Source organism: Zootoca vivipara, chromosome 14 (assembly GCF_963506605.1).
Source record: "Zootoca vivipara chromosome 14, rZooViv1.1, whole genome shotgun sequence".
NCBI lineage: Eukaryota > Metazoa > Chordata > Lepidosauria > Squamata > Lacertidae > Zootoca > Zootoca vivipara.
The window spans coordinates 41,507,194-41,641,981 of NC_083289.1; the positions used below are offsets into that span (position 1 = coordinate 41,507,194).

Consider the following 134,788-nt stretch of genomic DNA (forward strand, 5'->3'; position numbering starts at 1 on the left):
CCAATTTGAACATGCAAACCACACTCATTTTGCAATTAACCTCAGGCACATACATTTGAGGCAGCCATTGTGCATGCGCAGATGATGGCACTTGCACAGATAAGAGCTTCACTAAATAGAAGTTGTGTGGGGTAATGAAGGCAGAGGGAAATCAGACAGGCAGTGCTCATTAGGTGAAGACATCTCCACCATACCCTCCAACATTTCTTCGATAAAAATAGGGATGTCCCATTCCTTAATGATCATTTTACTATTTACACCCCACACACCTGACTGCCACTCTAGGCAGCTTCCAACACATAATAAAACATTAAACATCAAAAAGATGTTTATACAGAATTGCTTTCAGATGGCTCGGGGGTTGGTTACCTCCATACCCTCCAACATTTCTTCAATGAAAATAGAGACATCCTAAGGAAAAGTGGAACATTCTGGGATCAAATCAGAAACCGGGATGGATTCTTTAAATCAGGGACATTCCTGGAAAATAGGGACACTTGGAGGGTCTGCTCCACCCTTTCTGGTGTGTACAGCAGCGTGCAAATGTGTCTTGAAATGCAACAGGGGAGAATTCCCAGTGTTTTAAGCTGCTAAGACTTAAATCTATGTTGTGAAATCTGTGTTCTGTTCTGAGAAAAGCCACCTTCTGCTTGAACTAAAAAGTATCCCAGCTGAAGGAATGGAACTACCTGAAGCACAAGTAGGGCATGTTTTCTTCTGAAACGTTTAAGATAATGTTTTGTCGTTAACTTTGCTGCGGTAAATGCGCACTGCGTAGTCGACCTTCTTTAAGATAATGTTTTAGTTTCTTGTTGATTGTGTTGCTTTGAATGCAAAGTTTATACAGTATTTGACTTTCTTCAGTAATGTTTTATTCTGGATCGTTTTATCTGATGTCTTGATGCACGTAGGTTGCAAACCGCTTGGAGATTTATTTATTCCCCCCCCCCAAAAAAAATATATATAAAGCGGTATAGATTTCTTGGACTGGATCTTCCAGTTTCAATCTGAAGGCGCAATTAAGACTGGTTAGTCTCTGAAATATCGCAAAGCTCCTTTCCTTTCTGCAAAGCACATACAATAAGATTTAAAAATGCCAGCTCCATCCCGGCCAGGCACCCACGCTCTGAGATGCAGCTTCCGCCTGGGGCTGAAGTAGGCGGGGCTAACTGCTCGGCTCCTCCCCGCCCGATCAGCTCCGCTCTCGTTTCTTCTAGCCTGGCTCGGTACTCCACTCCACAACCTGGCGCTTGACAACACGGAGATCCCGGAAGTGAGGAGAAGGTCCGGTCAGAGGCGCAGCGGCTGCGGCGGGTCCTCGGAGAGTCGTCGTCATGTCTACGGCTATGAACTTCGGGGCGAAAAGCTTCAAGCCGAGGCCACCGGACAAAGGCGCTTTTCCTCTGGATCATTTCGGTGAGAAGCTCCCCCCCCCCCCCGCAACCATCTATCCCCTCGACTGCGCATGTCCGAGTCCTCCACCGACCATAGAGAGGACGTTGGGGGGGGGGGAAGAGAAAGTACGGCAGGCATTTCTGGCCTAAAAGCGAACTCCCAAGTGCAGTAAATAAGGGCGCTTGCCATAGATGCGCAAGGGATAGAGCGGTACCGCTGTGAGCCCATGGAAACGATAGGGGAACCTTTGACTATCCTGCTGTTGATGGACTATAACTCCCATCATCCTTCGTAGGGGCCATGCTGGCTAGGGCTGATGGGAGTTGGAGTCCCACAACACCTGGGGGGTGCATAAAAATGGAAGGGGGGGAAATCAATGATTTTTAAAGCTCCACCTCCAGCACAAGAATTGACACTGGGACCAGTAAGAGAGGCAGCAGAGCATTATTATTTTTATTTCTATTGCATTTTATTTATTTATCTTATTTCATAAAATTTATGCGCCACTTGATTGTATAAAACAGACAAACCTCGAAGCGGTCTACAAAAATATAAGCTGATAGAATCAAGAAAAAATATCCAAGCCTGTTTTAAAACATACAAAAGTATATCCATATCTATCTCCCATTTTTTTCCTGCAAGGAGCTCACGGTGACGTTTGTAATTAATTCTCCCCCTCTGTAAGGCATCATCTGCACTGTACATATAAAGCAATAGCATAAGAACAGGCTGCTAGATTGAGCCAATGCCACTATAGATTTAAAGCAGCATCATACCACTTAAATAGTCATGGCTTCCCCCATAGAATCCTGGTGTCCCCTCCCTCCCACCTACTGCATTACGTTCTCGTGCTGAGCCACAGCAGCCAGCCTGTCCTTTGAATAGGGCTATTGTTTTGTCCTACTCTTAATTCCATGTCTGTTTCTTTTCATGCCTCCTGTTTCAAAAAATGTGCTTTCCTTCTGTTGAACAGGTGAATGTACAGCTTTCAAAGAAAAATTCATGAAGTGTCTGAGGGAGAACAGCTTTGAGAACGCATTGTGCAGGCAGGAATCAAAGGAATATTTAGAATGCAGAATGGAGAGGCAAGTGCATTCTTAATTACAAAACTTCACTTAAGCTAATAGATGTTTGCTCTCAGTTTGCCAGAGACAATTTATGCTGGGCTGTCAGTGCACGGTGGATTTTTGGCTCCACAAACCACTGCTTCATTTTTGAAATCTGTAAAATTACAGTACTTGATTCCCCCTGCCCTTTTTTTTTTGCTGACAATGAGTCCACATCCACCCCATACATTTAAAGCAACCACTGCACATATATTTTCAAGCATATTTTTTGCATCCATAAGCTGGGAACCTTCCTTTAAAAGAAAGAAGGCCAACACCCTTAAGAATACAAATTCTTTGTCAGGGGATCCTCTGCAGTCCTGTAGAATCATGGAATATTCTGGGTTGTTTTTTTAAGGGGCACAAAATTACTCAGAAAACGAAATTGCTAAGCCTGCCAATTTCAAGTTTAATGTTTTCTAATTGTTTTTTGTTTGTTTGTTTGTTTGTTTAGACAACTTATGGCCAAAGAACCACTGGCAAAATTGGGATTTAAAGACCTAATAGAAGAAAAATCAGAAACCCAACCGGAGACATTGTGATGAAGAGAAAGAGAGAGAGAATCTTGACCTTCTCCTATAGAAAGGAGCAAATCTGCTGTGGTACATACTGTACATGGTACATTTCAGATACTATATTGTTATGAAGTGCTCCTTGGAAGAAGCTATTGCCATGGAGAAGATTTACAGTGCAATCCTGTACACTTAAGTCTCACTGAGTTTAATAGGGCTTACTCCCAAGCAAAGGGATCCGTTTGTTGCAATGCTATCCCCACCCAGTTGGTCCCAGTGAAGTCAGTGAGTTTTCCTTCTGAGGACATGTTAGTGTGGGGAAGGAAATATTCCTTGGATATTCAAATTTGCACTACAAGTTCCCAGTACTTGCTTTGTGAAAAGCTTTGTTTTGGAGATTCTGGAAGACAGACAAATTCAGCCCACCAGCCCTGGTTCTCTCCAGCACAGAACTCATTGCCCTGTGCACTGGGTTCAGCTTCTCTTCTTACAATTGGTATAAATAATAAATTATTACTATAAATTATTATTATTTGAGAGAAATGCTTCCTAGGATCTTAAGTGTACTTGCTTAGAAATAAGGTGTGCTGAAATTACGCATTGGGACTTGCATCCAAGTGAAAGGCCTCTAGGATAGGCATGCAAATAAATAATTTGTTTTTGAATTAGATTGTTTCTGATCATTTCATTCCTAAATCTAGGCCCCCCCCCACTCTCCATCTCTCAGTTTCAGTTTTGAAATTATTTTGTCCTAGACAAAATGCCCCTTTGTCCTAGACCCCAATGTTTTGGCAACACAGACTTAATTCATTCAAATGTAACTCTGTTGCCCCTTTCAGAAATGCATGTGCCTGTTTTGAGATTTTTGTTGTTGTTGCTGTCTTAAAAACAGAAAGAAAATGCAGTGTGTTCTAGTACATTGGTAAATGAGGCAATGAGAAATACAGGCCCCAATCCATGGCAAAGTGAGGCACATTTAAGCCCGTAATGCGCAGAAATGTAACTAATTGTGTGCTGAAATGTGGCCACGATACGCATGACTTTGAATGGGGTGTGTGATTGTTTTTAAGAGTTTGTTTGAGGAATAGCATACCCTTTGATTTGAAGGTGATTCTCCTGCTGTGCTGCCCAGCGTTCGAATTCTGCGTGGGGTGGGGAGACAGGAAGGACCTTAACTGAAACTTACAACCCACACATTGCCCTTTCCTTTGCAACTTGAAGCTGCCTTCGCAAGAGAAGCAGGACATCTTCCTTGTCATCTTCCTTGTCCCACCCACTTTGGCACCTCAGCTGATGCTGTCTGGGTTAACCCTAAGAACGCCTTAAGTAGGACCAGGCTGGATCAGGCCAATGGCCCGTCTAGTCCAGCATCCTGTCCTCACAGTGGCCAAACAGGCTCGTTGAAGAAGCAGGACTTGATCCCTCTCCCCTCCTGTGGTTTCCAGAAACCAGTGTTCTGATGCATTGCTCCCACCAACCGCAATAATCTCAAGAGCCAGTGTGGTGTACTGTTTAAGAGCGGTGGACTCGTAATCTGGTGAACCGGGTTTGCTTCCCCGCTCCTCCACATGTAGCTGCTGGGTGACGTTGGGCTAGTTACACTTCTCTGAAGTCTCTCAGCCTCACTCACCTCACAGAGTGTTTGTTGTGGGGGAGGAAGGGAAAGGAGATTGTTAACCGCTTTGAGACTCCTTAAGGGGAGTGAAAGGCGGGATATCAAGTCCAAACTCCTCCTCTTCCTCCTTCTTCAGATTACCAGAGGACCATTGAGTTGGAGAGGGGTGTCAGAAAGTCCAACCCTCTGCTCAATGCAGGAACGCCAGAGGTAGAGGAGCATCCTTGGCAGATGGCCTCCAACCAGATGGCCTCCACCTTTGGGGCTACCTGGTACCATTGTCAAAGATGCAATGTCTGCTTTGCATGCAGAGGGTCCCAGCTTCAAACCCCAGCAACTGCCAAGGAAGGCTGGGAGAGACCCCTCTCTGAAACCCTGGAGAGCCACTGTGATCAGTGTAGCTGATATTGAGCTAGACTGACCAGTGGCCTGATTCCATAAAAAGCAGCTTCCTATAAAACTAAGTTTTATTCAGTAGTAAGTGTGGGGATGTTTAGGGAGGCAGGAAAGGATATATTATTTTATTTTATTATATCCTTCCTAACTTGCGTCAGCAAGTTCTGTAACTTAGCAGAGTTGTTAAACAACCCCCCTTTTAAATTACACAGCAGTTATTTGAGCCTCACTATTTGGGATTCCTGGTAAGATCCCTTTTTATATCCCTCCTAAAAGAATAGACACGGCCATCTGATTAAAGGTAACATAAACCTAGTTTACTTACAACCATCCAGTTCACAATGAGATCCCTGAAGGCAGACTTAATTTACAGAACAACATATAACTATGTGAACTATCCCATAAGGGAAATAGTCTCAAGTGATTTGCCTCAGCAGTCACTTCTCCTAACTCTTAGGAACACAAAAATGGAGAACAAGAAGAGCAGAACATGGAGGCCGTGCGCTCCAAAGTGGCGCTGTGGGTTAAATCACAGAGTCTAGGGCTTGCTGATCAGAAGGTCGGTGGTTCGAATCCCTGCAACGGGGTGAGCTCCCGTTCCTCGGTCCCAGCTCCTGCCCACCTAGCAGTTCGAAAGCACATCAAAGTGCAAGTAGATAAATAGGGACCGCTCCGGCGGGAAGGTAAACGGCGTTTCCGTGCGCTGCTCTGGTTCGCCAGAAGCAGCTTAGTCATGCTGGCCACATGACCCAGAAGCTGTCTACGAACAAGCGCCGGCTCCCTCGGCCTATAGAGCGAGATGAGCGCCGCAACCCCAGAGTCGGACACGACTGGACCTGATGGTCAGGGGCCCCTTTACCTTTTTATCAATGTGTTGACAGTAATAATAGTACAACAAAACAAAACAATATAAAACCAAATTTACTGGAATAATAGCTGGGGTAGAGATAGGCTAGTAACCATTCAAACAACAAACATACCGGTACTACGGTGCCATGTGGCAAGTCAAGACCTGGAAATACTGTGAACACGGCATGGATAAAAGTACAATTATATCTAAACAAATTACATGCACAGTCAATGTTCTATAGACTGGATTAATGGACCGTTCAACAAGTAGCGTGAGTCCAAACACAGAACGGCAACCCCGTGCCGCCACAACGATGAGGGTAGCTCAAAGGAGAATATGAAAAATGTTCAAAGCCGCTTATCAAAGATGAACTAGATGGAATGTTCTTCAAAGGGTCTTGAGTTGGAAACACAAAAGCCGTGTACATGGATCAATCACGGGAAGGCGAATCAAAGCCAAGACCCTGATGGGAATAACGCAGGTGGGCGAAAGAAGACCTGTTTTCCGGATATATTACAGGTTTTGCTACACGCTTCATCAGTCCAAAGAGCCAATCATACAAAACAGTTTACTCAGGATAAAGAAGATATTCACACCCACATTAAGTCACATGCAAAGGGAGCTCAGGAGGAACTAGCAAGTTTTCTCCTGAGTGATACAAAGCATTCCCCAGCACGTGCCTTGTAGGAATGTTGTATTTGACTGCAATATGTTTTTACATCCCACAGTAAGAACTCCTGAAATGAATGGACCTAAGGCCCATTCTGCACCATACATTTAAAGAAATATCATATCACTTTGGCCTCACCCCAAAGAATCGTGGGAAGCATAGTTGGTTAAGAATGCCGAGAACCGTCATGTGAGTTAGCAAAAGCTTTCTGTGAAATGATTTATAATGAGTTGAAAGAAAATGTTGAAGATAACCTTTGTGAAAAAACCCAGAAGTTTTTCTTCTAGGTATAATTGGCGGAGAGGTACGCAATGAACGGGGGGGGGGGGCGGAACTGTTTATGTACGCTACTACGGCTTCCCGAATGATTTATACCCAAAGATGGAAAGAAGTAACAGTTCCAACATAACAGGACTAGCAGTTTAAATGGATGGAGTACGCAGAAATGGCGAAACTTACCAGAAGAATATAAACACATGCAGCAAGAGATAATTGAAGGGAAGGATGAAGGAAAATTGGTAAATAGGTTTGAATTGGATATGCAATAATAAAAATATATAAAGAAAGGAGGGGAGGGAAGTTGAGGGAAATGCAAATTAAATGTGTAAAGATTTTGTTTTTCTCGTTAAAAATGCTTGTAAAATGTGAAAATGAAATATATTTTTTAAATTTTGAGACCCCATTCCCTTCACAGAGCTGCAGTCCCCATAGTTCTCTGGGAAGTGGGGTTGATTACTGAGCTGTTCTGGGACTTGTAGCTCTGTGAGGGGGAAAAAGGGACGACTCTCAGCATTTTTAACAAACTACACTTCCTAGGATTTTTTGGGTGAAGCCACGGCTGTTTAAAGTGGCACGGCAGTGCTTTAAATTTATAGTGCAGATGGGCCTAATAGGTCTACTCTTAAGAAGCACAAGCATGTTCCCGTTGGCACCAATTGTCAAACTGCTCTTGTTGATAGGAAGTTCACCTTCATCTTTCCCTTCTGTAACTCGAGCCCCTTTGTGCTAGCTCTGCCCTCTGGGGCAGCAGAGAACAAGTCTTGCAGGAGGTCGATGCGATGGCCCTTCAGTTATTTAAAGAATGCGTGAAAAACATAAGAAGAGGCTGCTGGGTCAGGCCATTGGCCCATTCTGGTCTCGCAGTGGCCAACCAGGTGCCTTGGGGGCGGGGGGAAAGTCCGCAAGCAGGACCTGAACTCACAGCCCTCTCCCCTCCTATGGCTTCCAGCAACTGGTATTCAGAAGCATGACTGCCTTGCAACAGTGGAGACAGAGGATCGCCATCATGGTTAGTAGCCATTGATAGTCTATACCTCCATGAAATTGTCTGATCCTCTTTTATTTTTATTTTTTATTAGGTTTTACCATTTTATATTCACACAATTGTCATAAACACAATGAATTTTTTTTTTATTAATCCAAAGCCCGCCCACCCCTCCCTGGACTTCCCTCAACCTCCTTTTCTGGTTCTTTAATTATTTGCTGCTATAATTATTTTGTTTTACCTTAATTTCAAAATCTTTCACCTAAAGTTTATTATATTCTTATCATCTTTATACCATTTCTTTTCAAATTACATCTTACGCTTTTCCCCAATCATTGCTCCTCAACTTATATACATTTTCCTTAATTGTAAGTGCTTATTCAAACCCTGCTAGTGAGTCTATTTCTTTACAATATTTCTGTAAATACATCATAAACGGCTCCCAATCCTTTTAAAAGTCTTTATTGTCCTTGTCTCTGAGTTTTCCCGTAAGCTTTGCCATTTCGGCGTATTCCATAAGTTTCGCTTGCCATTCTTCTTTCGTTGGTCTCTTGTCATCTTTCCATTTTGGGGCTAATAAAATCCTAGCTGCTGTTGTAGCATACATAAATAATTTCTTCCGCTCTTTTGACAAGTCCTGTCCTGTAAATGCCTAATAAAAAAGCTTCTGGTTGTTTTAAACAAATGTTATCTTAAACATCTTTTTCATTTCATTGTAAATCATATCCCAATAGTTTTTTTATTGCTTTACAATTCCACCACATATGATAAAACATTCCCTCTTTCTCTTTGTACTTCCAGCACTTGTTAGAACTTGTTCTATACATTTTTGCCAATTTAACAGGATTCATATACCATCTGTCTGATCCTCTTTTAAAGCCATTGAAGTTGGTGGGTATCCCTGTGTATTGTGGGTACTAATTCCATAGTTCAACTCTGAACTATCTTTTACCTATCCTGAACTTCTCAATGTTCAGCTTCATTGGGTGCCCAGTGCTTCGAGAGAGGGAGAAAATATTTTCTCCACTTTTTCCTTGCCATGAATGATTTTATGAATCATTCTCGCCTTTTCTCTAAACTAAGAAGTCCCCTTGCGCCATCCCTAAGGTCATTTTGTTTGCTCTTTTCTCCTGAACCTTTTCTAACTACCATTTTTGAGGGGAGCGCGATCGTTTCAGATTAATAACGTAATGCAAGCGATAGTGTGGTTTCGTTGCCGAAACGGGTTTTGTGCTAAAACAGAGGGAGGTACATCCCTCCCTTCTCCGAAGAATGCTGTGAAAGTATGAAAACAATCTCCAGTACCTTCCAAGAAGATAAATGGCATTTCTTGCCTCTGTGCTGTCTCAGTATTATGAAGAGAATCTGCTCAAGGCTATGAATGGAAGCCACTTACTGGCAGTGCCTGCAATTGACGAACAATGGTGGCCTTTCTTAACAGGGTGCCTGCTTGATGTTTATCCTGTGTATTAAATGGAAGGAAGCATCTAATCTGAGGGCCCAGGTAAGTCACTGGGGTGGGGGAGAGATACATTAGCTCCAGCATTTGTAAGATAAAGCACAAGGACAAATGTGGGGGGGAAATGTTTCATGGAAGGATCAATGTTTGCTTCTCGAAGGGCTGGTGTTGCGCTTTGCTGCTTGGGAAGCGATTGCCCATTTTGCACATCCTGCAAACCATTTGTTCAGCACCAGCTCCCCCAAACTTCTTCTTCTTGTTCAGTCATTTAGTCGTGTCCGACTCTTCGTGACCCCATGGACCAGAGCATGCCAGGCACTCCTGTCTTCCACTGCCTCCCGCAGTTTGGTCAGACTCATGTTCGTCTTTTCCAGGGAGTCCTCTCTTCTCATGAGTTGGCCAAAGTATTGGAACCTCAGCTTCAGGATCTGTCCTTCCAGTGAGCACTCAGGGCTAATTTCCTTCAGAATGGATAGGTTTGATCTTCTTGCAGTCCATGGGACTCTCAAGAGTCTCCTCCAGCACCATAATTCAAAAGCATCAATTCTTTGGCGGTCAGCCTTCTATATGGTCCAGCTCTCACTGGTACCCCCAAACCGGAGCCCCCCAAATGTTGTTGCATTACAATTCCCATTATCCCTGACCGTTGTCCTTGCGGGCTGGGTCCAAGAAGAGGAGCAGGCTGGATCAGGCCAATGGCCCATCTAGCCTGATCTCACAGTGGCCGCCCAGATGCCTGCAGGAAACCCACAGGCAGGACCCCAACACAAGACCCCTCTCCCCACTTGGGACTCTGTGTTATATTCAGAGCCATGCTGCCTCCTCTGATAGTGGAGAGAGAACGTAGCCATGGTGGCTCATAGCCTTTGATAGCCTTTACCTCTCTTTCAAATCAGAACCAGTGAAGGCTGTGAAGGTCCTGTGTGAGTGCTTGGAGGCGGTTGGAGGATGGATGGTGGCTAACAGATTGAGGTTGAATCCCGATGAGACAGAAGTACTGTTTGTGGGGGACAGGAGGCGGGCAGGTGTGGAGGACTCCCTGGTCCTGAATGGGGTAACTGTGCCCCTGAAGGACCAGGTGCACAGCCTGGGAGTCATTTTGGACTCACAGCTGTCCATGGAGGCGCAGGTCAATTCTGTGTCCAGGGCAGCTGTTTATCAGCTCCATCTGGGACGCAGGCTGAGACCCTACCTGCCCGTGGACTGTCTTGCCAGAGTAGTGCATGCTCTAGTTATCTCTCGCTTGGACTACTGCAATGCGCTCTACGTGGGGCTACCTTTGAAGGTGACCCGGAAACTACAACTAACCCAGAATGCGGCAGCTAGACTGGTGACTGGGAGCGGCCGCCGAGACCACATAACACCGGTCCTGAAAGACCTACATTGGCTCCCAGTACGTTTCCGAGCACAATTCAAAGTGTTGGTGCTGACCTTTAAAGCCCTAAATGGCCTCGGTCCAGTATACCTGAAGGAGTGTCTCCTCCCCCATCATTCTGCCCAGACACTGAGGTCTAGCGCCGAGGGCCTTCTGGCGGTTCCCTCACTACGAGAAGCTAAGTTACAGGGAACCAGGCAGAGGGCCTTCTCGGTAGTGGCACCCACCCTGTGGAATGCCCTCCCTCCAGAGGTCAAAGAGAATAACAATTACCAGACCTTTAGAAGGCATCTCAAGGCAGCCCTGTTTAGGGAAGCTTTTAATGTTTGGTGGATTTCTGTATTTTAATATTTTGTTGGAAGCCGCCCAGAGTGGCCGGGGGAACCCGGCCAGATGGGCGGGGTATAAATAATAAATTATTATTATTATTATTATTATTATTATTATTATTATTATTATTATTATTATCCTCTAGGAATTTGGCCAATCCTATTTCAAAGCCATCCAAGATGCCAGTCATAACTGCCTCCTTTTGGGGGCAAATTCCATCATTTTTAACTGCACCCTCAAAACTGATGTTTTTTTTTTTAAGCACACAACCCTTTATTGCCTCTAATGAGGAAAGAGAGACTCCTAATAGGATTACGATTGTGCTGCAAAAGAGGCATGAGCAAATCTTTTTATTTCTCTTCCTCACCCCCCCCAAAAAATCTTAAGTTTGGTTCTGCACTTTTCTGCATCAGTTTGCATAGAGAGAGAGTCCTCATGAAAATTAATCTGCATTTAGTGCAAATTTTTCTAACATATTCTTATTGCAATTTTGCCCAATTCCCCCCCCTCTCTTTTTTTTGGTAAGCAAATGTTCTATTTCGTATTTTTTACGTTCTGAACTGCCCTGCGGTCTTCAGGTGAAGGGCAGTATGCAAATTTAATAAATAAATAAAATATAAATTCCGTAAGGCCATCTTTGTAAGTTATTTCCAACAACCTGCACACATTTCATTCTAGTACAGTATTTGCATTTTTCGTACACTTGGCTGGAGAACTGGAAAAATTCAGGGAAGTGAAAATTTCCAAGGAGAGCTGTGATTTGGTTTGCTACTGCTTTGCCAATAACATGCATCGAAGCAAATTTCTCCCTTGCTAGTTGCTGCAGATCTGGTGGTTTCTTAATTTTACTGCAAAACGGTAGGAATACTCCCCCTTGTGGGGAAATTATGCAAGAGTTGGGGGGGGGAGAAATGAGGGTTCTTTTAAAAATGTTTCCCTTCCTTGAGATCCATTGATGATAACTACATAAGTATGGTAATCAAGTAATTAATTACTTGCAATATCACATATACCTCCTCGAACACTTCCAATGTGCAGAACTGACAATGTTACAGGAAAATTGAACACAGGAGGTGGGAGATGGAATGGAGAATTCTGAAAGGGCATGGCTGGCTGAGACCATGAACAGGAGCTCTCTGCAACTTTTTGTTGCAGGCCCCACTTTTAAGAATGGCCTCATGCTTTGTTTTACTCACCTTTATAGTGAGGAAGCAGTTTCGTTTACCGTAGGCTTTCGTAGATCTTTCTGGTCTGTTTTCCCCCTCTCTCACACGCTCTCCCTGCTTCATGAGCCCACTAGATAGTGCATGATTAATCTTCCACTTTGGGAAGATGCTCTCACTGGCAGTAGAACTGGAGCAAGGGTACACAGTGCGCTCATGTGCAGATTGCTTTACATTTGCTCATCAGCTCCCACACTGGTTCAGTGGAACGGATGACGTAATCCAAAATGACTCAGCAATATCAAAAGCAACACGAAGGCCAAAAACAAATCACAATGTGAAACTTTATGGAATAATTCAAAACATAAAGATTAACAAACTAAAGCAGGCATCCCCAAACTTCGCCCCTCCAGATGTTTTGGACCCTCCAGATGTTTTGGACTGCAGCTAGACTGGTGACTGGGAGCGGCCGCCGAGACCACATAATACCAGTCTTGAAAGATCTACATTGGCTCCCAGTACGTTTCCGAGCACAATTCAAAGTGTTGGTGCTGACCTTTAAAGCCCTAAATGGCCTCGGTCCAGTATACCTGAAGGAGCATCTGCACCTCCATCATTCTGCCCAGACACTGAGGTCCAGCACCGAGGGCCTTCTGGCGGTTCCCTCATTGCGAGAAGCCAAGTTGCAGGGAACTAGGCAGAGGGCCTTCTCGGTGGTGGCGCCCGCCCTGTGGAACGCCCTCCCAACAGATGTCAAAGAGGAAACAACTACCAGACTTTTAGAAGACATCTGAAGGCAGCCCTGTTCAGGGAGGCTTTTAATGTTTAATAGATTATTGTGTTTTATTTTTCTGTTGGAAGCCGCCCAGAGTGGCTAGGGAAGCCCAGCCAGATGGGCGGGGTATAAATAATAAATTATTATTATTATTATTATTATTATTATTATTATTATTATTATTATTATTACAATTCCCATCACCCCTGACCACTGGTCCTGTTAGCTAGGGATCATGGGAGTTGTAGGCCAAAACATCTGGAGGGCCGCAGTTTGGGGATGCCTGAACTAAAGTCTCTGAAAGTCTCTGAAAGTACTGAATGAACTAATTGGCTGATGAAGAATTCAATGAAACAGTAGTTGCTATCAGGAAACACTGTTCCAGCAGAGTTCAGAGTTGGACATCAGAATTGGACATTGCGGATTACAAAGCTTCACAGCTTGTTCTCCGCCTGGTAAAGTCTGGCACCGTGATTCATTCAGTACTTTCAGAAACTTTAGTTTGTTAATCTTTATGTTTTGAAATCAGCCCTGAGTGCTCACTGGAAGGACAGATCGTGAAGCTGAGGCTCCAATACTTTGGCCACCTCATGAGAAGAGAAGACTCCCTGGAAAAGACCCTGATGTTGGGAAAGATGGAGGGCACTAGAAGAAGGGGACGACAGAGGACGAGATGGTTGGACAGTGTTCTCGAAGCTACGAACATGAGTTTGACCAAACTGCGGGAGGCAGTGGAAGACAGGAGTGCCTGGCGTGCTGTGGTCCATGGGGTCATGAAGAGTCGGACACGACTAAATGACTAAACAACAACAACATGTTTTGAATTATTCCATAAAGTTTCACATTGTAATTGTTTTTGGCCATCGTGTTGCTTTTGATATTGCTGAGTCATATTTTGCAACACAGGGGTTTGTGTGTAATCCAAAATGAGCCAGATTAGCTGCTGGTCACAGCTAATGTCGTTTGGCTTTTCCATGCGCTGTCGTCTCTGGCAATGCAGAGAGATCCTCTCTGTGCCCTGTGAATGGGTCAGTATTCGAGCCCTCAATGTGAAATATTAAAATATTAAAGCGACATAGCTAGGAGTAAGAAGAGGGTGTTTTAGCCAAACACTCAGGCCTGATTGGAAGTCAGACTCCCTGATCTGAAAACCGTTCATCAGAGAAATTGACCCACCAACTTGGGGTTTTTGAGGCTGGCTGGGTTTTTTTTTAGTACACCTTATTCAACAACACATTCAAACAGATGGCAAATTCCATCCAAATATGATTTCATCTGGCACTGTTTTTGATTACATGAGTATTTTATCTGCTGTTTCTGTCTTGTCTTTAAATACTGCCATATTGCCTCTTTTGCACAAGTTTCATTTATTTAATCTTTCATCTGCTTTCCTGACCATGCTCAATTTTTTGTCTTTTTTGTCTTTGAATTGTTGGACATTTAACTGGGGTGGGGAAACCCCATTCTTGTCCACCACCACGTTACGTGATATGTCTGTGTTTGTTGCTTTTCCTGACTGGAGTATGAAATGCCCTCTGTGCTTGTTTAGGGAAGGTTTTTTTTTATGTTTGGTGCTTCATCACTTTATTATTATTAATATTCTGTTGGGAGCAGCCCAGAGTGGCTGGGGAAACCCAGCCAGATGGGCGCATAGCTGTCAAGTTTCCCGTTTTCCCCGGGAAACCCCCCGTTTTCAAAGCCGTTTCCTGCTGTCATCCCGAATGGCGAAATATCCTGTAATTCCCCCATATTTTTTCCTGTGCCGCATTGCCCATGTCTGGGCACCGGAAATCGGGCAGCATCAGTGCCGGAAGTTGCTTCTACGCATGTCTGCCGGCGCTGCTGATCCCGTATTTTTCTAACTGGGACTTGGCAGCTATGGATGGGTGGGGGTAGAAATTATAAATTATTATTATTATTACAGTATTATTATTATTATTATTATCACTACTACTACTTCTATCACCACCACAGCAATCCTCACTCAGTTGACAATTCGCGTAAATCACAAAGCTAAAGAACAAGAAAGTAAGTAAGTTAACCACTAGATTCAGTTAACACAGGGTTTATTCATTTTCCTGTCATCCTGGTTATCTTGAAACAGCATAGGACCCCCCCCCCCAATTAAAAAAACACCTCAAAACAACCCTGGCAAGACTCAGCAAACAGTGACTTGTCTGTGACTATCCTGTGAGCTTCATGGCTGAGCAGGAATTTCAACCATGGACCTGTCATGTAATGTCCTGGTCTGATGCTGAGAACGGAAAAGCATGGGTTGGGTTTCAGAACCATGGATAGCGCTAAGAGCATTCTCTCTCTCTCTCTCTCTCTCTCTCTCTCTCTCTCTCTCTCTCTCTCTCTCTCTCTCTCTCCCTCCTCCCCCTCCCCTCCCTCTCCCTCTCTCTGTCTCTCCACCTCCTGGGGAAAGCATTTGGTTCCTCAAGCCCAGGGGAAAGTGCCAATAAGGGTCCAGGTTCTGACCCTACATTTCCAGGAGGTTCCCATGTTTCTATGTTATTGTGTGTTGCTGCTGTTTTTTCTAAAAAATGGGCTACATCCAACAAATGAGAACAAACTCCTTGAAATTAATAGACCTCATTTGGCCATACTCGAGGAGGACTAGCTTTGGATACAACCCAATCTTTAAAAAAATATATATGCAGGTTTAACAGGAAGAAAAGATGGAAGCATCATCAGTTGACATTTAAGAATGTCCCATCAATGTCCCATCAATGCTGATTCAACATATAAGTTGCTATAAGCAGACCATATGTGGTGTAGAGTGGTTAGAAGATTGTTGGGCCAGGGTTCAAATCCCCACTCAGCTATGAAGCTCACTTGGGGGAGGGGCATTCACTGCTTGTCAGCCTAACCTACCTCACAGGGTTGTTGTGGGTGTTAAATGTGGATCAGAATAGCCATGTATACCTCCTTGAGGGAAAGGCGGGATATAGATGCAATAAAATAAAAATAACAGGCTTCTACATGAGATGGTTGAGTATAAGCTTTATCAGGCATAGGCAAACTCGGCCCTCCAGATGTTTTGAGACTACAACACCCATCATCCCTGACCACTGGTCCTGTTAGCTAGGGATGATGGGAATTGTAGTCCCAAAACATCTGGAGGCCCGAGTTTGCCTATGCCTGAGCTGTATCTTCAGACATAGGATGAGCAGTGAGATCTTTAGACCACTGAGTAAGTCATAGATGGTGGGTGTTTAAGTCTCTTTGCCACCTGTGTAGGGTCTACTTTCCTTGCCCATCTGTTAGTCCCCACATCACAGGAATGTAATTTTGAAGTGCATGAACATGAAGGGTTTTCTTTCCAGAACAAAGTTAATGCCAGCATCATATGCCTCAGAGAGGCGTTTTCAGCATGACATCGCCAGCATCTATCCAAACAAGCCAATTCCAATATAACATACCTGAAAGAGAATGCTGTTCTGAATACTCTCATTCATACACACACACACACACACACACACACACACACACACACACACAGTAGTACCTTGGATTACAGAGGCTTCAGGTTACAGACTCCGCTAACCCAGAAATAGTACCTCAGGTTAAGAACTTTGCTTCAGGATGAGAACAGAAATCGCATGGCGGCGGCGCGGCGGCAGCAGGAGGCCCCATTAGCTAAAGTGGTACCTCAGGTTAAGAACAGTTTCAGGTTAAGAGCAAACCTCCAGAATGAATTAAGTTCTTAACCTGAGGTACCACTCTCTCGCTCTGTGTGTGTGTGTGTTTTGTTTATTTTCCATTTAATAATATACATTCACATCATTATTATCCACTTTACCTCCCTGGCTCTTTAGAGCCTATCGACTTCCTTCCCTCCCGCCTCATAGCTTTCAAAATTAACCTTTGTACCATTGCATTTTGTACGTTTTCGAATTCTAATTACATTCATTACAAAATAGCTCAAATTTTAAATAAATATAGAAAGGTAGAAAATTTCTCCTTACAAGACTTCAGGCAACCCTGCTGGTGATGTTAATTGCTTACAATAACCTTTCAGATATCGTATAAATTTACTCCAGTCCTTTTGGAATACTTGATCATGCTGGTTTCGGATTTTTCCTGTCCGCTTTGCCAGTTCTGCAACGTCAATTGTCTCCATTTGCCACTCTTCTTTCATTGGTTCTTGTTTCCATTTTTGAGCTAAAAGAATTCTTGCCTCTGTTCTCAATACTCTCAATACTGTATTCACTTCACAGTGACCACAAATAATGCAGGCAGCCTAATAGAGAATCTGAGGATGAGGGATGCATTGAGCAGGACGAACTCCATTAATAATGCAGGATAATGAGGCAGGAGGAAAAACACCCATAATTCATGACTGAAGACTGAGGTCATCGTTAATCGATCACAATAGGAGATGTTGCGGAAATGAATTAGGGAACGTAATGGAGCTTATACCTGCTAGCTGCTTCCATTTACCTGTGTTAATAATATATATATTATTTGGAACTCCACAGAGGTCCAGTTCAGATACCCATGGTAACTGCAACGTCAAGCAAATTAAAATGAAAAGGCTTCACCACAGTAGTAAAGCCACAAAGCTCACTGGGTGACCGTGTGGGGCAGTCACTGCTTTTCAGCCTAACCGACCTCACGGGGTTGTTGTGGGGATTAAATGAAGAGGGGGAAGAGATATGTATGTCACCTTGAACTCCTTCAGAGGAAAAAAAGGTGTGATATAAATGCAATGGATAAAATGATCAACAACAAGATAAACAATAGGCCAGCCTCTCTAGAAATGAGGAGATGGCTTAGGGAGCTGGGTATGTTTAGCCTGCTGGAGAAGAGAAGGTTAAGGGGTGATATGATAGCCATGTTCAAATATATAAAAGGATGTCATATAGAGGAGGGAGAAAGGTTGTTTTCTGCTGCTCCAGAGAAGCGGACACAGAGCAATGGATTCAAACTACGAGAAAGAAGATTCCACCTAAACATTAGGAAGAACTTCCAGACAGTAAGAGCTGTTCGGCAGTGGAATTTGCTACCAAGGAGTGTGGTGGAGTCTCCTCCTTTGGAGGTCTTTAAGCAGAGGCTTGACAGGCATATGTCAAGAATGCTTTGATGGTGTTTCCTGCTTGGCAGGGGGTTGGACTGGATGGCCCTTGTGGTCTCTTCCAACTCTAGGATTCTATGATTCTATGAAATGCAGGATGTTGACATGCGCTTTGATTTCCTTTTAATTGAAAGTGCATGTTGTCACTTGGAGGGGGACAATGTCGTGTGGACGAGGTGAAGAATTTGGAATCCCCTTTAAGCTGCTGTGGATACACAGCCTCTGTGACTTACCGGCCAACTCAGGCTGCATCATTTTCATTGACTGGGCAAGCCTTGCATTTCCTCCGAAAGACTGAACTTTTTGAAATAAAGAAAGTGGCCAAACAATGCTCCGGAAAGGGAAACAACCCTCGTTCTAACATAATGCCATCTCATCTCCCTGCAAGTGAAACGGAATGAATGCTTATTAAATAGCCAACCTCATCTGATTCCTTGCAATACAAATCAAGCTGAATGTTCCATCAACAGGTCACCTGGCAGTGCCCCCAGCCTCCATCCACTGGCAATTATGACTCTGCCAATCACCATCAAATGACCCCGACAGACTACCCCCAAGGGAATCCGTTCCTTAGCAGAGGAAAAGGCTGCTCATTGCTGGGATGGAGGGCAGAATGACCCCGTGGTGTTCACAACTTTTGCGAGTTGATGGCTCCATTTCCTTGCTTTTCAGCGAGTGGGCAAGCTGTTGTTGCAGATGGCACAGGCCATTCCAGACCCCTTGGCACTTGTTTTTCGCTCCGGTTCCCCTGACACAAAGCCCTGACGCCATGCAGCGGGATCGATCTGCTTGAATGTCTCTGGGAGCGGTTCCACCTCAGAACGGGAAAAGTTCAAATGACTGGAAACGGAGCAAAATGAGGAAGTGATTTCCAGGATAAAGGGCCGCTTTGCTGCTGTGCTTTGTGCAGCGTGTCTCTTATCTGGCTCTTGTCTGGCTCTGTCACATGCAAGAAAGTGTGTGTGTGTGGCAGAGAGAGAATTAGGGGAAGGAGGAGGGGGAGAGGCAGCCTGGTCTGTGGGTTAACTTTAGCAGCAGCGGCACAAGTATCGCAAGGAGAATAATTCAGTCGTTGTTGTTCTAAATGGTGTTTGCTTCTAAGTAGGGATGGGTAAGACGGGCAAGAGCAGGCACCTCCAAACTTCAGCCCTCCAGATGTTTTGGACTACAATTCCCACCATCTCTGACCACTGGTCCTGTTAGCTAGGGATCATGGGAGTTGTAGGCCAAAACATCTGGAGGGCCGCAGTTTGGGGATGCCTGGGCAAGAGATTCAATTCATTTCACCCTACTTAATTCACACTTTCAGGAATGATTCACAGACCATAACACAGCCATCCTGCTAAACTCCTACTTCTCTGAATTTTGCAATGCACTTCTCTCCAAGTGGCATGGACAGAAATGCACATCCTAGGGTAAATGTGCATTAAAAATGCATATATTAGAGAAAATAACATACAGTAAGCAATTGTATTAGGGAAGCTTGTATATTATCAAAATAGCATAAAAAGGAGTATATTAGCGCTAAATTTGTAGTGACAAATGGGCTTTTAAAAAAAATAAAAATGCTAATAATAATAATAATAATTTTTATACCCCGCCCATCTGGCTGGGTTTCCCCAGCCACTCTGGGCGGCTTCCAACAGAAAAATAAAATAAAATAATCGATTAAACATTAAAAGCCTCCCTAAACAGGGCTGCCTTCAGATGTCTTCTAAAAATCTGGTAGCTGTTTTTCTCTTTGACATCTGATGGGAGGGCGTTTCACAGGGTGGGCGCCACCACCGAGAAGGCCCTCTGCCTGGTGAGGAAATGTGGAAGACTGAATTTAAGAAAAGGAAAACGAAAAACTCAGAGAAACTGAAACTGACAGATTCTCCTAGCAGTACAGTACAATTGAGTAGCCCTATGTCGGATTGCACCGCTAACAAATGAAGAACCTTTTACAGTGCAATCGTTTGACTGTCTGCAGTCCTATGAAGTTCAATAGGACTTACCACCAGGGAAGTATGTATGGGCTTAAAGCCTTAATTTAGTAGTAACAACAACAACAACAACAACAACAACAACAACAACAACAACAACAACAGTTTTATTGAATTTTTAAAAATAAAAATGAACATATATCATTTTAAAGAAAGAAATTCAAGAGCAAAACACAAACTCTTAAAAGATTACAATGCAGTTGGCTACACAGGATAAAGCATATTGCAAATCACACATTAAGCTACAAAATGAATTCTTCATCTTTCTGATTTCATATAGGTGCAGGGTATACAGGACTAAGAACAAAGAAAACTTGGAGATTTCAGAAAAGCAAACAACCCATTTTATACTATCTGCAAAGACGCATAGGCAGCAGTCAAAGGACAGCCATGTTTTCATTTCATTTCATTTGCTCACAACTTAATTGCAATTGTCCCTGAAAGGTATACAAGAAATGCAATACATTGGTACCGTGGTTCTCAAACTTAATCCGTTCCGGAAGTCCATTCCAAAACCAAAGCGTTCCAAAACCAAGGCAGGCTTTCCCATAGAAAGTAATACAAAACGGATTAATCCATTCCAGACTTTTAAAAACAAACCCCAAAACAGCAATTTAGCATGAATTTTACTATCTAACGCAGTGGTTCCCAACAGGTGGTCCGGGGACCCCCAGGGGTCCGCGAGCTATGCCAGAGGGGTCCGCAAGATGCTATTAGAATAAAAAATATATTAAATATATTTCGTATGATAACAGATTTTTTGTTTTGGCCGCTTCCTGCATGAGCAGAGTCTAGCGCAAAACTAGAATTAGATAGAGGCAGTAGTTCTGCTGTATGCCGTTAGGTGGCACTTTACAAACACTACTGTTTTGCAAAGAGGCAGCGCACGCATTCTACTAACGCTCACCTCCCCAAGATGTTTTGCGCACGTTGGCTTCATTTGTGCGCTACTGCGCAGGTACCCTGTCTTCTCCATTCCCCTCCCTCCTGCCTGGCGCGCGCTGCCTCTTTGCAAAACAGTAGTGTTTGTAAACAAAGCGTTGTTTTCGCGGAAGCTACAGTTCGCGTAGTTAAAAATGGACCGTTGGTTAAAAAGTGGTTCGTTAAAACGACAAAGGCCTACAGATGAAGAGGAAGAACTGTAAAAAACGTATAAATATAAAATATAAAAAGACTCTTAATTTGGCTCTCACTTTTTAATTTTAGGATTAGGAATTAATGGGGGTCCTTGTCACAATAGCGGCTCGATGAGGGGTCCTCGAGAAAATTTTGTTGGGAACCCCTGATCTAACGAGACCATTGATCCATAAAATGAAAGCAATAAACAATGTACTGCAGCCACACAATCAATCAGTAGTTCCACACAGTCACAAAAACAAAACAAAAAAGAGACACAGAAACGCAAAATAAACAGCAAAAACAGACAGACCTCAGTGTAACGCTCAAAATGGAAGTGTGGCACTCAAATTGGAAGCATAACACTCAAAACGGAGCACGTTCGGCTTCCGAAAAAAGTTCGCAAACTGGAACACTTACTTTCGGGTTTGCAGTGTTTGGGTTCCAGGTTGTTTGAGTACGAAGGCATTTGAGAAGCAAGGTACTCCAAAATCAGGAAGCAGTTTAAATCGGCTGCTGGAACAAAAAAACACACAACAAAAAGTATTCGGTTGGCACCAGAAGTTCAACAGGGAGGGGGCCTGTCCGGCCTCAACTGGAAGGGAATTAATAAAATGGGGCCCATGATATTGAGCTCCACTAACAGTGACTTCTCCCAAAGACCTCAGTGATTAGGCAGGGATATAAAAGATCAGGTGGTACACATTTTTGCAAAGCAAGCTTCCCTAATACAAACTTGAACCTGGCATGGGAGTGTGCAGGCAGGCAATGCAGATTTTTGAGCATCAAAGTTTTATGCTAGCGATAGCCTGCCCCCACCAGCAGTCTTGTTGCGACCATTTGCACCAGACCAGGCCCAAAGAGAGCACCCCACATACCCTCCAACATTTCTCCGGCGAAAATATGGACATTCTAATTTTACTATTTGTCCCCCTCCCATCTGGCTGGGTTGCCCTAGCCGCTCTGGGCTGCTTCCAACATATATTGAAAACATAATAAAACATCACACATTAAAATACTTCCCTATATAGGGCTGCCTTCAGGTGGCTCTGGGGTCAGATAACTCCAACATTTCTCCGATGAAAATAGGAGAAGCGAGACATTCTGGGGTCAAATCAGAAACCAAGACGGCTTCTGTACCTGGGACTGTGCCTGGAAAATAGGGACACTTGGAGGGTCTGACCCTGTCTTGTTTGTGTGATCAATAAAACCCCACCCAACATCTGTAGAAGAATCACGCCTGGACTGCCCCCTTGGACAATTATTTCAGCGTCTGTGTGAATTTCTTGTAGGAGTCCGACATGCCACACCCTCTCGTACCCCAGATCTAAATTGACTTCTGTTTTCTTCTATGCTTCTCTGGCACAAATGACAATGAGAACATAAGAGCATAATTTGAGCCTGCTGGATCGGGCCAATGATCCACCTAGTCCAACATCCTGTTTTCACAGTGGCCGACCGGATAATAATAATAATAACAACAATAATTTATTATTTATACCCCGTCCATCTGGCTGGGTTTCCCCAGCCACTCTGGGCGGCTTCCAGCAAAATATTAAAATACAATCACTGTTAAACATTAAAAGCTTCCCTAGCCACCAAGCTGGATGTGAGCATAGCAGTATTCTGCTCCTCTATGTTTCCTGACGGTGGAAATGGAACATACCTCTTGTGGCCAGTAGCTGCTGATAGCCTTCTCTCCCGTGAATTTGATCAGACTTGAAAGACTCATTATCCCCTCATTGACTTGCTAGAGCCATCGGTTACCCTGACACTCAGGCATCATTGCACCTGCTCTGGTAAACATCTCCAAGTCGCACTCCTTTAAGTATCCTTCCATTCTATCACCAGCTTCTGCTGACTTCAATCCTATTTCCTGCAGACTGAAGCAATCTTTTGGGTCCCCACCCCCATTTTAATTTTTTTTTGGACATCCTTCATTTTGTGAAATCTGCTTTGATCTCTCTCCATCTGCTATTCCTGACAACAAATAGATTTCTGGTTTTTAAAATAACTTCACTGAGCTCCCGATGGCTCTAGACGGAAGGAGAGGGTTTTTTTTATGGCCATTCTGAGCCAGAAAGCAGTCTTTCAGGGTAGAAAATGCTGGCATCATCAGCTTTAGCCACGTATACGGACTAAAAATAATTTGCCCATCTAACGCAAGCAATTTAAAAAGCAGAAGGCAATTGTGGCTGGAAGAAAAAGACATCAGGATATGCCTTGGTCATCTTTTGATAATACAGGACCTTCTTAAAGTCGTGTCCACAATCTGCTAGGAGGAAGACCACACCAACTTTTCACGATTTCCCCCCCATAATAAAAAGGGTCTTTGTGAAAAGTCATCAGCATTTTTAGTGTGGATTTCTTCTAATGCACATTTTTGTGTGCGATTTTTGCCTAACCGGATGCATTTCTGCAAGGCAGTTCCCCCCCATAGGATCCATTTTGGTGTATCATTTTAATGAATCAATGTGTAATTGTGCACCTTTTAGCACAGTATCTGTATTTGGGCATCCAAGTGGCATAAAAAAATGAATAAATGCTGCAACAGCAACAATAGCAGCAATGTGTTTTCTGGGCATGACTTGGCTGGAGAACCTCATTGCAAGTCTATATTCAGAAAGTGCAAATTTTGAAGGATGGCCGTGTTTCAGTACAGATATTACATTGGTACATAGCAAGAGGCCTTTTGCCGTGTCAGCAGACCAGTGGTCCATCTAGTCCAATATTGTCTGCACTGACTGGCAGCAGCTCTCTGGGAAGATTCGTTTCAGAAAGTGTGAATGAAGTAGCTTTACCTTTAAATGAGAAATGAATCGAATTCCATCCCTTTTAGGGAGACCCCGACCTCCTACCTAACTTGATTGCCCTCTTTAGCATCTGTGCCCAACCTGGGGCCCTCCAGATTTTTCGGACTACAACTTCCACCAGCCCCTGCCAGCATGCGCTGATGGGAGTTGTAGTCCAAAGTGTCTGGGCGGGCACCAGGTTGGGAAAGGCCAGGCTAGACCAGGCATCCCCAAACTTCGGCCCTCCAGATGTTTTGGACTACAATTCCCATCATCCCTGACCACTGGTCCTGTTAGCTAGGGATCATGGGAGTTGTAGGCCAAAACATCTGGAGGGCCACAGTTTGGGGATGCCTGGGCTGGACTTTGGCTAGGCGGAAGCTGAGCATCTGACGTTGCTTTATCTGAGCTGCCATGCTGGTTCTGGGCCCAGCGATAGCAGCCGCCAAGGGAATCATTGCTGCCGTGTAAGGACAATGCTGTCTATAAACCGAATTGTTCTTTTTGCTGAAATGATGCTTGTTAATATTGACTGATCTTCGCGTCCTCTCCCTCCCCCCCCCATGTCAGGTTTCCGAAGGTAGGAAATGTTCCCATCTCCTTATTTGATTTTATGGCAAGATATAAATTTCTCCTTGGGCCCCCCCACCGTCCTTCCCCTGTTCCCATTGCGGAGGGAGGATAGAGGGATTGCTTAGCAACCAGATTTAAAATAAAATAAAGAAAATCAATAAACTTCCACAGAAAAGCTACACAGGGGCCTTAAGCCAAAATTTGATTTGTGTGCTTATTTATTTATTTAGTATTAAAAAGCCCTTTCCTCTTAGTTGCCCTCCCTGATGAGAACTCGGCACAGCGCATTCTTGTGAGACTGCATCCGTTTCACAGGACCGAGCACATTTTGATGTATTGTGGGTTGTTTTTTTAATCCGGAGTGGTTTACCACACATGTGAAGCTATGCTGATTTAAACTGACTTGCATTTTAAAACCCCAGGGCTGCATTATGACAAAACAGGAATAGCCATTCCAGAGAACATCAGCTGGCTTAGGAGCCGTTCTAACAGCATTGGTTTTCTCTGCCCATCAGTTGAACCTGGACCATTAGGGTGAGTGTGGCCCCAGCAACACCAGTTCTGCCCTTAGCCAGTCCCCACCTACTTCCCTACTTACAACCAGTCAAGCAGGCTGACATTGGCTCCCAGCTTCCACCTCCTTAGACCTGCAGGAGATGGTCATCTGTTTATGCTTTAAGTGTGATTCTTGCATTGCAGGGGGTTGGACTAGATGACCCTTAAGGTTCCTTCCAACTCCGCACCTCTCTAGGATTCTATGTGTTGGCTCTGCCTGTCATTGCTTCTGGCGCCACCTAGTGTTGACCTCCCTGCCTTCCATCCCACCAAAGGAACCCAGCTGACCCCGTTTGTGATCCCCTTTTATTCTCCCAAGGAAGTTTGAATTATTGCATAATTCTTCATATGTGTTTGTGTGTTTAAAAAACAACAATTAAACCAGGGCTTAATTATATCCATTTTTTAAAAAATTAAAAAAGCATACTAGAATCATACACTGGGAAAGGGGCACAAGGGTCATCTAGTCCCACCCCCTGCGATGCCCGCATCGCAGCTCAGGTCACCACGCCGCAGCATTGTCGGAAGAGAAAGAAACGAAGAAAACTAGTCTGAGCAACCTTAAGCCTAAAACTCCTTGCTATATCGCGGACCCCCTTCTCTCTCCCTCTCAGGGTGTAGGAAGGCGCCGCGGCCGCGAGGGGTCGCCGTCGGGCAATGCTCTGTCCTTGCGGGAGGTGGGGTGGAGCGCGGGGTGGGGTAGGGTAGGGGGGGAGAGAGTTGGATTAATTTTCTTTTTTCCCCTCCCTTATTAAAGGCAGAATGCTCTCTCCGGCTGGAGGAATGCGGAACCTTCCCCCGTGCAAAGAAGACGGGCTGCTACCGCTTGCAAGGGAGATGCTGAAAGGCGAGGAGGGACGGGGAGGGACGCCACGCTCCCCTCTCCCCCACCCCTAAGGGCTGCTGCCAGTCGCGCGGGGGGGGGGCGTCCTACATGAAGCAGCCCCCTCCCCGAAATCGTCAACCCTGCCCTCTCCTCCCTCCCTCCCTCCCTCCCGCCACCCCCCAGCTCAGCTTGTAAACCTCTCCCTGGTTGGCAGCGGAGCTCTGCTATGAAGATCGCTTAGGGCAGAGTGGGCGCTGCTTCTCCCCCCACCCAACACCTGCCCCCCACCCGCAACGAGCGCCCCCATGGCGAAGGAGAAAAATAAGAAGGCTCTGCTGGAACTGCTCCGGAGGGAGGGCAACGACGTGTGTGCGGATTGCGATGCGCCCGGTAAGGTGGAGAGGTGGGGGCGCATGGTGGGGGTCCTTTTCTTGGGCTGAGCTGCGAGGTGGAGGACGAGGGAGGGACACCTCGGAGGGAGGTGCTTTTGGGGGGCACGCACCTGCTCGCAGCAGACCAGCCCCTACCTCACTAGAAAAAGCCACCCGCACCCCAACTTTCCTTTAACCGCCCCCCCGGCCAGCCTCCAAATCAAATTGCTCCCGGTGCTAAGGGTGGGGCGCTAAATGGGTCTCCCTCCCGGACGATGCTCCTCAGCCTTATCTTGGAGGGTGGTACCGGTAGATTACTGGGTGAAGCTCCTTCCTATCTTTCTCAACCCCCGCCCCGCCCCGCCGCCACCCTCCGGTTTCCCCATCCTCTTTCTCCTCTTCTCGGTCTCTGCTAGGTTGTTGCAAGACTCGGGAAAGAGGAACCGGTAGCCAGTGGGAGGGAGGAGCGTCCATCCTCGCTGCGCTGAGAAAGCGGAGGGGGGTGGGAGGGATGAATATCTGTAAACTGAGTATATGGAACCCCCACCCCCACCCCAAAAAAACTTCCAGAGAGGAAACTCAAGTCATCCCATTATTCATTCTTAGAGAAAGTGCGTGCTCTGCCCAAGACTAGTCCTACTCCGAGTAGACCTAGTGAAATGAATGGCTCCAATTTTCTTTACCCTGAGCCAGTTACGTACAGCAATTGAAACACAATATTAAAAGCCGTTTGAAATGACTTTAACTATTGCAGAAATGAGGCTAGTCGTGTCCATTCATTTCAGTTGAGTAGGATTTGCATTGGAGATATAGATGATAGATTATCTATAGCTTTGGTATGCGTGTGGTCGGATGCCAATTTAAATGACAAAGGGAATCTAAGCATAGGATTGCTGGGTGGAGAGATGATCTCTTTCTGTCTGGTTTCATTGGAGTTCATAGCCACCTTCATTGGGGTGGGAGGTGCAGTCTGTTTTCCCACCTAAAGAGGGTGTTTGGTGTCAACTAAGGATGCCAGCTTATCAAGGGTATCCCCTTGATCTGAATGTGCCGAAATCGGCAGGATAAGATTGCCCTTATCGGCTGTGGACGGACAGCCAAGTCTGCATGGAAGGTGTGTGTGTGTGTGTGTTTTGGTGGGGTGGAGTTGGCAACCTTACAGCCCGTGGAAAAGGTCAGCTCCCCCCCCCACTCCAACATACTATGAGGAGAGGCAGGGAGATGTCTCTCTTGACTCAGGCGACCCCTCCCCATCCTCTCTTGCTTTCTCTCTGGCTTGAGTGGGAAGTGTTGATGTCATACCAAATGCTACTTTGGGACTCAAGCTGTAAGTCTGCTGCGAACTGCAGTGCAGACTGCAATTCCTAAAACAAGCCGGAGACGAGCATGCCTGCTTAAACTGGCAACGGCAAGGAAGGAGCTGATAGGCTAGAGGGGTGGAAACTCGCACAGAAGACGGGAGAGGGGGGGGGAGCACAGAAATTGAGTTGGACCCTGGCGCTGTGGGTTAAACCACAGAGCCCAGGGCTTGCTGATCAGAAGGTTGGCGGTTTGAATCCCTGTGACGGGGTGAGCTCCCGTTGCTCGGTCCCAGCTCCTGCCAACCTAGCAGTTCGAAAGCATGTCAAAGTGCAAGTAGATAAATAGGTACCACTCCGGCGGGTTGGTAAACGGCGTTTCTGTGTGCTGCTCTGGTTCGCCAGAAGCGGCTTTGTCATGCTGGCCACATGACCTGGAAGCTGTACGCCGGCTCCCTCGGCCAATAATGCGAGATGAGTGCCGCAACCCCAGAGTCGGTCACGACTGGACCTAATGGTCAGGGGTCCCTTTATATTTAAACCTAATAAGCTTATTTTATATCTTCCAATCTGTGGAGTCTGGTTGATGGGAATGCAAGGGACACTGCCCCAGCAACCTCAGACTGACCTTAGGGTGTGTTCAAAATAACACCTTAGAGTGAAGCGAAGTTGCTAGTCCCCCCCCCCCCCGCCGCCAATGCTTCACAGCTCCCCTGCCCCCTGGTTGTTCACATCAGCATGGAGGGCGTAGATGGGTGGGGATGTCTTCACCCTACACAGAAGTGCTGACCGCTTGGCAGGAAACAAATCAAGGCATCCCAATCATTGTAAAGCTGGTTTGAGAAACAACACATTAAAGAGTAGTCGCAGAATCATTGAGCTGGAAGGGAGCCCAGCAATGCAGGAATCATGCCCATCCAGTCTCCGTTTACATACCTCCAACGAAGGAGAGTCCACCTCCTTTGCTAATCTTTTATCACAAGGATCCGTAGGCCCTTTTGGAGAACTGTTGTGTGTGAGCATGGATTAAAACTCAGTGCTTGAAACTCAGTGAGTGCAGAATAAACAGGAAGGTGCACACAGGGGCAGATGGGGCTCGTCCACTTGGTAGGGGAGCCCGCCCAGGAGAAGGAAAACTGGTCCTAAACCTCCGCTGCCTTGCAGCTATCGCCATTCATGAGAAAGAATTGGGGAGTAAACCCCGAGGAGCAATCTGTACCGGCTAATCTTTCAGGACACTTTTGGCAGAAGAAAAGGCTAAAGAAGCAAACCCTACACAAATCTGGAGTGGAGTCTCTAAGACATCTTGTACGCCTCCTTCCGGCAACTCCTGCAGCTAAGCTGGTGCCCAGCATATTGCCCTGCTTTCCTTTGGACCCTACCTACAAGGCTGAGAGGGGTGGTCTTGACATCTGGGCAGCCCAGGACCTCCAGACACTTGGAGCCCAGGACTGTGCTCCAAGGAGGTCACTTCAGTGATGCTAACACTGCAAGAATAGCATGGGATGCAGCAGAGAACACAGCCTTAGCCCAGGCACCCCCAAACTGCGGCCCTCCAGATGTTTTGGCCTACAACTCCCATGATCCCTAGCTAACAGGACCAGTGGTCAGGGATGATGGGAATTGTAGTCCAAAACATCTGGAGGGCCAAAGTTTGGGGATGCCTGGCCTTAGCCAGTCCTCAGCTATCTGCCTTCCTACTTAAACCCAGTCCAGGGGGTGACATCGGTTTTCGGCTTCTTCCTCCTTAGTCTCAGTGTTGCCAGCACAGAACTCAGCAGAGAGGATGTGGATGGGGACCAAACTGCAGTTCGATTGCTCTGCCTGTCATTGGTTTCTGTTGTTGCCCTCCCTGCCTTCTGCCCTATTGGCACCAACCGCCACTGGGTTCAATCCCTGGCATCTACATACATATATGGCTGGGAGAGACCTTTGTCTGAGACCCAGGAGAGCCATTGCAAGCCAGCATAGACAATAGATGGGTCTGACTCAGTAGAAGGCAGTTTTCAGTGTCCGCTCTGACTGGCAGTGGCATCTTCAGGGTTTCAGGCAGAGATGGGTCCTTTCCAGTCCAGCTGCTTCGCCCTTTTAGCTGGAAGTCTGGGGGACTGAAGCTAGGAGCCCTTTTTACTGGTCATTCACTGTGTGGCTGCTCTCATCTTTTCATTGCCATGCCTTGCCTAGGAGAAGGAGGCCTCTTGCCCCTCCAAGTTTGCTTGCCAGGCATTCCTTCTCCAGCAAAGAGAATAAACACACAACACTGCTCGGCGACTGTTGGCAGTGACCTCCGAGAGGCACATGGCACGCTGGACTTTGCTCCACAACTTGAATGTGTATCTGTGTGTTTTTTTAAAAAAATAAAATAAAGGCAAACAAGAACCCATCTGCTCCTGACTGCATTGTCGGGTTATCTTTTTTTAAATAAGAAAAAACCTGCAACTCACTGATTTAAAAACACACAACACAATTTATATATATAAAAATTGTGGATTATACAGCCTGATGAACAGTAGAATAACAGAAATTTGTTTCTTTAGGGCAGGGAGTAGGGGATGCTTTGAGCCCGAGGGGCACTTTTGTTCTGGGCAACTTCCTGAGGGCCACCTCTCAGTGGTGGGTGGGGCCAGAGCAAAAGGTGGGTGCAGCAACCAAATTAACTGTATAGGCTAGTTCTTACACCAGTGATGGCGAACCTATGACATGCGTGTCAGACGTGACACGCAGAGCCCTCACTGCTGGCACGCGCCCCATCGGACCATTCACGCTGTTGTTGTTGTTGTTTCCCCCCCATTTGTTCTCCTGCTCCTCCTCACACTACAGCTTGTCTCTGCTGTTAAAACCTTAAAACCCGATCCTTTTTGTTGTTGTTGTTGTTGCTGCTGCTGGTAGCCAGAGATTGGTTTTTAACCCTTTCTGTGCTGGTTTTTTCTGGCGCTTTGGCAGACTATGTCTGTGCTGCGTGTTAGTTCCAGCAAAGGTATTATTCATCATTTATTTCTGTTCTCTTCCCCCCCCCCCAAAGCGCAGCAGCTTTGGGGCACCCCCCAAAAAAGCAAAGCAACTTTTACACCCCCCCAAAAAAACCTCCAAAACTTTGGTCAGCAGCTCCCCCCAAAAAGCTCAACAACTCTGGGCACTTTGTGATAAATAAAGGTTTTTTTGTTTGGTTTGGTTAAATAATTAGTTTTTGGTTTATTAAATACAGTTATATATTACAATTATACATTTTTGTTATTTAAACTATAAATATTGCAAAATTATGGTTTTTTTCTTGAAGTGACACACCACCCGAGTTATGCTCGGTTTTTTGGCGAATTTTGACACACCAAGCTCAAAAGGTTGCCCATCCCTGGCCTATACATACCCAATGCACCTGGCTTTTTCCTCCATCCAGGCAAACAAGAGCCATTATCAGAGTTCAAGGACACATCCCAGGCAGGCAAAAGTCCCGGAGGAAGGTATGAAGCAAGGCTGGTGAGAGGTATGGCCTTGGGGTGCCTGGTGGCCCACATTTGACCGCAGAGCCTGAGGCTCCCCCACTCCAGCCAAGGGAAAGGACTGAGCTCAAAGGCTGAGCAAATGTTCTGTGTTCAGAAGGTTCTTTGCCTCCTGGCATCTCCAGGGAGAGCTACAAAAGTTGTCCTCCTCGAAAACCTGGTGAGCCGCTGCCAGTCTGTGTAGATAGCATGGACCTAGATGGGCCATTGCTCTGACTTTTTATAAGGCAGTCTGTCTGTCCAAAGGCAGGAGAAAAACATGACCAGCCCTATCAATAGGCAGAGTGAGGTAAGAGCATAGGAAGAACCTAGCTGAATCAAACCAGATGACTATGGGATGCCCACACAAAGGGCCTGAGCGCATGAGCACTCACTACCCCTGTCTCATCCCCCCCCCCGGGACTGGTATTCAGAAGGAGGTGGGTGGGCAGGGGAGGTCGAACAAGAGAAGAAGAGTTTGGATTTGATATCCCGCTTTATCACTACCCTAAGGAGTCTCAAAGTGGCTAACATTCTCCTTTCCCTTCCTCCCCTACAACAAACACTCTGTGAGGTGGATGGGGCTGAGAGACTTCAGAGAAGTGTGACTAGCCCAAGGTCACCCAGCAGCTGCATGTGGAGGAGCGGAGACACGAACACGGTTCCCCAAATTACGAGTCTACCGCTCTTAACCACTACACTATACTACACTACACTGGTCGAGGATGTCTGAAATTATTAGTTCACAAATAATTGTACTAGCCTACCTATTATTGTTGTAAATGGCTTTTGGGTTGTCACCCCCCCCCATTATGCACAAAATACATAATAAAAACAAGAGCAAAACAGGCCAATATCAACCCCACCCCCATTTAACGGAAAATAAATTTATATTCAACAAAATATATTTTTTGTTAAATAAAATAAATAATACATACCTGCCTACACATACAGTTGTTAAGTTGTTTGGAGCCTAAGGATGCAATCCTATAATAGCTATTCAGGAGTAAGTCCTGTTAAGTTCACCCCTAGTAAATTGGTGTGGGACTTACCGGTAATAGGTAAAACAACAGATAAAATGGTCAATCTCTGCAATGCTTCGCTGGTAGGTTGGAGGTGGGCTCTAACAGAGGTGACCAGGGAAATGCTTGTTTAAAAGTTACGCTGTTACAACGAGCATTATTAAGTCTGAATGCAAAGAGTTTAGTTAGGGAGATAGGAAGTTTATACAGAGTCAGACCATTGTTCCACCCAGCTCAGCACTGTTTACACTGACCAGTTCCTCCTTAAGCTGCTGGGGTTGTTAAGGGGCGAGGAACATATTGGCATATGTGGTGGAGATGTTACAATATACGCAAGTTCTGGAAGCAGGTTGTAATGGAGGTTGGCATTAAGACAGGTCGCCTTGGGTGCTAAGCTGTGTCACTTACCCTTTTTTGACAGTGCCAACGCTGACCTTACGTCTGAATGAATAGTTCTGTATCTGTTGGCTGCCACTTGTCTAGAGATCTAACAAGGGTGGAAGGATGCATTTTGTTAGTCTATGGATCCATGGTTTTAAACAGAGATGTTTGTTGCCACATATATATAAACACCTAACTCATAAAACATGTGCCACCAGAGGGAATGTGGACTCCTCTGCCTTTGCTTCTGGTTGGGGGTGTTTCGTGATTTAGATGACTGAACAATCTCGTGTTTGGCACAATCCCACTAAATATGACTTTATTTGGAAATGTTCATGATCATTTGGCATGTTTGCTGCAAATACGAACGTGGGATATATTTTACGCCACTCATTCTTTTTAAAGATGATGATGATTTTATTCTTCTTGCTTTTATGGCTGTTTTTTTTGTAAAAAATAATAATACTTTTAGCTTGATGTTTTGTTTTTTGAATAAACTGGGGCAACCTGGGGCAACCCAGCAGTGGTGTAATGTGGTTTGCCAGAGCCCGGGGCAGCTCAGCTGAATGACATGGCCCTTGGTGGGCAAATACCCCAGCCTTGCAAAGTGAGGCCAATGCTGGATTTGAAGGGCATATGCCTGTTGCATCCTTCCCACACTGCCTTACCAGCCCTGCGAGCCTGGGAGCTGATCTGAATGATTTACCTGGGGAGGTGGAGAGTGTTGTGTTCATCCTGGACCCCTTAGAGGAAAGGCAGGATTAAAGTGTAGTGAGAATGAAAAACCATTTGAGAACACATACGTGTGTGAACCAGATCTCTGGGACCACTCTCAGCTGTGGATCCCTGACCTTGACATGTTGCATTCTCAGTTGGGCAATTGTAGACTTCTGTAGATTTCGCCAGATGATACCGTGTTTCTCATATTTTAAGGCATCCCTACAAAATAAGGCATGGCAGGATTTTCCTGAGGTGGAAAAATATAAGGCATACCTCGAAAATAAGCCGTACCGGGTGGTGGGAGCAGGTCTGTGGCAAAGAAGGGTTGCTGCTGCCGCGTTAACCCCCGGGACCTGGCTGCAGCCTCAGTGTGCAGCCCCAGAACCCGGCTGCAGCCTTTGTGCACCACGCACGGACATCCGGAACCTGGCTGTAGCCGCAGTGCGTGCAGCCCCAAGACCCGACTGCAGCCTTTGCGCACTGCGCGCGGACACCCGGGACCCGGCTATAGCCTCAGCGCTCAGCCCCAGGACCCGGCTGCAGCCTTTGCCTGCCACGCGCGAAGACCCGGTGGGAGCAGGTCTGTGGTCTGTACAGGTACCGGTACTTAATTAAAAAATAAGACATCCCTTGAAAATAAGCCATGCTGTGTTTTTTTCAGGAAAAAATAAATATAAGACGTGTCTTATAATATGAGAAACACGGTAGGACCTGTGTGATGTAGTGGCAAAGGTCCCAGGAGACCAGGGTTCAAATCCTGACTCAGTTTTGAAGCTCAGTGGGTGACCTTGGGCCAGTCACACTGTTTCTCTGCCAGCCTACCTCACAGGGTTGTTGTGAGCATAAAATGGAGTTTGAGAGAACTGTGTGTGCCACTTTTGAATTCCTGGGAGGAAAAGCAGGATATGAATGTAGCAGTAATACTTGACTTGGTCAGGCTCATTCTGCGGCATTTGCAACCCTGCTGCCCATTCTGCTGAGCGGGATCCTGGGCTTCTGCTTTTGATGGCCCTGCTGGTCAGCTCCGATGAGCCCTGGCAAATACATCCAGTCACTTCCCCTGAATTCTTGCATTGCAGCTCTGTGAGCCTGCTGCCTCCCTCTGCTTCCGCCAGCTGATGCTTCCATGTAACCTTATTAACCTGACACGAATGACATCTTGCTGGGCCCAGCTTGAATCTGACTGCAGTGATGACCTTGTTGAGCTTTGCCTTGCCTTTCCTGGTCAAGAACTTGTACAATTCCCAAGCCATGTGCTGTGAGAGAACTGGGAGCATGCCATGAAAATGTGATGTGGCTCCAGGCTTAGAAGGCTCCTCTGAGCCCCAAAGGCCTGCCAACAGAGGGGCCTGTCTGCTGTGTCTCTGTGACTACCTGCTCTAGCCCTGCCTCCTTCCAGCTATGTAGCTGTTCCTGGGGGACAGGCTCATTCTGTTGCATCTCTGTCTTGCTCTGAATGTGGAGGTGCAGCAGAATGGGTGCTCCTGGGGGAAGCATCGCAGAACAACTAAGAAAACACAACATTGTGTGGACAACCTGGTATGAATACACCTCAAATGCACTATTATTGTATCAGTAACATTGTGCGGAATACACACATGTCTGCACCCCGTATTTAAAGCTCTATTGCACCACGTTAACTGTGATGGAATATCCTGGAGAGTGGCATACTGTGGGGTGGTTGCCCCGGGCGCAAAATTGTTAGGGGTGCAAAATTTCAGCGCATGATGCTGCCTCAATATAGCTGCACGCTTCTGTCCCTGGGCTCCGTTGAAAACAGCTTCTCCAAGCAAACCAGGAAGTGACCTCTCCAGACAATGGAACGACTCTTCTTTTCTTATCTCTGCGGCTGTGATCTCCTGGTGGCACAGATGCCATTAGGGAGTTGAATGCACATGTGTACTCCTTCTGTTTCCCTCCCTCCCATCCCACATCCGCCCGGCCGCCTGGGCACTGGCAACCCACGCTACACCACTTACCCTGGGAACTGTAGGTTGCTAAAGGTGTTGACCTCACAGAGCTGCAGTTCCCAGCCCCCTAAACAATTACAGTTCCCAGGATTCTCAATGACTGTAAAAGCAATATCATAGTGCTTTATGTGTGTGTTGTGGATGTGGCCATATATCCACACAAAAGCAAACGAACGAAACCCACCCGTCCAGAGGGGCCCTAAATAGTAAACGCCTTCTCTGATGTAGTTGCTTATGTAGCCAAAAGGACACCACATGCTCACGCACACACACACAAACATACACAAGAGGGTGGGGAATACCAACAGCCTTGGAGGAAGCCCAAGAAGTACCAAAAAGGGGACTCCAAAAACAGCCCAGTGAAAACTGCACATGCTTAGTGGGGATGGAATGGTAGCTGGCAGATCTGCTAGGAAAGAAATGGGAAAACTGGGGAGGGGTGAAATGGAGTATCCTGCCAAAGGGCATGGAGGGTGGGTGGCTGGAATCCTGGACAAGAGCACACTCCAAACTACAATAGCTGTTGTTGTTGTTGTTGTTGTTGTTGTTGTTGTTGTTGTTGTTGTTGTTGACGACATTAGGGTAGATTGGGATATTAGAGCAGATCTCTCCTGTTGTGTTTTGCCTCCCATTCTCCCATTGCATTTCTCTCCCCCACACCACCCCTTACAATGACTATGGTATAATAGCATATATATTTTTTAAGCAAATTACCCATTAGTCATTTCCCTGTCAGTTACCACAGTGGGGCTTTCCCCCACTTTCCCTTTTTCTGCTGTTCTCTTACTCATCAATACATTCCTAGAAAATTCAGTGCATCTGAGATTCTGCATGGCGTTTAATGCCTTTGTCCGCACAGCAGCCTCTACCCAACCTGGTGCCTTTCCAGCTGTTTTGAACCACAACTTTTTGGTAATTGTACCCCAAAACATGTGGAGGACCCAGGTGGCTCTGTGGGTTAAACCACTGAGCCTAGGGCTTGCTGATCAGAAGGTCAGCGGTTCGAATCCCTGTGACGGGGTGAGCTCCCGTTGCTCGGTCCCAGCTCCTGCCAACCTAGCAGTTCGAAAGCACGTCAAAGTGCAAGTAGATAAATAGGGACCGCTACAGCGGTAAGGTAAACGGCATTTCCGTGTGCTGCTCTGGTTTGCCAGAAGCGGCTTTGTCATGCTGGCCACATGACCTGGAAGCTGTACGCTGGCTCCCTCGGCCAATAATGTGAGATGAGCGACGCAACCCCAGAGTTGGTCATGACTGGACCTAATGGTCAGGGGTCCCTTTACCTTTACCTTACCCCAAAACATCTGGAAGGTGACAAGTTGGGGAAGGCTGCTGTTGAGGCTCGGGAGCAGGTGATGCTCTGAAATCCATTGGCACTGCCAGTGATTTCAGATCACTCTGGCTTCAGATTATTTCTGTGGCTTAAGAAAAGCAATGACCCAACCAAAATGAACCATCACACTTGTAATCTTTTCAAGAGTCAGAGGCAGCAGAACTAGAAACTTGGTTTGTGGGAAGGAAAAGGAAACAAGTTGGATCCTAAGTCCTCTTTCATAAACTCAAGGCTTGAGCAAAATGCAAAATGCTCTCACATGTTGATGGGTCCCCTGAGGTTTACCTAGTGAGTAGCAGCAGCAGCACTCCATGGCTGACTGAAGACTGGCATAAAGTGGGAGACAGTGGTACCTTGGTTCCCGAACGGCTTAGTTGTCGAACAAATCGGCTCCCGAATGCCACAAACCCGGAAGTAAGTGTTCCGGTTTGTAAACGTTTTTCAGAAGCCGAACGTCCGATGCGGCTTCAGCAACTTCCAGTTGAGTGCAGGAAGCTCCTGCAGCCAATCAGAAGCCGTGCATTGGTTTTCAAATGGTTTCATGAGTCGAACGGACTCCTGGAACAGATTAAGTTTGAGAACCAAGGTACCACTGTATCTCTTTTGCAGCACTCAGGAATTTCAGTTCAAAACAGGGATTCAAGATCCACAGAATCATAGTTTGTGTCTGCACCATGCATTTAAAGAACACGATGCCCCGCCCCAAGAATCCTGAGAACTGTAGTTTGTTAAGAGTGCTGGGAATTGTAGCTCCGAGGGCTAAACTCCAGTTCCCAAGATTCTTTGGGGGGAAACTATGTGCTTTAAATATACAGGTGAAACTCGGAAAATTAGAATATCGTCGAAAAGTGCATTTATTTCAGTAATGCAACTTATTATTTTTTATTTTTCATTTAATTTTTACAAATGCATTCTTTTGGAAATTCGACAGTAATAAAACAAATAGTTACAACAATACAAAAATAAACATTGCTATTACATTTCATTAATTACATTCCATTTATAATTGACCCCCCTAACGACAAATAATTACAAGTACAACAAATAAAGGCTTGACGTATCTTGCTTTGCATGTCATGCATCTATCTCATATATTGGTTTCACCTTTTAAGTTGCATTACTGAAATAAATGCACTTTTCGACGATATTCTAATTTTCCGAGTTTCACCTGTATGCTGTGTATACAGCAAAAATGGCGCTTGTGCTAACATTTATTTGTAAGCTCCGAAGTTGGAATTCTGTTCAGTGGTGGGAACCAACCTGGTTCAGATGCCTGTTCTTCTGAGTTAATTACCTCTGTCGGTGATTGCTCTTGCATTGGCTTATTAACGTTTTTCTAGGGAGAATAATGTTTTACGGCGTATTAATTATCTTCTGTGTTCTGAAACTGCTTGAATACTGCCAGGGGAGGTGGTGGCTCCCATTAACCGGGAGCCTCAAGAGCTGAGTGCCTCCTTTTCATAAACAGTCACTGGAAAATTGGGGTCCTGAACTTGAAAATGTTTGAGGCGCATAGATACACGATCATGTTGGCATGGTGATCTTGAGGTGGAAAAAGTGCCATTAAGCTGATTAATCACGTGTAGAAGTGACAAGGACCAGCAATTTCCACGCACACTCTTGACAACTTGGAAATGCAATAGGACGGCCTTTTTTACGGGTCTATTTTGTATAGAAAGATTTTATGCAAAACTCTCTATGTGCCGGCACACAACCAAATTCCTAAGCAGTTTCTGTCAGCTGGGGCCTTTTCCCAGAGCAAGACAGCAGCTAACTATGCAATCATATCTTTCTTTACTTGGAAGTAAGTCCCATTGAGTTGGCAGCCCATGCAGATATTTAAGAACAGGTGCAATATGGTTCCGACGAGTAGCTCCATTTAAAAGCCAAGTCACTGTATCTTGCACTAGTCCAGGCATAGGCAACCTTGGCTCTCCAGATGTTTTGGAACTACAACTCCCATGATCCCTGACCACTGGTCCTGTTAGCTAGGGATCATGGGAGTTGTAGTTTGGGACCCTCGTACCTACGGGACCGACTCTCCTGGTATGCTCTGCGGAAGACCTTAAGGTCCACAAAAAACAATACTCTGGAGATCCCGAGCCATAAGGTGGCTAGATTGGCCTCTACTAGGGCCAGGGCCTTTTCAGTATTGGCCCCAACTTGGTGGAACGCTCTTTCCCAGGAGACCAGGGCCCTGTGGGATTTGTCGTATTTCTGCATGGCCTGCAAGACAGAGCTGTTCCGCCTGGCCTTTGGGTTGGATTCAGTCTGACCCCTGTGTTTTCCTCCTCCCTCATGGTTTGGATTTATGGACTACTTAATATGAGGCTGCATTTTAAATTTTAATATTGTATTTTAATATTGTATTTTAATTAATTGCTTTCTTTTCTTTTATGTCTTATTGTAATTTTATTGGTGTTAGCCGCCCTGAGCCCGGTTTTGACTGGGGAGGGCGGGGTATAAATAAAAGTTTATTATTATTATTATTATTATTATTATTATTATTATTATTCCAAAACATCTGGAGAGCCAAGGTTGCCTATGCCTGCACTAGTTCATAGGCATCAACTCCTATGGGCTGAGGTGTGGGTATGTTTGTTTTTTTTAAATTCTTATTATTTCCTTTGTATCTTCCAGATCCAGACTGGGCATCTCATACTTTAGGAGTGTTCATCTGCTTAAATTGTTCAGGAATCCACCGCAACATCCCACATGCCAGCAAAGTGAAATCTGTCCGTTTAGATGAATGGGACAATGTGCAAGTTGAGGTATGTACAAAGGAGAGGGTGTTGTGTCTTTTGGGGTGGGGGTGGGGGGTGGGACACAAACCAGGTCTTGTGACAAAATGGACTGAAATCCTTTCTTTTCAGAAATCCAGCCAGTTGGTTTTTTTTACAACAACAACAAAACCGTTTATTTTATTTTATTTTTTTATTTACGGTACTGTATTTTATTAGAAACAGCATGCACCCAAAAATGAGGCTATGAGTGGAATAGTAGCTGTATAGCAGCCCAAGGAGAGTTATGTGCTCATAGAACAATAGAAAACGAGACAATGGAAGAAAAGTATTCCAAGCCTTCTGAAATCTTGGTTTTAATGGAGCCAAGACAAACCTCCTAGGGAAACACGAATGGCTGCTAGACTTTGCTTAGAGATTATTGTGATTCAGCAGTGTACAAATTTTTGAAATAAATAAACAAAGCACATGCTGTTGGCAGCAGGATTCCTGCTTATGCAACAGAATTTCCCCCTCCTCTCTTTACATGTGTCTCCACCGTTTATTGTGAGGACTATGCCTGTACACAAATATCAACACAACAATAATTAAAAACAATAATTAAAAATGTTAAAATTCATTACATACTATCCCAACAAAACCTTCATCCCACAAAACAGAAAGAGAAGGAAAACAAGCAACGAGTTAAACAGACGATGAAGGGGTCTTTGCTTTATCATCCATAAATCTTTCCCAGGCTTTCATGGCCTTCATCACAAAGACTGCTACCACATGGGTAATTCGTGGGTTAGCATCAACTAACAAAAATTTTACTCTATCTTCAGGATTGATTATAGAGTTGGGTATAGTTTGCAGCATCGCGTCTCTAAAGCCTGAGTAAATGGGGCAATGAAACCAGTTGGTTTCATTCCCCCTCCTACCTGATTCTCCATTGGTTTGCCTCCCTAAATAGTCTGTGTGCTTCCAGATGACTTGTTTATTAGGGGAAAGATTTATATGATCTGAAGAGAAACCAGAGTATTTATTAGATCAAAATGATGAACATTTCATAGACGAATGGAGTCCCTGTTTGGGGGAATATCTGGAAAAGCATGATAAAAAAATGAAATTCTGGGCAGGATTCGAGATAGGAGTGGAGAGAAGAAAAGTGATAAAGGAATTGTACTAGAGGGATATGGGTAAAAGATGAGAATTTGATATATAATGCAGTAGGAGAGAGTTTGGTTAAAAACACCGTGGAGGTGGGGGTTGGGAAGTCAGAAACAATGAAACAATGTAATTATTTAATTTGCCGCTAATTTATAGAAAAAGGAAATTCAATAAAAACTATATTGGAAAACAGAATGAAATAACTTAAGGTTCATTACTCCTGGCAAACAAAGTCATTCTGAGTACAATCTAACATGTTTACATGACATGGAGTCACAAGGTTAACAAAAAGAAAGTCTAACACCAAGCGACTGGAAGAGGAGGAAGGAAGGAAGGAAGGAAGGAAGGAAGGAAGGAAGGAAGGAAGGAAGGAAGGAAGGAAGGAAGGAAGGAAGGCAAGCCTAAGAGAAAAACAACACACAGGTAGTTACTCAAGAAAGAATCAGTGAGGGGAGAATAGGATGCCTTTCATTCTGCCCCCCCCAGTGGTTCAGGTAACTTACTGCAGATGTGGTGGCTTGACTCTCAACCATTAGAATCCATCTTTGCACGGCTCAGGTCACTTTCCCACTGTTAATACTTACAGCGGGGATAGGGAGCCTCAGACCTTGGGAACCCCACACACCCTCCAGGTGTCTCTGTGTGGCCCTTGGAAGTCTCTCTAGCCCACCCACCTCCCCCGGCCACACCCCTCACCTGCCTTGCTTTGCACCCCCCGCAAGAGCTTTTTCCTGTCTGGAACATGTCCATGAGAAGGCCTCCTCCTTGCGTGGTTGGAGAATAGTGCCTGTGTAGAAACTGCTTGAAGTTTATGAATCTTGGTTGCTATCTCCTAAGTGTGCCATGGGCTCTGTAATTCTCACCCCCATTGAGACTGAGAAATGAGGGGATGCTCTGCAGCTAGATAGAGCAATATAAGGCAGCTCTCCATGTTCCTCTTATGGCGAAGGGCCATAGCTCAGTGGTAGAGCAGCTGGTTTGCATGCCAGAGGTTCCAGGTTCAATCCAGGATAGCACCTGCCTGAGCCTTAGAGAACTGCTACCAGTCATTGTAGAAATACTGTACTGAACTTGATGGACAGGTGGTCTGGGTGGTCCAATGCCATTTCCTGTATTCCTAAGGGTTTCCTCCCTTTTGTTCCTTCATTGTTCATCTCTTTGCCCTGCTCTGTGATCCTCTCCTCTGGGATGTTGGTTTAACAAGGAGAATTCTTAAAAAGTAATGTTGGGATGGGCACGGTGTTCTGCTGCTTTCAGTCCTGGCCATTCATTTGCATCATTTTGCCTGTGAGGTGCAGGTGCATTGATAAAATTGGGGTGGGAAGTGCAAATGCCATCTCGATGTGATGGCGTGTACCGCTGTAACGCCTTCTGTGTTCTGCACATTATTGCTAAAACAGCACATGCAAGAATCTTGGTTCAATCATGCTTACGATCACATCAAATATGCTTTATTTAGGGGCAGGGGAGTGATTACTATCTTATCTACCCCACTTTTCTGTTTAGGTTTTTGAGGCCCTATCCCATGCTGCTTTTAAGTAAATATAAAATGTCACGAGATCTGACCACAGATCTCCCACAACACTAGGCAAGGAAGGACCTGTCACTTTAGTCTTTAGGTCCTCTCAGTTTCATTTTCTCTTGGGTTGCCATACACCCAGATTTTCCCGGATATTACGTGTGTGTGTGTGTGTGTGTGTGTGTGTGTGTTAAAAAAAAAGCTTAACAACTTTGGGAACTTTCAAAAAATAATCTCAATTTGTTGGTGTCCGAATTACCACTTCTTGAAATATGGCAGCCCTAGTTTCTCATTTTCCCATTCTTAAATTCAGTTCTCTACACTTTGCAGTACTTTGACGATTTTCTTCTTAATTTATCATGAGAATTCATCAGCATTTTAATGTGAATTTCTCCTAATAAATGCACTTTTTGTATGCAGTTTGCACATTTGTGCAAACAATTTTCCCCAGTACAATACATTTTTGTTTATTATTTTCATTAACATATTTTTATGTAATATGTGCATTTTTATAAGCTTTGGTTGGAGTTCTGCACCACAAAATTCAGGTGAGTGCGAATTTTGAGCTGTACTGTTTCCGAAAGTGCAGATTCCATAAATTTGGCTTTCATATAACTATGTTACAACAGTAGCTGAAAAAACAGTGAGGGTTATTCCATTGCAACACAATATTCCAATAGTCTTCTCATCAAAACACTGAAAATCCATATATCGCACTCAGAGGTAATTCATATAAACTCCAACAATCAGTGAATAGATTCCACTTTAACAACAACAACGTTTCCATAATTGTCATTATATTCTCTAAATTTGATTTAATAATTTAATTTAGCTGTTATTATATAATCTCTTATTTTGTTGTACTATTCTTTAATTGCTGAAATTAAAGCCGCCCTCTAATTGTTTGCATATAAGGTCTTGGCAATCTAAAGCATATAGATTCAACTTTGTATGCATACTGAATCAAATTTCTCCATGGTGTGGCTGCGGGTAATCCTGAATTCTCACGTAATTGTGTGTAAAAAGCTGCAAAAGTCATTGTACAGGGAAGCTTGCATGGTGTTTTATATCGCTAATGTCCCCCCCCTTACTTAAATACTTAAGTATATGTAAACCACTTTATAAAATAAACTCTGCATCTGTGTTCATTCAGATCAAGGATTATAGCAGCCTATCTTGTTGTGAAGGGACACGGGTGGTGCTGTGGGTTAAACCATAGAGCCTAGGGCTTGCCGATCAGAAGGTCAGCGGTTCGAATCCCCGCAACGGGGTGAGCTCCTGTTGTTTGGTCCCAGTTCCTGCCAACCTAGCAGTTCGAAAGCACGAAGTGCAAGTAGATAAATAGGTGCCGCTCCGGTGGGAAGGAAAACGGCGTTTCCGCGCGCTGCTCTTAGTTTGCCAGAAGCGGCTTAGTCATGCTGGCCACATGACCCAGAAACTGTACGCCGGCTCCCTCAGCCAATAAAATGAGATGAGCGCCGCAACCCCAGAGTCGTCCGCGATTGGACCTAATGGTCAGGGGTCCCTTTACCCTTTATGTTTACTATCTTGTTGTGAGGAGGGGTTTTTGTTCAAAAGAACACACTTGGCAGTAAAAAAAAACCTTTGTTGATTCTCTGGAAATACATCTCAGTCGACCTTCTGCCCATCCCTGATGTAGCAACCCTTAAAAGTGAGGGAGGAATGATTAAAATACATTCTGTTGAACAGGACTGGAGCAATTTTGGTCCCCCAGATTTTTGTTGGAGTACAACTCCCATCATTCTCAGCCCCACTGGTTAGGGATGGTGGGAGCTGTAGTCCGGTAACATCTGCAGGGCCAAAGGTACTCCAGCCCTGAAAAGGAACAGGGCCAGGGAACCTGCAGTCTTCCATGTTGGGCTGGGGAGGTAGATTCTATCATCACCTGTATGGTTTTAGGCTTCCCATCCCTGCTATTGAATTAAAGAAACCAGATAGCAAATTTTAATCTCTCTCTCTCTCTTAAACCAGACTTTCCCGTTTTCTCTTGCAGCTGATGGCTTCTAGCGGAAACAGTGTGTCGAAAGCAAAATACGAATCGAAAATTCCACCATTTTATTACAAGCCAACTTTTTCGGACTGCCTGTAAGTACACCTCCCCCCCCCAATATAATTTTGCAGCGGTGGGAAACGCTGTGCGTGCAGCTGCACCATCTGCAATTTGCATTTTGCTTGTTTCTGCTGATTTTTTAATCCCTTGGTGCGGCTTGACTTAATAAAAAGGCCCTGAGAATCTCTGCCCTCTGCAGATGCTTTGGGGAGCTCCTCATATCGCAGTGCGTCTTTAGCAAATAACTTCTCTTATGCCTGGATGTTTCGGGGAAAATCAATGGCTTTGTTTTCCTTTCCTTATTTTGGACGGTCTTGGGTTATGAAAATGCCAGTTTTAAAAACAAAGCAAAGCACAGTTTTTGTTTTTGTTCTTTTAAAGTCACCTCTTTGAGTTATTTATTTAGAAAGGTATATCCCACTTCATAAACTAATCTCAAAGACTCAGTTCGTACATAACACCAAGCCACACTTTGCAATGAGCCCCATGGAGATGTCTTGGCAGGGCTGGTCAAAACAGCAGGAGGAATAGAATGGAAGTGCAGAACTGAATCCTCGGAAGGGACCCAGTGGACAGAGAGCAGCTGATTTAGATATTGGGGACGACTCTTTTGCCTTTGGCTACTTCTGAGCCTAGGGCTTGCCGATCAGAAGGTCGGCGGTTCGAATCCCCGCTACGTTGTGAGCTCCCATCGTTCGGTCCCAGCTTCTGCCCACTTAGCAGTTCGAAAGCACGTCAAAGTGCAAGTAGATAAATAGGTACCGCTCTGGTGGGAAGGTAAATGGTGTTTCCGTGTGCTGCTCTGGTTTGCCAGAAGCAGCTTAATCATGCTGGCCACATGTCTGCAGACAAACGCTGGCTTCCTCAGCCTATAGAGCGAGATGAGCACCGCAACCCCAGAGTCGTCCGCGACTGGACCTAATGGTCAGGGGTACCTTTACCTTACTCCAGATAATAATAATAATAATAATAATAATAAAAAAATTTATCTATACCCCGCCCATCTGGCTGGGTTTCCCTAGGCGGCTCCCAGTAAAATATTAAAAACACGATAAAACATCAAACATTAAAAACTTCCCTAAACAGGGCTGTCTTCAGATGTCTTCTGAAAGTCAGGTAGTTGTTTATTCCTTTGACATCTGATGGGAGGGGGTTCCACAGGGCGGGCGCCACTACTGAGAAGGCCCTCTGCTTGGTTCCCTGTAACCTCACTTTACTCACTGAGGGAATTGCCAGAAGGCCCTTGGAGCTGGACCTCAGTGTTTGGGCTGAACGATGGGGGTGGAGACGCTCCTTCAGGTATACTAGGACCAACACTTTGAATTGTGCTCAGAAACGTACTGGGAACCAATGTAGGTCTTTCAGGACTGGTGTTATATGGTCTCGGCAGCCACTCCCAGTCACCAGTCTAGCTGCTGCATTCTCGATTAGTTGCAGTTTCCAGGTCACCTTCAATGGTAGCCCCACATAGCGTGCATTGCAGTAGTGCAAGCTGGAGATAACAAGAGCCTGCACCACTCTGGCGAGACAGTCTGCAGGCAGGTAGGGTCTCAGCCTATGTACCAGATGGAGCTGGTAGACAGCTGCCCTGGACACAGAATTGACCAGCGCCTCCATGGACAGCTGTGAGTCCGAAATGATTCCCAGGCTGCGCACCTGGTCCTTCAGGGGCACAGTTACCCCATTCAGGACCAGGGAGTCCTCCACGCCTGCCCACCCCCTGTCCCCCCAAAACAGTACTTCTGTCTTGTCATGATTCAACCTCAATCTGTTAGCCGCTCTCCATCCTCCAACCACCTTCTTAGCAATACGCTTCTCACCTCATGAGAAGAGAAGACTCCCTGGAAAAGACCCTGATGTTGGGAAAGATTGAGGGCACTAGGAGAAGGGGGCAACAGAGGACGAGATGGTTGGACAGTGTGCTCGAAGCTATGAACATGAGTTTGACCAAACTGCGTGGCAGTGCAAGACAGGAGTGCCTGGCGTGCCGTGCTATGGTCCATGGGGTCACGAAGAGTCGGACACGACTAAATAACTAAACAACAACAACAGTCGCCTGACCTGAGTAAGAATTCCTGCAGGAGAGTAGGCAAGGGTTTGCTTCTGAGCCTGCCCACATAATTCATTCCTGCAGGGCCATAGTTTGCCACCTCTTGCTTCCAACAGGCCTTTCTCAAGCCTCTCTGGTTCTCTGCCTTCCCTCTCTCTCCACAGCACTGTCAGTCGCTGAGTGGAAAACGCAGCAAAAATTCCTTTCCCGCTTTTGGATTGAACCCAACGAGCTATTTGTAGCTTCTTGGAAGCCTCCGGACATAACATTATTTATGTTCCTTTCTTACCCCCACCCCCCACCCCCACTTAGCATCTTTCGGGATAGAAAGGAGAGGGAGAGGGAGAGGGAGAGAAATGGGCTGATACCCAGCTGAGGTTGCTTGAGTCTTGAGCTTTGAGTCAACGGGCACTTCTGTTGAGGTCTAGTGGCTTGTAGGGCCAATTCGGTTAGCAGCATAAATGTGGTGCTTTCTGTCGATCCTGGTGATGTAGTGATTGACACAGGTAGGAAGGCTCTAGCCCCTGGGGCCTTCCTTCCAACCCCTAGCCTTGCCTCCTCAGCACTTGCCCCTGTTTTTTAAAAAATGCTTTTACAGTGGTCCCTCGACTTACGAATTACTCGACATCCGATGTTTTCAACTTACGAACGGGACAAATGGCCTCATGCTTATGATTTTTTCTACATCCGAATGGAAACCGTTGGCGGTTTTAAATGCGTTTTCCTCGACTTACAATTTTTTCTGAATATTTCTTTTCCTATGGGAAACCGCTTTTCGACTTACGAACTTTTCGACCTACGAATGTGCATTCGGAACGGATTAAGTTCTTAAGTCGAGGGACCACTGTATATACATATGTACATGTACACACACACACATATATGATAATGGTGCCGAAGGATGGAGAAGGGGAGAGAAAAGCTATTCTGCCCTGGGCAGACCACATCTGGAATGTTGTGTTCAATTCTGGGCACCACAATTTAAGAAGGATATTGACAAGCTGGAACATGTGTGGAGGAGAGCGACCTTATGAGGAATGGTTGAAGGAGCTGGGTATGTTTGGCCTGGAAAATAGATGGAGAGGAGATAGGATAGCCATCTTCAAATAGCCTAAGGGCTGTCACGTGGAAGATGGCGCAAGGCTGTTGCTTTGGAGGGTAGGACTCGAACCAATGGCTTCAAGTTACAAGGAAGGAGAATCCAACTGAACATCAGGAATAACTTTCTGGCAATAAGAGCTGTTTGATAGTGGGACGGACTCCCTCGAGAGATGGTGGACTCTCCTTCTTTGGAGGTTTTTAAGCAGAAGTTGGATGGATGCTTTAGTTGAGATTCCTGCATTGCAGAGGGTTGGACTAGATGACCCCCAGGGGTTTTTAAATCTGTGTTGATGCAGCATTATCCAAAAGCACACACATCCTGTACAGTCATACGTCGGTTTAAGTATGCCTCGGTTTAAGTATTTTCAGTTTAAGTACTCTGCGGACCTGTCTGGAACGGATTAATCCACTTTCCATCACTTTCAATGGGAAAGTTCGCTTCAGGTTAAGTACGCTTCAGGTTAAGTACAGACTTCCGGAACCAATTGTGTTTGTAAACCGAGGTACCACTGTACTTCATTATTGAATACTTCTGTTTGACGTGTTCTCAAGCCAGTTTAAGACAGACCTAGAGCCTTTAAGCTGCTCCTAATTCATCTCTACTCACGGCATGAATGCCTTTGCATAGGGCAGAGACATCAATGCCCGCTGGCGTATACATAAACAGAAACGAATCTGACACTAATGAAGCCACGTTGACGTGAACAGCGGCAGGTGGGGGGAGCTGCGAAACACACGGGGGTGTTCCAAGGCAATAATTTGAACATACACACAGTTTCCAATGGATTGCTTGGGGTTAAATGAAGTAAAAAAAAAAATTGCAGACTGCTGCATTCTCAGGGTGTGCGTGAAAGGAAGCAGCCGAGTTAAAATTATATTTGTTGAAATATTTCGCTGTGCTGCAGGAGCCCTCGTAAAGGGCTTTTTCAGGAAGCCTGTGGTGAGCCAAAGAGGGAAGCAGAACAGGGTGGAGGATATACTGTAGAAAACGTGGGGTGTTGGCCACATGGGAGGCGCCATGTTTTGTGATCCAGAGAGACTAGCGTAGCTCGGTGGCAGAGCCCTTCCTTTGCAGGAAGATGCAGAGCAGAAGAAGATGTTGAACATAGGAAGTTGTCTTAGTTGTGACGAATGTCCCCCTCTCTATTACTAAAATGCGACACAGGAATCCAGAGGTGAAGCCACCCACACTCTTCTCCCGCCTCCTCCAAATAAACCCCTTTATTTCTTGTGGGTTTATAAGTAAAGAGACTCTCCTTCCAGCTCACGTGGCCTGGTATCGAAGAAAAACTCTAGGCTGTTTGATAGAATAACCTCCTGCCACCAGTAAAGGGTCTCTCTCTCGGCTTGATTCCCCCTACTGTAAAAGTTTGCCCTTTCCACGCTGGCAACTTGTTGACACCCTAGGTTATCTTTCTAAGCCTCCTCAGTGTTACTCTAAGACACAAAGCAAAATAAAAAAAATCCTTCAGTAGCACCTTAAAGACCAACTAAGTTTTTATTTTGGTATGAGCTTTCGTGTGCATGCACACTTCTTCAGATACACTAGAAACAGAATCAACCAGACCCTTATTTATATTCAGAGGGTGGGGGGTGGGGGGTGGGAATGGGTGATGGGCTGATGGGAGTGGTGAACCTGTTGATGAACCACTCCTATCAGCCCATCACCCCCACCCCCCACCCTCTGAATATAAATAAGGGTCTGGTTGATTCTGTTTCAGTGTATCTGACGAAGTGTGCATGCACACGAAAGCTCATACCAAAATAAAAACTTAGTTGGTCTTTAAGGTGCTACTGAAGGATTTTTTTATTTTGCTTCAACTCAGACCAACACGGCTACCTACCTGTATCTAAGACACAAACTTTCGCCTCTTTTCATGAGGTAAGTTTTGTCCTCTAATGAGTTACCACTTCTGTGAGTCCCGATACCTTGCTGGAAAAAGAATGACGATACTTCTTGGCACAAAAGAGAAGAATTTTATTAACCTTAGAACATAGTTGTTTCTTTAACTTTTCATGTGTTTCGGTTGTAGATAATCTCTGTCAAACATTTAACATCGAGCCTTCCTGAACCTCATCTAGATCCCCACTATCCTGGCCTCTCAACTTTCTTCTCCACACCTACCCACTCCCTCTCTCCCTCTCCTCCACTGACAAAACCGCTGCTCCCTCCTTTTAAACTGGGAACAGTCCCGCCCCCCACCAGAATGTTATGTCAGTCAGGCTGGAGGTGGATTAACTCTTTTCCAGCCAGGTAGGAATAAATATTTCAAAACCGTGTCAATCCGTTACAGGCCCCATCTGTACTATTTGAGGAAAGCAGTGCCGTGCCTCTTTAAACAGTCTTGGCTTCCTCCAAAGAATCCTGGGAGCTGTATCGTTTTATTTTATTTTGGGGTGTTGAAAGTTGTTAAGGGACTTCTCTGCTCCCTCACAGAGCTACAGTTCTCAGAGTGGTTTAATAAACAACCTCTTTTCCTAGGGAACCCTGGGAATTGTAGCTCTGCGAAGCAAAGTTACTCAACCCCCGGTTTGCAAAACAACACATGAACTGTCGTTCAGCCATTCTTTGAAATTTGCGCATCTCCGAATTTTGCAGTGCAGTTCTCCAGCCAAGCAATGTGCACCAAAATCAATGTATTGGGGTAATGTGTGCATAAAAGAAAGGAACATAACACACAAATATCCATCCTTTTAGAAGAAAGTGCTTTGCAAAGATGTGTATGCCGGGCAAGATTGCAAACAAAATATATGTTGCATTAGTAAAAGAGACTCACTCGGAAAACGGTGATCTCTCCTTCATTGGAGGTTTTTAAACAGAGTTTGAATGGCTGTCATGGACTCTTCAGCTGCATTGCAGGGGGTTGGACTAGATGACCCTTCGGAGCTCTTCCAACTCTACAGTTCTAGGATAAATTCTCACTAAAATGCTGATGTCTTTACATGAAGAATTGGGTTGGTGTTGTTGTTTATTTTAAAGCAAACCGATGTGGAAATGTAGAGAACTGAACTAACGATTGGAAAAATGAGAAACCGAAATTGGCAGGCTTGCCCATCCTTGTCTTTAACCCACACTTTCCAATGCATTTCCCCGTCACCTTCCTTATCACACAAAGTCTGGTTTTTGGGGGAAGTGGGTTTGTTGCGCAATGCCTGTCAAGCAGCTATAATGGCACATTCTGAATTTGCCAGCATGTGATTCAATCCTACCCAAAATGATCGCCAGTCTGGAAGCATCTGCAGCCCGAGAAAGACATTGCCTCCTGGGCCAGCATTTTAAAATCTAAACAGTGTAATGGTTGCAAAGTTTTATTGTTGTAGCTGGGGAGCCAACTTCTATTTCTTTTTATATATATATAAAAAATCAATTGTGTATTCAGAGAGGAGAATCTGTTCTATTATTACTTTTTGTCCAAGATGTTAAGAGAAGAAACAGAAATGGAACCAGGATTCCAGTCTGTGTTTTAACTTACTTTTGTACAGCGCTGCTTTCGATGCAGAATTAATACATTCCTGGCTGATTCCAGACCATATATCTGATTCCCCCCACTTTCCCCCTTTATTTCGTTTTTCACAGGCTGCTACGGGAACAATGGATCAGAGCCAAATATGAAAGGAAAGAGTTCATTTACATTGAGAAGCAGGAGCCTTACTCTGCAGGTAGTTGGGTGAAGTTTTCTGAGTTCAAATGTTTCTATTTATTGCTCAAAGGCATTATTTAGCTGAATTTGTTTAAGGGCTTGGTTCAGATGCAATGGGAAGCCATGGTGCTGACTACAAAAATTAGCACTGGCAAGCATCTAGCTTAGGCAGTCCCCCTCCTCTCTCCCTCCTTTTTCAGTCCCCAAAGAATGAGGCTGGAAGCCATAGTTTCCCATGATGTCACACTTCCTCAAAACTCAAGCAAAATGTGGTTTGTTTAAACCAGGGTTTCCCAAACTTGGGTCCCAAACAGCTGGTTTGGGGGCTACAACTCCCATCATCCATAGCTAGCAGAGCCAGCGGTTAAGGGATGATGGGAATTGTAGTCCAAAAACAGTCGGAGACCCACGTTTGGGAAACCCTGGCCTAAACCACAAGGCTGTTTTCCTCAAATCATGCCCACCCACCAATGTACAACCATGAGACTTAAATTGCTCTCCCAACCGTGCATTGGCAAGAGGAAGCAGGCTTTGACTGTAAACTGCTGGATCGGATGTGACGTTGTCATTGTGACGACAAGTGATTGACAAGTGGGTAGCTCCACCCCTGGCAAATTTGACCCACAATGCTAGATCTGAATAAGTATCTGGTCCATGGAGCCAAAAAGCTTCCCCCACCCCTGGTTTAAACCACATTTTGATCTGGGTTTGTTTTCACCAACCATTGTTTAATCTAAGGGTGGTCAATATGGTGCCTTCTAAATGTTGCAGAACTACAACTTCCATAATCCCTGACTATTGTCCATGCTGTCTAGGTTTGATGGGGGGGGGGTTGAAGTCCAGCAGCATCTGGAGGGGCCCACATGGACTGTCCCTGGTTTTAACTAACCACAGTTTACACAGCTTGGACGTCACAAGGAAGAAGCTTCTCATCTCCTCAAGCGTACCAAAGAGGAGGGAAGGAAAAGGAGGAGCACTGGAACACACAGCTTGCAACACCTTGTGTTTTAAGGCAATGGCCTAGCTCAGGGTAGAGCATCTGTTTTGCATGCAGAAGGTCCCAGGTTCAATGTCTGGCATCTCCCAGTAGGGCTGGAAGGGTCCCTCTGCCTGAAGCCCAGGAGAGAGGCTGCCCTTTGCTCTCATGGCCTGACGGAATGGCTGTGGTAGATGACAGTTGAGGGTTGGGCTTGATGTTGCAGGTTTTAAGCTAGAATACGAACCCGGGCCATTGGCCCATCTAGTCCAGCATCCTCTTCTCTCATTGATCAACCAGATGTCTTGAGGTGAGCTCAACAGCATTCTCCCTGCTTCCAATTCCCAGAAACTGGTGTGCAGCAGAGGCATACAGCATCTGTAAAAAAAAAGAAAGGAAAAAAGGTACAGGACCCCTGGACAGTTAAGTCCAGTCAAAGGCAACTATGGGGTTGTGGCGCTCATCTCGCTTCAGGCCGAGGGAGCAGGCATTTGTCCACAGACAGCTTTCCTGGTCATGTGGCCAGCATGACTAAACCGCTTCTGGCACAACGGGTCACCGTGATGGAAGCCAGAGTGCATGGAAACGCCATTTGCCTTCCCGCCGCAGTGGTACCTATTTATCTACTCGCACTGGCATGTTTTCGAACTGCTAGGTTGGCAGAAGCTGGGACAAAGCAACGGGAGCTCACCCCATCATGGGGATTCGAACTGCCGACTTTCTGATCGGCAAGCCCAAGAGGCTCAGTGGTTTAGACCACAGCGCCACCCGCTAATATCCCTTGTCAGCCTTATCCTCTGTGAACTAGTCCCACCCCAAGCCATTCAAGTTGGTGGCCATCTCTGTCTCTTGTGGGAGAAAATCCCATAGCGTAATGATGTACCGTCTGAAAGAGCACTTCCTTTTTATCTGCCCCAAGTCTTCCAACATTCAACTTCACCAGTCTGGAGGGAGGCCTGCCGTGGTGGAGGCTTTTGAATGCAAACATTTGGCTGTAAGCCCAGACAGCATCTTGCGTGCGCCGGGGACTCTCTTCTTCGTTGCGGCCGCCAGTGTGGGAACGTAATGGATCTGACGTTTGGCTTCCCCTTCTGTGACTGCTGGGAAGTCTGGGGTTGCCTTTGCTAAGTCAGCTTCCCTTGTCGGAAGGAGCATCTGAGGTTTGTGGGCTTTGGTAGAAGAAGAAGAGATCTGCTTGCAAATGTGTTTTACCTTGGAACAGTGGTTCTCGAAGGGTGTAGCGCACCACATTGGTGTGGCAGGAGAGGATGGCAAGCATGGCAGGAAGACTTAAGGACAATCAATATGGTTTGTGTTCTTATGTAGCTACATTGGTTTCTACTTTCGGATGTCCCATGATCATATTATAAAGTAGTTGTGTTTTATATTATAAATCAGGCACTGCTAGGAGTTGTCCCCGTCCCCCATCCCCCGCAATATATTTCATATCAATTAAAAATTTTGTGTGGTGCGAGCAAATTTTTTTCCTGAAAGTGTGGCTCAGAGGAAAAAAGTTTGAGAAAGTAACTTAATCTCGAAAAGCAACCTGGCGGTTCCCTCACTGCGAGAAGTGAGGTTACAGGGAACCAGGCAGAGGGCCTTCTCGGTAGTGGCACCCACCCTGTGGAATGCCCTCCCATCAGATGTCAAGGCAATAAGCAGCTATATGACTTTTAGAAGACATCTGAAGGCAGCCCTGTTTAGGGAAGTTTTTAATGTTTGATGTTTTATCGTGTTTTTAATATTTTACTGGGAGCCGCCTAGAGTGGCTGGAGAACTCCAACCATATGGGTGGTGTATAAATAAATAAATAATTTACTACTACTACTTATTATTATTATTATTTATTACATAGTCCTTTGCATGCGATCCTGGGACAATGTTCAGTTCCCCTCAAACCAGGGGTGGAGAAGCTTCAGGCCTTGAGGTCAGATGGGCCGTCCAGACCTCTGTCTCTCAGGACTCCCTCCAGCCTATGCCCCCCACTGACCCCAATTTGATGCCTTTGTGAGTGTCCTTGCCTGGCTGGAATGTGCCCTTGAATCCTGATCTTGCCTCTTGCTTGCCCAAATGCTTGGTAAAAAGGTAAAGGGGCCCCTGACCATCAGGTCCAGTCGTGTCCGACTCTGGGGTTGCGGCGCTCATCTCGCTCTATAGGCCGAGGGAGCCGGCGTTTGTCCGCAGACAGCTTCTGGGTCATGTGGCCAGCATGACAAAGCTGCCTCTGGCGAACCAGAGCAGCGCACAGAAACGCAATTTACCTTCCCACCAGAGCGGTCCCTATTTATCTACTTGCACTTTGATGTGCTTTCGAACTGCTAGGTGGGCAGGAGCTGGGACCGAGCAACGGGAGCTCACCCCGTTGTCGGGATTCAAACTGCCAACCTTCTGATCAGCAAGCCCTAGACTCTGTGGTTTAACCCACAGCGCCACCTGGGTCCCTCCAAATGCTGGGTAGAGAGGGCTTATTGTAGAAAGGCAACATTTGCATCAATTGCCCCGCCCATCTCTGTCTCTGGCCCAGCCCATCTCTGGCATGCTGCCTCTTGAAGGTTGCTCAGATGGGAATATGGCCCTTGATCTGAAGAAGTTCCTGTCTTGCCTTGAAGCAACCATGATAGTGGAGACTGGTCTATCAGGGCAGGCGGGGCTTTCCCCCAGCAACCCTAGTCTGCCTTCAGCATGCCCCCACTTGCCAGCCTGTGAAGGGGCTGGGCCCAGCTGTCAGCTTCCTCCACCTCAGCCTCAGCGTTGCCCTTGTAGAACTCGGCAAGGAGGAGGATGGGGTCAGAAGAAAGAAATGGGTTTGTTGCACAAGACCTCCCTGTCCACCTGAACTTGTGCTGGCAAACGTGATTGAATCCCATCTGAAAATAGTGACAGCCTGGAAACATCTTAAGAAGTTTTATTTACAATGGAGCTTGACAATTTTGGCATCCTTCTGTCTCAAGAGACAATGGAGCGTGCTTCCAGGGGTGAAGCCAAACCGGTGTCAGTAGCACCAAAGTGACCTCCCTGGGACACAAGCCTGGGCAGTGTGCATGGAGGTCCTAGGAGGGCTGCCCACATGACAAGACCCTGTTGGCCAGGCTGATGTGGTCCAAAGGAAAGCAGAGCAATACCTTTGGCATCAGATTGGCTGCAGGAGTTGCTGGAAGGAGGCGTACAAGATGTCTTAGGGACTTCAGATTTGTGTAGGGCTTGCTCCTTAGCCCTTTCTTCTCCCAAAGATGTCCTGCAAGGAAGCAGAGGTTTGGGAATCAGAGTTTTCCTTCTCCTAGATGGGCTACCACCCCAGGTTGACGGGTCCCATCTGCCTTTCACTTCATTCTACAGCACATGCAAAACCACCTTCTTCACTGTTGGACCCACTTGCTCAATCCGCCAGAGCCTATGTTTGCATGCAGGTGAAACTTGAAATATGTGTGTTAGGGTGATGACTTTTTTACCTCATTTCCCTGTATCACAATTTGATGAGCTTTCATTAAAGATTAGATAAAATCTTACTTTCAAAGAGATTTGATTTAAAAAAACTCACGCACAAAATTATTTTTAAAAAATTATTTATCAGTATTTTTTTCCATTTTTGAAGTCACTGTAAGCAAATATAAAATTGAACCCAAGCTTTAGAGTCACATATATACAACATTATATAGGGTCATCAAACACACAAGGAAGCTTTTCTTAGCTGCAGTAACAGTATAGGCGCCGCTAGAGGACGATGTTTTGCTACCTCTCCTGTAGGTTCTTTTCCCAGCATGCCTGGCAGGGTCTGCAGGCTGAGTTTTGAGGTCCCAAAAAGGAGCTTTTACCTTGCGCAGGTGTGACATTTGTATACCCTATGTTGCTAAGAACACTCCCCATTGTGGAATGTGGTGTTGTGTCCAAATTTGATATGAAATATATATAGAATTGTTAATACAATTTTATGAAATGGTAAAATGGCATACAAAAAAATTAAAAATGATTTGTGCGTGACCTTTTTTAATATTTCAATGGAATATATCTCATTTTAGTCATTAATAGGCAAAACGTCATCCATTTGTGCTACAGGAAATAATTTTTGAGGGGGAAAATGAAAAAGTCATCACCCTAATGTGTGTATCTGTATGCATTTTTGTGTATCTCAAATGTCTTTTGGGGATAGACTGTCAAGTGTTTGCAAATGCCAAAGCAATGCAGTTGCAGCTCAACTGACAGCTGTACCTTAGCAGACAGAGTCTTGGGAGAGAAAGGTCTTCGCTCATCTCTGAGGCTCCAAAGCCCAAATGTGCTGGGATGCTTGAAGGAGGATCCTAGAGGGAGAAAAGGAATAAGCGCCAAGGCTACCCCAGGGGTGAGCGAGAAGCAACCTCGATCTGGGGACCATGCTGGAAAGAGAAGTTTGGAAGCCTTGCAGAGTTCCCTGGACAGCTGTCAAAAAAACCCTCTCTTCCGCTTCACTGACCCTCCCGGCAACCCCAGACTTGTGCTTCTGGAGGATAGACAGAGCAACAGTCACAGCATTCCCAATGGTTGAGAGTTGACTTGGGGCCAAATGACACAGGGTAGTTTGACCCAGACATTTTATAATATTCTAAAAATCCAGCTGGAGAGGCTACAAACTAAAGTGAAAAACAAGCACTGGGCTGGGTTGTTCCTTTCACATTGCTTTTTGCTAAGAATTGGCCTTCAGTGCTTCCCCCCCCCTATCTTCACAGGGGTGGGTGGGGAAATAATAAAACAGTTGCAATGAAAATGCATGCAACTGAGGGTTTGTTGCAGAGGTGGACAGCTGTCATGTGTGCTCCATATCCTGCCTTTTTTGGGCTAGATGACCTCCAGCGCCATTTATGATTCTATGGGTTTGTATCCAGCTACGTTAGAAATTGAGTAAGGTTGGAATAAAGCTTTCAATTTTGGTTCCTCTCATTTTCTCATCTTTCCAATCTTAAGCTTAGCCCATCCCATTTCCACATCACTCTGCAATACTCTCTCTCTCTCTGTGTATGTTTTTTTAAAGTTCTCATGAAAATTCATCAGCATTTTAATGTGCAATTCTCTGAATAGTCACATCGTCATGTGCAATTTTGTCCAATACACATATTTTTGCAAAGCAATTCCACCCAATATAATGCACCTTGGTATGTTGTTTTCAGTAACAAATGCATTTATATGCACCATTTAGCCTAGCTTTTTGTACACATAACTTGGACCAAGGAACTGCTTTGCAAAATTCAGAGAAGTGCATTTCTTAAAATGGATTTCTGTCGGTTGATGTATTGTTTCAGAAAACACAAATGGGGTAGGTTTGCCTTTAACCGTGAACTGAATCAAATTCCTCCCCCATCCCATACTTAGAGTAGACTCCTTGAAGTAAATGGGCCTAAATTAGTCCTGTCTGTTATTTCTGCTGGGTCTATTCTGAGCGCCGGTTCCATCCCACCCCACCCCTTTAAGCTGCCAAAGCGGACCTGAGTGAAGCCTGCTCACTCTTGGTCCGCTCCTGTGGCCCCGCCCCTGGCACCACCACGGATTGGCTCATTTAAACAGGGGTTTTGGCGCCAGGAAGGCAGGCTGGCTAGGGCAACCCAGTGTGTCTCCAAGAAGATTTGGGGTTCCGGCGCTGGGCCACAAATTGCGCCCGCCTCAGATTATTCTGAGTACACTGAGCACTCACTTTTTATGAATTTTGTAGGGGCTGCCGAATTCCCCCTTGCACAACTCATTTGGCTCATACTCCTCTGACAATGGTTGGCTTCAGTGACTGGGGGCTTTGTTTGGTTTTTCCTTTTAATAGAATAAGCCCTGCTGCTTCCATTCTTCCAAAAGCCCCCAAATTAATGGATGTATTAGGCTCATTGATTCTGGTGTGAGGAGCCGGTTCCCGCTAGCTAAGTAACAGAGTGATTAAACGCTTCGATGCCCTGCTATTGATCCCAAAGTTATGACTTTTTTCATCCAAGTGAGCCGTTTTCGTTTTGAAAGTGGCGTATTAAAGCCAAATAATGTCTGCACGCTGTCCAAACCTTACGAAACGGAGTGTTATTTACACTGTATAAGCCATTTTTAAAGCATTAGGAGCGTTCACTGCCCATTGGGCGTGTTGGATGCAATGGCAACAAGTAATTTTCCTACCCTTAAAGCCAGTTATTGAGCCCTCCAGACATTATTCTGCGCTGTTCTTTCACCAACAGTGCAACTCTGCATTTGTCTACTCAGACGTAAGCCTCATTGAGTTCAATGGCAATGGCAATTTCCCCCAAGGAAGTGTTTATAGGATCCCTACCTGAGAATCTTTGTGGTTATGAAGTGTTGGGTCACAGAGATCTGCATTCAAATCCCCAGTGGGTTGGGAAAGTCCTATACAACACACCATTCTATGGGATTAGAATTGCAGATATATTCTGAGCACAATAACCTTTTTAAGTGATTGAGTGAACACTGTCCATAAAAGTTGTGTGGGTTTTTTTTACACATATTATTTTTCTGTTCTGTCAGTTGCTGGTTTTCTAGAGAGTGCCCATTTCTGCAGTGGTGTTAAACCTTTGTGTTGCTGAACTTCTCTCTAAAACAACATCTAGGTGACCCTTGACTTTAAATCTATGCTTGCTCTAGAATGCCTTTACATTTGGGATAGGGAATCTGGTTCCTTGCAGATGCTGCAGAACTAAAAACCTCATCACTCCTAGCTATTGCTTATCCAAGCTCAGGATGATGGAAGTTGGAGCCCAAAAGAACTTGAAATAGAGCAATTGTAAGTGCTGGATGAAATAACTATAGACTTGCAGCCATTAAGCAATGAATATTTTATTGGGTTTATTGCTGTGTTATCCTTTCTATCCTCCAAGGAACTCAATATAGCATTCATGCCCCACTCATTTTTATCCTCACAAACAACCCTGTGAGGTAGTTTAGGCTTAGACTTATTGACTGGGCCAAAGTCACCCAGCGAGACCACATTTGCACTATAATTTTTAAGCTCTATAATATGACTTCAGACCAGGCATCCCCAAACTTCGGCCCTCCAGATGTTTTGGACTACAGTTCCCATCTTCCCCGACTACTGGTCCTGTCAGCTAGGAAGCATGGGAGTTGTAGGCCAAAACATCTGGAGGGCTGCAGTTTGGGGATGCCTGCTTTAGACAGTCATGGCTTACCCCCCCCCAAATAACCCTGGTAACTGTAGTGTGTTAAGGTTGTTGAGAGTTGTTTCCCACATGGACCCCTGCTACAATTCTCAGAGTGGTTTAACAGTCAAGCCCTCTTCTCAGGGCACTCCGGGAATTGTAGCTGTAGGAGTTCTCCTTGCAACTCTTAGCATCATTGACAAACTAAACGTCCCTGGATTCTTTGGGGGAATCCATAACTGTTGAAAGTGGCATTATAGTGTTTCATAGATGGGGCCTGAGTTTCAGGGTTGAGTTGGACTGAGGCCTCCTTGCCCTATCTGACATTCAAACCCCTATACCACACTGTCTGTTGCCTAACAACACTGTGGCCTTGTGCATTTTTCATGCAGCATTTAATACAGCAAGACCTGGTGTTTCCTTGTGCAAAGTACAGATCTGAATCTCCAGATCCCATCAAGTCCTCTATCAGATGATGGAAGCGCAATCTGCATTAGGAGAAGAATCAGATACGTTACCATTAAAGTTCTCCCAACAGGATAAAATAACACTTTTGTTTCATCACCTTAACTTTTAATCCTCAAAGCACTCTGATTCTCGGAAACAACCTTTCTTCATGCCCACTGATAACTGCTGTTATGAGAGGTGGGTTTGAGCATTAGCTTAGATGACTTTAGAAAAGGGAATTAGACTAATCCCTGGTGTAGGAGATTGGTCTATCCATGATACTAATGGCAAACTCATTCCCGAGTTGGCTCCGGATGGGAGATTCCATTCACATTTAAAGGCAAGCCTTACTGAAGATATTAATATCACACAGTTTGAAGCGACTGGAAGCATAAGAACTGACTCCTTTTGGAAGAAAACATTGTCCAGAACCATAAAAACATTATTCAAAGTTTTCTTGAAGAACTCTTCAAAAAACAAAACCAAAACCCATAACAAAAGACATAAAATGATACATCCAAAACATCCATACAATGTTTTGCGCTGTCCAGCACAGGCTCAGCATTTTAGAAATAAAAGATAACTCCAGAAATCAAAACGGTATCTCTCCCCCCATTCCAGCCTGCCTTAGCCTGCCTAAGGCTTTGCGGTGATTAGAGATCCATTAACAACCTTTTTCTCTCTGTGGCCTTCAGAGAAGACTAAAGCCACCACCCTTTCAAGATGGCGATTTGCAACTCAATACTTTTGTCACCTGACCTAAAGTTACTATGAGGCCAATAGGAGGTCAGAGAAAGTGGGCACAGAGAAAGTGCCAGGCAGGAGCCACCCGCTGACTGGTTGCAAGTACATACAGTGGTACCTCTACTTACGAATAACTCTACTTACGAATGTTTCTACTTACAAATGGAGCTCCGTCCGCCATCTTGGATGCGGTTTCGATAGGATTTTTTCTACTTACGAATTTTTAGATCGGGTTGCTTCTACTTACGATTTTTTTTCTCCCAATGCATTCCTATGGGATTCGACTTACAATTTTTTCCGACTTACAAATGTGTGTTCGGAACGCATTACATTCGTAAGTAGAGGTACCACTGTAATAAAAATTAAAACTACAGGTCTGTGTAAGCTTTTCTTTGAGGGCAGGTGTTCGAAAACAGTGCAGTGAAGGTGCCTGCCGCATATCATAAAATATAAATCCCCTTCACACGCCCTGCAAATTCCGCTGATGTCACTGCTGCAAAGACTCTTTTTTTTTTAGGAAGGTCGTGGACTGCAGTCTTTCTTCCTCGCGCTGAGGTTCCAATAAGTATACAAAAACCAGAAAGTGTGTGCACCATAAATAATCTCGCCTCTACTCCGAGGCCATATATTTCTGTTGACATACCACAGTGTCGTCGCTCTAGACCGTTTTATTTTTGTCTCAAGCAGACGAAGCGACGAGCAAGGAAAACCACAAGAGCACCGTTTGTGTAGCGGAGGCTTCTCCCAGTCTGAGCTATAGAACCTTGAACACTGGGCAGAAGAAGGCAATTGAAACCTTAAATTTATTTGGAGTACCTTCCCTATTTGGGGCCGTTTAATGTATGGGGTGAGGCAAGGTGGCGCTGGTGGTTGAGACCCAGGTGGCGCTGTGGTTAAACCACTGAGCCTAGGGCTTGCTGATCATAAGGTCGGCGGTTCAAATCCCTGTGACGGGGTGAGCTCCCATTGCTTGGTCCCAGCTCCTGCCAACCTAGCAGTTCGAAAGCACGTCAAAATGCAAGTAGATAAATAGGAACCGCTACAGCGGGAAGGTAAATGGCATTTCCATGTGCTGCTCTGGTTTGCCAGAAGCGGCTTTGTCATGCTGGCCACATGACCTGGAAGCTATACGCCGGCTCCCTTGGCCAATAATGCGAGATGAGCGCGCAACCCCAGAGTCGGTCATGACTGGATCTAATGGTCAGGGGTCCCTTTACCTTTAATGTATGGGGTGAGGCAAGGCCTGGATGGGGGTGTGTGGAAAGATGACAACCATGGAGGAAGGCTGTGGTGCTCATGTTCCAGGCTTCCTGAAGGTATATGAATGGCAACTTTGAGAAGACCTTTGATCTGATCCAACAACTAATATTCTTAACCATAGGACTAGAGGCCATAGAGGGGCATAGATGGTCCCCATGCATAACAGGTTTTCGTTTGTTTAGGTGTTTTGAGACCAGAAGTGAAAAGGATTCTCCCATTTGCCTAGGGTCACACCCATGCCCTACATTTGAAGCTTCCATATATGACTTCATCAGTCCTAATGGCTCCCCCCCAAAAAAACCATCCTGGGAACTGTAGTTTGTGAAGGGTGCTGGGAATTGCTGGCCCGTGAGCTCAGCCCCTTCGCAAACTTACAGTTCCCAGGATGCTTTCGGGAAAGCCATGAGTGTTGAAGTGCTACAAGAGTGCTTCAGACGCATAGTGTGGATGTTGCCAGGTGGCCTTCGGAGGACAGGGAACTGCGACTTGGGAAAAATCACAGTTTGTTCTTCAGAGAGTTGAGGTGCTTTCAAAAAAGGCTACTTGTTTTGCCAGAGGACAAAATAAATCTTTGCCACAGTCAGTGGTGCTTTTGTTGTCCTACTTTCAACTCCTTTAAAAAAATTCCAGAGGGGCTGCCGTTTTTAGTCTCCAGCAGCAAAAGCCATCAAAGTGTCTTTGATATATTAGAACATAAACTTTATTTATTATGCCACAAGCCCATAAAAAGCTGGTGCCGTAAGCTTGTTAGTCTTTAAGGTGCCACGAGGCTCTTGGGCACTGTTCCAGTTCTGTAGCTCAGGGGTAGAACATTTGCTTTGTGTGTGTACTGTAACAAACTACAATTCCCAGGATTTGGGGGGGGGGGCAGGAGCGGAGAAGCTTGTGGCTATTTAAAGCGATATGATGCAGTTCTAAATGTACTGTGCAGCGCCGGATTTACGTACAAACTAAACAAGCTATAGCTTAGGGCCCCATTCTCATGGGGGCCCCCAAAAAAATCAAAGGGAAAAAAACAATAGATGTACATTTCCCAAATATAAGATATAAAATAAAATAAAATAAAACCTACATACAGCAACAGTGTTTTGTATTGTGTAGGCTCCTATGATGTAAGTAATGGGCCCCTCCTGCTAGTTTGCTCCCTAAAATATCACTGGTTTGCTCATTTCTATATATAGGGTGCCTGCATTCTTCATTGGGACGCGGGTGGTGCTGTGGGTTAAACCACAGAGCCTAGGGCTTACCGGTCAGAAGGTCGGCGGATCGAATCCCCGTGATGAGGTGAGCTCCCGTTGCTCGGTCCCAACTCCTGCCAACCTAGCAGTTCAAAAGCACGTCAAAGTGCAAGTAGATAAATAGGTAACCGCTACAGCAGGAAGGTAAACGGTGTTTCCGTGCGCTGCTCTGGTTCGCCAGAAGCGGCTTAGTCATGCTGGCCACATGACCCAGAAGCTGTACGCCGGCTCCCTCAGCCAATAACGCGAGATGAGCACCGCAACCCCAGAGTCAGGTGTCCCTTTACCTTTACATTCTACATGGACTGGTTACATGGCAAGATGTGCAAATGGGTTTAGATCCCTATTAGGTCCATCAATTACCATATAGCATATACTCAACACAAAGAAACAGCGACAATTTGTTGTTGACAAAGGACAGCTGGACATATAAAGGGCCCTATTACCTTCAGTATGTTAGGGCCACATTAAACCTAAATCCGGCCCTGACCGTGCTGGTGGGGCCCAATCTGAGCGAACCCTGACCCAAAGTGCTAGGAGGAGGTCAAGGTGGGGCTGAAGATTCCAGGCACCCAACACACTTATTGCCTTGCTATGGGCACAAAACATGCAAAAGAATCCACTTTCTTTGCTGCAGTTTCAGTCTTCCTTTTTAATCATTTTCATTAGTTTTTGCATATATTTTCCAAACAAAACTTCCCATCCCATCCCATCATATCACATCATCTTCATTTTGGCTATTATAGCCTGAGACTTCTGTCAATCCCATCTAGTGATTTTCAAATTTGTTATCTGATCTTGCATTTTATTATTATGATTAATGCTTTTAAACTTCGCCTCCTAATCATTTCCTTCCTAAATCATTTTACAATAATTTATATAGTCCTCCTTACAAAACTTCTTGTAAACCTACAAGCGATGTTACATTAATGCAATTGTCTTTCAAATAAATCATATATTTCTTCCAACCATTAAGGAAGTCCTGGTCTTTCTGGTTCCAAATTCTCCCAGTCAACGTTGCCAGTTCTGCATACTCCATCAGTTTTATTTGCCACTCCTCCTTTGTTGGTAATTCTTCCTGTTTCCATCGCTGGGCTAATAAGTACTCTCGCTGCTGTAGTTGCGTATAAAAACAAGTTTTTATCCTGTCTATTAATTTCTGTACCTACAATGCCAAGCAAAAATGCTTCTGGTTTTTTCACAAATGTATATTTCAACATTTTCTTCATCTCATTATATATCATTTCCCAGAAGCGTTTTACTTTCTTACAAACCCACCACCATAGCTGCCAAGTTATCCCTTTTTTACAGGGATTTTCCCTTATGCTGAATAGGCTTCCTCGCGAGAAAAGGGAAAACTTGGCAGCTATGCCCACCACATATGGTAAAAGTTACCTTCTTTTTCTTTACATTTCAAACATTTATTGCTTACTTTATACATTTCGGCTAAGTTTACTGGTGTTATGTACCATCTATACATCATTTTCATTGTAGAATCATAGAATCATAGAGTTGGAAGAGACCACAAGGGCCATCCAGTCCAACCCCCTGCCAAGCAGGAAACACCATCAAAGCATTCTTGACATATGCCTGTCAAGCCTCTGCTTAAAGTCCTCCAAAGAAGGAGACTCCACCACACTCCTTGGTAGCAAATTCCACTGCCGAACAGCTCTTACTGTCTGGAAGTTCTTCCTAATGTTTAGGTGGAATCTTCTTTCTTGTAGTTTGAATCCATTGCTCCGTGTCCGCTTCTCTGGAGCAGCAGAAAACAACCTTTCTCCCTCCTCTATATGACATCCTTTTATATATTTGAACATGGCTATCATATCACCCCTTAACCTTCTCTTCTCCAGGCTAAACATACCCAGCTCCCTAAGCCGTTCCTCATAAGGCATCGTTTCCAGGCCTTTGACCATTTTGGTTGCCCTCCTCTGGACACGTTCCAGCTTGTCAGTATCCTTCTTGAACTGTGGTGCCCAGAACTGGACACAGTACTCCAGGTGAGGTCTGACCAGAGCAGAATACAGTGGTACTATTACTTCCCTTTAGCCAAAGTCTTTAGCCCAATGTATCATTGCTGACTTAATCTCTTCATCTTTCACATGCCATTCCAATAGCACGCAGTTTCAGTCTTCCATCCCGCGGACGGACAGAACAGTAATACTATTGTTAACAAAGTGGTGGGTGCAGGCCTGGAAATGGTGCAGCTGGGTACATGGCGGCTGTTGGCATTCAGGGTCTTGAGGGCTGTGTGTTGGGTGTGCGGCCCAACAAGAACTTTGGCATTTACGGTTTCCCATTGTGTCTGTATGATCTAGCATACAGACCCTTGTTTCATTCCTTGGCTGTGCAAAGCTGGGCCAGGCCTCGGCGGTTCTGTCCGCCCTTTGTTCTAAAGGACAACAACAACAAACAAGAAGGGAGCTTGTGGGAATACTAAGCAGCTAGTGTAGGATGAAGGAGCATTTTTAGTGCCGCTAGAGGCCTTGCCCCGAGTCGTGTCTGCTTTCAGAAAAGCAAACCTCCGACGTGTTGCGCCAAGAACCCTCCGTTCCCGCTAATGCTGAACTCAGCTGCTCCTGTGCCAACAGGATTGGAACCATACCAGGGCCAGTGGGAAGCGAGAGGAAGGGGTCAGCTTTCTTGGGTGGATCTTGAGACAGGCAGAAGTTTAGAAAGCAGAAACGCCCAATTGGGCATCACCCAGCCAGCCTAATAAGGGCAGAGCATGCACAGATGTCTTCCAGAGCCTCTGAATGTTGAGTTTCAGTTGGGAAAGCAAAATGGGGAAGGGGAGAGGGGACCTGTGTGCTTGATCCCATAGCGGTTTGTAAAATCCTGGCTGGTTGAAGCCATGTACAGGAGCAAAGAAGAGGGAGGGATCTCATCTCCCCCACCCCCAATCAATCATTGGTCATTCTGGGTGGGGGCTGATGGGAGTTGTAGTCCAAAACATCTGATGTCACACATTAGGCAGATCCGTAATGTGCATTTAGAGCACAGGCCCTCCATCAAAGAAAACTAGGAATTGTAGTTTTACCCTCGCAGAGCTATAATTCCCAGCCCCCTCAACAAACTGCAGTTCCAGGAATTCTTTGTGTGGGGGCGGGTCATGTGCTTGAAATGTGCATTGGACAGTGTAAACCCAGCAGTTGCTTGGCGTGTGTTTCTGAATGTCAGCATTCACACATTAGAGCGGTCACTGTTGATTCCCACATTGTACAAAGGGGTACAATTCAAGGTGTGTGTATGTGTGCATCTGCACCTGTATTTTCTTTCAAAGAGCACATTTCTATATTGCACCATTCAGAAAAGAGCAAAATCCAAATAAATAATAATAATAATAATAATAATTTATTTATACCCCGCCCATCTGGCTGGGTTTCCCCAGCCACTCTGGGCGGCTTCCAACAGAAATATTAAAATACAATAATTTATTAAACATTAAAAGCCTCCCTAAACAGGGCTGCCTTCAGATGTCCTCTAAAAGTCTGGTAGTTATGTTTCTTTTTGACATCTGGTGGGAGGGTGTTCCACAGGGCGGGTGCCACTACCAAGAAGGCCCTCTGCCTGGTTCCCTGTAACTTGCCTTCTCGCAGTGAGGGAACCGCCAGAAGTGTCCAGGCAGAGCGATGGAGGTGGAGACGCTCCTTCAGGTATACTGGACCGAGGCCGTTTAGGGCTTTAAAGCTCAGCACCAACACTTTGAATTGTGCTCGGAAACGTACTGGGAGCCAATGCAGGTCTTTCAAGACCGGTGTTATGTGGTCTCGGCGGCTGCTCCCAGTCACCAGTCTAGCTGCTGCATTCTGGATTAATTGTAGTTTCCGGGTCACCTTCAAAGGTAGCCCCACGTAGAGCGCATTGCAGTAGTCCAAGCGAGAGATAACTAGAGCATGCACCACTCTGGCGAGACAGTCTGCAGACAGGGAGGGTCTCAGCCTGCATACCAGATGGAGCTGATAGACAGCTGCCCTGGATACAGAATTAACTATAGGATAACTATATTCCGATCTGCACAACAGGCCAGAAATTTTGCACTCAGTCAGTTTGCATTGAAAATTGCAAATTCCTCCACCATCCCTGCACACTGTATATGTTTTGTGGACGAGGAGAAACAGTGCTGTTCAGGCTGACATTTTTGTCAGGCTGCCTGCTGTGCATTCTTGTTCCAGCACTGAACAGTGCTGTTTTTTTTGTTTTTTAAAAATTTATAGGTGTATATGTATGCTGGTCTATGACCGTAATAAAGATTTGGAGGTGTATATCTTTATGACATAATCTTAGCCTCTGCGATGTGTCCCATTTGGACGGGAAAAGCTGGGTAGAAATGGAGGCAATAAATATAACTTATATACACACCAGGGGATGAGATCGCTGACGGAAATAAAATGTATACATGGGCAGCAGCCGTTCATGGACTATATCAGGCATCCCCAAACTGCGGCCCTCCAGATGTTTTGGCCTACAACTCCCATGATCCCTAGCTAACAGGACCAGTGGCCAGGGATGATGGGAATTGTAGCCCAAAACATCTGGAGGGCCGAAGTTTGGGGATGCCTGGACTATATCCTTCAGCGTTTGGTTTAAATACCTTCCTCTTTTTCGTTTTTCTTGTTTAATGTTAAGTTTTATCGGGGGAAGTGGAGCTGAAAAAATCGGCGCACTCGGGATTGGCACCCAGGGCCGAAATTACCCTTCTGGGCAATGCAGAAGTAAAATTGCATCGCTGGGGAGGGGAGGGCACCTCCTTCCCAGGCAGCAGGGGAGCTTGCCACAAAACAGACTCACGGCTCCTCGATCAATTACATCATCCTGCCTTGCAGGGGGAATGAATGACTCATCCAGAGAGGCTGCTGAGTTTCTCCTCCCTGGGCACCAAGGAGCTGGCTCTAATGCCCAGCGCACACTTCCCAGAGGGAGGCCTTTGTTATTTTACCGTCAAAGAGCAATGTGTGTTTCAATGCAAAATGCATTTCCTCAGCTAATAGCTGCAGCCTCTGTCTGTGGCTCAGGTTAGCAACTCGAGTAATATGGTGCAGTGGAAGGGATCAGAGGAGCCATTGCCATCAAGAACCTTGTGCCCTCCAGATGTTTCCTCCCCCCTTTTCTTAATCACAGCTCCCATCCTCCCTGACCATTGGGCATTGTGGCTAGGGCTGATGGGAGTCTGAGTTAGAGGCAGGCAAATCTGCCAGTTTGGTTACAGGTAGGTAGCCGTGTTGGTCTGACATAGTGGAAACAAAAAATAAAAAAATAAAATTCCTTCCAGTAGCACCTTAGAGACCAACTAAGTTTGTCATAGGTATGAGCTTTCGTGTGCATGCACACTTCTTCAGATACCTGCATGCACACGAAAGCTCATAGCTATGACAAACTTAGTTGGTCTCTAAGGTGCTACTGGAAGGAATTTTTTTATTTTTTGTTTCGACTGCCAGTTTGGGTTTCTTGTGTTTTTCTAAATGTAAGTTCAGTTCTCCACATTTGTTTGCAATTAACACACACACACACACACACACACACACACACACACACACAACCAGTCCTCATGAAAATTCATCAGCATTTTAATGTGAATTTCCCCAAATATACACATTTTTGTGTGCAGTTTTGTTTTGCTTACTATACACATTTTTGCAGAGAGCTTTCCCCTAATAGAATGCATTTCACATGTTGATGTCACTTATTATATGCACTCCTATGCACACTTTACATCTTTATAGACATTACTTGGCTGGAGAATTAATTTTGAAGGGAATACCCATTAGGTGGATTCACCTTTAAATGCAAGCTGGATCTAGGTCAGGCATCCCCAAACTTCGGCCCTCCAGATGTTTTGGACTACAATTCCCATCATCCCTGACCACTGGTCCTGTTAGCTAGGCATCATGGGAGTTGAAGGCCAAAACATCTGGAGGGCCGCAGTTTGGGGATGCCTGATCTAGGTTCTTCCTCCATCCACATTGTAGTACAAAACATCAAGAGGGCATCAGATTGGGAAAGGCTGAACCAGACCTTATGTAGCACTTTCACCAACATGGGAATGGCCGTAGCTCAATGGGGTTGCGTCTTCCTGCATGCAGAATGTCCTGGGTGTGATCGTCAGCATCTCCCGGTACGGTTGGGAGAGACCCCTGCCCAAAACCCTGCTGCCAGTCAGGGTAGAGTAGACTGTACTAAGCTAGATGAATCACTGGTCTGACTCGGTATAAGGCAGTTTCCTAGGTTCCTATATAATTCATAACCATGAGGACTAGACTCTTACTTCCCCTTTAAGGAGAGTGCCATAAGCTCAGACTAAATGTGCTGCATTAAGTCCTAAGTATGTCCAGGTTTCCTGATCCACCAGCTTATGGGAGTGGTTTGGTGCAGGTATCTTCTTCTTCTTCTTCTTCTTCTTCTTCTTCTTCTTCTTCTTCTTCTTCTTCTTCTTCTTCTTCTTCTTCTTCTTCTCCTCCTCCTCCTCCTCCTCCTCCTCCTCCTCCTCCTCCTCCTCCTCCTCCTCCTCCTCCTCCTCCTCCTCCTCCTCCTTTGGCGATCCCTCGTAGCCAAGTAAGATTGCCTTCCATAAACATGGTTTTAACAGTGAGTCCATAAGTGGCTGTGGAGGCCAATTCTGGATCCACACGTCCTTCCACAGCAGGGACATTAGTTTTTGGGTGGAAGTTGATCACGGTGAGGGTTTGCCAAACGCGCCTTCCTCTTAGCACATTTCTCTCTTTTGTCCTGAGTTTGAGCATCTTCAAAGCCCATGACAAAGGCTCTTCTCCAATTGGAGCGCTCGCAAGCCAGTGTTTGCCAATTGTCAGTGTTTATATTACATTGTTTATATATATATTTGCCTTGAGAGAGTCTTTAAACCTCTTTTGTTGACCACCAGCATTACGAGGGTGCAGGGATATCGAACAAGGATGCTTTATTAAAGAAAGGTGTAGCAAGGAGATGGCTTGTCCACGCCCAAGCAAACATGCAGACATCTGAAGAACACAGGGCAGTCTCGAGCAGGTCGCACGCCCTGGCGCTGAGGGGAGGAGATCGCTTCGGCGCCCCCGCCCTCGCAGGGCGCAGCATGGCTTCCGTGCGGCTTCGCCGTGCAGCGCCCTACCTACCGGCCCAGCGCCCTGACGCCCCGCACCACCGGGACTCTACCTAGAGCCGGCCCTGGAAGAACAGATGGTATCTGAAGAAGTGTGCATCCACACGAAAGCTCATACCAATGACAAACTTAGTTGGTCTCTAAGGTGCTACTGGGGGGGGGAATTATTTTGTTTTGACTACGCCAGACCAACATGGCTACCTACCTGTATGCAGACATTATTTCTGCACTAGGCAGCATACGCCACTTTGTCAGAACTGCCCATCACTACACTTGGCCAGTTGAGGGCATAGGTGGCAAATACCCAAATCTTACAGGTAGCTCCCCTTTCTGGACTCACAGTCTAGCATCCCAAGGATAACATCACAACAAGCCAAAGCAAGTGAATATAAGCACATCTGAGCTCATTGCTGTTACAACAGCTGCCAGCCAGTTAATTGGGAGGTTATCTTGTTATCAAGATGACATCAGCAAAGCTTTTGGAACAGAACATCTTTGGTTCAACACAGCAGGTAGGAATGTCCTGCCTCCCCATGAGCCAGCTGAGATGAATCATCGCTTGACCATCTGTAGCCTCGGGTGCACAAATTATATGGTGGTCTCCTTTTGCTGGTGGGAGAGGAACTTAAGGAAGAGGGAGAAAGCAACCCAGGTGTTTGAGCTGGAGGCTGCCAAAGAGATAAAGTCAAGGGAATTAGGTCACCCTCTAAGGGCAGGCAAGGCTGTATACGTTTCAGCACTGCAGATGACAAAGCAGTTTCAGACAGGGCGCTGCAGATGCTAATGAGAGCCCTGGGAAAAAAATATAGGGCAGAGATCTGTACGGTATTCGCATTTCCCCACTCCTCTACCCCGCTGCTCACAGACAGTTTTCACCTTGAAATTGTTGGTGCATCAGATAGCATCTATCCCAGCAATTTCACCTGCAGAGGAAAACTATTTGCATTATTTAGCAAGCCGCTGGATGAAGGAGCCTGTCCACTTATCATCAAAAGAGTCCTTCTGGGTCATGCCGAGGCCCAACTGGTGCAGCATCCTGCTCTCCCAGTGGCCAACCCGATGCCCACGGTGCTCTCCTTAACCTCTCCTTAACTCTTGCACTGGAAGGAGTGATGCCCTCTCAGCCTCCTCCGGGTCAAAGCGATGCAATGGCTCTCCAGCATCCTTGAGCCCTTGCCTGCATCTCTCCTCCCCTGAGCCTTCCCAGCTTTCCGCACGCTGGTTTCTCTCTGTTTCTCTCTCCCTCCGAGTCCTTCCCCTCCCCCCTGGCTGCTTCAGACCCACTGCTGCTCCCTGTGCTTGGCGAGGTGGATGTTAGGATGATGGGGGCTGGCTCCCTGTAGGGAGTTACCCTTACAGCACCCCTATTTTCATTGGAGAAATGTTGGAGGGTATGGAGTTATCTGATCCTTGAGCCACCTGAAGGAAGTTTTTCAATGTTTAATGTTTTGTTATTTTGTTATATATGTTGGAAGTCACCAAGAGTGGCTATGACAACCCAGTCAGATAGCTGAGGCATAAATAGTAAAATTATTATTATTATTTATTTATTTATTTATTATTATTATTATTATTATTATTATTATTATTATTATTATGGAATAGGACACCCCTATTTTCATTGGAGAAATGTTGGAGGGTATGTGTATGTAATGGTCAGTGGATCTCCAATTTTAAATGTTTAGACTGTTTTTATTGCATATGCATATGGTTGCAACAGACGGCTTTGTTTTTGTTTTTAATGAGCAGTGGCACACCAATATTGCCAGAAATAAAAAAATAAATAAAAATCCAGCAGCACTTGAATACAGGAGGTGCTTGCTTCTTTTTGACAAGAGAAGAGAGGTCGTGAGCATTTTACCAAGATTTTGTCTGATAGTTTAGCGAGAAAGGCACTTTGGTTGCTGGCTGTATTTCACTGTATTGATTTCCAGCGCCTGGGAAGCAAAAGCTATCAATCCTTCCTTTCAAAATGTTCCGTTGGCTGTGATGCAAAGGGAAACAATTCCATAAGGCCTGGAAATTTGTTACAGATCTCTCCCCCCCCCCCAATTATTTTCTCCTTTAAGCCTTAAAAGGAGAGGTCTTCCACCAGCTCTTACTTGTACCAAGAGTTTCTTTTTTTTAATTGTGCAATTGGACACAAAATGTGCAGTTGGAAAGCTGATAATGTGCAGCTTGAAGAATGATGGCAAGGGGAATTAGACAAGCTAGGCGTAAGCGTTTATTAAGCCCTTAAATGGCAGGCAGTGCCAGAGACAGCAGGTACACAAATTAGATGAAGGTAGAATGCTCCCAATTTCTACAGTTAAATTACTCAAACCATGTTAAAACACCTTTTTGTGTGTGGCCAGAACCTCCTCTTTTTCACCTTTACGTATTGTTTTGTCACAGATTGAAAATCTTCTTAAAGTGTTCCCTGGGTGGTTTTTAATTTTTTGCAGCAGGGGTTGGGGGGGGGGGCATTCATAAATGAATCATCGCTGTAGTAGATAAGAGCTGCCAACTCCTATGGAAAAACCACCCTTGGAAAAGAGTGTGAGCAAGGAGCCCCAAATGCTTTGTGTTCATTCAGCTTCTTGCTTCCTCTAGTGTTCGGTGTGTGGTGGGGAATTTGCTTTTTCGGAACAAGAGCAAAAATGCACCTGACTCGCACCTGGCTCCATCCCTATGACATCATCTTGAAAGCCTTGCTAGTCTGCTTTCTAAACCTGTCAATGTGCTTCCCTCAGCTCCAATTGGATGAGATTTGGGAGCTGAAGCAGCGGGTTGCTTCCTTCTGAGAAGCAGAGCACCAAAGTTGTTGAAAGCCAAATATCGTGCATGGGTTTTAAAATGATTTGCACACCTTCCCCACCTTCTTTGGCCCCTTGTCTAGTTGTTTTGTATATGTGGAAAAGGGGTGAAGGTGTCCTCCTTTGCTTGCCCCTGTGCTAGTTTGAGTTTGTTGGTTGTTGTTGTTGTTGTATAGTCGTTTAGTCGTGTCCAACTCTTCATGACCCCATGGACCATAGCATGCCAGGCACTCCTGTCTTCCACTGCTTCCCGCAGTTTGGTCAAACTCATGTTGGTAGCTTCAAGAACACTGTCCAACCATCTCATCCTCTGTCGTCCCCTTCTCCTTGTGCCCTCAATCTTTCCCAGCACCAGGGTCTTTTCCAGGAAGTCTACTCTTCTCATGAGGTGGCCAAAGTACTGTGTTTCTCCAAAAATAAGACACCGTCTTATATTTATTTTTCCTTTAAAAAACCCCACAGTGGCTTATTTTCAGGGAATGTCTTACTTTTTATTACGCGTCCAGCCTCGCCTCTTCCTTGGGGCCCTCCAGAACTGCACCTATCACTATGTCTTATTTTCTGGGTATGGCTTATATTGCGCAAATGCTTAGAAATCCTGCTATGGCTTATTTTATGGGTATGTCTTATTTTAGGAGAATCAGGGTATTGGAGCTTCAGCTTCAGGATCTGTCCTTCCAGTTTGTTGGTTAGCTTTTCTAATGGGGTGGTTTCCCATACATTTTGGTCCCATATTCACTCCTTTTTTTGTTACACAAAAGAAAATATTTTATTATTATTATTATTATTATTTTAAGGATCACCCTTCCCCATCAAAAGAAGTGGTTTTGTTTTAGGACAATACCGCGACAAAGTACATAGCGGCATCTAGCAAATGCATTTTTGCACCTATTACTTGGAGAACTGTGCCACAAAATTGGGAGGAGGGTGAATGTTTGTTTTAAAAAATGTGAACTGAATTGAATGTCTCCTCCGCCCACCAATCCGTATTAATGATGGCTTTCTTTGGGAGTCTGAGAAGAAAAATGATTCTTTCTTCTTCTTTTAATGAAATGTCTCCTCCTGAATGAACATTCCCCAGCATTTGAGATCTATCACTCAAGCACTCTGAGGGACACAGGTGGCGCTGTGGGTTAAACCACTGAGCCTAGGGCTTGCTGATCAGAAGGTCAGCGGTTCGAATCTCTGTCACGGGGTGAGCTCCCGTTGCTCGGTCCCAGCTCCTGCCAACCTAGCAGTTCGAAAGCACGTCAAAGTGCAAGTAGATAAATAGGTACTGCTACAGCGGGAAGGTAAACGGCGTTTCTGTGTGCTGCTCTGGTTCGCCAGAAGCGGCTTTGTCATGCTGGCCACATGACCTGGAAGCTATACGCCGGCTCCCTCGGCCAATAATGCAAGATGAGCGTGCAACCCCAGAATCGGTCACGACTGGACCTAATGGTCAGGGGTCCCTTTACCTTTACCTTTACTCAAGCACTCTACAGAATGACCGTGTTGGAAGGGAACATAGCAATCACAGCTAATATGTAAAGCTAAAACAGGAAGTGACTCCTCCTTCCACACACGTCAGATACAAAACAAGTCATATTTTCTTGCCTTTTGGGGGCCCCAAACCATTGTTGGTGGCCTCCTTCTCACTCTACCTTCCAAGCCTCTGTGATTCGAGTGCAGAACACTGCTTAATTCCATGTTGCATCGTACATGATAGATCACAAGGAGGCTGATGAAGTTCTCCCTCGGGAAGGCTGACAGAAAACAGACAGGTACACAAGGATGCCTGGAGGATATGGTTGATTAAACCATCAGCCTTGCTCAAGAGCTGACAGTCACGCTTCCTGAGCTTTGACAGTTTTGGAGTCTTTTAACAGTTCACTTCCTCGAATAACAAAACAGTAAGCAGTTTTTCTCCTGGAAGCATTCAGCCGGGTTGCTGCTCAACAAGTCTTTTACTGACGTATGCCATATTTTAAAGAGCCTATTCCGATAAATGTCAGTGTGGTCTGGTGGGTAGAGGGTTGGTAAAAGGTAAAGGGACCCCTGACCATTAGGTCCAGTCGTGACCAACTCTGGGGTTGCGGCGTTCATCTCGCGTTATTGGCTGAGGGAGCTTCCAGGTCATGTGGCCAGCATGACAAAGCCGCTTCTGGCGAATCAGAGCAGCACACAGAAACGCTGTATACCTTCCCACCGGAGCGGTCCCTATTTATCTACTTGCACTTTGATGTGCTTTCGAACTGCTAGGTTGGCAGGAGCTGGGACCAGCAGCGTAGCTAGCCGCCTGGCTGCCTGGGGCGGCAAACCCGAAGACACCCCACCCCCTGGCCAGGGGGCGGGGTGTCCATTGCACGCATGCATCATGCGTCACGACGCACGTGTCACGATGCACGTGTCACGACACACAATGCATGTGCGCACAGGAGGCAGACGTCGCGCCACCGTGGCAAATCCCGCGAGCAAGCCATGGAGTGAGGCAGTCTCGCTGGCATCTGGGCTTCTTCTCGATGGCGGCGGTGGCTGTCAGAGGTGGTCAGCCCCATCCAGCCTGCTGCCCCCCACCCAGCCTGCCACCCGGGGTGGCGCCCCTCCATTACTATGCCACTGGCTGGGACCGAGCAACAGGAGCTCACCCCGTCGCGGGGATTCGAACTGCCAACCTTCTGATCGGCAAGCCCTAGGCCCACCCATGAAGCTCACTGAGTGACCTTGGGCCAGTCACAAAACCACAGAATCACAGGGCTGTGGAGTTGAAAAGGACACCAAGGATCAACCCGTTGCAATGCATGAATCTTTTTGCCCAGTGTGGGACTCGAACCCACAACTCCGTTATCCCAGGTGCTCACGACCTCTCAGCCTTACTTTACGCCACATGTTTGTTGTGAGGGTAAAATTGGGGCAGCTGGGAGAACAGTCTGGGCCACCTTGAGCTCCTTGGAGGAAAGGTGGGATATAAACGTAGAGTGGGACTATCAAAATGTTGCTAAGGGCCTCATCTGCACTTTGCATTTAAAGCAGTACTGCTCCACTTTAGGCAGCCATGCTCCCCCCCTCCCCCAAGAATCCTAGGAACTGTAGTTGTGTGTGCATGTGGGTGTGTGAGAGGAGAAGGTGTGTCACTGGCCTAAGATTTCCCAGGGTGCTTCAGGGGGGATTTGAACCTGGGTCTTCCCAGTATTAGTCTAGCACCCATACTCAGGGTGGCCCAACTTTTCCTATCAAGTGGGCCGCAAGAGTATGTCAACACAGAACCCGTGGGCCACACACTGCCTTGTTGAATGGGTGTTGGAGGGAGGCCAAAATTTCACACACACACACACACAAACACACACCAGCGCTCATGCTGATTTCCCGAGACCAGGTAAGTGAGGTGCCAGGCTTTGGGAAGGAAGTGTGAGGCTCTGGCAAAGTCCTAGAGCCCTCCCACCTCCTTCCCAAAGCTGGAGAAGGACTAAATTTCTGAGCTGAGTTTTGCCATTTTCTGTAAGAAAAACTGAGGAAGCTGCCTTATACAGATTCAGTGCATTGGTCCACCTAGATCAGTATTGTCAACACTGGCTGGCAGCAGCTCTCCAAAATTACCGGCAGGGATCTGGAGAAGCCAGGGATTGGATCTGGGACTTAATGCAAGCAAAGCAGATGCTCTTCTGCTGAGCTGCAGCTCTTTCTCAAAGCAAGCAATGGATAGTTACCCCACCACCACCCTGATATTTACAAATGAAATGTGACAAGCTAAACTGTTAACGTACTTATGGAAATGACCAGAATATAATTTGGCAGCTTAACAGCTTTGTTGCGGTCATTCCAATTAAAGCCAGTGGAAGGAGCAAATGCTTCATCCTGGATCTGTCTGCTATTGCCTTGGCTAACTGAAATTGCAGAGATTCCTAAGACTAGTCCGGTGGTCTAAACAGTGGTCCTCAACCTTGGGCCTCCAGATGTTTTGGGCCTACAACTCCCATGATCCCTAGCTAGCAGGACCAGTGGTCAGGGATGATGGGAATTGTAGTCTCAAAACATCTGGAGGCCCAAGGTTGAGGACCACTGGTCTAAACCACTGAGCCTCTTGGGCTTGCCGATCAGAAGGTCGGCGGTTCAAATCCCCACGACGGGGCGAGCTCCCATTGCTCTGTCCCAACTACTGCCAACCTAGCAGTTCGAAAGCCTGCCAGTGCAAGTAGATAAATAGGTACCACTGTGGCAGGAAGGTAAACGGCATTTCCGTGTGCTCTGGTTTCCGTCATGGTGTCCTGTTGTGCCAGAAGTGGTTTAGTCATGCTGGCCACATGACCCGGAAAGCTGCCTGTGGACAAATGCCGGCTCCCTCGGCCTGAAAGCGAAATGAGCTTTGCAACCCCATAGTCACCTTTGATTGGACTTAACCTATGCATACTATCTTAAGTAGACTCCTGCTTCCTTCTAGGGATGCTCCTCTCAGCTCTCCTTTTCCTGTTCTTAAGTTCGGGTCTCCACATTTGCCCAGCAGCCAAAAGATCAGAGCAGCAAATGAGGATCTGACATCTAGCCGAAGGGAGACTCTGTGGCAACCACCTCAGTGCCAAAAAAGGCTGATAATAATAATAATAATAATAATAATAATAATAATAATAATAATAATTCATTTATATGTCACCCATCTGACTGGGTTGCCCCAGCCACTCTGGGCAGCTTCCAACAAATTAAGACATCAAACTATTCCCCTTCCCTCTGTTTTTCCTTTCAACAAGTTGCCATGGGAAGAATATATTTCTCCATTGTTGTTGTTCTGTTCCTCCATAGGGTACCGGGAAGGATTTCTCTGGAAGAGGGGCCGTGACAACGGGCAGTTCTTGAGCAGGAAATTCGTGCTTTCAGAACGGGAAGGTGCCCTGAAGTATTACAACAAAAATGACGTAAGAGAATGAATGGGGGCTGGTTTCAAGTGGCTGGTCCTTTTTTCAGTTTGGAATAGCTAGCAGGTCACGTAATGGGGCCATGAGGCTCCTGTTGCTTTCCCCTTTGAAATCATTTTTATTGGTTTTACATAAATAAACAGAAACTGGGAAACACATATCTGTCTAAGGAGATTCTCCGAATCTTGAGACTTCCCCCCATCCCCTCCATGGGGTCTCAATTTAAACATGTACAACTGCATCTTCACATCCATACTCCAGTTTTCATATCAAACCATATTTTTACACTACAAGTGAGTCAAAATCCTGCTCTTGTTTCCATCTGCTTACAGTGGTCTCCTGATATTATTTTTTATTTAAAAAAATATTGGATTTTACATTTTTATCATATTACAACTTATCAGATCATCAAACTCAACAAGATACATTCCCCCAGTTCCATCCCTGACTTCTCAACTTCCTCTTCTGCCCCCCCATATTAACTCCCCCTGCTTGCTTTCAAATATCTTCATATGGTATCTCTATATTAATTGCTTACAGTGGTCTCCTAATTAACTTGTAATTTTTCCCATTCTTTTATAAAGTTTTTATCCTCTTGGTTTCCCAGTCAGCTTTGCCATCTCGGCATAGTCCATCAGCTTGGTTTGCCCCTCCTCTCTGGTAGGAACAAGGCTCCTGGTGCTTATTCGCCAGCACCTTGCTACTTCATTTTTTATCACTTATGTAGTACCATTGGGGGCTGTGCCATTGTACAGAGCACGCCAAGGAAGGTCTCAGCCCCAAGGAACTTCCAATCCAAAATTTGACACGGGGAAGCAGCAGTGAAAGGCAGGGGGGAGGAACCTTCCATGGACCGAGGGCCAGACCCCCACCTGGTCCACCTTCTGGGGTCCCTGTGCCAGTGATGGGAGGGGCGAGAGGAAAAAGTGTGCAGGGGAGGGGAACTTGTCACTGCAGGAAGAGGAGACACCCATGCCTCTTCACCAGCCTGACTCATCTTTGCCTCTTGGCCCCGCTCCTCTCCTGCTCCTACTTCTGATTCTGGACTGCTCTCTGCCACAGATTCTCCCAGCTCACTAAGCCCTGTCACCCATTCTGACACCTCCTCCTCCTCCCAGCCTGCTCCCTCTTCTCCCTCTAACCAATCATCATTGTCCCACCACCACTACACCAGCTCTGAGTCTTCTTCCCTTGGGGGTTCCCCAGCTGGTTCCTCCCACCACTCCCCTGTGCCCAACCAGTCTGTGATACTCATGGAATGCCTGGAAAAGCAGGGACAGATCCACAGCATGCATTGAAACACACCCAGCACACATTTGAAGCACACAGCTCCCCTCCAGGAATCCTGGAAACTTGCTGAGAATTGTATCTCTGTGAGGGTGAAACTATAGTTCCCATGATGCTGGACTAGGTATGCCTTTGGTCTAATCCAGCAGAGTCTCCTACCTGGGCTTGGTCATGGGCGTAGTTGCACAGGAAAGCCACTTCCGCCTGGTGTTGCGGGCAGTCCCATGCCCTCCTTGTGCACAGGGGGTGGGTTCTCAGCCCCTGTGTGATTGGGGGAATTCCGGCCGTGTCATCAGCCAGACCGGCCAATCTGGGCGGCCTGAGGGTGTGGCCTGCTACATTTAAGCAGGCGCATGGTCGGGGTTTCCTTAATTGCTTCCCCGCTTCCAGCTGCTCCAGAATCTGGAGTCATCATCGCTACCAAGAATCAGAACGCAACTTCTCCAAAAAGCCCGTCCTTAAGAAAGCCACGTGTTGGCCATGCCTGGAAAATGGAGGAGCAGTTGCACCCAGGAAGGGGGGGGGTTCCATAGAAGTGATGTTGCAAGCCGTTCTCTTTTCCCAGGAAGCCCATTTTAGATACGATCACCTTTTCTGTCCCTTTCTCCAGGGCATTTCCAGGCTGCACTATTGCACCCACCTACTTAGGAGTAAGCCCCATTGAAATCAGTGTTGTTTGCTTTCAAGTAGACATGATTTGGATTGCCTTGTCAAAGGGGATTTCCCATAGCCTGTGCTAAGATGTTGCTGCTCTTTCTTTCATATCTTGACCCTTGGGGAAGTGAGAGTCCACAGCACGCCATCACGAACCACTGCTAGCTAGCTGGGTGTGGAAGATGGGTAGATTCCCCCTCTCCCCGGCTATTTCAAAAGACTGGTCATGGCGTTGATCTCATCCACCATAATAAAGGGAACTGTGGCATGTTGGTGAATCCATATTTCATTTAACTGATTGCTGGCCTAGCCTACTTATTTGCATTTTTAATTGTTTTAGGCGTTTGAGCTGGTGCCCCAAACTGCACTCTTGCTATACATCTAACGCATACATCACTTCCCCCAAAGAATCCTGGGAACTGTAGTTAGTTAAAGGTGCTGGGAACTGTAATTCGGAGGGGGTAAACTACAGTTCCCAGGATTCTTTAGGTGGAAGTCATATATTCTAAATATATGCAATGTATGCAACCACAGACCAAATATCTGGGAATCATAGATCACTGATTAGTATTGTATGCATTGCGTGGACAGGCGGAGTCCCCCAAACCCCCGGGGGACCCGCTGAGTGGTATAAAGACGCATAACAACGTGCTATGGGGATTCAAATCGGCCACAACTTTATTAAGATTCAGATGTAGGGAGACCTTGGCTCAGGCATTGGGCGTTATCCTTCCCAGTCCCCAGCTGGGGTTCTGGGAGGCTTCGGGGTTATCCACATGTATGGGGGTTGGGGCTGGCTCTGGAGAACATATGTTCAAGCAGAGAGAGCCCGCCCCCTGTTCGCTGCCGCTGGAAGGGGGAAGTGATGACGCCTATTGGCATGGTCAAGGCTTCCCCCAATACCCCGCTCTTGTTGCCGCAAAGGGGGTGAAGTCTCCGCCTCAAGCCCCTCCCTCTAGGAAAATCGCCAAAGAATTCCGCCCAAGGCCTGACACCGCCAAAGTTGTGACGTATTGCTACGGGAAAGGCGAAACCTGCCAATGCAGGGAAATTCATTTCCGACCCTTCAACAGCGGCCTTGACGTAGCAGTGCCTGTGAACCTGTAGAGAAAAGGTTAACCTGCAAAAGAACTTGAATGAGGGTGTGGAGGGTGGGAGAAGCTCTGGAACCAACTGGTGCTTGGAGGTAAGATTCAAATTCTGTTGTGTGAGCCGGACAGTACCTCCCCTTACCTGGCCATCCCCTGGCAACACCTCCCCAGGCAGGATTGGACGCTAGGCTTGGGTCGGTGGAGACCCCTGGCATCCTACTTGGGAAGGTGGTGCCAGTCCCGAACTACCAGGGAGTCACCTCTGGGATCAGGGGGCTGCGCGTGACCACGCAAAAGTCGCCCCCCCCAATTGATTTGCGGAGCAGTCATTTTGCATGTAGAAGATTCAACTCGTGGCGTCTCCAGTGAAGCAGAACAGAGTTTCAGGTTATATTGAGTGTTTTTCAATAGAATAATAGAATGCACTGCAGGGGGTTGGACTAGATGACCCTCGGAGTCCCTTCTAACTCTACAATTCTGTGATTCTACATCTTTACCACTGTACATTATCAAGCTAAAAAAAATTGGGGGGGGGATAGAGCACTTTTTTTGCACATTTGTCCGGGGTGTATGTGTGTCGTCAGGCCCCCTTGTCCTTCCTGGAGCTACTGGATCAAGGTTGCACTCTCAGTAAAAGTGCTATTTTGTTTTGAACACCTGTGTTTTGCTGAGCATGCTTGTCGCCTTTGCCTTGGTTTCTTATTGCTCTCGGTTTCCTTTCTCTTCCCACCTTCCCAGGCAAAAGAACCCAAAGCAATCATGAAGATTGAGCACCTGAACGCCACTTTCCAGCCTGCCAAAATCGGGAACCCGCATGGGCTGCAAATCACGTACTTGAAAGACAACAGCACAAGGAACATCTTTGTTTACCATGAAGATGGCAAGGTGGGAGCTCTGAAGTAAGAAAGGAGGCTGCTGTAAGAGCCGCCTTGCACGTGTCATAAGGAGAGGGCAGTGGAGAGCACCCATGGGTGGGACTTGCACATTCCCCATGTTTCTTGGTTTTTGTGCAAACAAAGAAACTACACCGAAAAGAAGGCATTTTTACACCAAGAACTCTGGCCAGAAATTTCAATGTTAGGAATAAATCCTACTCGCGAGATACAGTCAAATAAGGTATGGATTCTGGTAAGACTAACCGTCTTGAACAGAACAAATGAATACAAACAAGAAATGAGCTTCAAGTTCACTAGGGTATATGTAGTTTGAAATAAATGTTACAACTTAGAAAATAATTCTTTTTTAAAAAACAATTTATTAAATTTTCCAAATAAACACATTAAACACATTACACAAAACAAAACATTCAAAAACGAATACAACACACAAAAATTATCTCTTTTTAACAATTATCCCCATATCTCTCATTCCCAATGCTCTGCCAAGCTTGACTTCCCTCCCTCCCCTAATTTGGTTTTCTTTCCAACTCTTATCTTGCAGTTCCTTGTTCCTGTTTAAAGTCATTTCGTAGGATTTATTTCAGTCCTGCAAGTGTCTTTAGACTTCTACAGTTCTTTTCGATATAGTCCACAAATTTACTCCAATCTTTTTGGAACTTTGCCTCCCCCTGGTTTCGGATCCTGCTAGTCAGTCTTGCTAATTCCGCATAGTCTATCATTTTTGTCTGCCACTCTTCGATCGTTGGTAAATCCCGAGTTTTCCATTTTTGGGCTAACAAAGTCCTAGCCGCGGTTGTCACATACAGAAATATTATATAATTCTCCTTTGCAATCTCTTGTCCAATAAGTCCTAGTAAAAAAGCCTCAGGTTTTTTGGGAAAAGGTATATTTAAAAATCTTTAACTTAGAAAATGATTCTATGTTTTTCATATATCGAAAAACATATATATGAAAAACGTAGAATTCTACTTCACAAGTCAACACAACCTCATAAATTAGCTGACGAAGACGTCCACATCGAAACAGGGCCCTGTCCTGGGTTCTTTTTACTGAATCTACTCGGCATTCCAGCTCTATATAAAACGACCCTTTTGAACACTTTTGAAATTAGACTGAAAAATTATAGATGTTATTATTTGATATCTTTTGTGTCTTTACACTGTAAGGTACTATTATTTTCTAAGTTGTAACATTTATTTCAGAATTAAAACCATGGAAGCACCTGGGATGAATAGAGACATCAGATTCTTATCTCATTATGCATGATCAAGCTTTCTTTAGCACCTCAGCCCAGGACTAATTGCAGCCATCAGCAGCCATTAACAGCCATCTACAGGTTTACCACTCCCATCAGCCCATCACCCATTCCCACCCACCCCCACTACCCTCTGTATATATATAGGGTCTGACACTTCTGTTTCTAGTGTATCTGAAGAAGTGTGCATGCACACGAAAGCTCATACCAAAATATAAACTTAGTTGGTCTTTAAGGTGCTACTGAAGGAATTTTTTTATTTTGCTTCGACTCAGACCAACACGGCTACCTACTTGTAACTACATTTATTTCAAACTACATATACTCTAGTGAACTTGAAGCTCATTTCTTGTTTGTATTCATTTGTTCTTTTCAAGACTGTTAGTCTTACCAGAATACATACCTTATTTGACTGTAACTCGCGAGTAGGATTTATTCCTAAGATTGAAATTTCTGGCCAGAGTTCTTGGTGTAAAAATACCTTCTTTTAGGTGTAACAAAGAAACTACGGCATCTCTCCCAGCTTTGTACCATCTGGGCAGAGAAGAAATAATTATATTGTGATGGTGATGATGATTTCTTACCTGCTTTTCAATGACCAGGATAAAGAGGTGCATCTTCAGCATATGATGGCAATCTAGTGAAGGTCCCAGATGTACCTCCGTAAGACAAGAGTCCTGCATTTTAGGGGCTGCCACAGAGGAGGCCCTCTCTCTGGCTGCCTCTCCCTGAATTTCTGTGGGTGTGCGACCTATCAAGAGGGCCATCCATTCTGTAGATCTTAAGACCTAGATATTGAATGGAGATCTGCTGGAGCTGTCCAGCATCTGACAGTGGAGATTAGGCAACAGACTAGGTTTCAAGAAAGTTGATGTAGAGGGCAGGCAAAGTTTTGAAATCTTCAGGACCTTGGAGAGCTCCTAGGCAAGGTAGATGTTGCCTTGACAGGAGTCGCATACCATGATGTGGAGGAACAAAGAAGCTGCTTTAATACCAGCTCAGACTGTTTGCTCATCTGCAGACAAAGCAGATACTCGTCTGTTGAGTCATGGACCTTCCTTGCCATCATGTTGACTACCAGGAGCATCAAATATCGCTCAATGTGTTTTCGTGTCGCACCTGTTCTGTTACAAGCGCAAAATACCAGATGCATTGTGAGACCAAAATATACATAGGAGGCTTAGTTTGGTCAGAATCAAATAAACACTTCCAGAGTTAATGCTAAATACATTACTTCTGGTAATGTATGAGCCACCATAGCCGGTAGAGGGCCATGAAAATTTGTTTCCAGGACTTTCTACTACCCATGTACTATCTGAAACCCAAGGGGTGAATTGGTTGCCGGATGTTAAATATATTGGCATTATTTTTAGCGCTCTTACCCCACTAATAACCCTGGAGAGCTGTTGCCAGCCAGTGTAGACAGTTCTGAACTAGATGGACCAATGATCTGAGTTGGTATAAGGCAGGCATCCCCAAACTGCGGCCCCCCAGATGTTTTGGCCTACAACTCCCATGATCCCTAGCTAAGAGGACCAGTGGTCAGGGATAATGGGAATTGTAGTCCAAAACATCTGGAGGGCTGAAGTTTGGGGATGCCTGGTATAAGGCAACCTCCTATGTCCCTTTGTGGGGCTGATGGGAGTTGGAGTTCAACAACATCTGGAAAGGGCCACAAGTCCCCTACCACTGCTGTACAGTATCATTTAGTACTGCAGTACTATAATCGCCCTGGATTGGCTGTCTAGCAGGAGGAGGAGGATTCTGCTCTGGGTAACCTAGAGTCAGGAGATGGTGCTTGATCACAAATGGTTTGAGATCCACCTCACCAGTCCTCAGTTCCTTTTATTTTCTTCTTGCAGTTTTCAGATGGAGATAGGTCAATAGATATTTGCACCAGCCATTGCAATGTGCATAAATGCAACTAAGCAGATCAGATTCCCATACTAAATTAGTGATACGGCTTAAAGCTCAGAGAGCATCACTGCTGCTCCTACTTTAGTGCCTGTCTCAAGGAATATGTTCACTAGGAATAGTTAGCCCATGCTGTCACCAGCTTATCTTGATCTGCAAGGAGGAAAGTCACATCATCCTCATCATCTGAGTTCCCTGGGTGAGGTAATATTAATAAGGTGATTAACTCCTTATGCAAATCTCCTTGCAAAGAGCTCCACAGCCGTGCCCAAACCAATGTTTCAGCATTACCATCCACGTGTGTGGACAGATGCTGTTTGTTTTGAGACAGCTGTCCTTTCACTGACTTGCAGAAAATGTGCATATGCTGCTTTTATCGGGGTGGATGCAGATTTTTTTCACTATAATTTGAAGAGAGGTATCATAGTGGGGAATGCTGTGACTGGTCCATCTGCTGCGCAGCTGCTAACTATTGATGGGGCAATGTCAAGGGCCCCTCCTGCTCTCGCTTCTTAAGGTCATAGAATCAGTGAATCATAGAATTTGTTTTGAATCTTAGACCTGTAGAGTTGGAAAGGGACCTTGAAGATTATCCAACCCAACCCCCACAATGTAGGAATATGCAGCTGTCCCATACAGGAATTTAACCTGCAACCTTGGCGTTGTCAGCACTGTGCTCTAACCAAAAGAGCTATCCTTTTATTCAGGGCCGTCGTACCCATAGGTGCTAGGGGTGCGGGGCACCCGGGCGCCGGGCTCTTAGGGGCGCCAGGCCGAGAGTCCAGGGCCTGAGAGTTGAGTCCAGGAAAGAACCCACCCATCGGTTGGAGTGCAACAGCGGGCTCTTCTGCTGCGGGCGGCTCTGCGCTGTGAGTTCGGGGGCAACCGAGCCAGCAAGACGCACCCCAGCGCCACATATGCTTAAGACACCCCTGCTTATATTTACACTGAACTTGAACCAAACAGTGCTTCAAGGATGCCTTCAAACAGAGGGCTACCCTGTATAAAGCTTTTTTGGTTTTCTGGATTTGACACCTCCCAGTGACTTGCAAAGTGCATCTTGTATGATCTGATGAGCAATGAGTTGCCATGGAATAGGTGATTCCTAAGCTTATTAGCGGGTGGTGCTGTGGTCTAAACCACTGAGCCTAGGGCTTGCCAATCAGAAGGTTGGCAGTTCAAATCCCCACGACGGGTTGAGCTCCCATTGTTCGGTCCCAGCTCCTGACCACCTAGCAGTTTGAAAGCACGTCAAAGTGCAAGTAGATAAATAGGTACTGCTCCAGCGGGAAGGTAAACAGCGTTTCCGTGAGCTGCTCTGGTTCGCCAGAAGTGGCTTAGTCATGCTGGCCACATGACCTGGAAGCTGTCTGCAACAAACGCCGGCTCCCTCGGCCTATAGAGCAAGATGAGCGCTGCAACACCAGAGTCGTCCACGACTGGACCTAATGGTCAGGGGTCCCCTTTACCCTTTACCTAAGTTTATTAAGGACCGAGGCCCAGCAAACACAGTGGGGCTTTGCAGGAAGCACGCGTAAGAATTGTGGCAAAGATCAGAATGCTACAAACAGGGCCGGCCCTACAGCAAGGCTGGGTGGCGCAGGGCGCCAGGGCGCAGGGCTGCCAGGGTGGCGCTGCGCCTGCGGCAGCCGTGCAGCAAGCGCTTGGAAACAGGGCGGGGCGGGGCCGGAGAGATCGTCGCACCATGGTGCCAGGGCAGAAGATATGCTTAATACGGCCCTGGCTACAAAAGCCTGCAGAAGTAACCACCAGGAAATGTACATTGCAGTTAAATTCAGATCAAATCAGAGTTGACCTGAGGCTGGTGCAGCATCTATGGGCATGCCCATTGGTATCACTTCTGCCTCTTTCCCCTCAAATGCTGTTTTTTTCCTCCTCCCAGGAAATGGTGGACTGGTTCAACGCTATTCGCGCCGCTCGATTCCATTACTTACAAGTGGCATTCCCTGGAGCGAGCGATGTTGATGTGAGTTCCTCTTTCTCTCTCGCTTTTTCTCTTTCTTTCTTCATTGCTTGATGTGTTGCTGTCAGTGCCTGGAGAGAGTCTCATCCATGCCGTTCTGAAGGGCTGACCCACAACGGACCACCAGCTGCCTATTAGGAACAGCATTCAACTTGCACAACGATTTCTGCATGTGTAGTAGAACGATCCCTCTCCTTTCCCCAGGCACACTCCGTGTCCCCTAAATCAACTTCTGGGGTTTTTCTCCCAATCCCCGTAGAGCCGATTTGGGGAGGGTGTGGGGTGCTCTTTGCACAACCGGAAGTCCTTGTGGCTGAGAGATCTAATTAGTTGAATATTTCCCTATATTGCAGAAACAACAGAAAGAAATGGTCTCGCTGGCAGGATTTAAATAAACATTTGCAGTTTTATTTACAGAGAACAAGAAGTACAACAATGTGATAACATAATATTGTATATAAACAGCAGAAAGTACCATCTGAAGTAATAAACCAGAAATGGTAGTTGAGAGAAGTCAACCGGGGGGGGGGGGAGATTGGAAAAATGTATGTTTAGCAATGATATTGCCTACTTGTTTTGAGAAAAGAAAGTTAATAATATTTCCCTATAGCATAAATAATATTTCCCTATAGGCTGCCTGGTATCCTGCCCTAAAAACCGAACAGCCCCTGCTAATCAGTGTAGACAATACTGAACTAGATGCTCTGGCTCCCCCTGTTCATAGGCGTTTCTAGTTGAATGGTCAGGAAGGGGCCATTACGTTTACGAGCACAAATGGTTGGTGCTGACCTTTAAAGTCCTAAACTGTCTCGACCCAGTACACCTGAAGGAGCGTCTCCACTGCCATCATTCAGCTCAGACACTGAGGTCCAGCTCCAAGAACCTTTTGGTGGTTCCCTCACTGCGAGAAGTGAGGTTACAGGGAACCAGGCAGAGGGCCTTCTTGGTAGTGGCGCCCGCCCTGTGGAACGCCCTCCCAGCAGATGTCAAGGAGATGAGTAATTATATAACATTTAGGAAACATCTGAAGGCAGCCCTGTATAGGGAAGCTTCTTAAGGTTTAATGTTTTGCTGTGTTTTATATTATTATTATTATTATTATTTATTTATTTATACCCCGCCCATATGGCTGGGTTTCCCCCGCCACTCTGGGCGGCTTCCAACAAATACCAAAATACATTAAAATATCACAGATTAAAAACTTCCCTAAACAGGGCTGCCTTTAGGTGTTTTCTAAATGTCAGGTAGTTGTTTATCTCCTTGACCCGGAGGCGTCAATCAGCACAATATGTACTGCAATGATTTTATAATCCAAAGGAGGACATTCAGCCAAAACATCTGGAGGGCCGCAGTTTGGGGATGCCTGAACTAGAGCATTGCCTTGAAATTTACAGAGTTCCGTTTTCAATGTTCAAGTCCCTTATTCAAAGGAACCACGCATTTCAGTGCATGACCTATGCTTCCTTTAAATCTGACATCCAGGCAGGTGGGTAAAGTTAGCTAAAAAGGCCCCCGTGAGCCAAAAGGTGAGGCTTCGGTGAGGAGCTGCGGGCCAGAGGTTCCCCACTAATACTTTACAAATAACAACCTTCATTTCCTGTATTGAAAATGCTCTTTGTTTCAGCGAATTCAGCTCTTCTTCTTGATTTAAGTGATTGGTGCTCTCTCTTTTGCATTTCAAGGTCCCCAGAGTGCCCAGATCTTTGCCAGTGTTTTGGCATCTCATTTGCTTGCAAGAGTTTTGCCTGAGAATGCACTCTGTTCAGCTGTGTCTAGGGGCAATTTGTTCTCTCTGGTGTGCTTTCGGGAATGCACTATAAATGTTCAAGCACTGTTAGGTGCTGGGGGGAACTGTGGCAATGGCTGAAGCCCCCTGATTTTTCCAGTTCTGTCTACTCAGAAGTTAAGTCCTACTGAGTTCAGTAGGAATGGTTCCCAGCTACATGCATGCAGCATGGGTGGGGAAACTTTTTCAGCTTGCAGGCGATGTTCCTCTATGGGCACATTCCAGCGGTGTTGGTGCACGAGGCAGAGCAATGGAAGCACCTCTCAGCTTTGCGTATTAGGCTGCCTTGCAAAAAGCCAGAGGTTTTGACACAGCCCTCTCTCTACCCAGGCAAGCAGGAGGCATTGCCACAGTTCAAGGAGGGATTCCAAAAGGGCTGAAAGAGGGGGTGGAGCTGGGCTTTGAAGGGGCGTGGCCTGGGAGAGTGTGAAGCAGAGGGGCCAGAAAGAAAGGACTGGAGGACCACATTGGATTCCTGGGCTCTGAGGATTCTCACCTGCAGGGTTGCAGCCTATATCTTTGTTGGAATCAAACCCTTGACTAGCACAGCACAACAGATGGGAAGACCATGTGGGAATTCTGTGCCAGCTGTCGAACTGTGTCGTGTCTGCTAAGTCTTCATCTGACTTCTGTTTCCCCCCAGAAGCTCTGTCTAAAATGGTCAACCAAATCGATACTGAGTTCATTAACACCCAAGTTTTTCTCATGCATTTTTTTTTTTACCCACTATCTACTACCTGCAGAATCACTGTCCCTTATTTTTCACCAACTCTAGCTGGTGCCAAAGCTTTCTAGGAACTACTTGAGGGAAGGATACATGGAAAAAACTGGGCCAAAGGTAGGGGGCATGTTATGTTTTTTGTCTATGCTAGTGTTTTATCAATATTCTGCCTCATGTTACCTGCCAACCATGATGTTTCTGACTTACTATTTTATATTTCTTTATTATTGCAATTACATCCCACTTGTCCTCTGAGAAGCTCAAGGGAGCCTGCATAGCTCTCATTCTCTCCATTTTGTCCTCACAACAACCCTGTGAGGGACATTAGGCTGAGGGACAGTGACTCTTCCAGGCTCAACCAGGGAGCTTTATGGTTGAGGAGTTGAGACTTGGTCTCCCAGGTCCTAGTCAAGACACTTGCAACACCACACTGTCTATCTTGTGCATGAGTGCTCTGTGTTCAAGCCCTATATATAGCCATGTTTTCCACATGGTACCGTCTACTGTGCGCTGTGTTGTAAACTGGAAATAGACAGCTTAAAAATCTGCATCGTGTTTGCATTTTATGGCTGGAAGCCATGGCATCACATCAGATCTAAAATGAAGCAGCCGTCACATACAAAGATAAATAAATCTTTAGGGTATTCCTCCATGAGCTAGAAAGCTGACATATACTAGTATACTTTGTAGTACAAGCAAATTCCGGAGGCCAATATGTGAAACCTCAAAATGGCTACGATATTTTTACACTAGCTAGACAGCTGAAACCTCGTAATAGTTCGCCCTATAATTGCAGGGCAAAGCAGCAGCTGTTTGGGGCTGACTGACTCAAGTAGCTCTGGATGGGGTCAGTCATAAACAGTGCCTTAAATTGGCCTAGACTTGGGGTGTGTTTTGGGGGCCCGAAGCACCAAACCCCAAAAAAGCTTTGCACCCCCAAATTCTGCTTAAAGAAAAGCTGAATTATGCAACACAGCCATCATTGGTCAAATTGAGCTGTTTTGCATACCATCTTCTTCTTTTTTGCATTATTTATTACATTTATAGACCATATTTTGTCCTCCAAGGCACTCAGAGTGGCATCCATTGCTTCCTGCAAAGAATTATTGTCGCTGTATAACAGACTTTGTGCTGGGAAGGCAAGTCACTATGCCACCTGCACTCGCATCATAAACCTAGCTGTCTAGGTCCCTGATGATCAAATCGTCCACTATCGGGAGTATCTCCATCCCTTGCAGGAGTATCCTTGGCAGGAGAGAACAACTCCTCATTCCACAGGGAATGGGGCCCTTTCTAAGGGATAATTTCCCTTAGAGTGACGCCATCTTTCCTGGAGACCCTCCTTTTCCATGACAGCAGAGAGCTGTCACTCTGGGACGCAGATACCGTGTCCCTAAAGCAGAGGTTCCCAAACTAAGGCCCGGGGGACGGATGCAGCCCAATCGCCTTCAAAATCCAGCCCGGTCTGGGAATCAGCATGCTTTTACATGAGTAGAATGTGCCCTTTTATTAAAAATGCATCTCTGGGTTATTTGTGGGGCCTGCCTGGTGTTTTTACATGAGTAGAATGTGTGCTTTTATTTAAAATGCATCTCTGGGTTATTTGTGGGGCATAGGAATTCGTTCATATTTTTTCCCAAAATATAGTCCGGCCCCCCACAAGGTGTGAGGGACAGTGGACCGGCCCCCTGCTGAAAAGGTTTGCTGACCCCTGCCCTAAAGGCTTTGTCCACCAACGTCTCAGCCTCTTTCATCTTCTCCAGGTCAGCCATCTTGGCCTCAAGGGAACAAACTCCTTCCCTGGGGCGTAGGAGCTCATTGCGCCAACTACAAACCCAGGGCGTCTGCCTGACTGGCAAATACATGTGACATTCTGCGCAACACACTGGATAGCTCTGCATATCTGTGTTTATAGTTTATTTGAAAGCTCGGGGTTTGTTCAGTCACTAAGGTGAGGGGCAAAGCAGTCTTCCTTAGACTCCATGCCCTGCTGTCAAACTCCCTCAACGCACGTTGGACCATGGCGTCCTGTCACTGGAGCCAAGAGGCCTCACCCCACCCCCCTCAACTGACACATCAGCATTATGAAAGGCCCAGAAGCTCAAAGGTCTGGATCAGGTTATATTTGGGTTAATTTTTGGTTTTGTTAATTTTCAAACTTGTATATTCTGCATAGCTAGAGAGTGCCCTGAGTAAGTAGAAATCACTACTGTATCTTGTTTTTGAGAGGCGCCATTTTTCTCTTCCAAACCGATGGGTTCTTAACCCTCCAGGTTTGGATCCCAAGCTGGAATGAAGAGTCTGAGCTTCAGAAAGCTGCACTTACTATGTGTATACCTTGAACCTGGCGATTATCTCCAGACGCCACATCCTAGACAGTTTCTTGGGTCATCTGTTCCTAAATCTAGCCTCGAAGGCAAGCACACCAGTCTTGCTCACTGTTCACACTTCACCATCTCTATCCTAATTAAGAAGACGTGCAGAGAGATGGTTTTCTTGTTGCCGTGAGCCAATAGCATTTTAATCAAGCTGTATCTGTGGCTAACCTATTCATTAGCTGCAAATTAAATAAATCTAGGCTTTTCGCCATACTTTAATTGACGTTGCCCTTTGTAGGGGGGAGGGAAGAAAGTTGCTCAATCATTAGTAGCATTGTTGGAAACTATTTGATTTAATTGTCATATCTACATTTTGGCATTGCACTTCAACATGTTCTATTCACACCTGAAGAAATAAATTAATTGCCCGTGGCTGCCCTCCTAAGCATATTGATTGGAAATAAATCCCACTGAACTCCATGTAATACAAATGTTTTCTCCACTGTTTATTTCCTCTTTCCCATTCTTTATTAGCAAACTGAAGGCTTCAAGAAGCGGTGGTTCACCATGGATGACAGAAGACTAATGTATTTCAAAGATCCCCTGGTAAGGCCCATGTTTACTAATGATCTCAGGCTGATTCAGGGACTGGCAACCACAGAACTTCACGGCAGGATTTCAAAAGATTCCACTTTCCCAAAGGATTTTTATCTTTGCTTTTAATGATAACGATTCTATGCATATTTGTTTTCAAACAGATTTGTTTTCAATGGTGGCTGTTTTATATATATTTGTATATTTTTGATCAAGGGGCTTATAAATGTTCCAAATGAGGGGGGGGATTAATAAGGGCCAGTAAAGACTGGAGATAAGGGTGGATTCTGTTCAGTTCACATTTTGCACTGATTTGCACCTCCTTAGTTAATACACAGATCAGAACGGGAGTATCCTTTGAATTTCACTGTTCTCTGAATTTTGTGAACCAGTTCGTTCGTTCGTTCATTCATTCATTCATTCATTCATTCATTTCTGTCCCACTGGTCCCAGAAATAAGATGGGGCAGACTTAATATGAATGAACATGTGCAAAACTGTCATGGAATGAAACTAAATTGATCTATCCAGTTTTGGGGAACTGCAAGTGGGGGGAAATGGTGGTGTGCTCATGTCCCGCTTATGGGCTTCCTATGGGCATCTGGCTGGCCACTGTGAGAACAGAACAAATCTATTCAGCCTTGGTCAGTCCCCACCTGGAGTCCTATGTCCAGTTCTGAGCACCACAGTTCAAGAAGGTTGTTGACAATCTGGAACCTGTGCAGAGGAGGGGGGCCAAAGGACCTGGAGCAAAGGCCAAGATGATCAAAGGCCTGGAAACCAAGCCTTTTGAGGAATGGTTGAGGGTGTTGGGTGTGATAAGCCTGGTAAAGAGGAGACTGAGAGGAGACAGGATAGCCATCTTCAAATATCTCAAGGGCTGTCACATGGAAGATGGAGAGAGCTTGCTTTCTGCTGTTCCACACGGTAGGACCTGAATCAATGGATTCAAATGACAAGAAATATTATTCCAACTCAGCATTCAAAAGATAGAATCATAGAATTGTAGAGTTGGAAGGCACCCTGAGGATCATCTAGTCCAACCCCCTGCAATGCAGCTGTCCCATATGGGGATCAAACCTGCGACCTTGGTGTCATCAGCAACATGCTCTAACCAACTTAGCTATCCATGCGAGGTGATGGTAAGAGCTCTTTGATAGTCTCAGGAGGTTGTGGACTCTCCTTCCTTGGAGGTTTTTAAGCAGAGTTTGGATGACCATCTGTCAGGCTCTCTTGCATTGCATGAGGTTGGACTAGGTGACCCTTGGGATCCCTTCTAATTCCACAATTCCATGATTCTAAGATGATGGACAAGATGGGCCACTGGCCTGATCCAGCAGAGGTCCTCTTATATTCTTGCCCTTTCACAGAAAAGCTAGGGCACAATTTTTATTAGTCCCAAGTTGGAGATGCACAGATTGAGATGAATTGGGGGTGGGGAGAGAGAAAGAAAACTGAGAACAGATAGGCAGTGGAATAAATTACTGTCTGAAGCTGCAACATTTCCCTTTGGGGCTGCAGTTTTTGTGTGAAGTTGCTTCTGTCAAGGATGCTGGGGACCAGTTGGGATGCTGGGAAAAATGGGAGACTTCCTGTTCATTTTGAAATGACTTCCTTGAAAGGTCGGGGGTTTTGTATACAGCTTGAGAGAGGGAAGGGAATTGTAGTTTCCAGTTGCCTGAAATCAAACCTTAACCCCCATCCACCCCCCACAAAAAAAACTCGCTGCAGAAATCTTTGAAGCCAAGAAGGTAGGGACATTATGTCAACTGATCTGCAAAATTTTTGTTTGTTATCTCATGCAATGCCCTTCATCATAGGAGATATTGCATTGCATTGCATTGCATTGCATTGCATTGCATTGCATTGCATTGCATTGCATTGCATTAGTACTTTGTCATAAGTCCCTAAGGCATTTTGAACAGGGACAACAGTGTCGAGCCTTTGGAATCTAGGGAACATGGATGACTTTTTGGAAGAAAAAATGCCGTTGCCTCCTTGATCTTCTGAGATCCTATGCTATGTTGCCCGCACAGGATGCCTTCGCCAGGGGGGAAGTCTTTATTGGAAGCAAAGAAAACAGCTACAAGGTCTTGGAAGGGCTCCCGCCGTCCATCCAGGGGAACCACTGGCAACATGGAATCACCATTGTGACTCCAGACAGGAAGTTCCTTTTTGCCTGCGAGACGGAAAGCGACCAGCTGGAGTGGATCGCAGCTTTCCAGAAAGTGATCAGCAGGCCAATGCTTCCGCAGGAATATGCAGGTATGGCAAAGGGGTGGGACGTGACTGGGAATGATGGCGGGTCAGATTGTGTTTTGAAGATCCGGTTCCCAGCACCCGCTGCTGAAAGGAAGACCTAAGCCCTGTAAGGGAGGGGGAAATGGGTTTCCTCATTCGCCATTTAGAAGGAAGAAGGTGGAGAAACTTAGGCCACATTCACACCATTTAAAGCGCTATCATACCACTTTAAACAGGCATGGCTCACCCTAAAGATTTATGGGAGCTGTAGTTTGTTAAGGGTGCTGAGAGTTGTTAGGAGGCCCCTATGCCGCTCCCAGGGCCACAATTCCCAGAATTCCCTAGGAAAAGGGACTGACTGTTAAAACCACTCTGGGAATTGAAGCTCTGGGAGCGGAAGACTGGCCTCTCAACAACTCTTAGCACCCTTAGCAAACTACAATTCCCAGGATCCTTGGGGGGAACTCATGACTGTTTTAAGTGGCGTGGTCCTGCCTTAAATGTGCAGCGGAGATGGGGTTTTCGAATGTATGCCCGGGAACTAAATCAGTTGACTGACTTTTCATCAGTCAAGCTATTAAGTAATTGATTCACTCTGCATAGGGAATAAAACAAAGAAGTATACTTCCTTTGTTCTTAGCATATGCATCATATTTTAAAAGATACACTTTATACTGTACTTTTTGGAGAGTGATTCCTGTGTGGTTTTTGCTCTGCTGGCTGGTCTGAATTTTATTTATTTTTTCAAGCATAACCCTCTTTGTTAAGTTTCTATGGATAAAACCGTTTTTTTAAAAAAAGATATTCCCTCCAAAACTATTACGTACCTGCCACCCGTGGTTTTTATTAGTAGTTTTGTAATCAATCAAAAGCATTTTAATCAATTAACTGGCTGAACTTTAAGACACAAGGTGAACCCTTGTTGAACTCCGAGCAGACCTACTGGAATTAAAAGACACAACTAACTTGGGTTCATTAAGTCCAATAGGTCTACTGGATGCAACCTGACGGTTGTATCTGCACTTAATGGTCAGGCGTAGTTTAGCAACTAACCACTTAAGGTTGCAGCTGTCCTTTACATGTCAGTGTTTTAATGCTGTTGTTTCCTCCCCTCCTCACAGTGGAAGCCCATTTCAAGCATAAACCATAGTAGTATCATGCTGGAGAGAAAGAAGGAAGGAGAATCTGTTTACAACCCAATAACATTGTTTGTTCCTTGCAATGTGAGCAACGACAACATATTCAGCGAATCACGTCGGACTAGCAAGGTGGGAGGTGCTATAACAGTGGCCTCTGGGCCGGTGACAACAGTGTTGTGGGGCCAAAGCAGACACTTTTTTTTAAAAAAAAATACATATGAAAAGTTGCATTTCCGAAGCTGGAGGTGATGATGCGTTTCTTAACATCTCAGGCTGTGTGAAACACTTCCTTCGGGGACATTGTCCTTGAACATGTGACATGCTGCCTTCGGCAAGAGGCTCATTTGGAAAAATACCCGCACAGTCTACTCCCTCCCTAAGCAGTAATGGTGGCCCACGTTCTTAAAGGGTCTAAACATCTCCAGCGGCCAAGGATGTCTTTTTCAGAGGATGGCAGCCGTTTGCTTGACATATACCGAGAAAACACCCAGGAAAGGGTGTCATGCGTTATGCTTAAACCCACTAGAAAGAATCATCACAAAGCCCAGAAGCACTGTGCACACCGCAAGACAACCGCCGGCTGGTCACCGCATCCCGCGAAGCCTCACTTCATACAACTGTTTGACTAAACGTTTATGTGCATTGGTCTGTGGTTCGCCTATCGCCTTGTGATGCTGCAGGTCTAAGCAGCAGGCCCACCTCTGCTGGACGAAATGGCTTTGGTCATGGCGTGTGGCAGCGGAGGCTCGTGAGGGGGAAGGCAGAGAAAGTGGCGCTCCCCCACCAGCGTGCTTGTCATGAGAGGTGAGGTGCTGGCAGTGAGGTCACCACCAATCTGAAGCTCCTTTGATAGGGAGCGCACCACCGCTCAGATACAACTCCCTCTGTCCCTCCTCACTCTCCGAGCAACCACTGGTGTTTAGGCATTCACAGAGCATTCAAATGGAAGATGGTTGTTCCAAGCCATGCAGCCTGGTGTAGTTCTGGGCTGAGGCAGGCAACTTGGTGCCAAGTTAAAAAGTCCCTTCCCTAATTTCACCCCCCACCCAATACGCAAAGAGGGGGGGAAGTTTATCTGTCGTGGCAATTGTGCTTGCAGCTCCAAGTGTGTGTCTTTTTCTTTGCTCTTTTCGACCTACTGGGCTTCAGCGCGATGACCGGAAATCTGGTCCCTGTTCTGCTGATGATTCCATTTGTTGACATGATCTTGTGATGAAGCCATTTCGGAGTGAGGGTGATGGCTCCTGACCTCACTCTTGATGGACTCACGGGAGTGCAACTGATAATGTTGGCACCATCACAAGAAAAGTGGTGGAAGCCGTGGAAAAGGTAGAGAAAGCCTTTCTTAAATGAAACTTTTCACACTCCTCCTCAGCTCCAACAAAACTGGTCCACCAGAGAGGCTCTATAGAATCTGTTTTGCTACCTCCCTGAGGTTATTGATGTAGGCCAAAAAATGTGGCTACGTATATTTATTTTTTACTTGGGAGGCCACAGATTGAGCAGGCCCAGCCAGAGGCGTGGTGATCAGACCTAACTTTCCGAGTCCAAAATGTGTTGTGACTTTCTTCTGATTTTCATTAACAAAGGGAGCCATTCGTTGTAAAAATTAACAGGAAAACGTCTTCCACATAAGCTCATTGTTAACATCATGGGATTCTCAGCTGCACTTTTGCTACCGAGCTGAAATATATTCAGTCCTTTCAAAGTGTGCCCGCATACACACTTTATTCCTGAAAACGGCTGAATGGCTTTGTGTGACTGGTGTGGTTTTGAGATAAAAATTAGTATGTGGGAAACCCGGGCACAAATCGGCAAGCTAAGCACTTTTAAGGCTGCAATCCTGTGCGCTGCTTGGGAATGGGAGTATCACAGTGGGCATGACACCTGTTGTGCATGCAGGCTTCAGGTTCAATCCCCACTTCTCCAATTAGGGCTGGGAAAGTCTCTTACCTGAAACTCTGGAGAGCCATTGCCAGTCAGTGAAGCCAATACCGAATGAGGTACCTTTGGTCTGACTTGGCATAAGCCAGCTTCCTATCAGTGCAGTGGGATTTTCTGGGGTTGGCCTGCATCACCCGTTGGTTTCAACGAAGCTTAAGCACATGCTTAAATATCTCCCACTGGATTCCATAGGTCTTGAAACTGGCTGGGCCATACCTGTGCATTGGTATGGCCAGGTGGATATCGCACTTGTCCCGTCCATGGAAGAGAATGGAAGAACCTTGTGTGCACGAGTGTGCGCACAGGGTTCTCTGGACAAAGTTCCTTCTGGGCTGCTAAATTGTAACTTGAGAAGTGGCCTTAACAAAAAAAAAAGCACACTGCTCTGAGAAAACGGTGGGGTAATCGAGCCCCAAATTTGCCTGCAGGATGGGGAATCTGCCTGTGATGTTAATAACAGATAGACCCTTTGACAAAACAAAGGGTCTTCATATGGCCAATCTGAGACAATTCCTGGCTAAGCAAAAGCCCTTGCAGAAAGTTTCATGTCACACCATAATCCTGCAACCTTGGCATTATCAGGAGGTGGGCTAAAGTCCCTGAAACTCATGCCACAATAAGATGTGACACAAAGCAAATCTCTAATTTTGCTGCAACTGACTTAACTACTCCCCCCCCACTTGTAAATTGATCTGGCTCTAATTAAGTGCAGTTTGTCACATAACCAGGGTCCTCTGGTGGGAATGTATGTTTGCATAGCCCTAACCCCCCACCCAACCCTTCCCAACACAAGTTCAATAGGCCCAGCTGATCATTGCAATATGGATGAATGAATTCAGAATGAGCACCCCATGAGCTTCCAGAGACAGACTTCCCTTGCTGGATCAGGGTGAAAGTGTGCTACTTGCTCAAGCGTGCATCTTTGCAATCTTACCCCAGGCCAGCCCTACCATTTGACAAAGTGGGCAGCAAAAGCTGGGAGGACACAGCTGGGTGGTTCTCAAACAGCCTTCTTTGCTGCCTTCTGGTATGGTGGAGGAAGCTCTCTTTGCCGCCAGTGTTGAATTAACGTTCACTTGCCAATCAGTTCAGTATCTGTACGTGAATAGCGGGGCTGGAAGACACCACTGCCTCCTTTGTCTCGGGCAGCAAAAACGTCTTGGTCCAGCACCGATCTACCCATCCCTGCACTGAAGCTTGTCCCAGTCTTGTACTGGGTTTGTATCCTTTTCATGCTGATGAGCAGAATGGAGCTGGTCCTCAGGGCATTACCTGTTTTGGGCCCAGACTCTGCAGTGCCACTGCCTCATTCAGGGAAAGCCAGAAAAATCCTGCAGGGTGTCCACTGAAACGAGCGGCACGTGGGCAAGAGCAACGGACAGAACATCCCTGTTGGTTTCCACCCAGGGCTGACTTAACAGCAGCTTGCTGGCAGCTGGGTGGGAGATATGGAAGTGAAATGGTTCTGTACCCAAGAGATTCCTATACAGTGGAACCTCGGTTTGTGAACACCTCGGTTTATGAATTTTCGGTTTACGAACGCCGCGGACCCATCTGGAACGGATTAATCCACTTTCCATTACTTTCAATGGGAAAGTTCGCTTCAGTTTATGAACGCTTCAGTTTATGAACAGACTTCCGGAACCAATTGTGTTCATAAACCGAGGTACTACTGTAGAAGACTGAAAGGGCCATTTCCCAGACTCAGCATGCAGCTTCTTTGGGTAGCTGCTGGTGGTCCCACTGTTCTGCCTGTTCTGGCTACCACCCACTGCTTTCCGGGGAGCGGGGAGCAGCTGGGGTTAAGAATTGCTGTGTTCATTTTGCACAATGTCCTGCAGTGATGCTCAATCGGGAGCATTGTGGGAAATTGCAACAGCAGCATCGAGACCTTGGCGTCTTCTGCTGCTGCCTCTATCAGCCACACTCGCAAGGGCCCTCTGACACAGAAAGGGGGCCCTCTGGAGGGCTTTCTGCTAAGCCCACCCCCCTCTAACCCAAAGCGGGCCCTACAAGCCTCCCCCCTTCAACAAAACAACCCCACTGCACAGGTGGAATGCATTGGAAACATGTCAGGAAGCAAAGTCCATATAGATTTGGTGAAAGGCCCATTAGCTGCAACGGTTGTCCTGCAGAGGTTGTTGGACTACGGCTCCTGCCATGCCTTATCATTCGCCAGGGTGGCTGGGACTGACGGGAGGAAGAGTCCAACAATATCTGGAGGCACTGTGCTGGCTATTCCTGGCCGAGGGCATGAGATCCTAGGTCTTTCTTGCCCTTTTTTACCCCCAGCTAAGTGGCTGTTGCAGAAGTTCATAGATTTTGCTGCTGCCAGAGAACCACCCCCAACTAACAAACCTTCGCTGGGACTCCTGATGAATTAGCAAACAAGTTACAATATGGTAAATATTTCTGCCTTACGCTATTATAAGCCACACGCCCCCTCTTATGGTTCTAGCTGTGTTTACCTTTCTATTATAGTAATACTGACAGATTTAGGCAGCCTTCATGCTTTGCCAACATCTGCTTGCTCTACCACTTGGTTGGCGCTTCGCCTCTCCCCCCTCCCCCGCAACACTGCTGAATTATATTAATTCTCGCTCCCCCATAGGCTCAACAATAATCTCCACCCATTTCTCAAATTATGTAAAAGAGAGCACACCCACAGCAGTATCAGTGCCACACACAATACGGCCTTGGTTTCCCCCCGAAATGATTGCTCAACTTCAGTAAAAGGGAGAAAGGTATGTTTCAAGTCTGAGAACAGAATGCATTTCTTAAGTCAGTGTTTGTAAGATAAATGCCCTCTTATCCATTGCATACATGTGTTAAGTCGCTTGTTATATAAAAAAATTTGGTACTAAATGTCATCCATGCCAATAAATTATTATTCTGTCTGATCAATGGAGACAAATGCCTGGTTAAATTTGTGGAGCAAAGAAATTGGTGACGCAGCCAACATGATAAAGAGTTTTCAAAATATCTACCCAGTATCAGAAGCAGAGTTTTAAAAGTGAAGACGGCATTATTGCATCTCAGCAAGTTTTACTTATAGCACACAAGAGCAATAAATACTTGCCCACAAAGGAGACCAACTCATGCAGAGAAGGGATGGGAAACCTCCACTGAGCAGGTTATTCTGCACTTGAAGAGACTGAGTCATGCCTGATACAGAGACATGTGACAGCAGAATCACCTGCCTTGCAGCAGAGGCTGATGGGAAGACTGCAAATCCAGAGCAGTATATCATGCAGAGGTACACCAGGCAGCCTCCTCAAAAGTAGGCAGCCTCCCTGAAATAGGATGGTCCAGTGATGTGAGGGGGAGAGATGCAGCAGTGATCTTGGCCCATCTCCTCCTCCATGGAGGTTGATTAAAAGGCAGTGAAGCCATAGCCATAGAGATGTACATCAGGCACGCTCTATAGTTAAGCTGTTTGGTGCTTAACTATTCTTCACAGAACACTAGCCCTCCAGAGGTTGGGAATTCCCAGTACAGAAGATCAGTATGTCGAGGCGAAGGGCTCTCTGAAGAGACAAATGCAGGCATGCCGTTAGCTATCCAAACAAGTTGCGCCGGATTTCCCACCTTTGCCAGGTGACGCTTTCATACCTTTCAGAGGTACTCCTGCAATAACAGCTGCCTCCAAACCAGCCAGGAGGGGCTATACACCTGTGGAAGCAGGCTCTCCTGTATCTTATAAGGTACAGTTGGTAGTAATATAAGGAGGAGCTTTGTTTTTCTAGGGCAGCACCTCATACATGGAACTCCTTTGCCCCAAGATCTTAAATCAGCTCCCCCTTTACTTATATGTGCCATCATCAGTGGCTGAAGAGTTTTTCCAGCAAATCATTGATATTCTGGTGCAGTTTAACAGTGCTATCCCTCTTGGTGTATATTCAGCCAACTATTCACTTTCAGAGGGACTCACTTCTAAGTGCGAATGGGACTGCAGTCTTAACTATTCCATGTTTGTTCTGCCTCTGGGGGTTCCTTTGGCTGCCTTTAAGGCTGGTTCTGTGCTTGTTTTCTTCTCCTTTCAATATTACATGCAAATTGCCTTGCGGTACTGTACTGGATGGGACGCAGGTGGCGCTGTGGGTTAAACCACAGAGCCTAGGGCAGGGGTCCCCAGACTACGGCCCGGGGGCCGGATGCGGCCCAATTGGCCTGCCAATTCGGCCCGCGACGACCCCCGCTGCCGCTGCCTGCTCTTACAGCGCGCAGCGCGGCAGCGCTCTTCCAGGTCGGGGAAAAAGCGCCGAAAATCCTTTGTGCGCATGCGTATGGGCCTCTCCCGACCCGGAAGAGGTCATTTCTGGTGCACTTCCGGGTCGGGGGAGGCCCATACGCATGCGCACAACGGATTTTCGGCGCTTTTTCCACCCTGGAAGCGCGCTGCCGCGCCAGTAAGCACCCGTGCGCATGTGCACGGGCGCGCACTCCCCTGTCCTCCGGCCCGCCGCGCGATCGGCGCGGTGGGAACCGGCCCAAACGCCGGTAAGTCTGGGGACCCCTGGCCTAGGGCTTGCTGATCAGAAGGTCGGCGGTTCAAATCCCTGCGACGGGGTGAGCTCCCGTTGCTCGGTCCCAGCTCCTGCCAACCTAGCAGTTCGAAAGCACGTCAAAAATGCAAGTAGATAAATAGGAACCGCTACAGCGGGAAGGTAAATGGCGTTTCTGTGTGCTGCTCTGGTTCGCCAGAAGCGGCTTTGTCATGCTGGCCACATGACCTGGAAGCTGTATGCTGGCTCCCTCGGCCAATAACGCGAGATGAGCGCCGCAACCCCAGAGTCGGTCACGACTGGACCTAATGGTCAGGGGTCCCTTTACCTTTACTGTAGGTCACGACTGGACCTAATGGTCAGGGGTCCCTTTACCTTTACTGTACTGTGAGCAGCTATGAGAAGGGTTGAGCCTTGGAAGGCAGGATACAATTACCGAGATACACAAATAAGCATCTACAGCCAAATTTGGAGCTTTGTGTGCTGGAAGACACCGGACAGACAAAAGGAAGTACTTATTCACACAGCATAGTTAAAGACTACGGAATTTGCTCCCATAAAATGCAGCGGCATGCCCAAACAGGCATGCCCAAACTTGGCCCTTCAGCTGTTTTGGGACTACAATTCCCATCATCCCTGACCACTAGTCCTGTTAGCTAGGGATGATGGGAGCTGTAGTCCCCAAACAGCTGGAGGGCCAAGTTTGGCCATGCGTGCTTTAAAAGAAGATGAGACAAATTTGTGGAGAGGACTATTATGCACAATGGCTATGATCTTCCTCTGTAGGGGGAGGCTTCTGAATATCAGCTCCTGGAAGCCACAGGTGGAGAGAGTGCTGTCATGCTCAGGTCATGCTTGCGGGCTTCCCACAGGCATCTGGCTGGCCACTGTGAGAACAGGATGCTGGACTAGATGGGCCACTGGCTTGATCTAGCAGGGCTCTTGGGTTCTTAATAGGTGTAATATTTGCAGGGCTTGCCGATCAGAAGGTCAGCGGATCGAATCCCCGCAACGGGGTGAGCTCCCGTTGTTCGGTCCCAGCTCCTGCCAACCTAGCAGTTCGAAAGCACTTCAAAGTGCAAGTAGATAAATAGGTAGCGCTGCGGCGGGAAGGTAAACGGCGTTTCCGTGCACTGCTCTGGTTCGCCAGAAAGCGGCTTAGGTCATGCTGGCCACATGACCCGGAAGCTGTACGCCAGCTCCCTCAGCCAGTTAAGCGAGATGAACGCCGCAACCCCAGAGTTGGTCACGACTGGACCTAATGGTCAGGGGTCCCTTTACCTTTACTTCATGATCTAAGAACTGAGATTACATGTATACAGAGCAGACAGAAAAGGACAGTGCAGAGCAATGTCTACTGCTAGTCATGTGCGTATGGCTCATATCAGTTCCACCACAATCTGTGTAGCTAAAGGAGGAGCTTTCCCTAGTGCCCAGGAGCAGTGCTGGCTCTACGGCCAGGCTGGGTGGCGCAGGGCGCCACGGCACCGGCCCGCCAGGAGGGGCGCCACGCGGCTGCTCCCGGCCGCCCGCCGGGGAGCAGCACTTTTGGCGGCCGCGCTGCGCGCTGAGCCCGGCACCCACCCATCGCGCTGGAAAACGGGGCGGCAGGGGGCGGCGGAGGGATCCGTCGCACCACGGCGCCAAAGGTGCCTAAGACGGCCCTGCCCAGGAGCAACCCAACATGTCCACTGGAAAATATTTGTCTCCCCCTTCTCAATGTACTCCTGCAGCACTTCGCATCAAGGTCAGCGAACCCTTCATGCCCTGTTCACACTTTGCCGTTTCAAAACATTCAGCTTGCTTCACAAGGGCCTTGCTACCCAGGAAGCATTTCCCAACTTGCACGGGGTATGTTATTTCTGCAAATGCCTTTAAAGGCCAACACCTATTTCACAACCAAATTTCAGAGAAAAAAAGCCTTTCGAGCTTAACAGAGAAAGACTGGCAAGAACGTGGCACAGCAGTGGGACTGTTCCAGGGTTGCTCAAAACACCAGGTTTGGGTGCTCAATCCATTATTTGGAACCTGCAAATAGGAGGCCAGTTCTGGGCATCACACATGAAGGTGGATGTTACAACGGAGGAGGGTTCAGAGAAAAGCTGCGCTGATGAAAGGTCCTGAATGCAAACCCTGCGAGAGAGGTTGAAGGAAGTAGGTATTTTTAGTCTAGCGAAAAAGAGGATTACAGACAAGAGATGATGACAGTTTTGAAGTATTTAGCAGTATCTCAAGAGAGAGGGGACAATCACTTATCCTACTTGCCAAGGCTGGGAGGAAAAAGGCCTGGTTTAAGATCCTGGGATGTGTATTTTGGCTAAACAGCAGGAAGTACATGCTGACTGCAAGGAGCATAACCAGAGGAGGCTGTGAAAATCTGGAGCTGTCAAGCAAAAGATGCTTGATTGAGCACCTGACAAGGATGCTCTTGGTGCCCTGCCTGAGGGATGGGGAGGTTGACTAGAATAGATGCTGCACAGAGCCTAGTTTTATTCTGTGAGACTAAAGCAAGCTAGTGAAGCGCAGGAGTACAAAAACCCAAGGTGTGGAACAGAAAAGCCCTGGGTTCAATCTTACTTTCTATTATGAGCTCACTAGAAACAAAGAATCTTGAAGACCTAATATTGGCACAAGCTTTCTACATCAGATACAGTCATACTTTTGGTTTACAAACACCGCGGACCCATCTGGAACGGATTAATCCACTTTCCATTACTTTCAATGGGAAAGTTCGCTTCAGGTTAAGTAGACTTCCAGAACCAATTGTGGTTGTAAACCGAGGTACCACTGTATATGAAGAGCTCTTAGCTGTCATAGACACATAATAATAATAATAATAATAATAATAATAATAATAATAATAATAATGTTGTATTATAACAGGGGCTACCACCCCTGCTTGCTCTGCTTGCCAACCACATACCCATCCATCCACACACTGGTGCAGAGTAAATCGCAAACTGTGAGGGTCAAATGGCAATGAGATGCAAAACATAGTCTACAACACAACAATTAAAGCTTAAAACAAGCACTGTGATTAGAGTCAAGGGCAGCAACTGGAGATTACACTATGAACCTATAATTGGTAGGCAAGCAGTCCTTTTAATATCTGTAATATAAGGATACGGTCTGCCTTAAAAGGTTAATTGGGAGGATGTGATGGTGGGTTACAGAGGAGTCTGTCTGATTAGCCGGAGAGATCTGGCATACTTGCTTTCTTATTCAGGAGGTCTTGTCGTCTGGGCAGCCCAGGACCTCCATACACATTGCCAAGGCTTGCATCCTGGGGAGGCCACTGTGCAGTTTGACTTCACCTCCAGAGGTGCACTCCATTGTCTCCCAAGACAGACAGATGCTAACAAGAAGAAGAACCAAGGAAGGTGACTTATCTTGCCAAGTTATTTTGTCCATTTTTTCTTGACTAGTGCTGCCTGCTATTGGCCGGCAGCAACTCCTAGGGTCTTTCTTCTCACCAACTACTTGATTCTTTTTGAACTGCAGGTGCCAAGGACTGAGCCTGCCACTTCCTGCATGCAGGGCAGTGGTTCTGCTATGGCATTGTGATTCCCTACCCTACCCAGTGTTAGAAATTCAGATATATAAGCTAGGTGCCAAATGGCTTTGTAAACCAGGGTTATAGTCGCCAAAATAGATTGCCTAGTTGCCATTTTTGGGCCAGATTGGTCCTTTTTCAATATGCCTTTTTGGTTCCTGGAGTTCATTCTGATTGTGCAGATAAACTACCGGTATAACGGACAGAATTCTACAAGATGTGTTGCTAGTATGTTAAAAGAGTCCAGATCCAAGGATCCCCAGACATGCGCATTCAGGTGGTGGAGATGTCAGGTGCCATCCTGGCACCCAAGCATCTTCACTTGGTCACAAGTGGCTGACAGCCAGGTGCAAAATGGGCCTGGGGCCTGGTGAATTTCCAACACTGACCTGAAACCAGCTGGGGTCTTGCACAGGGCTTCTGTCATCTCCCTCACTTCCTTGGGCAAGCAATTCTGAATTCTTGGAAACGTCACAGTTGCCTTGAATTAAATCATGTCAGTAATGCCATTACACTTATTACCACAGGAACCACTTGGTACAAGCTTTTGGTTTGCACATGGGTGCATACAATCAGCTTTGGGAAAGCTGATTTGGAGAGAACCTTGCATGCAGTTCGACCAAACAATATGGTGGGCGCAGGGATGAAGAGGGAAAATTGTTTCCTAACACTCCGCACTATGCATTTGCTGCTGTTAAAAGCAATTCAACATTGGGGAGGGGTGCTGGACTCGGAGATAAGAGCCCCTTTTGTTTCTGAAAACAGCAAGAAGCCAAGAATGAGGGCTCTGGTGCCACCTAGTGATTCAAAATGAAATACACAAGCGTCCCCATGTGACAGGTTTTCAAATTAGGGATTTGGATTTAGCTTGGGCTGTTTGCGTCTCTCTCCACGTGGGTTTTTCTTTTAAGGAAAAAACCCAGCAACAGCCCACACAAGCTGCTAAATGTCAGCAAGACATTGGGAGGAGAAAAATGAATTTTAATCAGCGTAAGAACCTTGAAATAGGCTACCGATTGCAATTTAGGCAAAGCATGTACAAAAATCATGAGCGCCATTCATCAAAAGGCTTTGTTTCACAGCATGAACCTGCTCATTCTCAGCAGTGGGTTGTACAGTACAGGTGCATATTCCAATCCTTAAACACAGTGATATTGCCAATGCTGTGCTTTGGGAAAGCTTAAAGCTTTTCACTGAACTCAGTGGTGGCAGAAGAGTTCCACTGAAAAACAATTTGCCCTCCCATCTTCCCTTACAATGTGCAACTGTATTATTATTATTTCTATTACACCTAGATTTTTTAAAAAAATTATAAAGGCCCACCCTTAGGATTACAATATAAGAGAAATGGCACATAAGGAAAAAAGGGATGGGAAGGGAAGAGGAAAACAAGTCAATGAAAGAACCAAAAAATTTCCCGTTACCTTAATGAACAAGTTAAAACAGCCACGAAGGACATAGTCTAAGGAGGCAGCTGCCTCTAGCCAAATCAATGGAAGTAGGGTCTGCTCTCTTACCTCTCCGAAGGTCAATCATAGCTGAAGAACTTGGTTTATGTTCAGGCTTGAATAGGGCCAACAGTGGTCTTCAAGTGGCCTGACCTGTGCTTCATATGAACAGAGTGTGTGCCATAAAATGTGTCTCCAAATGGCAAACTTTGTGAGGGCTCCACAGAAGAGGCAAGAAAACAGGTTCTCTAGAAAGCATGAAAACTGCAACCTTCACGACGCCAGCTGCAAAATACTTCCCCACCCCCATCCCCGCTTTTACAATAAATGCTGTCAAAGGAAAAGATTCAAAGCCAGCGGAGGCAGCTTGTCACATATAATCTGCAGCATGGTTTTGCTATATAGAAGTAGCAACATACGGCATTGTGTGCCTCTCCCAAGGTGGTGCGCTCCAAAGGTTGTTGGACCAGAATTCCTCCCATCAGGGGAAGCCAGCATGGCCAATGGGAGTTGTCCCACATCAGTTGGAAGGCACTGGGCTGGGGAGGTCTGGTTCAAGGTTTCATTTAGACAACTCTTAATTTTAGGCGTGATTCTGCTTTTCTACATGGAACAATATCAAAGCTGCCTGCCTGAGAATTCATATTATGTGCTGCCTGAGCAGGCAATCTTCCTCAATACACCTTGTTTGCAGTGAAAGCTATTTGCAGATGGGTAATAGATGCTGTCAACTTTCCACATCTCACTAGTTCTTACCTAGAGCAGGCTCAGAATAGCCTGTGCAAAGCACAACAACAGCAACAAATATAGTATTCTGGGAATTCGCCTCCAGGGACTGGAAAAGCACTTTTGCAATGAACAGGAGCTAATTTTTGTGGAAAGAAGGGATGTGAAGTATGAAAACTCGTTTTGTTTTATAATGCCATGAAACAAAGGGCGTGTGGCATACCAAAAAGGATTACAAAAGATAACAAACCTGCAAGAAAGATGGAAGATGCAGATGCAGAAGGCATGAAAAGCAAACACCCTCTAGATCACGGGTGTCAAAAAACAAGGCCCGGGGGCCTAATCCGGCCCGCCAGACCTCGTCATGTGGCCCGCGTAGCCGACGACGACAGTAGCCGCTGACAGTAGTTCTGGAGCCTGCGATTGGCCGAGGGTCAAAACCGGGGGCGGGGCTGCAGGCGGAGGCCGTGGCACTGGAGCCGCGCTGACGGCCTTGGCCAGGGAATTTCAATTTCGAATGAGGCTGAGGGAGGCAGTGGCACAGCGGCCAGACGGGGAAGTGAGATGCAGGAGGAGGAGGAGGAAGCCCGCCGAGGAGGTAGGAAAGCCCTACAGGCGCCGCCGGCAAAGTTGGTGCCGGGACGGAGCAGCGCTGGATTTTTTTTTGGCGGGCTTTGCTGTTGTCTCCGAGAGCGAGTGAGGCGGCACTGGGGAGCCGCCGCCCGCCGCTTCCCTTCCTCTCCTCGGCTGCATCCGGGAGGTGGGCGAGCGAGCGGGCGAAAGGGACGCGGAGTGAGCCTGAGGGGGAAGTAGGCGAAGCGCAACAGTCGCTCTCTTGATGGAGCCGGGTTTCTCTTCCCTCTTCCCCCGTTTTCTCCTCATAGACACTCGGGAGGGTGCCTGGCTTTTGCTCTGCCCCCCACCCCGAGCCGCCCTTTGGCTTCTCAGTTCCGGCGGCACGGGTTCCTGCTCTTCCTGCTCTGCCGCCTCCTCTCAGCCCCTCGTGATGTAGGGCTCCAGATGGCGTCGCCTCGCGGTTTGAGTAGGTGGGAGGGGAATTTTTTTTGGGGGGGGGGGAGGTTTTCAAGCCTCCTCTGCCTGCAGTCCCGGTAGGGAGAGGCGGCGGCGAAGACGACAACAGCGCGGGTGGGGGGGAAGAGCAGCTCTGAGGCGAAGATGCACGTCCGCTGGGGCTGCCGCCGCCTTCCTCCTCGGGAAATCCGCTGCCCTCCCTCAGCGCGAGGGGAAGGGACTCTGGCGCTGAGGAGGGAGGATGCAAAAGCAAAGCAGGGAGTTGGCGCTGCACCGCATGTTCCTGCCCCTCTCCAAAGCATGGGGTGGGTTGCAGCGTGTGGCATCCTGCCTAGCGGGGTTTGGGTGTGCGCAGGGCGGGAGAGGGAAGCCCTCTTTCCATCTGCAGGTTTTTAATCCCAGCAGTGGCTTTCTCCTTCCTGCCGAAGGTTTAGTTGAGCCCCCCCCCCCCCGGAAGCCGTTGATCCCCACCTTTTGTTCAAATTTCCCTCGTTTACATCCCCTCCCACACACGCGCCACGACGCAGGAATGTGATCCGCGTGGGGGCGGGAATGAGCTTACATTATTACAAAAAACAGTAATAATTGAATGCAGTGACAATAATTTATGGTAATAAAGAGTGGACACATAGTCCTACAGACACAACCGGCCCTTTGAGGGTGACCAAACTGCTGATGCGGCCCCCGATGAATTTGAGTTTGACACCCCTGCTCTAGATGGACTGAATGAAAGGACCTGAAAGTATCTGACTACCCAGGATTGGAGCAGCTGCACTTCTCAAGCCAGAAGAAGCAGTTTGCCTACTGCAGAAACTGCAAACCCTGCAAAATCATTGCTCAAGGCTCTCATCAGAGACCTATAAAACAGCCGATCCACAAGCATGTTCAAAAGCCAAGAGCAGTAGAGATCCCAGTATAAAGTATTTATTTAATACTCAACAATTAACACAAATTCATCCTTTTATTTTTATTTTTACAGTAAATAAAAATGTATTATTCCCCCTCATGCATGATCACTGTATTAATCTAAGCCTTTTTAAAATTTTAAATGTGAAAAAATAAAGTGTTTCCCCCATTTCATCTTTTAATCATACCGCTAACACCTGGTGTTGTGCATTAATGGAGACAAGATGTAGAATTATATTAAGCCTAACATGTGGTTTGCAGTTACTTGTAATTTTGTTCTTTTCTTTTTTTTACATAAAGTGTTAAAATGAATCAATAAATCATCCCATAAAAATAAATATTGAACAAGAAAGAATCAAGAGGTCTGCAGCTTCCCCTTCTCCAAGGATCACCCTGTTTCAAATATTTGCATGCTCTGTTTCGTCTGCCAAAATGTAGTGTTTTGGCAGGGTTGCAGCAAGGTCACTGAATGGGTGCGGGGGGGGGGGGGGAGAGCTGTCTCTCGGGGAAGGAAAAGTATTTCAGCCACAGTACATATACATACAGTGTTAACTGGACTCAGAGAGGGTCTACTTTGATTAAGCCTTCGGTATTCAAGTGATCCACTCGCATTAAATTACATATGTTAGAGGGGAGCAAGACCTTAAAGATGATTTGGTCAGTTCACAGCCCACATGCTATATTCAAAATCACCCTGGGTTTCCAAATCATATCATTTTTTCTACAATGGAAATTAATTTGGCATTTCTGCTTGGGGTTTTGATTTCTTTGGCTCATCTCGAAATGCTTTTGGCACCGGGTCTACCCATCATCCGATACAGCAATTACAACTCTGTATTTCACGGGGTCCCTTGGTGACAGTTAAGCGCTTAATTTATTAGTTTACTGAAACAAAAGTGTAGTTTTTAAAAAAATGTAAAGCAACAAATGTGTGTTTCAGCTTTATTTAGTGTGACTGTGAAAAGAGGGAATACTGCTCATGGAATCACAGAGAAGGCTATATCTCAGTCCATCACCAGCCAGCGTTATCAGAAGTCCACTAATGAGCACACCAAATCAGCTCTCTTGGCTACCCCATTGCATTTTTACATAAATAATATAGACCAAAACATTATGAACATCTCAGCAACCTTCTTTTAAACAGAACAGAGGAGCCCTTTGACCTGTTGAGAAACGACTGCAGGACTCGTTCTCAAAGTGTCTTTTCTTTCTTTTATCCCCCAGTGAGCACATGGTCAGATTCCAAGCTGCTCTGGAAGGTCTCAATCCAGTTCAATGGGGCTGCTGTCTTCCTGTCCATCTTCTGTGTCATCCTCCTCCCCAGCTACCATCAGGCTGTTTAAAAGATTGCCTAGGATGGAAGTACAGGAAAAGAGGAAAGTATCAAGAAGTGGCCATTTTCGAGTAGAAGGGCAAGTTCCCACATTCTGTTTGAGAGATATGCTGAAATGACAGCTGTCACTGGGTTGTCTGCCAGGGTTGAGTAACCTGGTGATGAGACACTAGTGTTGTGTCAAACATGCAGCAGGAAACACTGGATTAGCTGACAGGTAGCTTTCTAGACTGAGGGGCACGGTGCTATTTTTCTACCATAATGCAGACTGTAATTAGGAAAACTGGTGTCAGTTCACACAAGCCCTAAGTCCTGTAAACTACTGTACTTCAAATGACAATGAGTGACAAGCATCCAGCAGTCTCTTTTCATTTAGATTATCTTGTTTATCTATGGTGTTAAACTCACCTAATAGTCCTCCATAGGATGATGTTTGTTTGGGTGGGACACCAAAGAAGAGCTGTCCTATTCTGTCTAGATACTAAAAAAGCACAAAAGGGAATATTAGTAACAATAATAACAATAACAACAATTTATTATTTATACCCCGCCCATCTGGCTGGGTTTCCCCAGCCACTCTGAGTGGCTCCCAACAGAATATTAAAAATGCGATAAAAGATCAAAAATTAAAAACTTCCCTAAACAGGGCTGCCTTCAGATGTCTTCTAAAAGTCAGATAGTTGTTTATTTCTTTGACATCTGCAGATTTAGGGGAGCACAACTGATCGCCCGCAATGGGCGCCACAACAATGACTTGGAATAGAAGGCAGGGGGCGGTAGGCACTGAGCTTTGGTATCACAAAGGGCGCCACTGAAATCTGAAAGCCGAAAGTCTGCCACTGATATCAGCCTACTTTACAGTAGGTATTACTGATACGTGAGGTGCTTTGAACACTTGAAAGTGCCATGTAAGTATCACCCCCTCCTGAATGTATCACCCCCTCTACACACACACAAACCCCTTTGTAACCCTGCTTTATAGGACACTGCAAGCAAGGTTGATCTGCATGCTATCCTTTAAGGTAGCCTCTCTAAATAACAATCATCATCACCATCATAAAAACTACATGTGGCCCTACAGATGTTGCCTACTGGCCATGCTGGCTGGGGCTAATGGGTTTATTTAGAACAAGTACTTATATACTGCCTATAACAATCCATCTCAAGGCAGTGTACATGCTAACCACATTTGCTGGATGCTAACTGGGAATCCAAAGCTGGGCAAGGATGCTTTGAGCAATGCGCTCAGCAAATATGGAGAACAGGGCATTTTCAGTGGTGGGGCCTAGGCCCTGAAACTGCTTCCCTTGGGAGAACTGTTTAGCACCTTGCCTTGAAGCCGTCAGAAAGATGATGATTTATAAAATTTGTATACCACCCTTCATCTGTAAATCTCAGGGCAGTTCAGAAAATGAGGTTAATAACATGGTTTTATTTAGAAGTGCTTTTATGCTGTCTGATTCCCAGAGTCTATGATGCGGCTGTTTTTCTTTTTAAAACTAAGTTAAGTTGTTTCTGAATCCAATTTAATTGTACTGTTGCTGCTTTATTGTGTTGTGAAGGGCTCTGGGGGGAAGCACACATATGGGACTGAAAAGCACAAAAGCAAAATGAAAATTTAAAAAAGATGACCGTAAAGGAATTAAATTCCACCAATTTAAAAGTTAACTTACTTCATTATACATAGGATCCCTCTTCAATGAAGGTTGATACTGTTCACACAATACTGTAAATACCGTTAGTTTTCCTCTAAAAGAGAAGCAACAGAGAATGTAAAACCAGGCACTAGGGCAAAAAAAAAAAAAAAAGACAGCATTGTGCTTTGCGAATAAAACAAAACCATACCCATCAACTGCCAGCAGCAGAAACCAAATGAAATTGAGCAATGGCTGTACAAAGGGAGGTCCCCTTTCTATGGAAGGATGCTTCTGTGTATAAGTCGTAAAAACCACTAATGCACTGCTTTTGTTCTTCAAGCACAGGAATCTGGAAAAAAAGGAAACAGAATTTTTGAAGTTACGAAAACCGTCAAAAGGTTTAGAGAAGAGCTATGTACAATATCAGTGCTAGGACAAGAAGACCTCAATGAGCTTAACTCTTTATTGTTTTGTGCTCACAGAGAATACCTGAAAATCTGCATATTAACCAGGTCGCCCTCACAGTAACCTCTGGCGTCACCGCTATTAACGTATCAGAGAAGGGAAATTAAGGTCGAGAGCAGAGCCTTGCGTTGGATGGTAGAACGCTGTTGCTTGGAGGACAAGCCTGGGTGCTTGTGGTTTAAAGCCCACCTCTGCTACATTCTCACTATTCTCTCGAGAAATGCAGGGGGTAATAAAACTGACCTACCTCACGGGTTTGCCCATGAGCACAGGGTTCACAGTCCTGCTCTCTGTCCCTGCTGGGGAATGTGTTGTTGGAGCAGCAGCAAGCAGGATCGAACCTTGCACACCTGTGGGTGTCACCCAGTGATGTCAGCTGATGGGACAAGAGGGTGTATTTCTGGGGAAATGGCTTTGTGAGCCAATTTGGACCCCTTGGCGGGCCAAGATTAGTCCGTGGGACAGAGCTTGTATACCTTTCTGCTCCTTTATTTATTTAATGTCTCACATTTGTATCCTGCCCTTCATCTAAAGATCACAGGGCGGTTTACAACATAAAAAAAGACAAAACGAGAATGCCATATACAAAACAAAAGAAAACCAACAACAAACCTGTGAGGGACAGGGGATATCGCGAAGTCCCTCCCCTCCTGAGTTCAAGCCCGTCCCCGAGCAAAGGGGAAAGCAGGGAGAGTTCCGATTCCAGTGGGGAAGCAGGAAGTCGTGTCCGAGGCTCAGGCAAGGTAGAGGAGCCAGGGTCCCAGGTGGGACAGGAAGGGGCAAGCAAGGGGGGAAGACCCATCCCTCCAACTCCAGAATTACGCAGGAAGAGGAGGGGCAAGAGGATGGGTCTGCCAAAGCTTTTGTGTTGGAGAAAGACGCGCCAAAAGCCATTAGGAGGTTCTGAAACCGACTGACAACATCGCTCCGTGTAAATAGCAATGACTTGAGCACTGTAAATACGCAGCACCAATAAAAGAATAAAATGCAGAGCTGCGTAGCGTCGTTACTCTGAAGTAGTCCACTCCGGCCACTGTGACAGCAACCTCCTAATCATTTTTGGGCTACTTCGGAGTTGCCGGGATGAGCGTGTCCGAGGCGGAGAAGTGGCGGCAGATCGCTGAGCAAGCCCAGCTAGAACTGCAACAGCTGTCGCTGCAGGCGCAGGGAGAATTGAAGGCAGCTAAAGAGGAGACTAAGAAGGTCCAGGACGACCGGCTACAACTTGCGGAACAGGTGAGAGAGCTCCAGGAAAAAGAGCAGCATTTAAGGGCGGTGGCGGTAGACCTCCAAAACAAGCTGGATGCAGAGAAAAACAAGGCGGGAGGGGCTCCCCAAGTCCAAGTGCTGCCAGGAAGGAGAGCAGGGACCCTTGTAAGCAAGTTCAATGGAGACCCGAAGGAGTTTCAGGGCTTTGAGACTGAGATCGTGTATGCTCTTGAGCTGCACCAGAATGAGTTCCCCGATGATGAGCACAGAGTAGCGTTTATTGTGGAACATCTCACCGGAGCAGCCAGGGAGTGGCTAAGACCATTAATCGCAACCAAGAATCCTTGCATGAAAAATGTCCAACAATTTCTAGAAGGTTTGAGGACGATGTATTCGTCCGATAGTCATTTGGACCAGACTAAGGAGGAACTGCATAATTTACGCCAAGGAAATATGACAGTTCGCGCATATTGGGCGAAATTCACCATGCTGGTGCACAGACTGGGGTGGGTTTTGGATTCGCCTCCCATGCAAGCTGCGTTTTACTTGGGTTTGAGCGAGGAGGTGAAGGATGAACTCTCGAGAGGTCCAAAGCCCAGTACTATGGATCAGCTGAGCAAAGCAGCTCTGGCGGTGGGGGTGAGACAGGTAAACCCGGTGGCATACAGGCTGGCACTGCCAGAGGACATGAGGGTGCATCCAGTGTTTCATAGATCGCTGCTGTCGCCGTACAGGGAAAGCAGCAGGCTCCGAGACAGCGAACAAACCCCCGAGGGAGGGGGGGAGAGGGAAGGCAGGGAGCAACTCAATGAGGCCACGGCCATCCTGGATTCAAGGTGGGGGGTGGGGGGACTGGAGTACCTCATGGCATGGGAGGATGCTCCACCGTCCCAGAATGAATGGGTCCCAGCCACTCAGATACAGGAGGAATTCTTGGTGGAAGAATTTCACGCCCTCTTTCCCCACAGACCCAAGCCCTGGCACATGGAAAGGGAGGGGGAGGAGGAGGAGGCACGGGAGAGCAGCTCACCATGGCGCTGGGAAGCGGAGTTTGAGGAACCAGAGGATGAGGTATGGGTGTCACCGAGATCCACCCAGTCAGAGGAAGGAGCAGATTGGCAGAACGTTTTTACCCCCACCAGCTCTGACGCCACGGACTTTTTGGGATTCCCGTCCGCCCAGGCGGAAGGGGGGGGCTCGCAGGACTGGGGGGAGGTATTCACACCAACGGGCTCGGAGAGCACTGAGTTCTTAGGCTTCCAGTCGTCACCGACACATGGGGGGGGCCTGGGGAGGGGTGAAGGAGAGCTTGGGAGGGGGGTGGATGTGAGGGACAGGGGATATCGCGAAGTCCCTCCCCTCCTGAGTTCAAGCCCGTCCCCGAGCAAAGGGGAAAGCAGGGAGAGTTCCGATTCCAGTGGGGAAGCAGGAAGTCGTGTCCGAGGCTCAGGCAAGGTAGAGGAGCCAGGGTCCCAGGTGGGACAGGAAGGGGCAAGCAAGGGGGGAAGACCCATCCCTCCAACTCCAGAATTACGCAGGAAGAGGAGGGGCAAGAGGATGGGTCTGCCAAAGCTTTTGTGTTGGAGAAAGACGCGCCAAAAGCCATTAGGAGGTTCTGAAACCGACTGACAACATCGCTCCGTGTAAATAGCAATGACTTGAGCACTGTAAATACGCAGCACCAATAAAAGAATAAAATGCAGAGCTGCGTAGCGTCGTTACTCTGAAGTAGTCCACTCCGGCCACTGTGACAAAACCCCTCCTTCCCTTTTGGCTAAAACAAGTTATCTGAACAACCACGCAAGCGTGTAAACAAATTAAGATCAAAACACGTACTGCAACACTGCCTGAGCGACAAACATGTCCACTTCACTGCGATAACCCCTGGATGAGGAATATTCTACCAACATGTTTGCACATCCTTCACCGTCTGTGGAGTGCAAGAAGTGATACCGAGATTCACAATAGTTTTGCTCTGGAAAAGAAGTTTAAAAAGAAAATCAGTCTGCTGTGTATCTCTCTGTGTGTGTGATATATGTATACAGTTTATATTGGCAAGGTGGAAGCCATTTTACTTTTCGAGAATATTGCAAGATTTGAACCAGCTAATAAAGAAAGTAATTATAGCATGCAACATGAAGGTTGGAATCCCAAGATATGAGTGAGGTTTATTATTCTTTTAATTCAATATTCTGATGCAAAATATTCCATATTTTTAAAATGTTGCAAGACATTGATAAGACAATCCGACTCTTTAAAATGAAAGTTCTCCCACTACTTCTGGTGGGCATTGCCTTGGGTTCGCGTAGGGACTTTGTAAGATTGGAATCTATCCAATCACAATTCCTCAGGGCCATTCTCAGGATCCCCCCTTCTGTTGCGGGTGCGATCATGAGATTGGAGACCGGTTGCCAAGCCTTTATGTATGTGGCCCTGAAAGCGAAATTATGGCTATGGCTCAAACTATGTTTCAGACCGATGGGTTTGGCCCCCCTGATTCTGAGGGATAATTTTAAATCTCCATGGGAAAGAGAAGTGGTAGAGGAAGTGCAAAAGTGCGGTCTGTCCTCCCTTTCTATTGAGTCCATGACATACAGCCGCGCTAAAGCGATGATCACTCAAGAGATTGGGGGATATCGCCAGACAGGAGGACATAGCCCGCATGAAATCTGGGATGTTTTTAGGGGAGCAGGTATATCGGTCTGCACCAGCCCGTTACCTGGTGGATATCCACTACGTGGAATACCGCAGACTAATTACTGCGGCTAGACTGAATGTCCTTGATTCGGAGGTTTTGAGGGGAAGATTTGGAGGAGTCCCATACTGTCAGAGAATGTGCCATTGTGCCTTGGGTGAGGTAGAATCCACAGAACACATTCTACTGAGTTGTCCCTTTTATAATGATTTAAGGCAATATAGACCCGTATTTATCTCAGTTTAGTTCCCGACCAAGAGAATGGCAGGCAACATATTTGCTAAACAAGCCCACTGGGAAAATAACCTTCTCAGTGGCTAAATTCCTCTTCCTGGCGCTCAAGTGTCGGAAACGTATAATTGAATGTCTTGATGTGGGTTATCTGTAGGAGGTTTAGTAGCGCGGTCATACCCCATTTATGTATCCCTCTGATGCCTTCAGTTTTATATGTTTATCTTTGTACTGATAAATGTTTTTTGTTTTTTTGTTTCTGACTATCGGTCGAATAAAGTATATTGATTGAAGACAATAATGCAGTGTTAAGTTAATTCCTTGCACATTCAGAACAATACTAAAATAAAAGGTATCTTAAGAAATAGATGCAGATTTCCACTATTTTTTGTTGTTGATGACATTGTCCTGATGGTCGTGGATCCAGAGACAAACCTGTTGGAGGTCATCAGGGAAACTGAAGCATTTGTTAAAATAGCCAGATTGACCATCAGTAAAACTAATTCAGAGCTGCTATGTTTGAACGTCCCCTCCGAATTGCAAATAAGGTTACAATCAAAACAAGCTTTAAACTTTGCCCACATCATATTAAATATATGATAGGCTACATCCCAGATTCTTAAAAGGCATTTTTCAAGGGATGTTGGGTTGACCTTTCTCGATCTACAACTATTTGACAATTTGGCCACTGTCAGTAAATGTATAACTATTATGTCTTTCAGGTAGCCTAGAGCAGTGGTGACCAAACTTGGCCCTCCAGCTGTTTTGGACTACAACTCCCATCGTCCCTAGCTAACAGGACCAGTGGGCAAGGATGATGGTAACTGGAGTCCCAAAACAGCTGGAGGGCCAAGTTTGGCCACCACTGGCCAAGAAGAATGATTAAGAGTTCAACAGACATCTCATAACCAGTGCTATTTTCCATTTCACTTATTATCAGAACCAAATTTCTAATTTGAGGGCAAGCCCAAAATATAGTTTAAAAATTGGCATGATACCAGTTACATCTACAACATTTATCTGTTGTGTTTCTGTATATTCTGCTTAGTTTTCATGAAGTTAAATATCTCCTCAAGAATAATTTATAAAGAAAAAAAATTAAGATTCAAACGGAGTGTGAAAAATGGATTTTATTTCCCTTTCCATGCTGTATGTGGAATATTGTCATTAACCTCACCTTCCCATCTACCTAGGAAGGGATGACTAACAGTATCTAAATTTGCTGAGATTTTACATAGCTGACCTATAGTGTCTTTGATTGTTAGTGCAGTCACTCAATAAGTTATGCTTAGCACTTATGGAGGTCACTACCTAACTTATCTGTAGAGACTGAAAATAATGGGAGGCGAGAGTTGTCAGTATCAGCAACTCTGTGTTAACACATTTTTTCAACATACTTGCAATCTCAAATTAAACCATAGTCCTCTCATATTTTAAAATTCCCTAATACTTGTTTATCTGTCAGTTTCTCATTACAATAAACTGCAGTGTAAGGTGATAAGCCAGGTCTTGGTCTATTTTTATAAGTATAGGAAATTTTAAATAGAGTGCTAAAGCAAGGATTAGATTGGATTTGAGCCAGATCTTCTCTAGTCCAGCAGAAAGGTGTTTAATAGGTGTGGAAAATCTTTGTGCTTCCAGCCTGGTAGCTTTATCTAAAGCAAACCACGAAGTTAAGTGGTGCCACACAGCTCTGTAATCTTTCACAAAACGCATTTTCATTTAATTGGCATAATGTTCTACTTTGTTTTTAAAGTTTCTAGTCCTTACGAATGCTTGAGAGAGCTTGAGAGTGATTGCGGAGGGTTACCAGAGGTTGGAAATAAGCAAGATCTCTTATCCTCCCTCCCTCTACATGCTCCACTCTACCCACCTGCCCCCTTCTCCCCACTCCCTCCATATTTCCAACAGGTCAAAATCTGTGACAGCAGTGGCTGATAAAAGTATGCTAGAGACAAACTGCGGAACCAAGTAATTTTTTAAAAATGTATTTCCTTGAAATGCAGCTTGAATTTGTGTGGAGGGTGGAGACAGAAGCATAGAATATGAACAAACTTTGGTGAAGGGCTGCAGCTCAATGAAAGGACACCTGCTTTGTATGCAGAACGTCTCAGGGTCAATCCCTGGCAGCTTAAGGGAGGGCTGGGAATGTCCCCTGCCTGAAATCTAGGACAACTGCTGCTAGTCAGTGTAGACAATACTGAGCTAGCTGGACCAATGGTCTGACTTGGTATATAAGGCAGCCTCCTACGTTCCTAACGTTGAACACTTTTAAAGAATATACACGATATTTTATAACATATTACAATGTAGTAAAATGCTGAAATACATTCATGTTAAAAGAAGTCTATTGAGCAGGTGTCAATACTGTATGTATATGAGGGATCGGAGGCCTAAAAAAATCTAGAGACATGCTGCCAAGTTCCTAATTTATCTCTGTTGTGTTCATCCCAGATTTAAAAATAAAGCAGACACTGAACGCACACTAATCCAAGTTGCCATAATCTCAAGCAATCGTGCCAGACCAGGTTTAGTATTTTACAAGCCAAGATCTTTCATTCCAGTCTGATAGGCTTCTTCATGGCTGAGCAGAGTAAAACAAGACATTTAAAAGATGTATGCCCACTAGTTTGTATGTGCCGGTTGGGACATACAGACCCACCCTCAATTCCATATCCTAGATCACTTTGGAGATCCCTCTTAGTTTCAGTGATTGGAAGCGCAGTATGGGAGCTGCTCTTCAAAGCCCCCCTTTGGGGCATAGAACTCTTCTTAGATCTAGGCCACAGTGGCCTGGTACACTAGTCACAGTAAATCACAGTTCATGAACTTGCCTTTCTTGACTGTTTGTTTCATTAGAGCACAGTGGAAGCAAATCACAACCCCTGGTTTGACATTATGTCCAAACCAGGGATTGTGGTCTGTTCCGCCCACTACAGAATGTGGTGTGTTGGGAGCAAAACAAATGATTACCCTGAGCTTGTATGGCTAAGCCATGGATCATGGTTTGTTTCTTCCTGGCATGAGCAGGGAGGAATAAACTGACTGGGTTCAGCATATTCATGGTATAGAACATTACATGCAAACAAAGCCAGTTGATGGATCTTTTGAAGAGCAAGCAGCCAACCAACTTAATGGCCACTCACATTAAATGTTCCTACCTTTCCACAGCGTGATGGCTAGCAACTGGTGTAATTTTGGATGTCCAAGTTTTCCTGATCCGCCACTAGACCATTTCAGCGCCCTGGAAACAAAGGCCACTCTTTCAGGCGAATTTGGATCCATCAGGCTGAACACTTTGGCCAGGTTCTCTAGAAGCAACCACAACAAGCAGCACTTAGCAGAACATTTTTTAACCGCAACTGCATCCTTTTTGTTTAAACACAAAAGTGGCATAAAATTATCAGAATATACTCAGTTAAAATGTCTTTAAAGCGTGAGTTTCTTTAGATAGAAGTCAGCAAGGAACACCTAATTGACCTCTCCGCTGCAGTGCAAGGAGCCACACCCTTTCCTAATACGTGATGGCATGTCAGGGGGCAAGTTCCCTTGTTGAATGGCTTAACACAGATGTTCTGAAGCTACCATAATTTCAGGCAGGTGAAGAGAAGACTATCTTCCATCAGAGGATGCTGTCAAGGACCAAAGCCTGAAGATGGAGTTGGGTTGCAGGACACCAGGTAAGCTGCCAGGTTGGCAAGCTACAAAACTCTTTCTCTCCGGGCCTTCATTCTGTCCACAAACCCCTGGATCAGTGGTCAACTTGGAAAAGACTCTCCAAAGGATTTCCAGACGGGCAGCTTGTGTGAAGAGCTATATCAACTGCATGCTTACCGAATCAGGCAGTCTGATAAGTAAAGGGCAAAAAGGTCGACCCGCAAGCAGTGAGCGCATCGCCAAGCAGACTGGAGAAGTGGCTGTCCATCAAAACGGCAGAGAGGTCAATTATTGTGCAGACATTACAGGTTGTGCCTGTGTTGGGGAGAGGATAGTGCCAAAGATCACGCTCCACCTACAAACAACTCTAGTTTACTCAGAACCATGGCCAGTTCATTATAATAGTTTATTTTCCAGTAACCTGGCATCAGTCAATGATGGGTCTAGCAGAGGCCATGGTAGCTCATGTTGGTGTTCAGAAGCAGCATCTCTCAGGTTAGTAAGGCAGAATAACAAAAAGCAAAGGATAGCTATCACCTTCACACACTGTTTGTAAGCTGTCAGAGCAACCTGGCTGGCCACTGATGGAAACAGAGTGATGGACTAGATCAGAACTGTTCTGGTCCAGCAAGACAATTCTTAAGTTCTCCCAACTCAGGGTGACATAGGACCAAAATAAAAAAAAGGAATCAAAGTTGCACAACTACAGGTATGAAACAAAAACCAAAGAAGCTCTTACCTAATAGCTCATCTGTAACTTTTGCATCTGATTTCTCTAGCGTCTCTAGAACTAGCATGGACAAATCAGCAGCGCTGTTTTGCTAGAAGATAATACAGAAGAAACAATACTGAATAGATTCAAGTAAACCATCAACATTAAGAGGGTGGTGTGTATGTGTCACAAATTGTATATAAAACCCCCCCACTTGGATTGTGTCATTAATGTTGCTTGGACTATATTTCCCTGAGGCTTCTGAATGGTTTTATTCAAACCAGCACAAATATGCTGGTGAAGGCTGCAATCTTTATATTCTATTTGTAGAGAGCTTTTGCAATATTCTAAGAATCAATTATTTAGGGTGGGCTTATGTCTTACTTAGGCTGCCACTACCACTCATTCACCCCTTCATGGATCACTGCCTTGTCGTGGCGAAGGGGTTTGAATAACTCCAAGAAGCTATGAGCTATGCTGTGTAGGGCCACCCAAGATAGACAGGTCATAGCCAAGAGTTTAGACTAAATGTAATCCACCTGGAGAAGGAACTGGCAATCCACTCCAGAATTTTGCCAAGAAAAGGTTTGTGAAGAAAGTGAATTTCCAAGGCATGCTCTGGTTCATGGGGTCACGGAGAGTAGACGACCAAACAACAACAACCACTCATTCAACAATGCAACCATGAAGCCAGACAGCTCCCCATTTTTCTAAACCTTTTCTAAAGGTTTCTCTCTAAGGCAATAGGAGAAACGGAAGAGTTGAGGCTGTGCACACTGTTGTATAAGATACTCTCTTCCAGCCTTCAAATATTTTTGGGGGGTGGGGTGGGGTGGGGAGAAGAAAGGAAAGAGGGACAATCTGAGCAGCTGTTCCAGAGTTGCCCTGTGCTATATATTTAAATACTTACCTTGTTTGGGCAATAATGCATTTGCCACCCCAGTGTTTTCCCAGAGTAACTGCCTATGCCCCAGGTAAGTGCATAAGTAGCAGATTGTTAGGCTGCCTTAAAACTGCTGCAGTTGGCCACAACCCAGCATTTATCAGGGCATTCCCTCCGCTATCTTTCAGTGCTCAATATTTATTACATTTACACAATTTTGAATGGGTCTTACTTGATTGTGACTGAAGAACAAGAGGGCCCCCGAATACATGAGTTCTCTAGCTTCCACATGCTTGCCTTGTGACATGTACCTGCACATGGGGGGAAAAGAGTGAAAGGTATTCAGAATACAGCAGAAAGAGGCAAGCTAGCATATGTTTGAAAATGCTTTGTACTGAATGGATTTTATCTTTTAAATCATGAGATGCCGCAGACTGCAGGAACAAACAAAAACTCGAGGAAGGTGCTCATGAGAAAAATATTTTGAATTGCCTCTCAATCTTAGGGGGGCAATTTACACATGTACCCACCTAATGAGAGAAAGTATGCATATGAGCATTCCTTGGTCTCAAAGAAGAAAGCAAACTCCCACCCTACTCTACCCTCCAAAAAACCAGACTGCTGCACAGTGTTCTTGGCATCCCATTGCGAATCCATATATTCCTGGCGAGGAGAGAGGCTCCTCCTGCCCACCAGCTGAGAAGACAAGAAAACTGACAGAGAGAAGACTGCGAAAATCAAAACAAAAAGCCAAACAACACCTAGTGTGTAAATGAAGATTCACCACATGAATAAGACAGCATTATTTAAGAACTATTTTCCCACTGAGCTGTCTTTGGCAGCAGCACCAAGCCTTAAAAAGAAATATCTCATTTATTTTCTCTCCACAGTGCAGGAAGCCCCCTCTAGTCATGGCTTGTCAATATTAGCCTCTGAGGAAATGGAACCTGGTCTCTTCTTCTGGAGGTCAATCTCTGCAGCAGGATAGAGGCGGCTATCTCTAATCCTGACCGAGTGAGCCCCGCAGTCCCCTGTAGCCTTTCCCTTGCACTTTCAAAACCCGCCACACCCTGCCACTGGTTCCAGCTTTCCTGAATTTGCCAAGCGCCTGCTGATTTCTAGACACCAGTGTTATGTGCGCTGCATTTACAATGAAGGGGTCCTTCAGGCTGCTGCTTTCCCCATCTAAAATCCCCAAGCAGGGTGTGGCATATGGCAAAGCAGCAGTTAACAGCAGCTGAAATTGACAGCCCCAGTAAATTTGGACAGGCAGTAAAAGTGTGACCAGATGGCAACGTGGGTTTAATATTTGCATGCCAAACCAGAATCTCAGGAAGACGGCATAGCAGGCAACCTCAAAATGCAGACACTTTTGGGGGGGCACACGTTCAGTGTAGTAGCCCTTGTCGTATGGGCTGCATGACCAAACAGATCCTATGCTCACTAACGCCTGCATCACGGGTGGGATGGAAATAGCAAATGATTAGCACCACACAGAGCAGCTGAAGCATGCAGACTGCAGGTGCTTACAGTGCACACATCTATCTATCTTCAAAATTGCTGCACCCTAGGTTCAGTACCAATGCTCCCACCTTCAAAGATCAAAATCATATACCATATTAGCTCAAGCTATTCCATACATTCTAGGAAGTACCTTATTTCAGAACCTTTTCATTCAGTGCAAAGATTCACCCCAGCTGTATAGAGTGTCCAAAATTGTTACCTAATGCCTACAAACAGACAGTTTCCTTCCAAAAGCCACCACCTTCTTCCACCACACCATTCTGCTTTGCTGATTATATGAGAGTCCCCATTTCAAAGAGCTTCTCAACTGCCCACATTCAAAGTGATTTTGCCCCTTTCTACATCCTAGAATAAGGTAGAGGTATAGAAAAGGGTTTTTGTTGTTTTTTTGCTCATGGGAACTTTAGGATTCATGGTCACTTTTTCAAAGTATCTGTGAGAAACCAAACAAGCATAGCTCTATATGAAACAACTGCTTCCAAGCACAAGAACACAATGAAGCTACCATACAAAAGGGCAGTTTCCCAGATGAAGCACATAGTTTGATAAGGGGGTAGACAAAAAATTTATGGGTATTTTCAATGCAAAAAAGGTGAGTTTTGACAGCCCCAAACATTCTCCAAAATATCCTGGGGTTGTGACGTTCTTCCTGCTGATCTCTGAACTAGCCAATTAAGGAACATGCAGTCAGAATCATAACATCAGGGCACCATATAGCCAATGCTGACACCACGAAGACAAATAAGAGAGGGTGATATTTACTCTGTTTTGCAGCCCCCCCCCCCGATTTATTGCCAAGATTGGGGATACAATTTGCAAGGGGTAAATTGATTTGCAGTCCTACTCTTGTTTTGGTTCAGTCCTAATCAGATACAGTTCTCCTGAGTACATAAAATTTTCTTTCTTTTTTCTTTTTAAAAAAAATAGGTTTCTAAATGGTACAGCTATATGTGAAAATAGGCCAGGAAATGGGCAATACTTAATGAAATCACACACAAAAAACAGAAAAAGGCTCCTTGATCCTTTCCATAATTATCCAACAGCATTATGCAAAAAATGAAACAGATTTGCTTAATATGCTTACTTTGCATAGGTCACCAAATTCCATTTTTCTTGGCACTGAATTTGTGCAGTGCCCAGTATCACAGCTCTGATCATGGCTTAATCATAACCTTGACTGTTTTACTAGGAGTCCAGACCATTATTTTCCACTGCTCTAGAATATCAGCATAACTAAACATATAAACTTAGTTGGTCTTTAAGGTGCTACTGAAGGAATTTTTTTATTTTTTGCTTCGACTCAGACCAACACGGCCACCTACCTGTAAGCATAACTAAGAACATCAAGCTGATCTTATGCTCCAATTAATAGCTCCCAGACTTTTTGTTTCATCAGTTATCTTTACAGAAATGACACAACATAAAACAAATGGATGAACTATAGAAGGAAAAGCCTGCACCTCTCAGGTTTTACGGATTTATAAATAATACAGCAGAACTGTAATTAACTTTGCAGCCATGCAGTTTGGAGAAGATACCATCCACAAGTTTGCTATGCAGCACCTGAAAACACCCCAGATCACAGTGGTACAAAGAGAGCAGGTACTGCCCAAATCATCACAACTACCACATCAACATATTTCCAAACTTGTCACAGTGAAATCTACTTTACATCATTTTATCTTCAGCACAAACTCAAGGACATCCTTGAAATCCAACGTTCAGATGTTTGTAATCTAACAAATCCAACATCTTAGGCAAATATGCAGTGATAGGGGTGAGGAGGTACAGAAAACAAAAAACAAGATTAATTCAAGCTCTTAACAGTTCACAGGTGATTCTATGACGTCTTTACAATATGTACAATTGCCATTTCCTCTGCAGTAGCTTTCACTAGGGTTTGGACAACTTAAAAAGATACAACATCTGGGACATGAGCTTCTTTTGTGATCTTTCAAGCACTCTTGAGCCTCCCCCCCCCCACTACTGGCTTTCAACAGAATTCAAACTGTGAACTCAATGGCATCTAAAGCATCCTAAGACTAGCCACTTCAGGCCAGTTCACAATGGACATTTGAAAGGTTTCTTGTACTGCTCGTCTATAAATGGAATTTAAAAGTGAACTAAGTACTTTTAACAAGCTCATTCAAATGCCTTGATCCAAATAAAAAGACTTTTGTGCCAAATAAATTTTTGTGTGTGTTTCTCAATCTTGATCAGAAAATCAGTTGATCTAGCATCAGTTGTCTATGCTTTGGTTAGATTACACGAAGGCAGTTAGGCTACCTTTGAATACAGTTTGGAAACTACAGGTAATGCAGAATTCAACACAGAAACTGGCCAAATGCACTAGCTACCAATTAATTTCCATGCTCAATTCAAAGTGCCATAAGTGGCCGAGTACCCCAATACCACAAGGACCACCTTTCCCCACATGAACTAACCCTGACCCCTATAGTCTTCATCAGAGAAAACCTTTATTCCATAGCTGTCAAGTCTCCCGTATTCCCCGGGAAACCCGCGTTTTCCCAGCTGCTCCCAGCCAAAAAAACAGGTTTTTTTTGTTTTTTCCCGGTTTATTCTGGCGCGGCGGCCATTTTGGAACTGGGCGGAGCATGCTCAGAAGCGACTTTTGATGCTGCTCTGCCCAGTTCCAAAATGGCTGCAGCGCGACTTCTGGTGCGACGGCCATTTTGGAACTGGGCAGAGCAGCATCAAAAGTCGCTTCTGAGCATGCTCCGCCCAGTTCCAAAATGGTGGCAGTGCTACTTTCGGTCCGAGCCCTTATTTTTCAGGCAGGAACTTGGCAGGTATGCTTTACTCAGGCCTTTAGTTGTTAAGCTAGTCTCTAGTGTGGTGTCATCTTGTGCATGTGGGGAGGGGTAGGACTTGTCCTCATTCTACTGTGGGATGAACATTTTAGGAATGTTGTATTGTACATTGGTTTCAATATTTTTGACTTTTAATTGACTTTTTAAAATTCTTTTATCTCATTAAATCACTTTGATACAGTACTTTTTTTATAAAGCAGCTAACAAACAACTTTAAATGTTATTGCAACTTGTTTGGTGAAAATCTCTTTACACCCAGGCTTCAGTTTTCCTTTTTTTTAAAAAAAAATACTGTTATATATTCCCATATTTCCATAAGCTGCTCTCAGTGACAAATGATATCTCAACCTTAAGGAATCCAACCTCATTTTATTATCCATTTCAAATGATCGGTTCAGTTGACTTAATGTACTGCAGCATGGATCTATGTTTCAGAAACGACTGGATCAAGTGTCCCAATTTCTCAAATCTGCAATAAGCTTTGCATTGGCAGGGTAAGAGAAATGGGCCTGAGGAAGAAAAAGAGAAAAGCTGAGATGTGCAATTATCAACCCTAACCTGAGAGAAGTAAAAACTTACGCCATAATAAATTAGTTAATATTTAAGGTTCTACAAGGTACAAACCCTTGTTCAACCATGATGTTTACTAGGCAGCCTTGGGCCAGCTACTCTCCCAACCAAACCTCTCATGGGTTGTTTGTGAGGATTTAACTCAGGGATAAACAACGTGGGGTGCCAGACATTCTGGACCATAGCTGCCAAGTTATCCCTTTTTTACAGGGATTTTCCCTTATGCTGAATAGGCTTCCTCGCGAGAAAAGTGAAAACTTGGCAGCTATGTTCTGGACTATACAACTCCCACTGATAATGCTCACAACTGGCTTTTTGCAGTCAAGTAAGATAATTTCTGCAATAGCTGGTGATTTGTGATTGTAATGGAAGCATAAAAGCCCATGCTCCCAATATGCCTTGAATATATTTCCAAGGGTCATAGAAATATTTTCCCAACGCAAGCTATGCCTTATATTAAAATACTTCAGTTTCTCTGATCTATAGAAGGATTTGTATCAAATGGGTAAGGAAATGAGAGAAGAGGAAGGTAAAGGGGGAAACTGAGGTACAATTATCAACTCCAACTTGAAAGTACAAAATGCCAACTCAGTTAGCTTGAGTCAATGAGACCTTTGCCATTTTTCTACCCATCAATTCATATACCATTGCCTCAAACTATTGCAATTACAACCAGACCTCTGGGGAAATATTTGATCTGTGACAGTGCTTGACTCAGCTCACACATTCAAATATTTTCCCTCTTCTAGCTGCAAGACTCTAGGCAGCAATAACAATTTCCACTATGGTCACAAATTTAATCCTTTCTCCCACTCCTGATCAAGAACAAGGTTTCTTCTAACCTACACCTCTTGTCTGAAGTAATGTAACTTGGATCTAAATTCTTCCACCTTAACCTGTTTTACACCCTGACCTTAAATGCATCTGCTTATAATCCCAAATTTCTTCTCCATTATCCCAGTACTTCATGTTGACTGGGATACTGGTTGCACGTTAAAGATAACTAATCAAACTAATCAAAATATTATACTTACTCATTAACACTTTAGCTATCTTGTCATACACACTACAATGAATTTGTTTCAAGACTTTCTGTACAGGTAAAAAGATTTCTCTTGTACAGAATACCTTATTTTAACTGTGCATCTTAACTTGCTGGCTTTATTTAAATACGTTGCCATATGCTCCAAGTTCTAAAGGTGCAGAGGTAAGTAATTCAACTGAACAGAAAAAAACCTAGAATCATGCTTATAATGAGAACCAAGTGTCATGAAAAACCAATACCATTTATTTCAAAGTGACTTACCTCCCTGCACCCTGCATTGCTAGTCTTTTCCACCTGGTCTGGGAGGTTGGGGTCCTGACTGACCGCAGCTACCAAAGCTGAGGTTGCTGAACAGATTCTTGGGTTGCGGTATTGTGTAGTGGTTTTCATTACTGTTATTGATAAAAATATTTTGTATCTTTCTTCTTAGGTCTTATGATTTATGTGGAAAGTCTTCAATTACGGTTGTGTATTTTTTGATGTATTTTATTTATTTGTTGTGGTTTATTTTGTTATATTTGTAATTTTTAAAATCTTTTCATGTTGGTAAGCCGCCTTGACTATGGTTTTAACTATGAAAAGGAGTGAACAATTAAATGATGATGATGATGAAATACATATACTTTGAAGGTTCCTAGACTAACAGTTACATTGTGTCATGGATTTTGACAAGCTGCAGCCTGTTTGGTCAGATACATCTGATGAAGCAAGATCCAGCCTACAATAGCTTTTGAAACAAGGCATTTCTGAATCTTAAAATAAACATAGCTTTTCCCTTCTCAAATATCACTAAGATGCCTATCCACTTGCTGGATAAAAACGGTGGTTGCAAAAAATAACCAATGCCTTGCTAGATCAAAGAAGTCTATCTAGTTCAGCAGTGTGTGAGCAGCACACTTTGTGCTCTCCCTACATAGTTCTCAGTGGTCCACTGCTTCTGAAAAATGGAAGCTCTATTTAGCAGTCAAGATTAGTGACTGAGAGCAACTACTTCCTATGAATTTGTTTAAGCCTTGTCAAAGCTACCCAAGTTGGTGGCAGTCCCAAAATTCTGCAGAATAGATTCTACTCATTAAGTGATGCATGAAGCAGCAATAGTTCCTTAATAACCTACTGCTAATTAAAATCACGGGCTGACAGTGAGTGTTGTACTAAGCAAGAGTAAAGAGAAATACCGTAGCTACATCACTCTGCTACAACAGAAGAAAATGCTAGAAAGACTGCTATTTCCAGTTACTGGTACTGCAAATGCTTACTGCACTTACATTTCAGCTTTGAAAAGAAATGTCACACAATGTATAACTCTTGCATTCCATGGTCTTCTCAACCCATTGTTCACTGTCCTTGCCACCTCACTCCCCAACGCACGCCAAAATATATCTGCCAACTAAGGATAACCATACATCTGACAAAGTGGGCACCAACTTACACATGAAAGCATTGGCACAATAAACCTATTAATCAATCTCTCACTGAATATATTACACAGGGCAATTTTAAATGCATTGAACAGCACTTCTGACCAGTTTGCACCGGCTCAGCCAATCTTGGAAGTCTGCAATTAAATCCCTACAGCCATATTTCCATTGCAGTAATTTAACACATATTGTATATTAAAACTCATAAAGCAACATGAGCTGGTTCTTGCCCTTTTCAGCTGCTCTGACGCAAACCACATCGCATCAGGGCAGCGGAGGGCGGATAACAAAGCTGTTTGCTTTAGGTCTTTTACATCTCTGTTTCGTAAGTATGTATATTTGTTTTGTGTGTCTGTGCTTGCGTGTATGAGACACTGGGAGCAGTTCAATAGTGGAACGTTCTCTCTTGGGAGATTGTGGGCTTTCCTTCCTTGGAGGCTTTTAAGCAGAGGTTGGATGGCCATCTGTCATGGATGCTTTAGCTGTGATTCCTGCATTGCAGGGGGTTGGACTAGATGGACCCTGGGGATCCCTTCCAACTCTACAATTCTGTGTTTCTATGGTGTGTGTGTCTGTATATGGCAAGCTTTAACATTTGTTTTGTAAGCATGTATATATGCGGGGTTTGTGTGTGTATATATAGCAGTATCCATTCATCTACCTACCGGTACCGGTACGTATACACATACAGACAACTCTAAATGCCTCACTCATTAACTGTGCCCCCCTTACTCTCCCTCCATCTCTCTTCTGATCCGGAGTTTCGCATAGATGGGGAGACACACTGAGAGCCCCCTCCTCCCTCCCGCGAACCCCGCCCCTTTTCTCGACCAATAAAGCTTCGGCCGAGCGAGAAAGGCAAGAGGCTCAGCCAATCGTATTGGGGAAAGGGCGGGGGCGTGTGCGCGGAGGACTACTGGTGCGCAATTAGAAGCGTCTGGAAAGAGGCGGGGCGAAGCGAGAAATATATTCACGGTGGCGCGCACGAGAGGGGGGGAGGGGGGCTATGTGTGAAACGAAGCGCGAGCGGCGACCCGGCGTACCTGAAGAACAGCGTCCGGTACATCTGGTGTGCCTCGTAATAGTCCCCTTTCTCCACGCTGGCGCGGAGTTTGCCCTCGACGCGTTGTACGCCGCCCCGGTTCCGGCCGCTGACGGCGCTGCCGCCCTTCAAGGCCTCTTGCTCCGCCGCCATGACTGCGGGGCGGGGAGAAACGCCACACAAGACGGCCGGAGTTGCCTCACGCAACGCGGCGCATGCGCAGCGGCGGTGGAAGAGGCCTTCCCGGCTTCCGTCGGCTCCGCCTAATCAACAATGGGGAGGCGGCGGTCGGGAGGAAGGCGGCCGCCGAGGGACACGCGCACGCAAACGAGCCCCACCCCCGGCGTTTCCGAGTGTGACGTCCGACGTCGCTCGGCGCGCGCCTCAGATGACACGTCTTTTCCAGCGGCGTCTCCATGACGACGTTGCCTGCAAGGGGGTTGGACGAGATGACCCTCGTGGTTCCTTCCTGTTCTATGATTCAATCCTCTCGCATGTCCCTCGAGCGCCTCTTCGGATTCCTGGAGGGGTTGGTAGAATCAAGGTAGACCTACTACCACCTTTGGTGGGACTGATAGGGGGGGGGGGGGTGCAGCGATTTTGGCGGAAGGCTTCTGGTGACATAAATAAGATCTTAAAAGAAAACATTTTACTCTTGCCCAAATTGGTTTTTTTTTTTGAAGGAGAGAATATCAAGATACAAAAATTAAAAGATTTGTTAAATTACCTCCCCCCCCCCTGCAAGCCTACCGATTACCCAAAGATGGAGAACATTTTTAATTTAACACCACGTTATGGTGAAATAATATTTGGGAAATTGCATTACATGAGAAATTTCCTCGTCTTTTGAAAGGAAAAACCTCTTTAATCTTTTTGTTGGGATTTCATTGAATACATAAAAAAGAAAAATTACACTTTCCTCTTCCATAGCCGTAGGATAGGTAACATCTAACTGGTTGAACATAGTAGCCTTTTTATTGGTACTCCTTGTGTATCAGATGGTTTCTGTTATAGGTTTAGGCTTAGGTTTCCGTATACCTCATTCTCTCGTTCGCTATGATGGTACTCTTCATTTCTCTGTATCTTACTGCAAATACCGGTATACATTTTTTTTCTTGTGAATGTAACATCCCATGCCAGCCTTGGTTTGTTTTGGCTTGGTTTCGTTTTTATGCCTTTGTCATAGGAAGTTTCATTTTGATACTTGGGCTATGTGGATCAAATTAAACAAAAATATATTCTGGACAACAGAGATACCCAGCACAACACCCCACCCCTCCTCACACATAAGATTTGTCTGAAGCTCCCTTGTGCTTCACCTACACACCACTCTACAGAATATTAATCCAGAACTTATTTTAAGTAGAGAAGAGCAGCAAGGTAACTCCTTTCTTTTCCCCATCTGCCGCAATGCTCTTCCAGTTTCTGACTCATTGGCTTTATTATTTAAAATGTTTTAGACACCGAAGAAGCATGTAATAGAATCTTGTAAAAGCTAAAATGTGGATGGAGTGCATGTTGGATGTGTGGGAAACCTCACAGCATTCATTCTATATTGACAATCGAGCCAGTTTTTTATAATAAAAATAATAAAAATAAAAATAAATGGAGTTGCACACAATAATGCAATTCATCCAGAACTGCTTCCGACTTACGAGACATTGCTTCTTATTTGGGAAGTACCCAGGAAACATCTACCTTCATCAGTAATGACAGGCCATGGAAACTGAACCTGTTAAACTACCAACACAATTGAAACGAACAACATTGGTACTGGGTGTATCTCTGTAAACAGACATGTGGCTAAATTACTCTAATAAAAATGTGGCAGAAGAAGCCACACCTGTCCTATTTGTTATATTCTGAACATGTTTCAAGCATACTATTTGTTTCCAACAGAGTCAGGTTTTTATAAGGGCAATAAATTTCAAATCTCACAGGCACAACTAAGCAATTTTAGTTTTCTCTCCTGCAGTTAGCAACCAACTTGCATATTTGCTCCCTCTTTGGAAAGCAACAATGTCAAGGTGATAGATATGCTTCATTAGTACACAACAGCTTTAAACTGTGACAATTAAACAAAAAAACTTCCATACTAAAGCATTCTGAAAATGTTCCCCTGAATCCATTTTTATTTACTGTACATATGTTCAGTACCTGACTTGAACAGATTAATTAAAACAGATGTTTCATTTTGCATTAATGCTACTCCTCATTTCCAGAAAGAGGAGACAAGAGGACAAAGCTAGAAGAGCTGCAGGAGATCCATGACTGGATCTCCTGATGTTTCCTTCTCTCCAGTTCTTATTATGCAGCTGGGCAGGGTCCCAGCTTGCAGGGCAATCACCAGTTCTCTCTTAATCTTTCCACTGCAATAGAAAAGAGAGGACCCAAACAATTACCGCCCAGTCAGCCTGACATCAATACCAGGAAAGATTCTAGAGCAGATCATTAAGCAGTCTGTGAGCACCTAGAAAGAAACACTGTGATCACTAAAAGTGAGAATGGGTTTCTGAAAAATAGGTCATGTCAGACTAATCTGATCTCATTTTTTGACAGAATTACAAGCCTGGTAGATGAAGGGAATGCTGTGGATAGCCTATCTTGATTTCAGCAAGGCCTTTGACAAGGTGCCCCATGATATTCTTGTAAAGAAGCTAGTAAAATGCAGGCTAGACAATGCTACCATTCAGTGGATTTGTAACTGGCTGTCTGACCAAACCCAAAGGGTGCTCATCAATGGCTCCTCTTCATCCTGGAGAGAAGTGACTAGTGGGGTGCCACAGGGTTCTGTCTTGGCCCCAGTCTTATTCAACATTTTTATCAATGACTTAGATGATGGGCTTGAGGGCATCCTGAGCAAGTTTGCAGATGACACCAAATTGGGAGGGGTGGCTAACACCCCAGAGGACAGGATCACACTTCAAAATGACCTTAACAGATTAGACAACTGGGCCAAAGCAAACAAGATGAATTTTAACAAGGAGAAATGTAAAGTACTATACTTGGGCAAAAAAAATGAAAGGCACAAATACAGGATGGGTGACACCTGGCTTGAGAGCAGTACATGTGAAAAGGATCCAGGAGTCTTGGTAGACCACAAACTTGACATGAGTCACCAGTGTGATGCAGCAGCTAAAAAAGCCAATGCAATTCTGGGCTGCTTCAATAGGAGTATAGCATCTAGATCTAGGGAAGTAATAGTACCACTGTATTCTGCTCTGGTCAGACCTCACCTGGAGTACTGTGTCCAGTTCTGGGCACCACGGTTCAAGAAGGATACTGACAAGCTGGAACATGTCCAGAGGAGGGCAACCAAAATGGTCAAAGGCCTGAAAACGATGCCTTATGAGGAACGGCTTAGGGAGCTGGGTATGTTTAGCCTGGAGAAGAGAAGGTTAAGGGGTGATATGATAGCCATGTTCAAATATATAAAAGGATGTCATATACTGTAGAGGAGGGAGAAAGGTTGTTTTCTGCTGCTCCAGAGAAGCGGACACGGAGCAATGGATTCAAACTACAAGAAAGGAGTTTCCACCTAAACATTAGGAAGAACTTCCAGACAGTAAGAGCTGTTCAACAGTGGAATTTGCTGCCAAGGAGTGTGGTGGAGTCTCCTCCTTTGGAGGTCTTTAAGCGGAGACTTGACAGCCATCTGTCAGGAATGCTTTGATGGTGTTTCCTGCTTGGCAGGGGGCTGGACTGGATGGCCCATGGTCTCTTCTATGATTTCCTCAGTCTAGAATAGCTCCTTCCCCAAAGCTGTTGGGTTGGAGAAAGCATACAGATGCCCAATCACTGATCTCTCCTAGTATGACTCCAATGAATCCTCACAAACTATGTAATATGATACTGGGTACAGACTTAAGCACTGTGCAAAAACACTGCAGGGTTGTCATGAGGATAAAAAGGAGGAGGGGGTGTAGCTGTGCTTGAGCTCCTTGGAGCAAAATCAGGATACATGCAGGTATTTAGTAGCAAACCAGTAGTAATTTAAAAAGTAAAAGCATTTTTTGAACTTTTATATAAAATTTAATTCAGGGGTCCCCAGACTACGGCCCCCGGGCTGGATGCGGCCCAATTGGCCTCCCAATCCGGCCCGCGACGACCCCCGCTGCCCGCTCTTACGGCGCGCGGCGCGGCGGCGATCTTCAAAAACGGGTGGAAATCGCCGAAAATCCTTTGTGCACATGCGTATGGGCCTCTCCCGACCCAGAAGAGGTCATTTCCGGTGCACTTCCAGGTCGGGGGAGGCCCATACGCATGCGCAGAAGCGATTTTTGGTGATTTTTTTCCGACCGTGTGCGTG

The 134,788-nt window shown here is 45.7% G+C and overlaps 3 protein-coding genes across 3 annotated transcripts; 2 read left to right on the forward strand and 1 right to left on the reverse strand.

Moving 5' to 3' along the window:
* The first annotated feature begins 1,239 nt into the window (after positions 1 to 1,239).
* On the forward strand, positions 1,240 to 3,683 carry LOC118092821 (cytochrome c oxidase assembly protein COX19). The gene is made up of 3 exons (XM_035131407.2): positions 1,240 to 1,416; positions 2,369 to 2,480; positions 2,956 to 3,683. Exons 1-3 carry the CDS (start codon positions 1,335 to 1,337, stop codon positions 3,041 to 3,043), a joined length of 282 nt encoding a protein of 93 aa, XP_034987298.1. The 5' UTR covers positions 1,240 to 1,334; the 3' UTR covers positions 3,044 to 3,683.
* A 22,091-nt stretch (positions 3,684 to 25,774) lies between these two features.
* ADAP1 (ArfGAP with dual PH domains 1) lies at positions 25,775 to 98,782 on the forward strand. Its single transcript, XM_035131487.2, has 11 exons — positions 25,775 to 26,227; positions 39,049 to 39,179; positions 43,832 to 43,923; positions 50,617 to 50,699; positions 77,119 to 77,231; positions 81,002 to 81,148; positions 86,235 to 86,318; positions 88,877 to 88,939; positions 91,675 to 91,746; positions 93,770 to 93,998; positions 95,096 to 98,782. The coding sequence occupies exons 1-11, from the start codon at positions 26,143 to 26,145 to the stop codon at positions 95,122 to 95,124; spliced, it is 1,128 nt and encodes a 375-aa protein (XP_034987378.1). The 5' UTR covers positions 25,775 to 26,142; the 3' UTR covers positions 95,125 to 98,782.
* Positions 98,783 to 109,231: 10,449 nt separating this feature from the next.
* Positions 109,232 to 130,705, reverse strand: GET4 (guided entry of tail-anchored proteins factor 4). The gene is made up of 9 exons (XM_035131542.2): positions 130,481 to 130,705; positions 122,282 to 122,360; positions 121,194 to 121,275; positions 119,959 to 120,108; positions 115,708 to 115,846; positions 112,406 to 112,546; positions 112,234 to 112,309; positions 110,969 to 111,041; positions 109,232 to 110,578 (listed from the first exon to the last, which is right to left on the reverse strand). The coding sequence occupies exons 1-9, from the start codon at positions 130,630 to 130,632 to the stop codon at positions 110,490 to 110,492; spliced, it is 981 nt and encodes a 326-aa protein (XP_034987433.1). The 5' UTR covers positions 130,633 to 130,705; the 3' UTR covers positions 109,232 to 110,489.
* Between the last annotated feature and the right edge of the window lie 4,083 nt (positions 130,706 to 134,788).

Coding starts and splice junctions, on each gene's coding strand:
- ADAP1 (XM_035131487.2), top strand. CDS start 26,143: ATGGCGAAGGAGAAAAATAAGAAGGCTCTGCTGGAACTGCTCCGGAGG. Junction 50,700..77,118: donor GCAGGAGCCTTACTCTGCAG/GTAGTTGGGTGA, acceptor GTTCCTCCATAG/GGTACCGGGAAGGATTTCTC. Junction 77,232..81,001: donor AGTATTACAACAAAAATGAC/GTAAGAGAATGA, acceptor CCACCTTCCCAG/GCAAAAGAACCCAAAGCAAT.
- GET4 (XM_035131542.2), bottom strand. CDS start 130,632: ATGGCGGCGGAGCAAGAGGCCTTGAAGGGCGGCAGCGCCGTCAGCGGC. Junction 112,310..112,405: donor CTGCTGCTGGCAGTTGATGG/GTATGGTTTTGT, acceptor CTTCTCTTTTAG/AGGAAAACTAACGGTATTTA. Junction 111,042..112,233: donor GGGATCCTATGTATAATGAA/GTAAGTTAACTT, acceptor GTGCTTTTTTAG/TATCTAGACAGAATAGGACA.
- LOC118092821 (XM_035131407.2), top strand. CDS start 1,335: ATGTCTACGGCTATGAACTTCGGGGCGAAAAGCTTCAAGCCGAGGCCA. Junction 1,417..2,368: donor TTTTCCTCTGGATCATTTCG/GTGAGAAGCTCC, acceptor TCTGTTGAACAG/GTGAATGTACAGCTTTCAAA. Junction 2,481..2,955: donor TTAGAATGCAGAATGGAGAG/GCAAGTGCATTC, acceptor TTGTTTGTTTAG/ACAACTTATGGCCAAAGAAC.